A 144,179-nucleotide genomic window follows, 5' to 3' on the forward strand; every position below is an offset into this window, starting at 1 on the left:
CTTCTGATGCCGGGTCTAGGGGTGTGCATTGTCTCATGGCCGCCCTGAGTCTGTCTAAAAGTTCCGAAGGGGTCTCGTCCTTTCCCTGTCTAACGTCATATAAAGCTGCCCAATTGATGGCCTTTGGTATTGCATTTCGCAGGCCTAATGCTATTAGCTTTCTGTATTGCACTAGTCGCTCATATTGGACTGGATTGTTCGGATCCCAATCTGGATTCCTGCTTGGGAATATTACATCTAGCGCTTCAGGTAGTATGGCAGCATGTTCTCTTCCTGTTCTTAATACAAGTTCCCTTTCTGTTTCCGTTAATTCCGATAACATTACATCTATATCCTCCCAATCGATGTCTTGGTTCTTTGCCAATAATTCAAATCTCCTAGCCACCCCCTCTGGATTTTTCCTAAAACTCTTCACTTCCTCTCTCCAGCTGTTCAAATCACTCGATGTAAATGGCACTTTTATTCGTCCCTGTTCTCCTGCAATGGGCATTATCCGTCGGAGGGGAGCTATTGTATAACTTTCTTCGACCCTATCTTTTATTCCCTCTTCCTCCTGGGCTCTAACCTTTTGTGCTACAGACCTGGTATAGTGTGAGTGGCTAATTCCTTCTCCGGGGTCTACTCTACTCTTTCTCTTTTCTTTTCTTTTTCCCTGTTTCTGTTCCTCGTCCTCACTCTCCATCCCTGCCCTGTCGTCCTCCGCTAGTCCCCTGGTATGGTTTACAAGATGCTGCCGGCGCTCGACCTGTCCGGGGTCGCGTTCCTCGTCTTCCTCTGTTCCCCGTGTATCCCTTTTATCATCTATTTGAATTACTATGTTTAATCTTTGTGGATTATTTTCCCTTTCTACCTGAACTACTGTGTCACTATCTTCTTCGCTGTACCTTAGCTTAGGGGAACTGCCCTCTCCTTTATTACCCCCTGATCTCGGCGGACTACTTTCATCTCCATAATTTTCAACTCTTGGTGGGCTGCTCTCTTCCCCGTAACCCTCTGATCTTAATGGACTAGCTCCTTTCCTATCGATCTCTGACCTAGGTGGACTACTTTCTTCTCTATAGCTCCCTGATCCCTGTGGACTACTCAATCCCTGCGGGCTACTTTCCTCCTAACTGCTTCCTGATTTCTGAGGGCTATACCCGGCCTTGAATCTCCCTAGTTCCAGCGAGATATCTCTTAATAGGTTGGTGTCCCTTTCACCCTCTCTCAGCTTTGGCAGTGGCACCCCGTATCCTGGTGCATATGGTTGATACTCCCACAAACTTACTTCACTTTCTTTTCCACTGTCCCTTCTTTTTAGCTTAAGACACTGTTGTCCAATACTACAGGCATCACAACAGCGCTCCTTTGGTTTTAGGTTTTTCTTATCCTTTTCCAAAGCCAGAACCAAAGGATCTTGAGGTGCGACATTTACCCCACATTCTCTCTGCCACTCAGGTTTGTTTCTTAGGGTAAAGAACATATCACAATACATTACTTCATCCCATTTGCCTAATCGACGGAGGAACAACATGAGCTGTAAAATAGTGTTGTAGTTTGTTGTTCCTTCAGGTGGCCATTTCTCGTCATCATCTAGTTTATACAAAGGCCACCACTGCGTGCAGTATTTTAAGAGTGTCTTTTTGCTTATGTTTCCCCCCGGGGTTCCTCCTAGATCTTTCCAATGCTTTAATATACATCCTCAGGGGGTTTTCATGTTTATGTCCTTACTCTGTTGGCTTCCCATTATCAATCAAAGTTGAGTTGTGTTTTGTTTTTGTTTGTTTGTTTGTTTTTGTTTTTTTTTTTTTAATATATATATATAAACCCACTTATGTGGTACTCTATTATGCAATTCTTGTCTCTGGATTCATGCTTCTAAGTCTAATCGGGCTAGACTTCCATCAATATGCTCTAACTGAGTAACTTCCGGTATGCCAGTGAACTGTACTTTAAACCAAAACACTTTTCTTATTCTATTCCATAGCTTTATACATATACGCTTCGTCCTTTTCTGGCCGTTCTCCTCGCGGAGTTATGGAAACGCAGATTGGGACTCCACACTCGCTTCGCAACGATGTTGCATCTCAATCACACCCATACACGCTTGCACACTTTACATAAAAACTTTCCTACCTTACGGTTTCTATCTGAGCAATCTGTGTTACCAAGTAAGGTCGCGAGATGTCATTGCAGACCGGGAAATACAGGTTTGTTGTCAACTGTCGGATGTCGCTGCGAACTATAAAATACACCTTTTACAGAAAATGCAGTCAAGATGTTATGAATACCTGTCTGTGAGTGTGATAGCTGGTAAGGTATTATTCATTCCTTCTATATTGCAATCTCTCCCCATACAAAACTTTAAACATATTACAAGATGACACACAGCAAACAAGGAAGCGAAAGCGAGCTGAATTACACAGAGCAAAGTGCTATCTCACTGTTGAATAACCCAAAGTTTCACATAAAACACAAACAATACGGGCTCGTCTCACAGTTTTAACATACAGAGACTGGATTCTACAATCGTTATCTCTACCGCATCCCAAAGATTCCTCAGTAAAAACCGAGGCTTTCCTGGGTCCTAAAGACCCTTTGCCTTAAACCAAATACAGAAAAAGCAAATACAAATATTGACAACACAGAGCAAAGTGCCTTTTACACTGCAGTGGTGGGACTCTAACCCACGGTTCGCAGGACTCTAACCTGCTGAGGTGGGGGACTCTAACCCCCTTAGGGGACTAATGCAGAGGGCGTCCCCTCCTGCTTCCCCGGGCAACTGCGTCCGGTCCCCACCTTCTCTTTACCTCATGAGTTTAAACATAAAAATATAAATACCTCTGAATGTAGCAGAAGGTCCTTGTCCACCGGCATGTGAAGCCAAGGGGTTGGGGAGACTTTGCCGACAGAAGATCAGTCGGGGGGCCCCACAAGTGTCCCCAGGCCCCCCGGATTACAGCACAGCGGAGTGGGAGCCTCCTGCCTGGCTCGCCAGAAATGGTTCCGAAATTATGCCCCAAAAGGCTCTATGGAACTGCTCAGAGACAAAGTTTAGTCTTTAAGCAGCGAGGCATTTATTTCAGGCAACGTTGGGGAACTCCCGGCTCGTGCCGGACAAAAGAGTTCCAAAGCAGTCAGTGAAAATCAGACTATTTATACAATTTGCATAAGAGATTACATCATCTTTACATGCATATTCATATTATTGCAACATCTAATTATAATATTCATAGCAGGCGGAGTTATAGGCGTGGTCTTCAATTTGGGGAGATTTTGAGGGGTCGTTCCGTTCTTCAGCTTCATGAACCCAGTGTCCTTTCATCATCATCTTCATAAACTCTTGAACTCTCCCTAATTTGGATGGTTTCCCTATGCATTTGGCAAGGATTCCTAGTGTCTTGGCAAGAATACTTGATTTCTTGGCTCATCCCTTTTCTTATGTCCCCTTTTTTGTATATGCTAGCATTTTTCAGCTTTCTCTGTTCCTGCTTCATGTCATAGCGTCCCAGGCCATGTCATAGCGTCCTGTTTCCCAGTGAATTATTACCTCCGCTGTTAATACTAAGTTCTCGAAGTTTTTTTGCTTAAAGCCTGCATTTAAACTTTAACTCTCTGATTCCTGTATTGCTACACTGTATTCGCTTTCCTGGCTTCATTACTCTTTTCTTTGCTCAATTCTAGTGCTCTTGTCAAAGCTATCAATTCTGCCTTTTGAGCTGAGGTTGTGCTAGGTAAAGAATTTGCTTCTATAACAGTGTTTTCAGTTATCACCGCATATCCTGCGTATCAAATCCCATCTTCCACGAAGCTGCTGCCATCTGTGTACGCTTCCCAGTCAGGATCCTCCAAAGGTGTATCCTTTAGATCCTCACGACTGGAGTATACATACTCTATGGTTGTTAGACAGTCATGTTCCAGTTGTTCTTCTTCCTGTACAGAACTCAAAAAGACTGCAGGATTGGTAAGGTTAGTGGTTTTTAGAATTACATCATCTTGTTCGGTTAAAATCACTTGATACTTCATCATTCTGCTAGGGGATAACCAGTGACCCCCTTCTTGTTCCAGAACAGTAATTATCATATGTGGTACGTATACTGTTATCATTCTCCCCAAAGTCAATTTTCGTGCCTCTTGTATTAGCATTATTGTGGCTGCAACTGCTTGAAGGTAACTTGGCCATCCTTTACTTACAGTGTCCAGTTGTCTGGAGAAGTATCCTACCGGTCTCTTCCAGTTTCCCATCCTCTGGGTTAACATTCCAAATGCGAGATGTTGTCTCTCATGCACAAACAGTTGGAAGTCCGTAGTCAAATCTGGAAGTCCTAGTGCTGGTGCAGTCATCAGGGTCCATTTTAAATCCCGAAAAGCCTTTTGCTGTTCTGGGCCCCACACAAACAGTACAATTTTCTGAGCTTCATATAAGGGTTTAGCTAACAGACCGTAATTAATTATCCAGAGTCGACAGCACCCGGTCATTCCTAGAAAAGCTCTCAATTCACGCACATTTCTAGGTTCAGGGATACCACAAATTGCCTCTTTACGGTCCGTTCCCCACAAATTAGCATTATTTAGCTGGGCAGATGCTGAGGTACCAATGGTGGGTGACATAGATAATCAGATGCAGCAATATGCAGAAAATCTCTCTTCCTTCCCCCGGGCCAGCGTCTCAGTTGTGGAAACACCGTCTGACAAATCCACAGAACTACTCGGTAAGGTGTTGGAAAAACTCTCTTAGATGGAGGACAGACTCCTCTCTCTGCCTGTACCGATGAACGTCTTTGCCATCAGGAGACAGCATTCCCCTGCAAGACCTGCTCAGGAGAGATGGTACATATCACGAGGTACCCTGTGGTTTTTCCTGCATGACAATGGAGATGGAAAACCTACATCGGCTTTATGGACATGCGTATGTAAGTTACAAGGTGAACAGATTAGGAACGGGGGTTCTTCCAGGAAACTTGTTGCTCCAGTTTCCAATGGGAAGCTCTCCAGACAGCGTAGATGGGCTTTGGATCCCTATTTACCAGATGGGAATAATGGGGATCAAATCTACATGAGCTACTCGAACCAAGATGTCAATAAAGAACACTATGTTCAGGATTAGAGGGGCCCTGCCTCCAGCCAGGTGGAGGAGAGGGACAACTGTGGTTTTTGGACTGCATGGATTCGATAACCTGGCACATAAGAACCACAGGAGTATAAGGCTATAGTGGACGCTGGTGCACAATGCACCATAATACCATCAAACTATAAAGGGACAGAATCCATTTTTATCTCTGTCATGACAGGGGTCTCCCAAGATCTGGCTGTATTGGAAGCTGAAGTGAGTCTGACTGGGACTGAGTGGTGGACACACACTATTGTGACTGGTCTATCAGAAGACCCTTCTATTGTGGGGCTGCTGAGGGTTGAGGAGCAAAATCTGCCCATTGCTACTACAACAGCCCACAGGTGGCAATATCATGCTAATAGATACTCCCTGATCCCCATCCATGAGCTGATTGGTCAATTGGAGAACCAAGGAGTGATCACCAAAACACGCTCACCCTTCAACAGTCCCATATGGCAAGTGTGAAAGTCCAGTGGGGAATGGAGACGAACTGTGGACTATCGTGGCCTGAATGAAGTCACACCACTGCTGAGCAGAGCTGTACTGGACATGTTAGAACTCCATTATAAACTGGAGTCAAAGGCAGCCAAGTGGTATGTCACAACTGATATCACAAATGCGTTTTTCTCCATTCCTTTGTCAGCAGAGTATAGGCAACAGTTTCCTTTCCCCTGGAGGGGCATCCAGTACACCTGGAATTGATTGCCCCAGGGGTGGAAACATAGCCCCACCATTTGCCATGGACTGGTCCAGACTGCACTGGAGAAGGGTGGAGCTCCAGTACACCTGCAATACATTGATGACATAGTTCTATGAGGTGATACAGCAGGAGAAGTTTTTGAGAAAGGGGAAAAAGTAATTCGAATCCTTCTAGAAGCTGGTTTTGCCATCAAATGCAGAAAGGTCAAGGGACCTGCAAAAGAGATCCAGTTTTCAGGAATCAAGTGGCAAGATGGCTGCCATCAGATCCCAATGGATGTGATCAACAAAATAACAGCCATGTCTCCACCAACTAGCAAAAAGGAGACACAAGCTTTCCTAGGTGTAGTAGGCTTCTGGAGGATGCATGTTGCCCATTACAGTCAGATTGTGAGCCCTCTCTACGAAGTGACTCAGAAGAATGATTTTAAATGGGGCCCTGAGCAACAACAGGCCTTTGAACAAATTAAACAGGAGATAGTTCATGCAGTGGCCCTTGGACCAGTCCAGATGGGACCAGAAGTAAAGAATGTCGTCTATAACGCAGCTGGGGAGAACAGCCCTACCTCGAGTCTCTGGCAAAAGGCACTGGGGGAGACTCGAGGTCGACCCCTCGGGTTTTGGAGCTGGGGATACAGAGGATCAGAGGACTGTTATACTCCAACAGAAAAAGAGATACTGGCAGCCTATGAAGGAGTTTGAGCTGCCTCAGAAGTAATTTATAGTGAGGCACAGCTCCTCCTGGCACCCAGATTGCCAGTGTTGAACTGGATGTTTAATGGGAAGACCCCCTCTACACATCATCCAACAGATGCTATGTGGAGTAAGTGGGTTGCATTGATTACTCAGTGGGCTCAAACAGGGAACCTCAGTCGCCCAGGAATTCTGGAAGTAATCATGGACTTTCCAGAAGGGAAAGATGTTGGAATGTTGCCAGAGGAGGAGGTGATGCGTGCTGAAGAGGCCCCACCATACAATAGACTATCAGACAATGAAAAGCATCATGCCTTGTTCACTGATGGATCTTGTTGTATTGTAGGCAAACAGTGAAGGTGGAAAGCTGCTGTGTGGAGTCCCATGCAATGAGTGGCAGAAGCAGCTGAGGAAGAAGGTGAGTTGAGTCAGTTTGCAGAAGTAAAAGCCATCCAGCTGGCTCTAGACATTGCTGAGAGAGAAAAATGGCCAGTACTCTCCCTGTATACTGCCTCATGGATGGTAGCAAATGCCCTGTGGGGATGGCTGAAGCAATGGAAGAAAAACAACTGTCAGCGCAGAGGCAAACCCATCTAGGCAGCCAGATTGTGGCACGATATTGCTGCCTGATTAGAGAAGCTGGTTGTGAAGGTATGTCATGTAGATGCCCACGTACCCAAGAGCAGAGCCACTGAGGAACAACAAAACAACCAGCAGGTGGATCGGGCTGCTAAAATTCAAGTGTCTCAATTAGATCTGGACTGGCAGCATAAAGGTGAAATATTTTTAGCACGGTGGGCCCAAGGCAGGGCCCATCAGGCCATCAAGGCAGAGATGCCATATATAAATGGGCCTGTGACCGAGGGGTGGATTTGGCCGTGGACACTATCGCACAGGTCATCCATGAATGTGAAACTTGTGCTGCAATTAAACAAGCCAAATGACTAAAACCCCTGTGGTATGGAGGATGGTGGCTAAAATATAAGTATGGAGAGACCTGGCAGACTGATTACATCTTGCTTCCACGAACCTAATAAGGCATGTGCTATGTGCTCACAATGGCAGAAGCAAGTACCGGCTGGTTGGAAACATACCCTGTGCCTCATGCCACTGCCCATAACGCTCTTACGGGCCTTGAAAAGCAGATTTTGTGGCGACATAGCACTCCGGAAAGAATAGAGTCAGACAGGGGGACTCATTTCTGAAATAGCCTCATAGACACCTGGGCTAAAGAGCATGGTATCAAGTGGATATATCACATCCCCTGTCATGCACCAGCCACTGGGAAAGTTGAATGATGCAATGGACTGTTGAAGGCTACGTTGAAAGCAATGGGTGTTGGGACATCCAAATACTGGAATGAACACTTAAAAAGAGCCACCTGGTTAGTTAATACCAGGGGAATCTCTCAACCGGGCTGGCCATGCTCCTTCAGGACTGCTGTGCACTGTAGGGGGGAATAAAGTCCCTGTGGTTCATGCAAGGAATATGTTGGGGAAAACAATTTGGATTACTCCTGCCTTGAGCAAAGGCAAACCCATTTGTGGAATTGCTTTTGCTCGAGGACCTGGGTGCATGTGGTGGATGATGCAGGAGGATGGGTGAGTTAGATGTGTACCACATGGAGATTTGATTCTGGGCAAGAATAGCCAATAACTTGAACTGTATGATGGTAACTGGTATAGGATACTGCTTGTCATCATTTATCTAGTTATTTATTACAGTAAGAATCACCCCAGACTGTGAACACGAGCTGTACCAGATACACAAGCTGTGAGCTCCAGATGCAGCACATCATCTTGCTGTGCCTAATTTCACCAGTCCATCAGACTGTATTGAGGCCTGGTCCCAATATGCTGACTGAGTGAATCCCACATCATTTTTTCCTGCCCTAAGAGACTTATGAGAAATGGAATCCATGGTTTTGGACTAAACAAATTCAATGGACTTCTTAGAGTTATAGTCCATAGATAAAGAGAATATCTGTGTGTATATATGGAGATAGATATATATATATATATATATATGCCGAGAGATGGGGGAAAATAGTAGTGACTTGGGCGTGACGTAAATGATAATAAGGGATGGAATCCTGTTCTGGTTTCGCAGGGATAAAATTTATAGAATCACTTTTCTGTTACATTTTGTTTCAGTTTGTGGCCAGCTGTGGTATGGTGATCAAGGCCATTAGCAGTGAAAACCAGGGCAGTTGACCTAGGCTGGCCCACAGATATATTCTATAACATTAATGTCAGGTTCACTATAAAAGGGAAAGCTTGATGGGGATGGTGGCTCTTTTGCGATGCTCTTTTCTCCCACTCTTTCCTCCTTCTCTCTTTTCAGTGGTGGTGATCCCTGGAGGGACTTGCCACCACTCTGTGGGCTAAGTATAACTTTGTCTTTTGTATTAATATTGACATTGGTTTCCTTATTTTATTAAAACTGTTTAAATTTTAACTCGCAAGTCTCCCTCCTTTTCCCGATTTTCTTCCTCAGCTGGGGAGGGGTCTTGGGTGATAGAACTACTGCTTATTGTGTAGCCCTGGGTCTGGGCTAAATGGAGACACCATCTCAATATGAGGAGGAACTTCTTTACTTTAAGGGTGACAGAGCACTGGAACAGGCTCCCCAGGGAGGTTGTGGAGTCTCCTTCTCTGGAGATATTCAAAACCCATCTGGATGTGAATCTGTGCAATGTGCTATAGGGGAACCTGGTTTGGCAGGGGGTTGGACTAGATGATCTCCAGAGGTCCCTTCCAACCCTAACCATTTTGTGAACTGACTGCAACCCCCATTTCCTGTCCCCCTACACTGCTTGGAGGGAGGAGGTAGAGAAAATCAGGAGTGAAGTTGGGTTCAGAAAGAAGGGGGGGGGGGAGGGAGGTGTCTTAAGATCTGTTTTTATTTCTCATTATCCTACTCTGATTTGATTGTTGCAAGAACAACCCCATGTATGAGTACAAGTTGGGGACAGACCTGTTGGAGAGCAGCGTAGGGGAAAGGGACATGGGGGTCCTAGTGGACAGCAGGATGACCGTGAGCCAGCAATGTGCCCTTGTGGCCAAGAAGGCCAATGGCATCCTGGGGTGTATTAGAAGGGGTGTGGTTAGTAGGTCAAGAGAGGTTCTCCTCCCCCTCTACTCTGCCCTGGTGAGGCCGCATCTGGAATATTGTGTCCAGTTCTGGGCCCCTCAGTTCAAGAAGGACAGGGAACTGCTAGAGAGAGTCCAGCGCAGAGCCACAAAGATGATTAAGGGAGTGGAACATCTCCCTTATGAGGAGAGGCTGAGGGAGCTGGGTCTCTTTAGCTTAGAGAAGAGGAGACTGAGGGGGGACCTCATTAATGTTTATAAATATGTAAAGGGCAAGTGTCATGAGGATGGAGCCAGGCTCTTCTCAGTGACATCCATTGACAGGACAAGGGGCAACGGGTACAAGCTGGAACACAGGAGGTTCCACATAAATATGAGGACAAACTTCTTTACGGTGAGGGTAACTGAACACTGGAACAGGCTGCCCAGAGAGGTTGTGGAGTCTCCTTCTCTGGAGACATTCAAAACCCGCCTGGACGTGTTCCTGTGTGATATGATCTAGGTAATCCTGCTCCAGCAGGGGAATTGGACTAGATGATCTTTCGAGGTCCCTTCCAATCCCTAACATTCTGTGATTCTGTGGTAATGAATTAAACTAGTTTCCCCAAGTTGAGCCTGTTTTGCCCGTGATGGTAATTGCTCAGTGATCTCCTTGTCCTTATCTTGACCCATGAGCCTTTTGTTATATTTTCTCTCCCCTGTCTAGTTGAGGAGGGGAGTGATAGATCGGCTTTGGTGGGCACCTGGCATCCAGCAGGGTCAACCCACTACACAGGGTTGTATTTTTGTTGCAGTGGTGTTGTTTTATGTTATACTGCTGGTTTATTTGGACTATAGAGCCAACAGTCTATCAGCTGATATAGATAAAATTAGAGGTATTATGCCACTTCCACCTATGCTGCTGAGGTCAGAGTGTATCTTGCAGAAGGAGGTACAGTCATCTCTGAAGTCCACTAAGCCCCAGTGGCAGTTTCCATTATCTCATCTATTACTGGTTGGTTTGGACAGCTTGAAAAACCCATGGCCGTAGCTGTGCCAAACATACATTTGCTTCAGCTGAGGACAGAGACCATTACTTTAAGTAAATGCTCAATGAGCTTTTATACTATTTTGTTTATCCATTGAAACCATCTGTGCAGTTCAAATACAATTTCATTTTTATTTATGATAAAACAAAATGTGCAAGTTTAGTCTTCAAATTTTATCTTTTTTGTAGGAAAAGCAAATTTCTTTCAGCCTCTCTAAAGGGTATTGCATAGATAAGATTGTTTTTTTTAATAAAGGTTAGTAGTGTCTCCTTAATTTTTTTGATATGTTCAGTGGATAAAATTAATCTCTGTACAGCTGGCCAGAGCAAATCTAGACACCATTTAAGTGCACAAGAATGAATTTCCCTGGTTGTGAGCATACAACATAGTATCAATATTACATGTAGTGTAGGTCTCTTGACCCTCACTCTTATTAGGTCATCATCACTGGTCAAAAGGATCTTCCAGAAATATCCCCCCTGAAATGCTTTGAGTTATTCGACACCACAAATACGGGCAGGTAGCATAGGTTATTAGCACATAGCTATGGGATGGGACAAGGATAAAATGGGTTGCTGCTGCAGACTTTGCAAAATACCTACTGAACATGGTGAATCAAGTGGGAACTGTGTTTTGTTACAGGAGAGGCTTGATTACGTTGGGAAGTTAGGTAAAGAAGGAATGAGTCACCAGGCAGAAACTGAAAAGAGTCGGGGGCAATGTCAGTTCCAATATCTGCCTTTGTAGCTTCACCAAACACTGCTGGGACAGATTCTGATTTCATCTATGCTTCTGTGAAAAGGAAGTAGCCCACTGGGATGTGGTGGTATAAAATCAAAAGTAAACCTACTCATTTTCAGCAGAGTTATAGTGACAGTACAATTTACCCTTGGTAGAGAAGGCAGCAATGGTGATTCCTCAAATATTACACTATTGGGGAACACATGTTAAAAAAACAACCCTCTCATACAGTTCTGAGGGTTAAACTGTGCCTATAATAAAAGCTAAGCTACAATTCAAACCTTTTTAGCTAACTCGAGGCTTTTATTAAAGCAGTTTTTCCTAGCTCAGAACAACCATTAGGTGAAGAGCTGGAAGCAGTGAGAGAGAAAAAGGGATTTATGTGTGTGCATCAAAAGGAGAATATATCCCTCTGAGAATTATTTCCATGGGTCCCCTACCTACAAATGAAGAGAAATGTGATATAACAGTTCATTGTTCTGACAGTGTCCTGGTTTGGCCTAAAACAAACTAATTTTCCTTTCAGTGATTTTTACTTTCAGCTAAGTCTCTTCTAAGTAACTGCACTTTCTGAAACTAACTGCATGTTTTGCAGACAGTGTCTGCTTCTAGGACTGATAACGCTCGAAGTTTGTAGTTATCACTGAGGCACCGGTAGGGATGTTATGCAGAAAGGCTCTTGCTGTACTTAGAGAAACCAAGGTCACTGCTAAATTCCTCACTGGTTACGAGTGAAGAGCCACAGGAGGGTAGCACCTCCAGGGAGGAGCAGACAGGACAGGTGACCCAAAACTGACCAATGAAGTATTCCATCCCATACAAGTCATTCTCAGTATAAAGCAGGGGGATCATGAGGGTCTCACCCCTTCTGCTATAGCCGGTGTCCGAAGAGGACTGTCTGTTTTCCTGCTGCCCCTGATCCCAATCTGTGCATCCCTGAATCCAATTCCTGTCTGTTGCTGGGCCTTCCCGGAGCCTGCCCTGCAGTGCCAGTGGTGAAGTGACTAACATGGGGGGAGCTCAATCTTGATTTTGTATGTATTTAATTATTTCCATTATTATTATAATACTCTTTTTCATTATTATAGTTCATTAAAACTGTTTTAACTTCCCAACCCGTATGTATCTCTCCCTTTTCTTTTTTCCTTCCCATTCTGGGTGGGGGGATGAGGGTTAATAGAGAGCGTCTGCCACCAGTTTAATAGCTGGCCCAGCTTTAAACCTTGACAGACACGCATTACAGTCATGATGTGTAGTTTTTAATGCATCGTGTTACATTAAGCTTAGCCCATGGTCTAACACTGATACCAGATGGTTCGGTTCAGCAATGGTTTAGCAAGAGTAGGCCTCAGAGTAGGCTCTAAAAGCCTACTCTGTGTTACCTTTACACAGAATTAGCTTTCCTGTCAGTAATTTTCCTTTTAGCTAGAATAATAAAGAATAACAATATATTCTGAAGCAAACTGCATGTTTTGTAGATAGAGTCTGTTTATGGGACTGATAACAATGTTCTAGTAGTCAATGATTCATGCTGCTTACGCTTAGTCTTAGAAAAACAAAGGTCTCTGTTAAGTTCTTTGCTAATTATAAAAGGGCCAAAAGACAAAACAAAACTGTAAAGAACAACTTTGTGATGTCTAAATTAACTTGATTCACAAACTCTGGTGCCAGAGGAGAGAGAAGTCCAGTAAGAACCAGAACGATATCTTCTCCTTGAGGCCACCTGCACTTGTAAACAAGAAGGCCTCGACCACACTTGTGCAGAAGCACAATTAAGGGGGATTGCGACCACCAGAGACCCCCAGAGACCACCCAAGACCCCTTCCCCAATTTAGTACGCATGCGCAAAGACAATTACATAATGTATTAGCATATGCATAAGTTTCTTGGAATAGGTGGGCTTTTCCTGGAATTATATGAATATTCACTTTTTGTAATGTATATAATGAGCAAGCTTTTGTTCCTAGGTGTGCGTGCTAGGAGGAGAGATCCCCCATGCACCCAGCGCTGCAATAAACCAATGTCGGCTTTCTAAACTATCATTTGGTTTGGAGAGTTTTCTTGGTTACTATTTGTGATGGACAGAGTTTGTATGCCTTAAACTACTTGTTTGACAACTCTGGCTGGAGGAGGGTATGTGTACTACAGAGGCCTGCAAGTCTGGCAAGAGATAAGGGCCTTGGGAACAGAACAATACCCCTCCTGTGCCTTAATTGTTGTGATTTACAACTCTGGCTGGAGGAAGAGATAAGTCCTGTGGAGGCAGGATGGTATCTTTTCCTTGGGGCCAGCCTACATATGCAACAGCTTTGCAAGGCATCAACCACGCTTGTGCAGAAGCGGGGTCATACAGCGGACACTACAACTAGGGGGGATCACGACCACCAGACACCCCTTGGGGGACCACCGACTCATTTCGAGAACAATCTAAGACTACAAAGCGCAGGCGTCCCAATTAGCATGAGAAGTGAGCAGAGGGGGGGGAGACAAGAGGGATGTTACCACCCTCTCCTATCTCGCATGCAAATGACCTAAAGTATTTAGACCTTCTCACTTGGGATGCTGGTGCGCGCTCCCGCCTGCCACCTGAGGACCGATCCTGCAAGCGATTTACCGGAGGAGCAACTCTGCAAGCAACTTACCAACTCTACAGACAACTTACATTGCTGGATCCAAGGGTGGTGATCTCTCTTTTCCTCTCTCTCATAGTCTCTATCCTCTTTCTCTTTTCCTTTTTCCTTTTCTCTCTTTTCTCAGTGCCTTTAGAAACCCAAGACACTTACAACCATGCAACTTTCCCTGTATTAATAAATTGTTCTTAATTTCATACTAGTTATTTGGTGTCGTTTCACCTTAATTTACTCCAAGGGATTTATGAACCAGTTGCGACCAGGTCGTAACACTATTTTCCGGTAACAACACCATGTAACAAATTTCTGTGAAGGGAGTAACATAGCATGATACTGTCTTTTAAAAGACACGCACCATTTTTTCAGATCACTTTTTATCCATGAATGCCCAATCTAAAAATCAAGGTGGTAGATGAAAGTGAAGTGAATGAATATCCACAAACCAGAATATTTTTCTTGTGTAGTTTTGCTTATTGCTACCTATATTCCAAAACTCTAGTCAATTTTTATGTTGTAATGCATAAGCAAAGTTGATGGACATATTTTTTTGTCACCCTCAGTTAGATTTTATTCTCGGTCAATCAAGGGAGACCTGACAGCCATTAAGACTAAAACACACTGAGAATCCTTACAAGTGTTTATTTCACAATAGAGAGGGGCTTTGATTATGAACCTGCCACTAATGTTATTTTGGCTGCTTTGTTTTTATCCTACCTATGAGACAGATTTTCTGTTTTAATTGATAGTTTATTTTAAAATAAAAATATCATCTAAGTGATTCTCATTGGAATGAAATAAAATGAATTATTGATTTGGCAATGACTGGATATAAAAAAATCTTCAGTGAAAGATCAAATTTAAATCTGAAGTTTAAAGAACTCACAGAATAAAGCTGCATGTGATCAATCTCTTTGGAAAGAAAGAGGTAGATTTTATACATTTGCGTATACATATACATTTGCTTATTTATCTCCTCCTAAGTCATTAGAAAGCTTCAGGATATTTGAAGACTTCTTATATAAAAGTGTCTTGAAATTGGTCTTCAATGCCTGCTTGATTCCTAAGTAATTATTTTTAATTGAATCTTTTCTGTGGTACAATACAAAGCAAAACCATGAAACTCACAGACATCAACTGACATCTGTGTGGGTTTGATCATATGCTTCAGTGCAAAGATTAAATACCAGCAATGGGGATTCCTCCTTTTTTGGCCACATCTGAAAACTGCAATTCTTACCAGAGACTGAACACTCGGGACAATATTCTCCAACAAAGAAACAGTCTTTGCCAGTGCTTAGCAGACAGGAACATATTGGTAGCACACAAAGGTGGAGAACTGTAAAATAACTGGCACAAATTTGCAAATCATGCTAATATCCCTTATAGTGCCACATGTGATGTTTTGAAAGCTTCTCATGAGTCAGTAAAAAAGGAAAATAGTATCTGTAGACTGCAGCATCAAGATGAAGCAGCATTTAGAAAGTCTAAGGGAGATCAAAAATATATACTTTTAATAGGACAGCAATCTTTGTTGACAGAGATAAATATGCTTGATATAGCTTGACACTGTAAAGCAACTGGCACAAAATCACACTATATTGTGATTAAAATTTTAGCACTGTACAATCAGTTTAGCACATGTTAAATAGTTTGGAAATCGATGTATTGTAATTAGCTAATTATCATAATGTAGGAATTTTTGGTGAGTTCCTGCAGGAATTTGTTCACCAGGCTTAAACTATTATATATATTTATTAATCACCTGAGAGGAAGTATAAAATAATTGCTAGTAAAGCCTGCTGCTGGCACAAATGTTGACATTGTAAGTAATAAGAACAAATTAGTTCTGTAAAGCAATTTGGATTGCTTGGTGAAATAAACTAATTCAAAATATATAATTTCAATGCAGGAAAAGTCAGGGTCGTACATTTAGGAGCAAAGAATATAAGTCAGACTTACAGGGTGAAAAACTGTGACTTGGAAATCAGTAACCCTGGAAAAAGACTGCTGGATTGTGATGGCTAACCAACTGAACATGAGCCCAGCTATACTATAGCTAACAGGAAGCAGATATCATCCATGAATATACTGACATGTCAGTATTATGTAGGAGTCAATATCTAGAAATGCCAAAAGAATGAGTGGCTGGAATCACATGCCCAGTTCTACACCATTAAAACCGAAAAAAAAAAGCTTGCAAGGCTCAGAACAAATCTACAGGACTGATATGGCACCTGGAGAACATACCCCACACAGCAAGGCACAAGAAGCTAAGGGTATTTAGCAAAGAAAATAAGGGATTTGATCAATCTGTAATCTACATAGAGAAGGATTTTCTGATAGCAGCAAGTTCACAACCCAGCAGAAAGAATGAGCAGTAGGATACAACAGCAAGCTCAAACTAGACAAAATCAGGATAGAATTAAGGGACCATATTTTAAGTACTGAGCAATTAACTACTGGAAAAACTATCAATGGATAAGGGAGATGGAGATGTTTAAGATCAGATGTTTTACTGTAAGATATGTTTTAGCTTAACTGCAAATTAAGGCTCAGTGCAGAAATTAGTAGGTGAAATCTGTGCAGGGGATTAGACCAGGCAATCTTAATAGCTCCCTCCATCTCTAAAACTCTGCTTGTCAAAACATACGCACCTAAACTGAGCAACCAGGCTCTTGTACTGCAGACTTGGCTGCAGGATCAGAAATCCACCTGTTGAGAACAAACTGTAAGACTGAAGTCCTGCTCCTAGACTATTAAGGTTTTTTTTATGGGGAAGGTAGGTGAGATAGAGGTCTGTTTACTTCTCTGTTACACACAGGGCATTAAGGTGCAGGAGATGCTAGAAATAATTACAACAAAATGTCATGCTGTAAATATTATAGCAATACTGATTTTCCTAAAATTAGCCTGATCAAACCAGTTTAATGGGATTTTCATATTTCTAGTATTCAGTGAGGAATGAAACCCTTTCTATTTTCAGGTATATAATTTATTATTTTTAATAATGTCCTGGTTTGGCCTAAACCAGGCCAATTTTCCTTTCAGTGATTTTTACTTTCAGCTAAGTTTTAACTTCCCAACCCGTAAGTCTCTCTCCCTTTTCCCTTTCCCTTTCCCTTCGGGTGGGGGGGGAGGGTTAACAGAGAGCGTCTGCCACAGGTTTAATAGCCGGCCCAGCTTTAAACCGTGACAAATATATATAAAGCTTTCAAAGTACATACTGAAGCAATTATTCCTAATCCAGCAGAAAACATGAGCATATCAGGGAACTAAGCCATTGAAATATCAGGTACACCTGAATTACACTTTAGTAGCGTGTCCTGGTTTGGCCTAAACCAGGCCGATTTTCCTTTCAGTGATTTTTACTTTCAGCTAAGTCTCCTCTAAGTAACTGCACTTTCCGAAACTAACTGCATGTTTTGCAGACAGTGTCTGCTTCCAGGACTGATAACGCTCGAAGTTTGTAGTTATCGCTGAGGCACCGGTAGGGATGTTGTGCAGAAAGGCTCTTGCTGTACTTATTCTTAGAGAAACCAAGGTCACTGCTGAATTCCTCACTGCTTACGAGTGAAGAGCCGAAGGGGGGTCGCAGCTGCAGGGGGGAGCAGACAGGGCAGGTGACCCAAAATTGACCAAAGAGGGTATTCCATCCCACACACGTCATTCTCGGTATAAAGCGGGGGGATCACGAGGGTCTCGCTCTTTTTCTGCTATGGCCGGTGTCCAAGGAGGACTCCGTCTGTTTTCCTGCTGCCCCCGATCCCGATCCGTGCATCCCTGAATCCAGCTCTCGACCATCGCTAGGCCCAGCCTGGGCCTTCCCGGAGCCTGCCCTGCAGTGCCGGTGGTGACGTGGCTGACTTCAGGGGAGCTCAATCTTGGTTTTGTATATATATTTGTATATATTTGATTATCTCTATTATTATTATTATACTCCTTTTCATTATTATAGTTTATGAAAACTGTTTTAACTTTCCAACCCGGAAGTCTCTCTCCCTTTTCCCTTTCCCTTTCCCTTTGGGGGGAGGGGGGGGGATAACAGAGGGCATCTGCCACAGGTTTAATAGCTGGCCCAGCTTTAAACCGTGACAGATTTATTGGCGCCCAACGTGAGGCTCGAAAGAAGCTCCGACAGGTTGCTCTGATAAGTCGAATCCCAGCTCCAGTGGGAGGAGACCCGGAGAGCTCAGCTGAGAGAGTATCGGAGTTCTTCCTTTGAGATTTACGAGGGGTTGGAAATTAAAACAGATAGCAAAGATGGTAATGTCATTTTTGATCGCTGTGCTATCTCGTCTCTTTATTAAGCCTTTTACAGAGTTAAGTGTAATAATACCTTACTTGCCGTTGTTTGTTAGTGTTTATGTGCAGTTTATCATTGCTGGGTACTGGTCAACATGCATTGTTTTGTTATGACGTTTCGTACGGATTTATGTCGTGATAAACTGGGTTGTTACTACTCTGACCTCGGTAGCAGAGATTTTATCTGCGCACTCTGGGAGTCCTTTAGCTGATTCTGTTAATGATTATACTTCCAATTTTACTTTGGGAAATAGTACCTTCTCCTTTTCTGCCAAGGTGATTCCACTAGATTTTGCGAAATTAGGATGGTGCTGTCTAGGTGGCATGGTTTTATTTTCGTTTGTCCTGAATGTGTTTCTGGTGTGGTATGGGATTAGATGTCAGTGCAGCAACAGCGGTAGGTATCATGCTGCCCCTGTAACCAGGAGAAAACACCGAAAGAAATCAGCTAGTAAAGTGAAGGATGATGACTCAGAGCCTTCTAAGGCAGAGCCAGCACAGGACCCAGGTGAGGGCCCTTCTCAGGCAGAGTCAGGGCCTGACACAGAGGGGGGTTTCCTTGATCATCTTTTTAAAGAAGACCCATTACACAAGAAGGACAAGAAAAGTCCTTCTAAAGCAGAACAATCACAGGAGGACTCGGACTCGGAAGTAGAGATAACCTACCACTCCTTATCCCTGAAAGAACTGCGAAATATAAGAAAAGATTTTAGTCGTTATGACGGTGAGCCAATTATTACCTGGTTGCTCCGATGCTGGGATAATGGGGCAGATAGCATAGAATTGGATGGTAGAGAAGCCAGACAGTTGGGATCCCTGTCCAGAGATGGTGGTATTGATAAGATGCTTCCAAGAAGGTCGAACACTATCAGTCTCTGGAGGCGACTCTTGTCAGCTGTAAAGAGCAGGTATCCCTATAAAGATGATGTTATGAGCCACCTAAGCAAATGGACCACTATAGGAAAAGGTATTAACTACCTTAGAGAACTAGCTGTGCAAGAGATCATTTATAAACACCCTCAGGACATTGTAGATCCTGTAAATCCTGATGAAGTGGAATGCAACCGATCCATGTTCCGGAAGGTTGTGAAGAGTGCTCCACCAACACATGCCCATACATTGTCAATATTAGTCTGGGGAGAAGATGCTATGGCACGACCTAGTGTGGGCGAAATGGCTAACTATATGAGACAGTATGAAGATAGTATTTCTTCCCCACTGCAGGCCCGTGTCTCAGCTGTGGAAAAACTGACTAAGGAGAACAAGGACTCATTGAAACAACTGTCAGACAAACTGTCCAGGATCGAGAATAAACTTGACTCTCTACCTACACAGGCCCGTGTTGCAGCCTTTAGGAGGAAACGCCCTCCTACTGGACCGGCTCAAAGGAAACGGAACACGTCACGAGGTATCCTGTGGTTTACCCTGCGTGATTATGGGGAGGACATGAACAGATGGCATGGACAACCTACCAGTACCCTACAGGCACGAGTACGTGAGTTGCAAGCTAACAGAAATACCAGAGAGAATTTTCCTAGGAGGATGGCTGCTCCAGTTACCAATGAGCAGGACCCCAGTCAGGGTAGATGGGCCTCAAATCCCTTTTTTCCAAGAGTGAATAGGGAAAATGAAGGTCCAATCCCCGTGAGCTGCACGAATCCAATCTTTAATTAGAGGGGCCCTGCCTCCAGCCAGGAGGAGGAGAGGGACAACCGAGTTTATTGGACTGTGTGGATTCGATGGCCTGGCACATTAGAACCACAAAAGTATCGAGCCCTGGTAGACACTGGTGCACAGTGCACCCTCATGCCATCGAATCATAAAGGGACAGAATCTGTCAGTATCTCGGGAATAACAGGGGGATCTCAAGAGTTATCTGTATTGGAGGCCGAAGTGAGCCTAACTGAAAACGAATGGAAAAAGCACCCCATTGTGACTGGTCCAGATGCTCCATGCATCCTTGGCATAGACTACCTTAAGAAAGGGTATTTTAAGGACCCAAAAGGATATATATGGGCCTTTGGTATAGCAGCTGTAGAGACTGAGGACATTAAACAGCTGTCTACCTTGCCTGGCCTCTCAGAGGATCCTTCTGTTGTGGGGTTGCTGAAAGTTGAAGAACAACAGGTGCCAATTGCTACTGCCACGGTGCACCGACGACAATATCGCACCAATCGAGACTCCCTGATCCCCATTCATAAACTGATTAGACAATTAGAAAATCAAGGAGTGATTAGCAAGACTCGCTCACCCTTTAATAGTCCTATATGGCCAGTGCAAAAGTCTAATGGAGAATGGAGATTAACTGTGGACTATCGTGGCCTAAATGAAGTTACACCACCTCTGAGTGCTGCTGTGCCAGACATGCTAGAACTTCAATACGAACTGGAGTCAAAGGCAGCCAAGTGGTACGCCACTATAGACATTGCTAATGCATTTTTCTCTATTCCCTTGGCACCAAAGTGCAGGCCACAGTTTGCTTTTACCTGGAGAGGTATCCAGTACACCTGGAATCGACTGCCCCAGGGGTGGAAACACAGTCCTACTATTTGCCATGGACTGATCCAGACTGCACTAGAAAAGGGTGGAGCTCCAGAACATTTGCAATATATTGATGATATTATTGTATGGGGTGATACAGCAGCAGAAGTTTTTGACAAAGGAGAGAAAATAATCCAAATTCTTCTGAAAGCTGGTTTTGCCATAAAAAGAGGCAAGGTAAAGGGGCCTGCCCGGGAGATCCAGTTTTTAGGGATTAAATGGCAAGATGGGCGTCGCCAGATCCCGATAGAGGTGATCAACAAAATAACAGCTATGTCCCCACCAACTAACAAAAAGGAAACACAAGCCTTCTTAGGCGTTGTGGGTTTCTGGAGAATGCATATTCCAGATTACAGCCAGATTGTACGCCCTCTTTATCAGGTGACCAGAAAGAAGAATGATTTTCAGTGGGGCCCTGAACAACGACAGGCTTTTGAACAGATTAAACAAGAGATTGTGCATACAGTAGCCCTTGGACCAGTCCGTATGGGACGAGATGTTAAAAATGTGCTCTACACTGCAGCTGGGGACAATGGTCCTACCTGGAGCCTCTGGCAGAAAGTGCCAGGGGAGACTCGAGGTCGACCCCTAGGATTTTGGAGTCGAGGATACAAGGGCTCCGAGGCCAACTACACTCCAACTGAAAAAGAGATACTGGCAGCATATGAAGGAGTTAGAGCTGCTTCAGAGGTAATCGGTACTGAAGCATAGCTTCTCCTGGCACCCCGATTACCAGTACTAGGCTGGATGTTCAAGGGTAAGGTTCCTACTACTCATCACGCAACTGATGCTACATGGAGTAAATGGATTGCATTAATTACACAGAGGGCTCGAATAGGAAACCCTAATCGCCCAGGAATCTTAGAAGTGATCATGGACTGGCCAGAAGGCAAAGACTTCGGAATGCCACCAGAAAAGGAGGTGATACGTGCTGAAGAAGCCCCACTGTATAATGAACTACCAGAGGATGAGAAGCAGTATGCCCTGTTCACCGATGGATCCTGCCATCTTGTAGGAAAGCATCGGAAGTGGAAAGCTGCTGTATGGAGTCCTATACGACGAGTCACAGAAGCCACAGAAGGACAAGGTGAATCAAGTCAATTTGCAGAGGTAAAAGCCATCCAGCTGGCTTTAGACATTGCTGAATGAGAACAGTGGCCAAGGCTGTATCTCTATACTGACTCATGGATGGTGGCAAATGCCTTGTGGGAGTGGTTAAAGCAGTGGAAGCGAAGCAACTGGCAGCGCAAAGGGAAACCTATTTGGGCTGCTGAACTGTGGCAAGATATTGCTGCTCGGCTAGAGAAACTAGTCGTGAAGGTACGTCATGTAGATGCTCACGTACCTAAAAGTCGGGCAACTGAGGAACATCGAAACAACCAACAAGCAGATCAGGCTGCTAAAGTGTTCCAAATAGATTTGGACTGGGAACATAAAGGTGAACTATTTTTAGCTCGGTGGGCTCATGACACTTCAGGTCATCAAGGGAGAAATGCAACATACAGATGGGCTCGTGACCGAGGGGTGGACTTAACTATGGACTCTATTGCACAGGTTATCCATGATTGTGAAACATGCGCCGCAATTAAGCAAGCCAAATGGTTAAAACCTTTGTGGTATGGGGGGCGGTGGTTGAAATATAAATATGGGGAGGCCTGGCAAATTGACTACATCACACTCCCTCAAACCCGCCAGGGTAAACGTTATGTACTTACCATGGTGGAGGAGACCACCGGATGGCTGGAAACATACTCTGTGCCCCATGCCACTGCCCGGAACACTATCCTGGGCCTTGAAAAGCAAATCTTGTGGCGACATGGCACACCAGAGAGAATTGAGTCGGACAATGGTACTCATTTCAAAAACAGTCTCATAGATAACTGGGCCAAAGAGCATGGCATCGAATGGGTATATCACATCCCCTATCATGCACCAGCATCTGGGAAAGTTGAACGGTATAATGGGCTGTTAAAAACTACCCTAAAAGCAATGGGGGGTGGAACCTTTAAAAACTGGGATAAGCATTTGGCACAAGCTACCTGGCTAGTTAACACCAGAGGATCTATCAACCGAGCTGGCCCTGCTCAGTCAGACCTTTTACATACAGTAGAAGGGGATAAAGTCCCTGTGGTGCATGAAAGAAATCTGTTGGGAAAAACTGTCTGGGTTCTTCCTGCTACGGGCAAAGGTAAACCCATTCATGGGATTGCTTTTGCTCAAGGACCTGGATGTACTTGGTGGGTGATGCTGCAGGATGGTGGAGTCCGATGTGTCCCTGAAGGTGATCTGATCTTGGGTGAGAATACTTAATTCTGAACTGCATGATGTTAATTGCTGCATAATACTAACAGTGTTCATAAGTGTCTTTCAGGTTAAGACAGTGGTGACGAGACCAGAGCTAGCTGCAAGTGGCGTCCAGTAACCTCCTCGAGACCGACATCTTTAACCTGCAACCCATGGGCACGAACTGTGACAAAGCTCGTACCATCTCTCCTACCCTGGGAGACTCCTAGCCAGATGGAAACCCACAATCCTGAACTAAATGAACTTGATGAACTTTTTTTTCTGTATAGAGATGAATCATAAACTAATGTTATCTGTATATATTTTAAAATGAAAAGTTAGTGGTGATCTGAGTATGACGTGAATGGTATGGAATAAGGGGTGGAAAGTCCTGGTTTGGCCTAAACCAGGCCGATTTTCCTTTCAGTGATTTTTACTTTCAGCTAAGTCTCCTCTAAGTAACTGCACTTTCTGAAACTAACTGCATGTTTGCAGACAGTGTCTGCTTCCAGGACTGATAACGCTCGAAGTTTGTAGTTATCGCTGAGGCACCGGTAGGGATGTTGTGCAGAAAGGCTCTTGCTGTACTTATTCTTAGAGAAACCAAGGTCACTGCTGAATTCCTCACTGCTTACAAGTGAAGAGCCGAAGGGGGGTCGCAGCTGCAGGGGGGAGCAGACAGGGCAGGTGACCCAAAATTGACCAACGAGGGTATTCCATCCCACACACGTCATTCTCGGTATAAAGCGGGGGGATCACGAGGGTCTCGCTCTCTTTCTGCTATGGCCGGTGTCCAAGGAGGACTCCGTCTGTTTTCCTGCTGCCCCCGATCCCGATCCGTGCATCCCTGAATCCAGCTCTCGACCGTCGCTAGGCCCAGCCTGGGCCTTCCCGGAGCCTGCCCTGCAGTGCCGGGGGTGACGTGGCTGACTTCAGGGGAGCTCAATCTTGGTTTTGTATATATATTTGTATATATTTGATTATCTCTATTATTATTATTATACTCTTTTTCATTATTATAGTTTATTAAAACTGTTTTAACTTTCCAACCCGGAAGTCTCTCTCCCTTTTCCCTTTCCCTTTCCCTTTGGGGGGAGGGGGGGGGATAACAGAGGGCATCTGCCACAGGTTTAATAGCTGGCCCAGCTTTAAACCGTGACATAGCGAGTCTCATCTTGCTTAATTTAAGATGCATCACGACTATGTGTCTAGTCTGTGCCTATTAGGCTTCATTTACACTGAAGAGAAACAGTTCATTTCATGCTGTGTAAATTGAGTATCTAAAACTGTTTGGATGATTCATTGATCCTGCTTGACTAACCTCATCTCCTTCTATGACAAGATGACCCACTTACTGGATGAGGGAAAGACTGTGGATGTTGTCTACCTAGACTTTAGTAAAGCCTATGACACCATCTCCCACAGCATTCTCGTGGACAAACTGTCTGCTCATGGCTTGGATGGGCATATGCTTCGCTGGGTAAAAAACGGGCTGGATGGCCAGGCCCAAAGAGTTGCGGTGAATGGAGTTAAATCCAGTTGGCAGCTGGTCACAAGCGGTGTTCCCCAGGGCTCAGTATTGGGGCCAGTTCTCTTTAATATCTTTATCAATGATCTGGACGAGGGGATCGAGTGCACCCTCAGTAAGTTTGCAGACAACACCAAGTTGGGTGAAGTGTTGATCTGCTTGAGGGTAGGAAGGCTCTGCAGAGGGATCTGGACAGGCTGGATCGATGGGCCGAGGCCAACTGTATGAGGTTCAACAATGCCAAGTGTCGGGTCCTGCACTTGGGTCACAACAACCCCATGCAACACTACAGGCTTGGGGAAGAGTGGCTGGAAAGCTGCCTGGCGGAAAAGGACCTGGGGGTGTTGATCGATGGCCAGCTGAATATGAGCCAGCAGTGTGCCCAGGTGGCCAAGAAGGCCAACAGCATCCTGGCTTGTATCAGGAATAGTGTGGCCAGCAGGACTAGGGAAGTGATCCCCCTGTACTTGGCACTGGTGAGGCCGCACCTTGAATACTGTGTTCACTTTTGGGCCCCTCACTACAAGAACAATGTTGAGGTGCTGGAGAGAGTCCAAAGAAGGGCAACAAAGCTGGTGAAGGGTCTAGAGCACAAATCTTACGAGAAGCAGCTGAGGGAACTGGGGTTGTTTAGCCTGGAGAAAAGGAGGCTGAGGGGAGACCTTATCACTCTCTACAACTACCTGAAAGGAGGTTGTAGCAAGGTAGGTATCAGTCTCTTCTCCCAGGTAACAAGTGATAGGACAAGAGGAAATGGCCTCATGTTGTGCCAGGGGAGGTTTAGATTGGATATTAGGAAAAATTTCTTCACCAAAAGGGTTGTCAAGCATTGGAACAGGCTGCCCAGGGAAGTGGTTGAGTCACCATCCCTGGAGGTATTTAAAAGACTCATAGGTGTGGCATTTAGGGACAGGGTTTAGTGGTGGACTTGGCAGTATTAGGTTTGCAGTTGGACTCGATGATCTTAAAGGTCCTTTCCAACCAAAACAATTCTATGATTCTATCATCTACAAACGTCTGAAGTTAGATGAGATGAATCCCACACTGAATGCTTAAATTGAAAAGGTAACCCCCCAACTGAACTCCCTTTTAATCCTGGAGATGTTTACAGTTTGTAGGCACTACATTTCCAACATTGACCATGGGGAAAATTCCTCTAGGCATGCAGAGAAACATCTCAACGCTGACCATACACAGCATGTCACATCTGTGACTAGTTTAGAAATCCCAGGGAGGCTTTCTGTCCCTACTTCATCTTTGGAGTGGTGTCCTGGTTTGGACCAGGACGGACTTTTCAGTCAAGTTTCTTTTAAGTGACTACTTTTCTGAAGTTGACTACACACGCCTGTTGCCGTGGGAACTAGAGTCCCTGTTGGGTCTCTGTCCCACAGAGGAAAGGACGGTAAAGTGCCACACCTGTGGGGAGGAGCAGACAGGACAGGTGACCCGAACTGACCAACGGGGTATTCAGTCCCACCCACGTGATATACTCAGTTTAAAACTAGGGGACCATGAGGGTCATGCTCTCTTCCCCTATGGCCGACATCTGGGAGGACCCTGCCCGAGCTCCTGAACCCGGTTCCCGCCTGCTGCTGCATGCGCTTTGGGACTGCCCAGCGCCTTTCCTGCAGCGTCAGCAGTGACGTGATCATCAGGGGGAGCTCCGTAGCGGTTTTGTATATAGTTCATTTTTTATTATACTCTTTTTTTTCCTTGTTACTGTTTATTAAAACTGTTATAACTTTCCAACCCATAAGTCTCTCTCCCTCTTTTCTTTTCCTTTTTCCCTCTGGGGAAGGAGAAGTTTAACAGAGAGCATCTACTGTCCGTTTAACCACCCACCCAGCCTTAAACGGTGACAAGTGGTTATTTGCTGTTGTTTTTACTCCACAGCTTAACCAAACCTGCTCTGGATTTAGAAGAATGTACGTCAATGCACACTTTTGCCTTCCAGGAGACTATCCCTGATGGGAGCACAGAAAACATTAGACATGGAAAACACTGTTTTTCCTATTTATGCTGCTTTGTGTTTCCTGTAATAATTCCATATGCTTGAAACAGAGAGAGAAAGGAGAGTGACAATGCAGCCAAGTAGTTAGGTTACCTCCCTGTGGGAAAATATTTGTATGCAAAATGGTAAAACATCAGCAGGTGGATGAGGAAGGGCTCCCATCTCAGAAAGTCCCCGCTTACCTTGTCATATGAACACTTTTTTAGGAGAGCTTCCTCGGCAGAAGAGGAAATTCAAGCGACGTGAAAGCTCGAACCACTGACCTACTGGGTAAAAAAGGGGCACTGACGTGCGGAAAACAGACTCCACAACCGGCAGGGTTGTAAAGTAGGTATGTTTATTCAGCGCTGGGCAGCACGGGGCGGGGGGGTAGTCCCACCAAAGTTGTGCGCACCTTTGCGGTAATTCAGCTTGTATTTATGTAGCAAAGTGTTACATATTCATCATTTCAAGGACGCCTATACATATTCATGACTTTCCCCGAGAAGGCAGTCTTTATTATAATAAGTTCCAGGAGATCATTTCCATAGTCTCCGCCTTTAACTCCTCCTGGTTGCGCATGCGCAGTTCCTCCTGGTGGTCATGGACCGGGGTCTCAGGGATGAAGGCCGTATGTCTTCCTCGCTGTGCACTTCTCACCTTTCCTTCTTGCACAGGCGTGGTAACATCTTGGCTCTCAGTCAAACCACAGGACCAGTTCTCGCTGGGTTTTGCACAACCTTAATGTTCTGCAACTTATACTATTGAGATATGCTTAGGCAGTTAATTTATGCATCAGACTGATAAGATAAAGAATTTAAAGAATTTCTCAACCCCTAGGACAGCTCACAGGCAAAGAATTTCTCAACCCCCAGGACAGCTCACACCCAGATCAAATAGCAAGTAAAAAAAGGAAAAGGAGTTATGTCCCTTATCAATCCCCCCTTTTCTATAAAGTTAGTAAATTCTTTTACTATATCATTGAGACCTGTTCAAAATACTTATTCGATTCTAATTGTTGTCTCAGCTGGTGTTTTCTCCAGGTTGGTATTGATGCGCTCACAGTGGTGTACCTGTGGGGAGAGGATAAAATCTTTCCTAGAGAGATAACATATTCTTTTAGATATTGTTTCCCATGATCTCAGGATCAACTCCTGTTTCTGTCATTTGATAGGGTTTATCATAAATGATTTTAAAAGGATTAACCTTTTCTTTAGTCCTAGGTTGAATGCGTATTTGTAGCAAAGCTAAGGGTAAAGCACCTGGTTATTTAATCTGATTTTATTCATTTGTCTTTTTAGGTTTTGATTCATTCTTTCTATTTTTCCATTTGATTGAGGTCTCCATGGGATATGGAGATTCCATTTTATCTCTAACACTTTAGCCAAATTTTGAACAGCTTCCGATACAAAGTGTGGGTTCCTATTTGAAGATAGTTCCATAGGTACCCCAAATCTCAGTATCATTTTCTTAAGCAATATTTTTGTTACTTCTCTTGTCTTGTTGGTGCGACAGGGGAAAGCTTACTCCAAAGGTAAATTTTGAATCTGTCCATATATTAACAGTTTTGTCTTTCGATAATTCTAATGCTCTCAGAAGGGTTATGAGTTTTGCCTTCTGAGCTGATGTGTTAGATGGTAGAGCCTTAGCTTCAATTATTTCCTCAGTGGTTACCACTGCGTATCCTGCTTTCCGTGTTCCATCCCGCATAAAGCTACTACCATCCATAAATAAGTCACAGTCTGCATTGTCCATTGGCATGTTTTTCAAGTCAGCTTTGTTGGAGTATGTCTGTTCCACTGTCTGTAAGCAATTATGTGTTAATTCTGTCCTACCAGGATCCGTAGTCAGAAAGGTTGCTGGATTCAGGATGCTGGTTACTTTCAGCTCCACATCATCTTGTTCCAGAAGGATGGTTTGATATTTCAGCATCTGGCTCGGTGACAGCTAGTGTCCTCCTTTTTGTCCTGGAACAGTTGTAACTGCATGGGGCACAAACACAGTTAGCTTTTGCCCGAGTGTTAATTTTCGGGCCTCTTGGATCAGCAGTATTGTAGCTGCCACTGCTCGGAGGCATGTTGGCCGTCTCTTATTGACATTGCCTAGTCGTTTTAAAAGGTATCCCACAGGTCTTCTCTATGATCCTAGTTTCTGAGTCAACACTCTTAGGGTAATATGCAGTCTTTCATGTACAAATAGTTCAAATGGTTTTTCTAGGTTCGGGAGGCCCAGAGCTGGAGCGCTCATTAAAGTCTTTTAATTTTGTAAATGCACCTATGAGTGCAAACAAGGAGGTTTCCTTTCCCTTGTACAGCTTCATATAAGGGTTTGGCAATGAGTCCAAAATTCATTATCCACAGGCAACACCATCCGGCCATCCCGAGAAATGCTCTAAGACTCTTGTTTGAATTCCTTTCATCTTACCGGTCCGGCGTCTGGTTTTGACTGGATGGTTACCGGTCCTGCCGCTCGGGATCGTCCCGGTGTTCCTGAAGTCCATACGAGAGGGGTCACAGCATCTTCTGGTATCTCCTGTAACTCGTCTTCCTTCTGTAATATAAAACTTGGGTATCCAGAGCTTTATTTTCAGGAATATGGTTTTGGATTTTTTCCTTTTGTAAAAGTAATTTGTGCATTCAATTTACTTGGCATATCTCATCCTAACAGCGGTATGGGGCAATCTGGTATGTAGAGAAATTGATGGGTTAACACCCTTTTCCCAATTCCAAATTTTAAAGGCTGGAAAAACGGTCCAGTTTCTTCCTGCCCTGTGGCACCAACAACTGACGCACTACGATCATGGAAAATTACTCCTACATGTATTTAACACTGAATAGGTAGCTCCTGTATTTACTAAAATTGTATTTTCTCATTCCCCAACTTTATTATATAATAATCAGGGGTTCTGTCGGGGAGGGTTTCGAATCTTCCCTAGCTTTATGGTGACCAGGGGATCCGCTAGGGTAGATTCCCCAGAACAGCAATACCAGTTGTTGTATTCCTACCTCTGAATCAGGATCCAGCGGTGTATTGTGGTGCATTACGTCCCTTAATCGATCCAGGAATTCGGATGGTGACTCGGAGGGACCTTGTTTGATTGCATATAATGCTGACCAATTTATGGTTTTAGGAATGGCTCTCTCCATTCCCTTCGAGATCCACTCCTGATATGTCTTTAACCTTTCCACGTGTGTGCAGATCTATTGGGTTGCCAGTTCGGATCTCGAAGGGGGAGGTATTCCTTTATATCTCCTCCCGTAGTTTTATAGTGATCCTCAGCTAAATCTCCTGCAGTTTTTAAGATTAACTGCTTCTCCGTTTCAGTCATGTAATCTAATAACAATTGTATGTCATTCCAATCAGGGTTATGCTGTTTCACAATAAATTGGAAATGTTTGGTTACACTTATCGGATCGTTCCTGTAATCTTTGGCAACCCTTTTCCATGCCTCTAAATCAGTAGTAGAAAAAGGTACCTTTATTAGCATTGTCCCACCGTCAGATCCTACTGCCTCTCAAAGGGGTGCTTGTAAAGCTGTTGGAGCAGGTTTCCTCCTGGTGCGGGAGGATACAGGGCTGTCTGGGGGAGTGGGGTATCCGTCCGAGTCCTCATCCTGTTCCTGTGGTTGAGGGGGAGGCTTAAACAAATCAGTTAGATCTTGTTCCGGTGCTTGGCAAGTATTTATTCTAGTGTACCTTTGTCCAATACTACATGCCGAACAACACCGCCTCAGTTTACCTTTAGACTCTATTATTTGCTCGCTCAAGGGCGAGTGCCATAGCGTCCTGTGGTGGGATCATTCCACGGTCCCTCTGCCACTCCGGATGGTTTCGGAGGGTGAAAAAAACCATGATTCACTCAGCCCTTCATCTCCCAAACACACAGTACCACCTTTTTACAGGTCTTACAACTTAAAAGGATCCACACCGAATGTCATCCACCTTGTCTATTAAGTACCACAGTCCCACACACAAAACAAGGTATTGCCCCTGGGTATCTAGATTCGGGCAGGCGTTCTTGCGGATGTTGTTCCCAGCCCAAAGTTATTAACCATCCTGTGGGAGTTAAATAGGCTCCTTCAAGAGATTAGTCAGAACTCTGATATTAAAGAAATTGACTAAGCACCACAGCAACTTAACTCACATATACAAATTTCTGCAAACGTTTCCGGCGCTACGAATCAGGACTCTCGCTCAGTTCACAGCGGCGCTGTGTCTCAGAAACACACACACACACAATCAAATACTCTTAACATAAAATACCCGGGCACTTACAAATAAGACATACAATGATCGCTCCAGTTAGTATCCCTCCAGCAGCTGCAAATATTCATATCACAATTGTGAGAGGCTCGCTTACCCTTCACCTGCTTCTTATACAGTCATTAGCAGGTCCGTCCTGGCTCTCAATTAGAGATGCAGCGATAACCTTGGATTCACTCGATCTACCCTCAAGATCGCTAGCGGCCGCTCTATCGGTCAGCGAATCCCCCCATCGTTTACCCTCCTCCCATACGGGGACTACGCTGTACGCCAGACATCTCTGCGCGGTTTACCAGCAGCCCCGGCCACGCGTGGGCGTCCCCAACGACTTACTGGCTTCCCGACCGGTCCCCTGTTAAACATACCATTTATCCGCGGCTTCAGGAGATTCTTGTCTGCTCCCGCGGTGAGCGGCTGGAATCGGAGGCCCTTCCGAGAAAAGTGCTCGGGGCGCGCCTAGGGGCGTCCGCTTCCTCAGTCGATCCCGCAGCCGAGCAGAGTTTCTCCTGGCTGGCTCGCCAAAATGACGTGCGGAAAACAGACTCCACAACCGGAATAAACATACCTACTTCACAACCCTACTGGTTGTGGAGTCTGTTTTCCGCATGTCGCATCCTCTATAGGCTTCCTTTTTGTGGCTTAGTTTATCCAGGAGCTCCTTGTTCATTGATAAGGAATATAACTCCTTTTTCTTTTTTACTTGCTATTTGATCTGGGTGTGAGCTATCCTAGGGGTCCAGAAATTCTTTAAATTCTTTGTCTTATCAGCCTGATGCGTAAATTAACTGCCTAAGTCTATCTCAATAGAACAAGTTGCAGAACATTAAGGTTGTGCAAAACCCAGCGAGAACTGGTCTTGTGGTTTGACTGAGAGCCAAGATGTTACCATGCCTGTGCAAGAAGGAAAGGTGAAAAGTACACAGCGAGGAAGACATACGGCCTTCATCCCTGAGACCCCGGTCCATGACCACCAGGAAGAACTGCGCGTGCGCAACCAGGAGGAGTTAAAGGCGGAGACTATGGAAATGATCTCCCGGAACTCATTTTAATAAAGACCGCCTTCTCGGGGAAAGTCATGAATATGTATAGGCATCCTTGAAATTATGATGAATATGTAACACTTTGCCACATAAATACAAGATGAATTACCGTGAAAGGCACACACGACTTTGGTGGGACTACCCCCCTGTGCTGCCCAGCACTGAATAAACATACCTACTTTACAACCCTGCCGGTTGTGGAGTCTGTTTTCCGCACGTCATCATCCATGAGGGCCTCCTGGCATTTTTGCCTGCCTTCCTCTTTGTTGGGATGCATCGCTCCTGAGCCTGAAGGAGGTGATCCTTGAATATTAACCAGCTTTCTTGGGCCCCTCTCCCCTCCAGGCCTTTATCCCATGGTACTCTCCCAAGCAGATCCCTGAAGAGGCCAAAGTCTGCTCTCCTGAAGTCCAGGGTAGTGAGCTGGCTGCGCGCCCTCCTTGCTGCCCTAAGGATCTTGAACTCCACCATTTCATGGTCACTGAAGCCAAGGCTGCCTTTGAGCTTCACATTCCCCACCAGCCCCTCCTTGTTGGTGAGAACAAGGTCCAGCATGGCACCTCTCCTTGTCGGCTCCTCTATTACTTGGAGAAGGGAGTTATCATCCACCCATTCCAGGAACCTCCTGGATTGCTTATACCCTGCTGTGTTGTCCCTTGAAAGGGTTGGGGCCCCAAGAGCAAGGAGAATGTTGTAAATACCTTAATTACTCAACTATCCTGGGTGCTCAGCTAAACAAAGGAAAGCCTTTACAATTTGGAGAGCGGTAATGGCTGTAAGATAAGGAGGCTCCAGGATGGTCTCACTTCAGATGGCTGGGCCTTGGGATGGATGGATGCAGGAGAACACAGAGATAAGGGAATTGCAACAGCTACCTCAAAGGATGTGGCCTACGTGATCCCCGGACTGAGTTTGAGCAGAAGCAGGGATCAGTCAGCGAACACAGTGAGGAAGACTACCGGCCTTCATCTGAAGACCCCTGACGACCACCAGGGAAAACGACTGCGCATGCAGAACGGACATTTGCATATCTCATGTCTATGTAAATGAGTTCTCGGAAATCCTGTGACTCTGTATAACTTTATGGTATATATTCTCTGAAAATTTGCCAAACCGGTGGAGCACTCATGGTGGATAATCCCCAGTGCTGCCCAGCGCTGCAATAAAGAATGCCTGCTTAATAACACTCTGGTGTTATTGAGTTTTCTTTCGGACTCCTTACCCAGCCGCGCCTACCTTCCCACTTCGGTGAGGAAAGGTAGAAAGCAAGGGGGTTTGGAGATCTCCGATTTTTATATCACCCTCCAACAGATATTGGGGTGTTTGAAGTCCCCCATGAGACCAGGGCTTGTGAACGTGAGGCTATTCCTATCTATCTGTAGAGGGTCTCATCCGCTCGGTCTTCCTGGTGGGGTAGCCTGTAGCAGATGCCCACTATAATATCACCTGTCCCTGCCCTCCCTTTAATCCTGACCCATAAGCTCTCTGTCAGCTTCTCTTCCATCCCCAGGTGGAGCTCCATGCATTCCAGCTGGTCATTGACATTATCTGGCTCAGAAAAGCTTCCTACCACAGGATAAATGTCTTAAGACTTTTTATGATTAGAAATAATATTATGCCCCTTTGGACATAATTTGAAAGTGGTGAAGCGCCTGCTACAGATCACTAAGATAATTTGTTTTAAAAGTATGTGATTCTTCATCTGTTCCATTTTGGGGTCCCAAAGCAGCTAGGTGTCTTCAGGTGAGGGTTCCTTGCAAAAGGAGAGAAAAAAGAAATCACATTGGTAAAGCTTGAGAGCTGGAGAGATTACAACAGGCAGGCTCCTAGGGACGGATCCTTCTTTGGAGTAAATTGCTGTCGCTCTCCTGGAGTTATGACAATTTAGGCCAGCAAAGAGCTCCCCTTTGAGCTCTGTCCTTGTCCTTTTGGGAATTAGACTAGACCATTCCAACACATATATTGGAGGGGATGTACAATCTTTGCTTCTATTTATAAAGTGTAAAGAGAGGCAATCTCTTCAAATTGTGGGAGTTTATATGATATTTTTTCATAAATTGCTGTTGTAGCAAGACTTTGAAGCCATTTATCAGCAGATATTGGAGATATTACAATGATGCATTATGATACATTTAGCTACCAACATTTAGCTATCAATTTGATACATTTATCATCAATATCTAGCCAATACTACCAATGATTTAGCAGGAGAGGTTAGATGAAAATATTCTGATGTTTCATTAGTGAGACAGGGTGTCTGGAATGGAAGACTCCAGTATCATTTATATTTCTTGTGTTACTCTGTCCTAAAATTGCATCACTGCAGACCAGGGGGAATTTTTAGTGTGGCTTCCCTTTATGAGTAGGTGGTTTTGCCTTCTTACACAAAAGTCTGCACAGCTTTGAGTCCTCAAATTACAAACATGCAAGTGACAGATTTTGGCATGGATGTTTGCAGATGATGAAATTCACAATCTAACTGAAAAGAATGTGATTTGGGCATTGATACAAAAATCGGAGATCTCCAAACCCCCTTGCTTTCTAACTTTCCTCACCGAAGTGGGAAGCTAGGTGCGGCTGGGTAAGGAGTCCAAAAGAAAACTCAATAACACCAGAGTGTGTTATTAAGCAGGCATTCTTTATTGCAGCGCTGGGCAGCACTGGGGATTATCCACCATGAGTGCTCCACCGGTTTGGCAAATTTTCAGAGAATATATACCTTAAAGTTATACATAGTCATAGGATTTCCGAGAACTCATTTACATAGCCATGAGATATGCAAATGTCCATTCGCATGCACAGTCGTTTTCTCTGGTGGTCGTCAGGGGTCTTCAGATGAAGGCCGGTAGTCTTCCTCACTGTGTTCGCTGACTGACCCCTGCTTCTGCTCAAACTCAGTCCGGGGATCACGTAGGCCACATCCTTTGAGGTAGCTGTTGCAATTCCCTTATCTCTATCTTCCTGTGCATCCGCTCATCCCAAGGCCCAGCCATCTGAAGTGAGACCATCCTGGAGCCTCCTTATCTTACAGCCATTACCACTCTTCAAATTGTAAAAGCTTCCCTTTGTTTTGTATATCTATGTTAATCGAGTGTCTAAGGTATTTTCAACATCCCTTGCTTTTGGGGCCCCCAACCATTTCAGCATAAACAGCCTATTTTGTTACTGCTCAACTGCTTGTGTTACTAATCACAGTCATACAAAGGGAGCTAAATGCTGCAGGTTTGCATTTTGGGTTTTTTGTTTGTTTTTACCAAAAAATTTGCAAAAACATCAATGACCATACAAGCAGGTTATTAAAGAAATTAGCACCCCAAATCCTGAGTATAAAGCACAGGATGGAAAGAGGTGCCCAAACAGATGTCTGAATATATTGGATAAACTGGACTTGTGAAAACTGCCTGTCATCTGAGTAGTCATTTCTCTCGCTAGTCAGCAGTGATCCAGTGGAGCTTTAATGTCCCGGATTGCCCTTCCAAATCCTCTTTCACATTTTTCACAGCATTTCAGCTCACAGGTGAGTAGGAAGCTATTAAGGATAGCTAGCTATCCATGAGCCTATCATTTTGTAAATGAGTATTAGATAACAAAAAGTAGGCAGCCACGGGGAGAAGTTGTGAACAGCACTCCTGAGCTCTGGAAATAAACCCTTCAGTTTAGCAAGGACAGTCACAGAAAGAAATAACAAGTGAAGTCTCAACACTGTGTACACACACTGAGATCTCAGCAGGTTACGTGACACTTGGTCCAGATGAGGCTCACTGAAGACAGTAGAAACATTCTTGTTCACATTAATGCTTGTCCCTAATAGTCATTCAGAAAACAGCCACTCAACAAGATCACGCATTGCCATAATTCCCAGAACAGCAACTCTGAAATAGTTTTTCCTGTATCATATTTTCAATTAATTGTGCTGAGAAGAGAAAGTGTTTTCACTAAGTTTATTCAGAGTCCTCCAAAATTCACATTTAGTCCCAAAGTCTCTGAGTGCCTCACTTTGATTACATGCAGTTTTATTAACGAACATCATATCAACAGTAACTTTCAGTAGTGATGAAAGCTATTCAGACATAAGTCTCCAAAAGACTATGAAAATCTCAGAATGACCTTGTTACCGAAAATAGTAACCAAGAAAACTCTCCAAACCAAATGATAGTTTAGAAAGCCGACATTGGTTTATTGCAGTGCTGGGTGCATGGGGGATCTCTCCTCCTAGCATGCACACCTAAGAACAAAAGCTTGCTCCTTATGTACATAATTCCAAGCAAAGCCCACGCATTCCAAAAAAAAAACTTATGCATAATACGTTATGTAATGCATTACGTAATGTCTTTACGCATGCATACTAAATTGGGGAAGGGGTCTTGGGTGGTCTCTGGGGGTCGCTGGTGGTCGCAATTCCCCTTTAATCGTGCTTGTGCGCAAGCGTGGTCGAGGCCTTCTTGTTTACAAGTACATGTGTTCTCAAGAAGAAGATATCGTTTTGAACTTATCTCTCCTCTGACACAAGAGTTTATGAATCAAGTTAATTTAGACATCACAAAGTTGTTCTTCACAGTTTTGTTTTGTCTTTTGGCCTTATATAATTAGCAGAGACCTTTGTTTTTCTGGGACTAAGTGTAAACAGCATGAATCTTTGTTTACTAGAACCTTGTTATGAATCCCATAAACAAACTCTATCTACAAAACATGTAGTTTGCTTCAGAACCTATTGTTATTATTCTAGCTAAAAGGAAAATTATTGACAGGAAAGTTTGTTCTGTGTAAAGGTAACACAGAGCAAGCCTTTAGAGCCTACTCTGAGGCCTACTCTTGCTAAACCGTTGCTGAACCGAACCGTCTGGTATCAATTCCCCCCTTTGGAAGTAGTTAGATTTATTATCTCACTACTTCCATATACTTTTCTCAATGATTCTCTTAACACAACCTACGCAGATCCCTGTGATAACTATAATAACAACTACATAAACTATTTCCTCTAATAATGCAGCTAACCATCCTTTTAGAGATAATCCACCTAATTCTTGCAGGATTTTGTTGAGCCAACTATTTTCTGCTGCATCCCTGATTGCCCTGCTGTCTTTTGCTACTTTCTTCATTTTATCCAATTGCTCTTGCAGGTTATCAGTGATGTTTGGGATGTGGATGCAGCAGTGCTCTTTGTCTAACTTAAGATATCCACACACTCCTTGTTCTTTAACTAATAGCAAGTCTAAGGCCAGTCTATTTTGCAGAGTCATTTTAGTATTGGCTTGGATCTGTTTGTTAACAATTTGGAATCCCTTTTGAGTGGCTCTTGATAAATATTCTACTTGCCACATTTAGATTTTCTATTAGCATCCTATTTTCTAAAGCCATCAGTCCTGGTAAAAGAAAACTTTGAAATCCCCATTCAAGTTGTGACCCCGGGGATAGGCTGACTGGCTGAATGAGGAATTGGGATTCATGCTGTTACACTAGTAAGATTGTTCATTCTACCAAACCCTTGTATCAGAGTTAGAATTAAGTTCTCATTTATGTCTGTATTGGCCTCTCCATCTGTATCAATTTCTGCATTTCCGAACATCACTGCAAGGGAGATAACCCAGAACCTTGTGAACCCCGAGTTAATCTTAAACGTAAAGGTCCCTCTTGTTTTATAGTCCATTCTGGTGATGAAGCTGGTTTGATCCTGCTGTGATGCATCCACGGAGTGATTCCTTCGAGCTTGATAGCTGTGTAGGTGGTGAGCAAAATCTGGAAAGGTCCTTTCCACTTCTCTTTTAGCGGTTCATCTGACCATGTCCTCAGGTACACCCAGTCTCCAGGTTGGTATTGATGCACAGGTACGTCCAGGGATAACGGTGTGCACACAGTGAGGTACCTGTGAAGAGAGGACAAAACCTTTCCTAGAGCGATAACATATTATTTCAGATAATGTTTCCCCATGATCTCAGGATCAACTCCTGTTTCTGTCACCTGATAGGGTTTACCATACACACTCTGGTGTTATTGAGTTTTCTTTTGGACTCCTTACCCAGCCGCACCTAGCTTCCCACTTCGGTGAGGAAAGTTAGAAAGCAAGGGGGTTTGGAGATCTCCGATTTTTGTATCAATGCCCAAATCACATTCTTTTCAGTTAGATTGTGAATTTCATCATCTGCAAACATCCATGCCAAAATCTGTCACTTGCATGTTTGTAATTTGAGGACTCAAAGCTGTGCAGACTTTTGTGTAAGAAGGCAAAACCACCTACTCATAAAGGGAAGCCACACTAAAAATTCCCCCTGGTCTGCAGTGATGCAATTTTAGGACAGAGTAACACAAGAAATATAAATGATACTGGAGTCTTCCATTCCAGACACCCTGTCTCACTAATGAAACATCAGAATATTTTCATCTAACCTCTCCTGCTAAATCATTGGTAGTATTGGCTAGATATTGATGATAAATGTATCAAATTGATAGCTAAATGTTGGTAGCTAAATGTATCATAATGCATCATTGTAATATCTCCAATATCTGCTGATAAATGGCTTCAAAGTCTTGCTACAACAGCAATTTATGAAAAAATATCATATAAACTCCCACAATTTGAAGAGATTGCCTCTCTTTACACTTTATAAATAGAAGCAAAGATTGTACATCCCCTCCAATATATGTGTTGGAATGGTCTAGTCTAATTCCCAAAAGGACAAGGACAGAGCTCAAAGGGGAGCTCTTTGCTGGCCTAAATTGTCATAACTCCAGGAGAGCGACAGCAATTTACTCCAAAGAAGGATCCGTCCCTAGGAGCCTGCCTGTTGTAATCTCTCCAGCTCTCAAGCTTTACCAATGTGATTTCTTTTTTCTCTCCTTTTGCAAGGAACCCTCACCTGAAGACACCTAGCTGCTTTGGGACCCCAAAATGGAACAGATGAAGAATCACATACTTTTAAAACAAATTATCTTAGTGATCTGTAGCAGGCGCTTCACCACTTTCAAATTATGTCCAAAGGGGCATAATATTATTTCTAATCATAAAAAGTCTTAAGACATTTATCCTGTGGTAGGAAGCTTTTCTGAGCCAGATAATGTCAATGACCAGCTGGAATGCATGGAGCTCCACCTGGGGATGGAAGAGAAGCTGACAGAGAGCTTATGGGTCAGGATTAAAGGGAGGGCAGGGACAGGTGATATTATAGTGGGCATCTGCTACAGGCTACCCCACCAGGAAGACCGAGCGGATGAGACCCTCTACAGATAGATAGGAATAGCCTCACGTTCACAAGCCCTGGTCTCATGGGGGACTTCAAACACCCCAATATCTGTTGGAGGGTGATATAAAAATCGGAGATCTCCAAACCCCCTTGCTTTCTACCTTTCCTCACCGAAGTGGGAAGGTAGGCGCGGCTGGGTAAGGAGTCCGAAAGAAAACTCAATAACACCAGAGTGTTATTAAGCAGGCATTCTTTATTGCAGCGCTGGGCAGCACTGGGGATTATCCACCATGAGTGCTCCACCGGTTTGGCAAATTTTCAGAGAATATATACCATAAAGTTATACAGAGTCACAGGATTTCCGAGAACTCATTTACATAGACATGAGATATGCAAATGTCCGTTCTGCATGCGCAGTCGTTTTCCCTGGTGGTCGTCAGGGGTCTTCAGATGAAGGCCGGTAGTCTTCCTCACTGTGTTCGCTGACTGATCCCTGCTTCTGCTCAAACTCAGTCCGGGGATCACGTAGGCCACATCCTTTGAGGTAGCTGTTGCAATTCCCTTATCTCTGTGTTCTCCTGCATCCATCCATCCCAAGGCCCAGCCATCTGAAGTGAGACCATCCTGGAGCCTCCTTATCTTACAGCCATTACCGCTCTCCAAATTGTAAAGGCTTTCCTTTGTTTAGCTGAGCACCCAGGATAGTTGAGTAATTAAGGTATTTACAACATTCTCCTTGCTCTTGGGGCCCCAACCCTTTCAAGGGACAACACAGCAGGGTATAAGCAATCCAGGAGGTTCCTGGAATGGGTGGATGATAACTCCCTTCTCCAAGTAATAGAGGAGCCGACAAGGAGAGGTGCCATGCTGGACCTTGTTCTCACCAACAAGGAGGGGCTGGTGGGGAATGTGAAGCTCAAAGGCAGCCTTGGCTTCAGTGACCATGAAATGGTGGAGTTCAAGATCCTTAGGGCAGCAAGGAGGGCGCGCAGCCAGCTCACTACCCTGGACTTCAGGAGAGCAGACTTTGGCCTCTTCAGGGATCTGCTTGGGAGAGTACCATGGGATAAAGGCCTGGAGGGGAGAGGGGCCCAAGAAAGCTGGTTAATATTCAAGGATCACCTCCTTCAGGCTCAGGAGCGATGCATCCCAACAAAGAGGAAGGCAGGCAAAAATGCCAGGAGGCCCTCATGGATGATGACGTGCGGAAAACAGACTCCACAACCGGCAGGGTTGTAAAGTAGGTATGTTTATTCAGTGCTGGGCAGCACAGGGGGGTAGTCCCACCAAAGTCGTGTGTGCCTTTCACGGTAATTCATCTTGTATTTATGTGGCAAAGTGTTACATATTCATCATAATTTCAAGGATGCCTATACATATTCATGACTTTCCCCGAGAAGGCGGTCTTTATTAAAATGAGTTCCGGGAGATCATTTCCATAGTCTCCGCCTTTAACTCCTCCTGGTTGCGCACGCGCAGTTCTTCCTGGTGGTCATGGACCGGGGTCTCAGGGATGAAGGCCGTATGTCTTCCTCGCTGTGTACTTTTCACCTTTCCTTCTTGCACAGGCATGGTAACATCTTGGCTCTCAGTCAAACCACAAGACCAGTTCTCGCTGGGTTTTGCACAACCTTAATGTTCTGCAACTTGTTCTATTGAGATAGACTTAGGCAGTTAATTTACGCATCAGGCTGATAAGACAAAGAATTTAAAGAATTTCTGGACCCCTAGGATAGCTCACACCCAGATCAAATAGCAAGTAAAAAAGAAAAAGGAGTTATATTCCTTATCAATGAACAAGGAGCTCCTGGATAAACTAAGCCACAAAAAGGAAGCCTATAGAGGATGCGACATGCGGAAAACAGACTCCACAACCAGTAGGGTTGTGAAGTAGGTATGTTTATTCCGGTTGTGGAGTCTGTTTTCCGCACGTCATTTTGGCGAGCCAGCCAGGAGAAACTCTGCTCGGCTGCGGGATCGACTGAGGAAGCGGACGCCCCTAGGCGCGCCCCGAGCACTTTTCTCGGAAGGGCCTCCGATTCCAGCCGCTCACCGCGGGAGCAGACAAGAATCTCCTGAAGCCGTGGATAAATGGTATGTTTAACAGGGGACCGGTCGGGAAGCCAGTAAGTCGTTGGGGACGCCCACGCGTGGCCGGGGCTGCTGGTAAACCGCGCAGAGATGTCTGGCGTACAGCGTAGTCCCCGTATGGGAGGAGGGTACCCGATGGGGGGATTCGCTGACCGATAGAGTGTCCGCTAGAGATCTTGAGGGTAGATCGAGTGAATCCGAGGTTATCGCTGCATCTCTAATTGAGAGCCAGGACGGACCTGCTAATGACTGTATAAGAAGCAGGAGAAGGGTAAGCTGGCCTCTCACAATTGTGATATGAATATTTGCAGCTGCTGGAGGGATACTAACTGGAGCGATCATTGTATGTCTTATTTGTAAGTGCCCGGGTATTTTATGTTAAGAGTATTTGATTGTGTGTGTGTGTGTTTCTGAGACACAGCGCCGCTGTGAACTGAGCGAGAGTCCTGATTCGTAGCGCCGGAAACGTTTGCAGAAATTTGTATATGTGAGTTAAGTTGCTGTGGTGCTTAGTCAATTTCTTTAATATCAGAGTTCTGACTAATCTCTTGAAGGAGCCTATTTAACTCCCACAGGATGGTTAATAACTTTGGGCTGGGAACAACATCCGCAAGAACGCCTGCCCGAATCTAGATACCCAGGGGCAATACCTTGTTTTGTGTGTGGGACTGTGGTACTTAATAGACAAGGTGGATGACATTCGGTGTGGATCCTTTTAAGTTGTAAGACCTGTAAAAAGGTGGTACTGTGTGTTTGGGAGATGAAGGGCTGAGTGAATCATGGTTTTTTTCACCCTCCGAAACCATCCGGAGTGGCAGAGGGACCGTGGAATGATCCCACCACAGGACGCTATGGCACTCGCCCTTGAGCGAGCAAATAATAGAGTCTAAAGGTAAACTGAGGCGGTGTTGTTCGGCATGTAGTATTGGACAAAGGTACACTAGAATAAATACTTGCCAAGCACCGGAACAAGATCTAACTGATTTGTTTAAGCCTCCCCCTCAACCACAGGAACAGGATGAGGACTCGGACGGATACCCCACTCCCCCAGACAGCCCTGTATCCTCCCGCACCAGGAGGAAACCTGCTCCAACAGCTTTACAAGCACCCCTTTGAGAGGCAGTAGGATCTGACGGTGGGACAATGCTAATAAAGGTACCTTTTTCTACTACTGATTTAGAGGCATGGAAAAGGGTTGCCAAAGATTACAGGAACGATCCGATAAGTGTAACCAAACATTTCCAATTTATTGTGAAACAGCATAACCCTGATTGGAATGACATACAATTGTTATTAGATTACATGACTGAAACGGAGAAGCAGTTAATCTTAAAAACTGCAGGAGATTTAGCTGAGGATCACTATAAAACTACGGGAGGAGATATAAAGGAATACCTCCCCCTTCGAGATCCGAACTGGCAACCCAATAGATCTGCACACACGTGGAAAGGTTAAAGACATATCAGGAGTGGATCTCGAAGGGAATGGAGAGAGCCATTCCTAAAACCATAAATTGGTCAGCATTATATGCAATCAAACAAGGTCCCTCCGAGTCACCATCCGAATTCCTGGATCGATTAAGGGACGTAATGCACCACAATACACCGCTGGATCCTGATTCAGAGGTAGGAATACAACAACTGGTATTGCTGTTCTGGGGAATCTACCCTAGCGGATCCCCTGGTCACCATAAAGCTAGGGAAGATTCGAAACCCTCCCCGACAGAACCCCTGATTATTATATAATAAAGTTGGGGAATGAGAAAATACAATTTTAGTAAATACAGGAGCTACCTATTCAGTGTTAAATACATGTAGGAGTAATTTTCCATGATCGTAGTGCGTCAGTTGTTGGTGCCACAGGGCAGGAAGAAACTGGACCGTTTTTCCAGCCTTTAAAATTTGGAATTGGGAAAAGGGTGTTAACCCATCAATTTCTCTACATACCAGATTGCCCCATACCGCTGTTAGGATGAGATATGCCAAGTAAATTGAATGCACAAATTACTTTTACAAAAGGAAAAAATCCAAAACCATATTCCTGAAAATAAAGCTCTGGATACCCAAGTTTTATATTACAGAAGGAAGACGAGTTACAGGAGATACCAGAAGATGCTGTGACCCCTCTCGTATGGACTTCAGGAACACCGGGACGATCCCGAGCGGCAGGACCGGTAACCATCCAGTCAAAACCAGACGCCGGACCGGTAAGATGAAAGGAATTCAAACAAGAGTCTTAGAGCATTTCTCGGGATGGCCGGATGGTGTTGCCTGTGGATAATGAATTTTGGACTCATTGCCAAACCCTTATATGAAGCTGTACAAGGGAAAGGAAACCTCCTTGTTTGCACTCATAGGTGCATTTACAAAATTAAAAGACTTTAATGAGCGCTCCAGCTCTGGGCCTCCCGAACCTAGAAAAACCATTTGAACTATTTGTACATGAAAGACTGCATATTACCCTAAGAGTGTTGACTCAGAAACTAGGATCATAGAGAAGACCTGTGGGATACCTTTTAAAACGACTAGGCAATGTCAATAAGAGACGGCCAACATGCCTCCGAGCAGTGGCAGCTACAATACTGCTGATCCAAGAGGCCCGAAAATTAACACTCGGGCAAAAGCTAACTGTGTTTGTGCCCCATGCAGTTACAACTGTTCCAGGACAAAAAGGAGGACACTAGCTGTCACCGAGCCAGATGCTGAAATATCAAACCATCCTTCTGGAACAAGATGATGTGGAGCTGAAAGTAACCAGCATCCTGAATCCAGCAACCTTTCTGACTACGGATCCTGGTAGGACAGAATTAACACATAATTGCTTACAGACAGTGGAACAGACATACTCCAACAAAGCTGACTTGAAAAACATGCCAATGGACAATGCAGACTGTGACTTATTTATGGATGGTAGTAGCTTTATGCGGGATGGAACACGGAAAGCAGGATACGCAGTGGTAACCACTGAGGAAATAATTGAAGCTAAGGCTCTACCATCTAACACATCAGCTCAGAAGGCAAAACTCATAACCCTTCTGAGAGCATTAGAATTATCGAAAGACAAAACTGTTAATATATGGACAGATTCAAAATTTACCTTTGGAGTAAGCTTTCCCCTGTCGCACCAACAAGACAAGAGAAGTAACAAAAATATTGCTTAAGAAAATGATACTGAGATTTGGGGTACCTATGGAACTATCTTCAAATAGGAACCCACACTTTGTATCGGAAGCTGTTCAAAATTTGGCTAAAGTGTTAGAGATAAAATGGAATCTCCATATCCCATGGAGACCTCAATCAAATGGAAAAATAGAAAGAATGAATCAAAACCTAAAAAGACAAATGAATAAAATCAGATTAAATAACCAGGTGCTTTACCCTTAGCTTTGCTACAAATACGCATTCAACCTAGGACTAAAGAAAAGGTTAATCCTTTTAAAATCATTTATGATAAACCCTATCAAATGACAGAAACAGGAGTTGATCCTGAGATCATGGGAAACAATATCTAAAAGAATATGTTATCTCTCTAGGAAAGATTTTATCCTCTCCCCACAGGTACACCACTGTGAGCGCATCAATACCAACCTGGAGAAAACACCAGCTGAGACAACAATTAGAATCGAATAAGTATTTTGAACAGGTCTCAATGATATAGTAAAAGAATTTACTAACTTTATAGAAAAGGGGGGATTGATAAGGGACATAACTCCTTTTCCTTTTTTTACTTGCTATTTGATCTGGGTGTGAGCTGTCCTGGGGGTTGAGAAATTCTTTGCCTGTGAGCTGTCCTAGGGGTTGAGAAATTCTTTAAATTCTTTATCTTATCAGTCTGATGCATAAATTAACTGCCTAAGCATATCTCAATAGTATAAGTTGCAGAACATTAAGGTTGTGCAAAACCCAGCGAGAACTGGTCCTGTGGTTTGACTGAGAGCCAAGATGTTACCACGCCTGTGCAAGAAGGAAAGGTGAGAAGTGCACAGCGAGGAAGACATACGGCCTTCATCCCTGAGACCCCGGTCCATGACCACCAGGAGGAACTGCGCATGCGCAACCAGGAGGAGTTAAAGGCGGAGACTATGGAAATGATCTCCTGGAACTTATTATAATAAAGACTGCCTTCTCGGGGAAAGTCATGAATATGTATAGGCGTCCTTGAAATGATGAATATGTAACACTTTGCTACATAAATACAAGCTGAATTACCGCAAAGGTGCGCACAACTTTGGTGGGACTACCCCCCCGCCCCGTGCTGCCCAGCGCTGAATAAACATACCTACTTTACAACCCTGCCGGTTGTGGAGTCTGTTTTCCGCACGTCAGTGCCCCTTTTTTACCCAGTAGGTCAGTGGTTCGAGCTTTCACGTCGCTTGAATTTCCTCTTCTGCCGAGGAAGCTCTCCTAAAAAAGTGTTCATATGACAAGGTAAGCGGGGACTTTCTGAGATGGGAGCCCTTCCTCATCCACCTGCTGATGTTTTACCATTTTGCATACAAATATTTTCCCACAGGGAGGTAACCTAACTACTTGGCTGCATTGTCACTCTCCTTTCTCTCTCTGTTTCAAGCATATGGAATTATTACAGGAAACACAAAGCAGCATAAATAGGAAAAACAGTGTTTTCCATGTCTAATGTTTTCTGTGCTCCCATCAGGGATAGTCTCCTGGAAGGCAAAAGTGTGCATTGACGTACATTCTTCTAAATCCAGAGCAGGTTTGGTTAAGCTGTGGAGTAAAAACAACAGCAAATAACCACTTGTCACCGTTTAAGGCTGGGTGGGTGGTTAAACGGACAGTAGATGCTCTCTGTTAAACTTCTCCTTCCCCAGAGGGAAAAAGGAAAAGAAAAGAGGGAGAGAGACTTATGGGTTGGAAAGTTATAACAGTTTTAATAAACAGTAACAAGGAAAAAAAAGAGTATAATAAAAAATGAACTATATACAAAACCGCTACGGAGCTCCCCCTGATGATCACGTCACTGCTGACGCTGCAGGAAAGGCGCTGGGCAGTCCCAAAGCGCATGCAGCAGCAGGCGGGAACCGGGTTCAGGAGCTCGGGCAGGGTCCTCCCAGATGTCGGCCATAGGGGAAGAGAGCATGACCCTCATGGTCCCCTAGTTTTAAACTGAGTATATCACGTGGGTGGGACTGAATACCCCGTTGGTCAGTTCGGGTCACCTGTCCTGTCTGCTCCTCCCCACAGGTGTGGCACTTTACCGTCCTTTCCTCTGTGGGACAGAGACCCAACAGGGACTCTAGTTCCCACGGCAACAGGCGTGTGTAGTCAACTTCAGAAAAGTAGTCACTTAAAAGAAACTTGACTGAAAAGTCCGTCCTGGTCCAAACCAGGACACCACTCCAAAGATGAAGTAGGGACAGAAAGCCTCCCTGGGATTTCTAAACTAGTCACAGATGTGACATGCTGTGTATGGTCAGCGTTGAGATGTTTCTCTGCATGCCTAGAGGAATTTTCCCCATGGTCAATGTTGGAAATGTAGTGCCTACAAACTGTAAACATCTCCAGGATTAAAAGGGAGTTCAGTTGGGGGGTTACCTTTTCAATTTAAGCATTCAGTGTGGGATTCATCTCATCTAACTTCAGACGTTTGTAGATGATAGAATCATAGAATTGTTTTGGTTGGAAAGGACCTTTAAGATCATCGAGTCCAACTGCAAACCTAATACTGCCAAGTCCACCACTAAACCCTGTCCCTAAATGCCACACCTATGAGTCTTTTAAATACCTCCAGGGATGGTGACTCAACCACTTCCCTGGGCAGCCTGTTCCAATGCTTGACAACCCTTTTGGTGAAGAAATTTTTCCTAATATCCAATCTAAACCTCCCCTGGCACAACATGAGGCCATTTCCTCTTGTCCTATCACTTGTTACCTGGGAGAAGAGACTGATACCTACCTTGCTACAACCTCCTTTCAGGTAGTTGTAGAGAGTGATAAGGTCTCCCCTCAGCCTCCTTTTCTCCAGGCTAAACAACCCCAGTTCCCTCAGCTGCTTCTCGTAAGATTTGTGCTCTAGACCCTTCACCAGCTTTGTTGCCCTTCTTTGGACTCTCTCCAGCACCTCAACATTGTTCTTGTAGTGAGGGGCCCAAAAGTGAACACAGTATTCAAGGTGCGGCCTCACCAGTGCCAAGTACAGGGGGATCACTTCCCTAGTCCTGCTGGCCACACTATTCCTGATACAAGCCAGGATGCTGTTGGCCTTCTTGGCCACCTGGGCACACTGCTGGCTCATATTCAGCTGGCCATCGATCAACACCCCCAGGTCCTTTTCCGCCAGGCAGCTTTCCAGCCACTCTTCCCCAAGCCTGTAGTGTTGCATGGGGTTGTTGTGACCCAAGTGCAGGACCCGACACTTGGCATTGTTGAACCTCATACAGTTGGCCTCGGCCCATCGATCCAGCCTGTCCAGATCCCTCTGCAGAGCCTTCCTACCCTCAAGCAGATCAACACTTCACCCAACTTGGTGTTGTCTGCAAACTTACTGAGGGTGCACTCGATCCCCTCGTCCAGATCATTGATAAAGATATTAAAGAGAACTGGCCCCAATACTGAGCCCTGGGGAACACCGCTTGTGACCAGCTGCCAACTGGATTTAACTCCATTCACCGCAACTCTTTGGGCCTGGCCATCCAGCCCGTTTTTTACCCAGCGAAGCATATGCCCATCCAAGCCATGAGCAGACAGTTTGTCCACGAGAATGCTGTGGGAGATGGTGTCATAGGCTTTACTAAAGTCTAGGTAGACAACATCCACAGTCTTTCCCTCATCCAGTAAGTGGGTCATCTTGTCATAGAAGGAGATGAGGTTAGTCAAGCAGGATCAATGAATCATCCAAACAGTTTTAGATACTCAATTTACACAGCATGAAATGAACTGTTTCTCTTCAGTGTAAATGAAGCCTAATAGGCACAGACTAGACACATAGTCGTGATGCATCTTAAATTAAGCAAGATGAGACTCGCTATGTCACGGTTTAAAGCTGGGCCAGCTATTAAACCTGTGGCAGATGCCCTCTGTTATCCCCCCCCCTCCCCCCAAAGGGAAAGGGAAAGGGAAAAGGGAGAGAGACTTCCGGGTTGGAAAGTTAAAACAGTTTTAATAAACTATAATAATGAAAAAGAGTATAATAATAATAATAGAGATAATCAAATATATACAAATATATATACAAAACCAAGATTGAGCTCCCCTGAAGTCAGCCACGTCACCCCCGGCACTGCAGGGCAGGCTCCGGGAAGGCCCAGGCTGGGCCTAGCGACGGTCGAGAGCTGGATTCAGGGATGCACGGATCGGGATCGGGGGCAGCAGGAAAACAGACGGAGTCCTCCTTGGACACCGGCCATAGCAGAAAGAGAGCGAGACCCTCGTGATCCCCCCGCTTTATACCGAGAATGACGTGTGTGGGATGGAATACCCTCGTTGGTCAATTTTGGGTCACCTGCCCTGTCTGCTCCCCCCTGCAGCTGCGACCCCCCTTCGGCTCTTCACTTGTAAGCAGTGAGGAATTCAGCAGTGACCTTGGTTTCTCTAAGAATAAGTACAGCAAGAGCCTTTCTGCACAACATCCCTACCGGTGCCTCAGCGATAACTACAAACTTCGAGCGAAGAAGACCTGTGGGATACCTTTTAAAACGACTAGGCAATGTCAATAAGAGACGGCCAACATGCCTCCGAGCAGTGGCAGCTACAATACTGCTGATCCAAGAGGCCCGAAAATTAACACTCGGGCAAAAGCTAACTGTGTTTGTGCCCCATGCAGTTACAACTGTTCCAGAACAAAAAGGAGGACACTACCGGCCTTCATCTGAAGACCCCTGACGACCACCAGAGAAAACGACTGTGCATGCGAATGGACATTTGCATATCTCATGGCTATGTAAATGAGTTCTCGGAAATCCTATGACTATGTATAACTTTAAGGTATATATTCTCTGAAAATTTGCCAAACCGGTGGAGCACTCATGGTGGATAATCCCCAGTGCTGCCCAGCGCTGCAATAAAGAATGCCTGCTTAATAACACACTCTGGTGTTATTGAGTTTTCTTTCGGACTCCTTACCCAGCCGCACCTAGCTTCCCACTTCGGTGAGGAAAGTTAGAAAGCAAGGGGGTTTGGAGATCTCCGATTTTTGTATCAGACTGCAGGGGCCAGTGTATGTAAAGGTACCGTTTTCTGTGATGGATTTGATGGCATGGAAACAGGCAGCAGGAACGTATAGCGAGGATCCGGAAAGGGTAGGAAGGATCGTAGAAACGATCATCAGGACACAGGATCCTGATTGGAATGATATACAAGTAATCTTGGATAATTTATTGGATAGTACAGAAAAACAGATGGTGTTAACAACTGGAAAAGCACAGGCAGAAGCTGCACACATAAACGATATGCTTACTGGAACAATGGAGCAAAGTTTTCCTACAGGAGACCCTCAACGGGATCCAAATATAACAGAGAACAGGAGAAAGTTAACCCAGTATCAAAAGTGGGTGCTGTACGGGGTGAAACATGCAATGCCAAGAGCTTTAAAATGGTTTAAATTATATGAGGTGAAACAAGACAAAAATGAATCACCCTCAGTGTTTTTAGAGAGATTGAAAGAAACGACCAGGAAATACACTGATTTGAAATTAGAGACAGAAGCAGAACAACAACAATTGGCTTTAATATTTATGGGACAATCAGCCCCAGATATAAAAAGAAAACTGCAAAAATTAGAGGGGGAGGATTCGAGAAGTTTAAAATGCTTGAAACAGCTTGGAAGATATATAACAACTGAGAAAAGGAGGAAGAACAGAGAAAAGATAAGAAAGAGAGGATTAAAGAGAGCAGACTGATAGCTGCCTTGACAGGAAATGTTGCAAGAGGCAGAGGCCGAGCTAGGGGAAGAGGAGGTTTTAGAAACTTTGGAGAACAAGGGTCAAATGCCCTAGGGATTATTCAGTGTGTATATTGCAAAGAGGAGGGGCACTGGAAAAAGGAATGTCCCAAAAGGGAACAAGAGACAGATCAAAGAGAGGCAATTATGACTTTAGATGATTGAAGGGGACCGGAGGGGAACCCAGCTGAACCTCTGGTTATAATTAAGCTGGGAGATGAAGGAGTTAAATTTCTGGTGGACACTGGAGCAACATATTCTGTTTTAAATGTCTGTAAAGGGAGGTTGGGAAATAAATCTGCTAAAATAATTGGTGCCACAGGGAAAGAAGAAAACAGGACATTCCTACAACCCCTAGACTTAAAATTTGGAAGTAAAATAATTACACACGAATTCTTGTATATACCGGATTGTCCGATACCTTTACTAGGATGAGATTTGTTATCTAAATTAAATGCACAAATAGTTTTTGAGGATGGTGAAGTCTTTCTGAAAATTCCAGAATCAAAGACAGGAGAAATATTGATGATACAAGAAAGAGTAAAGGAATCAGAAATACCCCAGGAAATAGATGAAGCTGTTATACCAACAGTCTGGGATACAGACATACCTGGGAAGTCTAAAGTAGCACAGCCTGTAAAGATAGAATTAAAGGATCAAGCAAAACCGATAAGGATTAAACAATATCCAGTTAAACCAGAGGTGAGACAGGGAATTAAAGAAATAATTGACAAATTTTTAAAGTACGGAATTCTAGAAGAATGTGAATCAGAATATAACACTCCAATCTTACCAGTAAAGAAACCTTCAGGTGAATACAGATTAGTTCAGGATTTAAGGGCCATAAATCAATTGGTTAAAGACATACATCCTGTCGTGGCAAACCCTACACACTCTTAACAGCATTAAGAGAAAATTATCGGTGGTTTACAGTGCTTGATTTAAAAGATGCTTTCTTTTGCATACCCTTGGAGAAGGAAAGTCGAAAACTGTTTGCTTTTGAATGGGAAAAATCTGCAGACAGGACGGAAGATGCATCTGACATGGACAAGGTTAGCCAAGGATTTAAAAACAGCCCGACGATCTTTGGTAACCAGTTAGCAAAGGAGCTTGAACAGTGGAAACAAAGTGATTCAGAATCAAAACCTGGACATCTACTTCTACAATACGTAGATGACATCCTGATTGCTACAGAAACAAGATCCACTTGTGTAAAGGTAACAATAGACCTTTTAAACTTTCTTGGACTAAGTGGGTACAAAGTATCTAGAAATAAGGCTCAAATAGCAAGCCAGACTGTAATTTATTTAGGATTTGAGATCACTCAAGGACAGAGGCAATTGGGAACGGACCGTAAAGAGGCAATTTGTGGTATCCCTGAACCTAGAAATGTGCATGAACTGAGAGCTTTTCTAGGAATGACAGGGTGGTGTCGACTCTGGATAATGAATTACGGTCTGTTAGCTAAACCGTTATATGAAGCTCAGAAATTTGTAGCGTTTAAGTGGGGCCCAGAACAACAAAAAGCGTTTCGGGATTTAAAATGGGCCCTGATGACTGCACCAGCATTAGGACTTCCAGCTTTGACTAAGGACTTCCAAATGTTTGTGCATGAATATGTAATATTTTACTATATAAATATGAGGTGAATCATCGAGGGGGGCGCGCATGGCTTTGGAGGGGCTACCCACCGTGCTGCCCAGCGCTGCAATAAAGGTGTGCCTGCTTCTTAATGCTACATTGGTGTTAAGAGGTTTTATTCCTGGTTTTGGTGACAGATAGAAGAAGAATATAGATAGAAGACAGATAGAAGAAGGTAGATAGAAGATGAAGATAGAAGATGAAGACAGATAGAAGACGAAGATAGAAGATAGATAGAAGAACATAGAAGATAGAAGATAGAAGATAGATAGAAGATAGATAGAAGATAGATAGATACAAGATAGAAGATAGAGGAAGATAGAAGATAGATAGAAGATAGATAGAAGATAGAAGATAAGATAGAAGATAGATAGAAAACAGACAGAACAAGAAGGAAGAATAAAGTAGAAGAGAGAAGATAGAAGATAGAAGATAGAAGATAGATAGAAGATAGATAGAAGGAAGAAGAAAGAAGAAGAAAGAAGAGTGTAGATAGAAGAAAGAAGAAGATAGAAGAAGAAGATAGAAGAAGATAGAAGATAGGTAGAAAATAGAAGAAGAAGAAGGAAGAAGGAAGAAAAAGAAGAAAGAAGAAAGAAGAAGATAGAAGAAGACAACAATAGAAGAAGATACAAGATAGAAGATAGAAGAAGACAGAAGACAGGTAGAAGACAGATAGAAGATAGATAGAAGATAGAAGAGAGATAGAAGAAGATAGAAGACAGAGGATAGAAGATAGACAGAAGAAAAAGATTGATAGAAGAGAGAATAAGATAGAAGATAGAAGATAGAAGAAGAAGATAGAAGATAGAAGATAGAAGATACTTAGAAAATAGGTAGAAGATAGAAAAGAAGATAGAAGATAGATAGAAGATAGATGGAAACTAGATAGAAGATAGAAGATAGATAGATAGATAGATAGATAGATAGAAGATAGATAGAAGATAGATAAAAGAAAAAGATAAATATAAGATAGAGAGAAGAAGATAGAGAGAAGTAAAAGATAGAAGAAAAAGCCAGAGAGTAGAGAGAAGACAGAGAAAATGGAGAGAAGATAGAAGAAGATAGAAGATATGAGATAGAAGATAGAAGACAGAAATATAGAAGATAGAAGTAGATAGAAGATAGATAGAAGATAGAAGATAGAGGATATATAGAAGATAGATAGATAGATAGATAGATAGATAGAAAGATAGGAGATAGATAGATAGATGATAGGTAGATAGAAAATGGATAGAAGATAGAAGAAGATAGAAGATAGAGAGCAGAAGATAGAAGAAGATAGAAGACAGAAGATAGGAGATAGAAGATAGAAGATAGATAGAAGATAGAAGTAGAAGATAGAAGACAGAAGATAGAAGAAAAAGATTGATAGAAGATAGACAGAATAAGATAGAAGATAGAAGATACTTAGAAAATAAGTAGAAGATAGAAAAGAAGATAAAGACAGATAGAAGATAGAAGATAGACAGAAGACAGAAGATAGAAGATAGATAGAAACTAGATAGAAGATAGATAGAAGATAGAGAGAAGATAGAGAGAAGATAGAAGATATGAGATAGAAGATAGATAGAAGATAGAAGATAATAATATAGAAGATAGAAGTACATAGAAGATAGATAGATAGAAAGATAGGAGATAGAAGATAAATAGATAAATAGATAGATAGATAGATAGATAGAAGATAGGAGATAGATAGAAGATAGAAGAAAGATAGGAAGAAGATAGAAGATAGAAGAAAGATAGAAGATAGAAGATAGAAGATAGAAGATAGAAGATAGAAGAAGATAGAAGATAGATGGAAGATAGATAGAAGATAGATAGAATATAGATAGAAGATAGAAGATGGATTGAAGAAAGATAGATAGATAGATAGATAGATAGAAGATAGGAGAAAGAAGAAGATAGAAGATAGATGGAAGATAGAAGATACTTAGATGACAGAAGATAGAGGATAGAAGATAGAAGAAAAATAAGAGAGAAGAAGAGAGATGGAAGATAGAAAAAAATTATAGTAGATAGAAGATAGAGAGAAGATAGACAGAAGATAGATAGAAGATAGAAATAGAGAGAAGATAGAAGATACATAGAAGATAGAAGAAAGATAGAAGAGAGAAGAGAGAAGAGAGAAGGTACAAGATAGATGGATAGAAGATAGATAGAAGATAGAAGATAGATAGATAGATAGAAGATAGATTGAAACAGATAGAAGATGGATAGAAGATAGAAGACAGAGTGAAGAAGAGAGAAGATAGAAGATAGAAGATAGAAGATAGATGGAAGACACGTAGAACATAGATAGGAGATAGAAGATAGATAGAACATAGATAGATAGAAGATAGAAGATAGAAGATAGAAGATAGATAGAAGAGAGAAGAGAGAAGATAGATTGAAGAATATAGAATATAGAAGATAGAAGACAGATAGAAGATAGAAGATAGATAGAAGATAGAAGATAGATAGAAGACAGATAAAAGATAGATAGAAGATAGATTAAAGATAGATAGAAGTTAGAAGATAAAGATAGAAGATAGACAGAAGATAGACAGAAGATAGATAGAAGATAGAAGATAGATTAAAGATAGATAGAAGTTAGAAGATAAAGATAGAAGATAGACAGAAGATAGATAGAAGATAGAAGATAGATAGAAGATAGATTGAAGATAGATAGAAGATAGAAGATAGAAGATAGAAGATAGATAGAAGGCAGAAGATAGAAAATAGAAGATAGAAGATAGATAGAAGATAGAAGATAGAAGATAGAAGAAAAAGAAGAGAGAAGAAGAGAGATGGAAGATAGAACAAAAAGATAGAAGATAGAAGATAGAAGATACAAGATAGAACAAGATAGAAGATAGTTAGAAGATAGAATATAGATAGAAGATAGGAGATAGAAGAAAAAGATAAAAGATAGAAGATAGAAGAGAGAAGAAAAAGATTGAACATAGAAGATAGACAGAAGATAGATAGAAGATAGATAGAAGAAGAGAGAAGAAGATCGAATATAGAAGTCGATAGAAGATAGAGAGAAGAAGGTAGAAGTAGAAGATCGAAGAAGTAGATAGAAGAATATAGATAGAAGATAGAAGACAGATACAAGATGACAATAGAAGATGAAGATAGAAGATGAAGATAGATAGAAGATAGATAGAAGAACATAGAAGATAGAAGATAGAAGAAGATAGTAGATAGAAGAAAGAAGATAGAAGATAGAATACAGAAGATAGAAGATAGAAGATAGAAGATAGACAGGAAGAAGATAGAAGATAGTAGATAGAAGATAGATAGGAAGGAGATAGAAGATAGAAGATAGGAAGAAGATAGAAGATAGAAGAAAGATAGGAAGAAGATAGAAGATAGATAGGAAGAAGATAGAAGATAGATGATAAAAGAAAGATAGGAGAAAGAAAGAAGATAGAAGAAAGATAGAAGACAGGTAGAAGAAAGATAGGAAGAAGAGAGAAGACAGAAGATAGATAGGAAGATGATAGAGGATAGAAGATAGAAGAAAGATAGGAAGAAGATAGAAGGTAGAAGATAGAAGAAAGATAGGAAGAAGATAGAAGATAGAAGAAAGATAGAAGAAAGATAGAAGACAGGTAGAAGAAAGATAGGAAGAAGATAGAAGACAGAAGATAGAAGATAGAAGATAGAACATAGAGAGAAGATGGAACATAAATAAACATATATAGATAGAAGATAGAAGATAGAAGAGAGACAGAAGATAGAAGATAAATAAATAGAAGATAGAAGATAGATAGAATATATATAGAAGAAGATAGGAGATAGAAGAAGATAGAAGACAGATGGAAGATAGATAGAAGATAGATAGAATATAGATAGAAGATAGAAGATGGATAGAAGATAGATAGATAGATAGATAGATAGAAGATAGAAGATAGGAGAAAGAAGAAGACAGAAGATAGATGGAAGATAGAAGACAGAAGATAGAGAGAAGATAGAGAGAAGATAGATAGAAGATAGGCAGAAGATAGATAGAAGATAGAAGATAGAAGAAGATAGAAGATAGAAGATAGAAGACAGATAGAAGATAGACAGAAGATAGAAGATACTTAGATTATAGAAGATACATAGAGGATAGAAGATAGATAGAGGATAGAAGATAGAAGAAAAATAAGAGAGAAGAAGAGAGATGGAAGATAGAAGAAAATGATGGATAGTAGATAGAAGATAGATAGAAGATAGAAGAAGATAGAAGATAGAAGATAGAAGATAGAGGATAGAAGATAGAAGATAGAAGAAAGAGAGGAAGAAGATAGAAGATAGAAGATAGAAGATAGAAGATAGAAGAAGATAGAAGATAGAAGATAGAAGATAGAAGAGAGAAGAGAGAAGATAGAAGATAGATAGGAAGAAGATAGAAGATAGAAGATAGAACATAGAACATAGAAGATAGAAGATAGAACATAGAAGATAGAAGATAGAGAGAAGAGACAAGATAGATAGAAGATAGATGGAGAGAAGATAGAAGATAGATAGAAGATAGAAGATAGATTGAAGACAGATAGAAGATGGATAGAAGATAGAAGACAGAATGAAGAAGAAAGAAGATAGAAGATAGAAGATAGATGGAAGACAGGTAGAACATAGATAGAAGATAGATAGAAGATAGAACATAGATAGAAGATAGAAGAAGATAGAAGATAGAAGATAGAAGATAGAAGATAGATAGAAGATAGACACAAGAAGATAGAAGATAGATAGAAGATAGATAGAAGATAGAAGAGAGAAGATAGACTGAAGAATATAGAAGATAGAAGATAGAAGATAGAAGACAGAAGATAGAAGATAGAATACTGATAGAAGAAAAAGAAGAGAGGAGAGATGGAAGATAGAAGAAAAAGACAGATTGAAGATAGAATGAAGATAGAAGATAGATAGAAGGAGATAGAAGATAGAAGATAGATAGAAGAAGAAAATAGATAGAAGTAGATAGAAGATAGAAGTAGATAGAAGATAGATACAAGATAGAAGATAGATAGGAGAAGATAGAAGAGAGAAGTAGAAGATAGAAGATGGAAGACAGAAGATAGAAGATAGAAGATAGAAGACAGAAGAAGATAGAAGATAGAAGATAGAAGAAAAAGATAGATAGAAGATAAAGATAGAAGATAGAAGATAAAAGGAGAACGTAGAAGATAGAAGAAGATAGAAGAAGATAGAAGATAGAAGAAAATATATAGAAGATAGGTAGAAGATAGGTAGAAGATAGAAAAAGAAGATAGAAGATAGATAGAAGATAGACAGAAGGTGGATAGAAGATAGATAGAAGATAGATTGAAGATAGAAGTTAGAAGATAAAGTAAAGATAGAAGACAGATAGAAGATAGAATATTGATAGAAGAATATAGAAGATAGAAGACAGAATATAGACAGAAGACAGATAGAAGATAGAAGATGGACAGAAGATAGAAGATGGATAGAAGACAGAAGATAGATAGAAGATAGAAGATAGAAGATAGAAGATAGAAGAAAAAGAAGAGAGAAGAAGAGAGATGGAAGATAGATAGAAGAAAAAGATAGAAGAAAAAGATAGAAGATAGAAGATAGAACAAGATAGAAGATAGAAGATAGAATACAGACAGAAGAAAAAGGAGAGAAGATATGGATGATGGAGAGAAGAAAATGATAGATAGAAGTTAGATAGAAGATAGAATATAGATAGAAGATAGAAGAAAAAGATAGAAGATAGAAGATAGAAGAAAAAGATAGAAGATAGAAGAGAGAAGAAAGAGATTGAACATAGAAGATAGACAGAAGATAGATAGAACATAGAGAGAAGATAGAAGAAGATAGAAGAAGATACAGAAGTCGATAGAAGACAGAGAGAAGAAGGTAGAAGATCGAAGAAGTAGACAGAAGAATATAGATAGAAGATAGAAGACAGATACAAGATGAAGATAGAAGATGAAGACAGAAGATGAAGATAGACAGAAAATAGATAGAAGATAGATAGAAGAACATAGAAGATAAAAGATAGAAGATGATAGATAGCAGATGATAGAAGACAGAAGATAGAAGATAGAAGATAGGAAGAAGATAGAAGATAGACAGGAAGAAGATAGAAGACAGAAGACAGAAGATAGAAGATAGATAGGAGGAAGATAGAAGATAGACAGGAAGAAGATAGAAGAAAGAAGATAGGAAGAAGATAGAAGAAGAAAGATAGGAAGAAGAGAGAAGACAGAAGAAAGATAGGAAGATGATAGAGGATAGAAGATAGAAGAAAGATAGGAAGAAGATAGAAGAGAGAAGAAAGAAGAAGACAGGTAGAAGACAGAAGATAGAAGATAAAAAGAAAATAGAAGATAGAAGATAGAAGATAGAAGATAGAAGATAGAAGATAGAAGATAGAAGAAGATAGGTAGAAGAAATATAGGAAGAAGATAGAAGAACGATAGGAAGAAGATAGAAGAACGATAGGAAGAAGATAGAAGATAGAAGAATGATAGGAAGAAGATAGAAGATAGAAGAAAGAATAAGACAGGTAGAAGATAAATAGGAAGATGATAGAAGATAGATAGGAAGAAGATAGAAGTTAGAAGATAGAAGAAAGATAGAAGAAGACAGGTAGAAGAAAGATAGGAAGAAGAGAAGATAGAAGAAAGATAGGAAAAAGAAGATAGAAGATAGAAGAAGAAAGAAGAAGAAAGAAGATAGAAAATAGAAGATAGAAAAAGATAGAAGATAGAAAGGAAGAAGATATAAAGGAGAAATATAGACGGAAGAATGTAGAAGGTAGAAGACAGGAGACAGGAGATAGAAGACAGAAGATGGAAGATAGAAGACAAGATAGAAGATAGAAAACCCAAGATAGAAGAAGACAGGTAGAAGAAAGATATGAAGATGATAGAAGATAGAAGAAAGAAGATAGAAGATAGATAGAAGATAGAAGACAGAAGATAGAAGAAGATAGAAGAAAGATCAGAAGATAGAAGATAGGAGAAAGATAGGAAGAAGACAGAAGATAGAAGAAAGAAGATAGAAGAAAGAAGAAAGAAGAAAGATAGAAAGAAGAAAGACGATAGAAGAAAGGAGATAGAAGAAAGATAGGAAGAAGATGCAAGATAGAAGAAAGGAGATAGAAGAAAGATAGGAAGAAGATGCAAGATAGAAGAAAGGAGATAGAAGAAAGATAGGAAGAAGATGCAAGATAGAAGAAAGATGATAGAAGAAAATTAGGAAGAAGAAAGAAGATAGAAGAAAGATAGGAAGAAGATGCAAGATAGAAGAAAGAAGATAGAAGAAAGGAAGAACAAAGAAGAGAGAAGAAAGAAGATAGAAGAAAGATAGGAAGAGGATAGAAGATAGACGATAGAAGAAAGATAGGAAGAAGAGAGAAGATAGATAGGAAGAAGATAGATAGGAAGAAGATAGAAGGTACTTAGATATGTAGAAGACAGAAGACAAGACAGAAGACAGAAGACAGAAGAAAGAAGACAGAAGACAGGAAGAAGATAGAAGATAGAAGATAGATAGAAAATATATAGGAAGAAGATAGAAAGGAAGAAGATAGAAGATAGAATATAGATAGGAAGAAGATAGGAAGAAAATAGATAGGAAGAAGATAGATAGAACATAGAAGATAGAAGATAGGAAGAAGATAGAAGATAGAAGATAGAAGATAGATAGGAAGAAGATAGAAGATAGAAGATAGAAAGGAAGAAGATAGAAGATAGACAGGAAGAAGACAGAAGAAAGAAGACAGAAGACAGAAGACAGAATATAGAAGATAGAAGACAGAAGATAGATAGGAAGAAGATAGAAGACAGAAGAAAGATAGGAAGAAGATAGAAGTTAGAAGAAAGAGAGAAGAAGACAGGAAGAAGAAAGATAGGATGAAGATAGAAGATAGGAAAAAATAGAGAGAGAAGACAAGATAGAAGATCGAAGATAGATGAGAGAAAGATAGATGGGAACAAGATAGAAGATAGATGGGAACAAGATATAAGATAGATGGGAACAAGATAGAAGATAGAAGTTAACAAGATAAAAGGGAAGAAGATAGAAGGGAAGAAGATAGAAGCAAAGAAGATAGAAGGGAAGAAGATAGAAGGAAAGATAGAAGATAGAAGGGAAGAAGAATATAGAAGATAGAAGATAAAAGGGAAGAAGATAGAAGGGAAGAAGATAGAAGGGAAGAAGAAGATAGAAGAAGATAAAAGATAGAAGGGAAGAAGATAGAAAGGAAGAAGATAGAAGATAGATGGGAACAAGATAGAAGATAGATGGGAACAAGATAGAAGATAGAAGTTAACAAGATAGAATGGGAAGAAGATAGAAGGGAAGAAGATAGAAGAGAAGAAGATAGAAGGGAAGAAGATAGAAGGGAAGATAGAAGATAGAAGGGAAGAAGAATATAGAAGATAGAATATAAAAGGGAAGAAGATAGAAGGGAAGAAGATAGAAGGGAAGAAGAAGATAGAAGAAGACAGAAGGAAAGAAGATAGATGGGAAGAGATAGATGGGAAGAAGATTGAAGATAGAAGATAGGAAGAGATAGAAGATAGATTGGAAGAAGATAGATAGGAAGAAGATAGAAGGTACATAGGTAGATACGTAGAAGACAGAAGACAAGACAGAAGACAGAAGACAGAGGAAAGAAGAGAGAAGACAGGAAGAAGAAAGAAGATAGAAGATAGAAGATATATAGGAAGAAGATAGAAAGGAAGAAGAAAGGAAGAAGATAGAAAGGAAGAAGTTAGATAGGAAGCAGATAGAAGATAGATAGGAAGATAGAAGATAGAAGATAGATAGGAAGAAGAGAGAAGAAAGAAGACAGAAGACGGAAGACAGAAGATAGAAGATAGATAGGAAGAAGATAGAAGAAAGAAGAAGACAGGTAGAAGAAAGACAGAAGAAGTTATGTAGAAGATAGATAGAAGAAGACAGGTAGAAGATAGGAAGCAGATAGAAGATAGAAGATAGATGGGAAGAAGATAGATGGGAAGAAGATAAATGGAAGAAGATAACAGGTAGAAGATAACAGGTAGAAGAAAGATAGGAAGAAGATTGAAGATAGACGAAATATAGGAAGAAGATAGAAGAGAGAAGAAAGATAGGAAGAAGATAGATGATAGAAGAAAGATAGAAGAAAGAAGACAGGTAGAGGAAAGATAGGAAGAAGATAGAAGATGGAAGAAGACAGGTAGAAGAAAGACAGAAGTAGACAGGTAGAAGAAAGATAGATAGAAGAAGACAGGTAGAAGATAGATAGGAAGAAGACAACATAGATAGGAAGAAGACAGAAGACAGAAGATAGATGGGAAGAAGAGAGATAGGAAGAAGACAGAAGATAGATAGGAAGAAGACAGGAGATAGAAGATAAAAGATAGATAGGAAGAAGATAGGAGATAGAAGATAAAAGATAGATAGGAAGAAGATAGAAGATAGATAGGAAGAAGAGAGATAGGAAGAAGAGAGATAGGAAGAAGAGAGATAGGAAGATGATAGATAGGAAGGAGATAGGAAGATGATAGAAGATACATAGGAAGAAGATAGAAAGAAGATAGAAGACAGAAGACAGATAGGAAGAAGATAGAAGATAGAAGATAGAAGATAGATAGGAAGAAGATAGAAGATAGATTGGAAGAAGATAGAAGACAGAAGACAAGAGATAGAAGAGAGAAGACAGAAGACAGAAGATAGAAGATAGGAAGAAGACAGAGAGGAAGAAGACAGAAGACAGATAGGAAGATAGAAGATATATAGGAAGAAGATAGAAGATAAAAGATAGGAAGAAGATAGAAGATAGAAGATAGAAGATAGAAGATAGGAAGAAGATAGAAGTTAGAATAATATAGAAGATAGCAGGGAAGAAGATAGATGGGAAGAAGAGAGAAGACAGATGTGAAGAAGAGAGAAGATAGAAGGGAAGAAGATAGAAGGGAAGAAGATAGAAGACAAGATATATAGGAAGAAGATAGAAGGGAAGAAGATAGAAGGGAAGAAGATAGATAGATAGATAGGTAGGTAGAAGACAGAAGACAGCACTAGGACTTCCAGATTTGACTAAGGACTTCCAATTGTTCGTGCATGAGAGATAACATCTTGCACTCGGAGTGTTAACCCAGAGGATGGGAAGCTGGAAGAGACCGGTAGGATACTTCTCCAAACAACAGGACACTGTAAGTAAAGGATGGCCAAGTTGCCTCCGAGCAGTTGCAGCCACAGTAATGCTAATACAAGAAGCACGTAAATTGACTTTGGGGAGAATGATAACGGTATATGTACCACATATGGTAATCACTGTTCTAGAACAAAAGGGGGGTCACTGGTTATCCCCTAGCAGAATGATGAAGTATCAAGTGATTTTAACCGAACAGGATGATGTGATTCTGAAAACTACTAACCTTGCCAATCCTGCAGTCTTTTTGAGTTCTGTACAGGAAGAAGAACAACTGGAACATGACTGTCTAACCACCATAGAACATGTATACTCCAGTTGGGAGGATTTAAAGGATACACCGTTGGAGGATCCTGACTGGGAGCTGTATACAGATGGCAGCAGCTTCGTGGAGAATGGAATTCAATACGCAGGATATGCGGTGACAACTGAAAACACTGTTATAGAAGCAGATTCTTTACCTAGTACAACCTCAGCTCAAAAGGCAGAATTAATAGCTTTGACAAGAGCACTAGAATTGAGCAAAGAAAAGAAAGTAAATATCTGGACTGATTCAAAATATGCTTTTGGTATAGTACATATCCATGGAATCCTGTGGAAAGAGGATTATTATCCTCCCAAGGGACAAGCATAAAATACAAAGAAGAAATTTTAAAATTAATACAAGCAGTCGAAAAACCAGCTAATGTAGCAATCATGCACTGTAAAGCCCACCAGACAGGAAACTCAAAAGAAATCATAGGAAACAAATTGGCTGACAGAGTGGCTAAAAGAGTAGCAAAGAAAGATGCCTTTCTAATGGCATTAGTTCCTACTAGAACTATTACCTTACCTAGAGAAAAACCTAAATACTCTCAGGAAGATGAAAAGTTATCAAGTTTATTACATGCAAAGAAAAATGTAGCTGGATGGTGGGTGACAGCAATAGGTCAAGTAGTAATTCCACCACTCCTGATGAGGGAAATAATACAAACAAAACATAGGGAATGTCATTGGGGAGCGAAAGCCCTACTAACTTTCTTAAAAAGTCATATTGTATCAGTAAAAATGTTAGAAATGACAAAGAAAGTGACTGCTAAATGTGAGATTTGTTTAAAGAACAATCCATTAGTGAAAAGAAAACTTCTAATGGGAGTATTAAAATCAGGAATGGAACCAGGAGACTATTGGCAAATAGATTTTTCGGAATTACCTCGACAAAATGGGTATCGGTACATTCTGGTAGGGGTTGATACTTTTTCAGGATGGCCAGAAGCCTTTCCCTGTCGGACAAATCAAGCCAAAGAGGTAACTAAATGGTTGTTACAAGAAATCATTCCGAGATTTGGAGTACCGATTGGAATTTCCTCAGATAGAGGTCCACATTTTATTGCAGAAGTAGTGCAGAATATCAGTAAGGTGTTGGGAATTACTTGGGATTTGCATACACCCTGGAGGCCACAATCTAGTGGAAAAGTAGAAAGAATGAATCAGACAATAAAGAGACAAATCAGTAAAATATGTCAGGAAGCCAATTTGAAGTGGCCTCAGGCTCTTCCATTAGCCCTGTTACGGATACGGATCCAACCAAAAGGTGAAACATCAATCAGTCCTTATGAACTGTTATATGGAAAACCTTATGAATCCCCTGAACCAAATGTAGACATGCATTTAAAGGGAAACAGGATGTATATAACTATCTGCTTTCTTTAGGAAAAACTCTAACTGCGCTTCGGAGTGTGATTGTGTGGAACGGACCTCTGTCTTTAGAAAATCCTGTTCATGATTTTCAACCGGGAGATTACATTTATATAAAGACCTGGACCTCTGAACCTCTTCAAGAACGTTGGAAAGGACCCTTCCAGGTGTTGCTGACCACATTCACTGCCATAAAGATCGCTGAATCGAATGCGTGGATACATTACACCAGAGTGAAGAAAGCTCCGCCAGTTTGGAGAGTTGCTAACAGGGATGCTGAAACGTCAAAATTGACTCTGAGACATGTCTAACTTTAGATATCAGTCTGTAATACTTGAGGAACTAATATTGATTCAGGAATTTTTGTTAGTGGGAGCCGGGTTAGAGAGAAAAATTAAACAACATGGTATAACAAAAGGATATGGGAACACAGACCCTCAAATAAGAACAGATCAGTTGATATATCTCCCAAGGAGAACTCCGGAGGAAAATTTGATGCTAGGGCTAATCAAGGAGTTTGCCAACTTGCAAAATGTGTCACAAATTACAGCTTGTTTACCAATACCAAGGGCAGTGGGTGAACCAATTCCATGGGGAATTTTAACTATGAATTTAACTAACTTAGAATACAAAAATGAGACAATGACGTGTAAACAGGAACCTAGAGAGACATGGGAATTGCAGAAGGTTAAAACTGGGGAAGGAGCACCAGTATATTCAACCAGTTGGGAATGTAAAGGACGATTTGTAGCACAACCCGGATTATATGGAGGTCTAGGAAATAAGGGATGGTGTTATTACCCTAAAATGGAAACAAGAAACACCAGCATATGGATAACAGAAACAAAATGTGAAAAGATTAACCAAACGCAAACACAACTAAGAAAGGGAATAATTTGGGAATCAGTCTGGTCTATGACCATACTATCCCAATTCCAATATATGGCAAACGCTTCCTGGTGTTTTGTTTGCGACGGATCAATTTTTACAATATGGCCATCAGTGGATAATAGGGGAAGTTCAATTCGAGAAAAGGAAAGTTTTGTACCCTGGTGGAATTGCAAAAAGGTTTACAACTGTAGCACAATAGACTGGGCGATCCAGGAAGTTCCCCCTTTAGCAGCAGCTTTAAAATATGGGTGTCTGTGCCGAGGCCTTAAGAATGACCTCCTATTGACTGATACATATACACCATTAAAAGGCAAAAGGTTTGATTGTGGGAAAGATACAATTCAGAGTCCAGGACATTTAGTTTGGGCAATGAGCGATGGGACTTGGACCACCCACTTACCTATAGATGGGAAAGTAAAACAAATAACATTAGGCATGCCAACATTATGCCCAATTTGGAAAAAGTCTCCTTTTAGGGGAGCACTTGAAAATTTGAAATTAAAACGTGTAAAAAGGGCAGAAGAAGAAGATAGCTGGAATGAACCTTCAACTGGGGTAAGAGTGAGTTGGTTTTTGGAATCTCTGTTAACTCCTTTATCAACATACAGGAATAGAGAATGGATATATCAATTAACAGGACAGGTCGAGAGATCGGCAAATGCGACCAGGAAAGGGTTTAAAGATTTAAATCTACAATTACAAGCAACATCCAGAATGACTTTACAAAATAGAATGGCGTTGGATATGCTTCTACTTAAAGAACATGGGGTTTGCGGATTTCTAAAAGACAGAGTAGATCACTGCTGCATACATATCCCGAACGTGACTCAAGATGTGGAATATGATTTAGATTTATTGAAGAAAATAAAAACAGATACCCAAAAACTTCAACAGGACATGCAAGAGAATTGGATGGACAAAATTTTCAGTGGATTAGGATGGGAATTAAGCTCATGGGCCAAATCATTGATTAGCACTGCATTAGTCTTGCTGCTAGTCTTTATGACTATTTTTTTGATTTATTATTGCCTAAAGAAACAAATAAACACCAAAACTGCCTTCAATCGAATGATTATTCAGGCAGTAACCAGACCACAAGATGAAAGATAAATGATTTTAAGGCTCCCACCAACAACATTGAATACACTGTATTAATAGATAAACTTTAGAAATAGATGTGAAAGTCTTGAAGTGATTTTCAAAACTTTCAAAGGGGGAAAATGTTACAAATATTCGAAATTAAATGGAATTCAGTTTAATCACAAAATGATAGGTTTAGTAGGTTAGGTATAATGGGGAAGGGATGCTGTATTCTACCTTTTTTTCCTTCTCTTTTACTTGCTATTTGATTTGCCTGTAAACTGTCGTGGGGATTGAGAAATTCTTTAAATTCTTTATCTTATCAACCTAATGCTACATTAACTACCTAAGCATATCCTTAGAATGGTACAGAACATTACGGTTGTGCAAAACCCATCGAGAACTGGTATGGAGGTTTGACCAAGAGCCAAGGGACTACTACACCTGCCAAGGAGGAGAGGTGAAAAGTGCACAGCGAGGAAGACATACAGCCTTCATCGCGGAGACCCCGGCCCACGACCACCAGAAGAAACTGCGCGTGTGCAACCAGGAGGAGTTAAAGGCGGAGGCTATGGAAATGATTTCTCGGAACTCATTATAATAAAGACCACCTTTTCGGGGAAAAGTTATGCATATGTATAGGAATTCTTAGAATTATAATGAATATGTAACATTTTACTACATAAATACAGAATGATTTCTCAAGGGAGGCGCGCACGACTTTGGAGGGGCTACCCCCCCGTGCTGCCCAGCGCTGCAATAAAGGTGTGCCTGCTTCTTAATGCTACATTGGTGTTAAGAAGTTTTATTCCCGATTTTGGTGACAACCACACTGAAGGTAGGAATGGGCTGCAGACGAATCTCACCACATGCCCTTACCAAAGTCCAATCTTATATCCAAACAATGGAAAGGTGAAGTAGATTAGACTTGAGCTTAAGGTTGGACATGGGATCAACATACAGTATTGGAATGGCCCCAGCAGAGCTGGAGAATGAAAATCATTAGAAGGGAATGGAGATACTTAGAGGCATGGGAAAACTCACATGCAGAGAAAGTTTGGATTTATTTTCTATGAAAAAGGATGCCAATAATAGAGGATGTGATAAAAATATTTAAAATAACAAATAGCCTGTGGAAGACACTTTTCTTCCTGTCTTACAACACAGGTGCCACAGGACAGTGAAAATAGAAGACAGCAGATTTGAAATGGTGAAAGAAGATTTGTTTTCACCTGGTAATTAGCTAAACAGTCAAAATCAGTGGATATCAGTGAAAGCAAGAACAGCAGTATTCAGAGGAAGAGTTAGCCTCTGCCATGAAAAACTGAATGCTATGTGTTAATGCCAAAGAGTTTTGGAAGAGACTTAAAGATTGACCTTTGAGGATGAAGCCAGTCTCCAGATACCAAGAGTTAATCCATGAGTGGCTTTCACGTGAGACACGAGCCCACATCTTCCTCCTGTTCACACCACCTTCTAAAGCAGATGCCACTATGGAGAGGGGACCCTGGCCTAGACTGATGTTAATGATGATAATAATTGCAGTGCTTGTCTCCCAGTTTAAGTTACATGTATTTAAAACATTGGAAAGGAGTGCTAATTTAGGAAATGGAGGACAAATTGTGGTAGCTGAACATCATCAGTCCTGAAGAAAAGTGACTAGAAGGAAGTTTAATCGTGATTTATTATGTGTACTTGCTAAGTACCAGCATTTAGTGCAACACCAGTTCACTATATAGACTAGAGGTCCAACCCTTTAAACCTTTATTCAAGCAAGGAAGCTCTTTGTGCCACCGGGGACTGATCCCATAGAAGAAGATTATAAAATCAGGCCAAAAAGCCTAACATTTTATGCTGATCTGACACTTGGTAGATGAATGTTTAGATGAAATGGCAAAGATGATTCTTCTCATGCTGGGTTAAAAATTCCAGGAATCAGAAACTAAGCAAGAGAGATGCAATAGATGCCAGAAAGTATGCTCTGGGAGCACGCTGTAGCCTCCCTGCACTTGCACCCTGAACTCTCTTTAAAAGAAAGCACAGGGGATACATTCAGGGTGCAAACCCACAAAATCTCCTCAGGTCTCACAATTTAGACAGCACCATCATCTTTCCACTAATTATCAAACTTCTGATACGAAATAGATGCTTTCATCCACAGAGGAGGCTGTGAGACAAGATGAAGGTCATCATCCACATGGCATTAACAAAGCAAAATGCATTGTTTGATGTTCTCTCATGATAGCCTTGTTTTTAAGTGAGTAAATAAAAGAATTGACATTATTTTAAGAGAACATCTGATCTGATTAAGTAGTTTTTAGTATAATTGGTAAAGTGCTAATGAAAAGGAAGAGGCAAAAAAGAACAACAGATGCTCAGAGCGCTGCATGCTAGCATTCAGCTAGAAAAATTTAAATCAGTAATGAACAATTCAGGTTTGCTGCACACATCTCTAAAAGATATATTAAAACACCACACTCTACAGTCTGAATTCTTTTCTGTAACAAGGCAAATGAAAATAATGTCTGCATTCTGTTTTTTAAAGTAGAATTAACCCAAATACTTACAGAGACATACGTGTTATTTGGAATTTTTCTAACAGATAATTTTCTACCATATTTCTGTATTCTTAAAATACAAAAAAAATACTTGGTTAAATTATATCATGGAGAGTAGGTGTACCATCTTAGAGCACAGCTATACTCATTATGTTCTCCTTTTCTCACAGAGCAGGATAACCATTTGGGTGAACTGTGGCATCTGAACCAACTAAATACCATTGATACAGATGGAGTTCAGGCAGCTTTAAATGTGTTGTGTAAAATTCACAACTTCCTACTTTTAAGATTTTTTTTTTTCGCCTTTCCTTTAGTCCAGAAGAGGATACACATCCAATATTAGTAAAATAATCTTTTGGTATATCTACAGGGACCATTTCTGATATAGAATTAAATTGTGATGCAGATAGAATCTTTATTACTTTTACATGACCCCATAAATATAACTTTAATAGTTCCCCATATAGCAAAATCCTCCTTAATTCTGTTAATTATTTTCCCCTGGTTATACTTAGCTATGTCTTCTAATTCAGTATTGATCTTGATACTGAGGTCTGTCAAATACTTAGCAATCCACTTAAATACCCATTGGGGAAAAAGGTTTGAGGGACAGATCCTAGACAGAGCTGATGCTTTAGAGTTGCACCAATAATTCTAACCAGAAATCCTTATTTTCTGCCTGCCTTTTTTTTAACAGAAGGATCTAAAATTTAGGAAAGCTGATGTAAGTGGATGTCAGGCCCATCTCTCCCTGCTTACCATGCATTCAAGCAAGCCAAGAGATGCTAATACCGTTGTCCTGCTGAGAGATTTCTGTACGCAAAGGGGCTGGGGAGTGACTTTGACAGAATTCCCTCTTTCTGCTTACAGCTGGTATTGAATCAGCAACAGTCACACTAGCTACATCCTCTCCCTACACAAATTGGTGACTGAAGCTTCAGGGACACTGCTGCAGCCGATTTTTGTTTCAGGGTAATCTGCTGGTGGTTCATCCATTACTACAGATCTCAACTATAGTTTATACTGGTAAACGAATGTGTATTATGTTACAGAAACAAAGAAGAATGGGGCATGATTTCTGTCTAGAGCTTCTAAAATTACTTCTTATTAATTGAATCCTGAGTCCATAACTGGTGATAGAGGTGATGATAGACTCCACAGCCCCCCAAAACAGAGACTCACAAGGTAGGAGCCCATCCCAGTTCATCTGACTTAGTTGGCCCTCAGTGAACACAGATCCCTAGCAAAACAGAAATTAAATGTTTTGTATAACTGACCAGCTGATAATCTCATCTCCTGCCTGGAATTCTTGGGTGTAATCTAATGCTATCTAAGGCAGCTTTTAAATTGCATCAGTAGTGCGCTTTCAAAGTGAATTTTCCAACCATCACCACTTGCCTTGCTTCATGTTGCAGGGTGGTGGTGCAGTGCACAGACTGGATTTCCTTGGGATTAAACAATACCAGAAGGTGCACTCCAATTGCTAATGCACATTCAGTCCACATGAATCCAGTATGTTGCCATCCCTAAAACCTGTTTAGTGTGGATGTAGGTTCTTCAACACTGACTGTTTCATCCCGCCTATCTGTTCCTGCTTCACTGCTTGTTCATGTAAATGTACCTTTAGGGATTAATTCTGTCATGACATTTTCTTGGTGTTTGTTTGATAGAGTAAATAGCTCTAATTATTCTCTATATTTATGTTCAAATCCAGGGGCATTCTGCCATCCACTATCCTATCTCACCAACAATCCTATCCATAGTATCTGCATGGGTACAGCAGCAGGTATCCCAAACAGAGATACTCAACCAATTCTTTTAGATAGAGCTTTTGATATTCTGATCTGGAAATGAAATAATGATGTGAGAACATGGTGCTATGACCAAAAAAAAAGTTGTTTGGCCATACGTTATCAGTTAAATCAGAGGTATAAACAGAAGATCATAAAATCATAGAATGGTTTGGGTTGGAAGGGACCTTAAAGATCATCTAGTTCCAACCCCCTTGCCATGGTCAAGGACACCCTCCACTAGACCAGGTTGCTCAAAGCCCCATCCAACCTAGCCTTTAAACACTGCCAGGGAGGGGGCACCCAAAGCTTCTCTGGGCAACCTGTTCCAGTGTCTCATCACCCTCACAGTAAAGAATTTCTTCCTAATATCTAATCTAAATCTACCCTCTTTCAGTTTAAAAACATTACGCCTCATCCTATCACTACTTGCCCTTGTAAAAAGTCCCTCTCCAGCTTTCCTGTAGGCCCCCTTCAGGTACTGGAAGGCTGCTATAAGGTCTCCCTGGAACCTTTCCTTCTCCAGGCTGAACAACTCCAACTCTCTCAGCCTCTCTTCATAGGAGAGGTGCTCCAGCCCTCTGATCATCTTCATGGCCCTCCTCTGGACTCACTCCAACAAGTCCATGTCCTTCTTATGTTGGGGGCCCCAGAGCTGGACGCAGTACTACAGGTGGGGTCTCACGAGGGCGAAGTAAAGGGGGAGAATCACCTCCCTCAACCTGCTGGCCACACTGCTTTTGATGCAGCCCAGGATACAGTTGGCTTTCTGGGCTGCAAGTGTACATTGCCGGCTCATTTTGAGCTTCTCGTCAACCATCACCCAAAGTCCTTCTCAGGGCTGCTCTCAATCCATTCTCCGCACAGCCTGTATTTGTGCTTGGGATTGCCCCGATCCACATGCAGGACCTTGCACTTGGCCTTGTTGAACTTCATGTTGTTCACACAGGCCCAGCTCTCAAGCCTGTCAAGGTCCCTTTGGATGGCATCCCTTCCCTCCAGCATGTCAACTGCACCACACAGCTTGGTGTTGTCAGCAAACTTGATGAGGGCGCACTCAATCCCACTGCCCATGTCGCTGACAAAGATGTTAAACTGCGCCAGTCCCAATACCGTCCCCTGAGGAATGCCACTCATCACTGGTCTCCACCTGGACATTGAGCTGTTGACTGTAACTCTTTCAGTGCGACCATCCAGCCAATTCCTTATCCACCGAGTGGTCCATCCGTCAAGTCCATGTCTCTCCAATTTAGAGACAAGGATGTCATGTGGGACAGCGTCAAATGCTTTGCACAAGTCCAGGTAGATTTTTTGCTAAGTCGTGGGCAACGGGAGAGGTGCCTGAGGACTGGAGGAAAGCGAATGTCACTCCAGTCTTCAAAAAGGGCAAGAAGGAGGACCCGGGTAACTATAGACCAGTCAGCCTCACCTCCATCCCCAGAAAGGTGATGGAACAACTTGTCCTTGGTGCTGTCTCTAGGCACATCAAGGACAGGGGGATCATTAGGGGCACTCAGCATGGCTTCACCAAGGGGAAGTCATGCTCAACCAACTTGATAGCCTTTTATGAGGACATAACCCGGTGGATAGATGATGGTAAAGCTGTGGATGTGGTCTATCTCGATTTCAGTAAAGCGTTTGACACGGTCTCCCACAGCATCCTCGCAGCTAAACTGAGGAAGTGTGGTCTGGATGATCGGGTAGTGAGGTGGATTGTGAATTGGCTGAAGGAAAGAAGCCAGAGAGTGGTGGTCAATGGGACAGAGTCCAGTTGGAGGCCTGTGTCTAGCAGAGTCCCTCAAGGGTCAGTACTGGGACCAGTTCTGTTCAATATATTCATTAATGACTTGGATGAGGGAATAGAGTGCACTGTCAGCAAGTTCGCTGATGACACAAAACTGGGAGGAGTGGCTGACGCGCCAGAAGGCTGCGCAGCCATTCAGAGAGACCTGGACAGGCTGGAGAGTTGGGCGGGGAGAAATTTAATGAAATATAACAAGGGCAAGTGTAGAGTCCTGCATCTGGGCAAGAACAACCCCATGTACCAGTACAAGTTGGGGGCAGACCTGTTGGAGACCAGCGTAGGGGAAAGGGACCTGGGGGGTCCTAGTGGACAACAGGATGACCATGAGCCAGCAGTGTGCCCTTGTGGCCAAGAAGGCCAATGGCATCCTGGGGTGTATTAGAAGGGGTGTGGTCAGCAGGTCGAGAGAGGTTCTCCTCCCCCTCTACTCTGCCCTGGTGAGGCCGCATCTGGAATATTGTGTCCAGTTCTGGGCCCCTCAGTTCAAGAAGGACAGGGAACTGCTAGAGAGAGTCCAGCGCAGAGCCACGAAGATGATTAAGGGGGTGGAACATCTCCCTTATGAGGAGAGGCTGAGGGAGCTGGGTCTCTTTAGCTTAGAGAGGAGGAGACTGAGGGGTGACCTCATTAATGTTTATAAATATGTAAAGGGCAAGTGTCATGAGGATGGAGCCAGGCTCTTCTCAGTGACATCCCTTGACAGGACAAGGGGCAATGGGTGCAAGCTGGAACACAGGAGGTTCCACATAAATATGAGGAAAAACTTCTTTACGGTGAGGGTGACCGAACACTGGAACAGGCTGCCCAGAGAGGTTGTGGAGTCTCCTCCTCTGGAGACATTCAAAACCCGCCTGGACGTGTTCCTGTGTGATATGGTCTAGGCAATCCTGCCCCGGCAGGGGGATTGGACTAGATGATCTTTCGAGGTCCCTTCCAATCCCTAACATTCTGTGATTCTGTGATTCTGTGATAGATGACATCAGTCGCTCTTCCCCTACCCACCAGTGCTGTAACCCCGTTGTAGAAGGCCACCAAATTTGTCAGGCATGATTTGCCCTTAGGGAAGCCATGTTGTCTGTCACCTCCTTGATTTCCATGTACCTTGACATAATTTCCAGGAGGATCTGCTCCATTATCTTGCCAGGCACAGAGGTGAGACTCACTGGCCTGTAGTTCCCCGGGTCTTCCTTTTTTCCCTTCTTGAAGATGGGGGTTATGTTTCCCCTTTTCCAGTCAGTGGGAACTTCACCAGACTGCCACGACTTCTCAAAAATGATGGATAGCGGCTTAGCAACTTCATCCGCCAGTTCCCTCAGGACCCATGGATGCACCTCATCAGATCCTATGGACTTGTGCACCTTCAGGTTCCTTAGATGGTCTCGAACCTGATCTTCTCCTACAGTGGGTGGTTCTTCATCCTCCCAGTCCCTGCCTTTGCCTTCTGTGACTTGGGTGGTGTGGCTAGAGCACTTGCCAGTGAAGATTGAGGCAAAAAAGTCATTGAGTACCTCAGCCTTCTCCATATCCCAGTAACCAGGTCTCCCGTTTCCTTCTGGAGAGGGCCCACATTTTCCCTAGACTTCCTTTTATCACCAATATACTTATAGAAGCTTTTCTTGTTGTCCTTGACATCCCTGGCCAGATTTAGTTCTATCAGGGCTTTAGCTTTCCTAACCTGGTCCCTGGCTACTTGGACAATTTCTCTCTATTCCTCTCAGGCTACCTGTCCTTGCTTCCACCCTCTGTAGGCTTCTTTTTTGTGGCTGAGTTTATCCAGGAGCTCCTTGTTCATCCACGTGGGCCTCCTGGCATTTTTGCCTGATTTTCTCTTTGTTGGGATGCATCGCTCCTGATCCTGGAGGAGGTGATCGTTGAATACTAACCAGCTTTCTTGGGCCCCTCTCCCCTCCAGGCCTTTATGTCATGGTACCAAGCAGTTCCCTGGAGGTCAAAGTCTGCTCTCCTGAAGTCCAGGGTAGTGAGCTTGCTGTGCGCCCTCCTTGCTGCCCTAAGGATCTTGAATTCCACCATTTCATGGTTGCTGCAGCCAAGGCTGCCCTTGAGCTTCACATTCCCCACCAGCCCCTTCTTGTTGGCAAGAACAAGGTCCAGCATGGCACCTCTCCTTGTCGGCTCCTCTATCACTTGGAGAAGGAAGTTATCATCCACGCATTCCAGGAACCTCCTGGATTCTTTGTGCCCTGCTGTGTTGTCCCTCCAACAGATATTGGGGTGTTTGAAGCCCCCCATGAGGACCAGGGCTTGTGAACGTGAGGCTGCTCCTAGCTGTCTGTAGAGGGCCTCATCCGCTCGGTCTTCCTGGTCAGGTGGCCTGTAGCAGATGCCCACTATAATGTCACCTGTCCCTGCCTTCCCTTTAATCCTGACCCATGCACTCTAGCTGGTCATTGACTTAGAGGGCAACACCCTCCTGGTCTCCCCTGCCTGTCCTTCCTAAAGAGCCTGTATCCTTCCATTCCAACACTAGTCATCGGAACCATCTCACCATGTCTCCGTGATGCCAATAATATCATAAGCCTGCAGGCATGTGCACGTCTCTAGCTCCTCTTGTTTATTCCCCATGCTCCATGCATTTGTATAGAGGCATTTAAGTTGGGCCCCCAATGAAGCTGACTTACTGGCTGGAATTCCTTTGTGCTGCTCTTCAGGTGCTCTCCTGATGACCTGCCATCCTTCTCCAGGCTCTGGGCATCTATTGCTGGCCCTGGCATCAAACTGGCAGGATTGGGATGGATTGAGGTTCCCCTCCCTCGGCAACTTTAGTTTAAAGCCCTCTTTACCAGCTTGACCAGCCTATGACCAAAGATGCTGTTCCCCTTCTCTGACAGATGGACCCCATCGGCCTCCAGTAGACCAGGTTTCTCGAAGCGAGTCCCATGGTGTAAGTAGCCAAACCCCTGGCTGTGGCACCAGTCCTGTAACCATTTGTTGATTTGCCCGATTCGACTGGCCCTTTCAAACCCCTTCCCTTTGACCAGGAGGATTGATGAAAAAACTACCTGCGCTCCAGAGTCCCTTATTGCTCCTCCCAGGGCTCTGTAATCCTTCTTGATAAGTCTCAGACTTCTCCTGGCTGTATCACTGGTGCCCACATGAAACAACAGCAGTGGATAATAATCAGTGGGCTGTACAAGGCTCAGTAGTCTCTCAGTGACATCCCTGATATGAGCCCCCGATAAGCAGCACACCTCTCTAGAGAATGCATCGGGTCTGCCTCTCAGAAGAGAGTTGCCTACTACTATCACCCATCGCTTTTTCTTAGTTGCACTGGTTGTTATACAGGGAGTACATTGGGCTGCCTTACTCAGCTCCAGTTTCTCTTCTGATGTGACAGGTCTTTCCTCTTCAGTCTGCAGAGCAGTGAAGCGATTCTGCAAGGGCACCTCAGGATTTGGGGGAAGTCTCTTCCTCCTGCTGGTCCTTGCTGTTGCAACTGTCCATTCTTCTGCATTATTGGCCCCCTCTCCCTTCCAAGTGTGCTGCTGGGGGAGTTTTTGGTTGTTTGGCTGTGGGGCCACTGCAGACTGCGCTTGCACCCAGCTATCTAACTCCTTCTTAGCCTCCCTGATGTCACACAGCCTTCTCACTGCCTCCTGCAGCTCAGCCACCTGCTGCAGGAGGTCCTCCACCTGGGCGTGCCTTTTGCAGGCAGATCTGCCACCTGTCCCTGCCCCAGGAGAAAGGCCTAGGCACTTCCTGCAGCCTGAGGTCTGCACTGCAGCCTCTCCCTTCAGCAGCTTGGCCTGGGTGGAGGCATCAGTCACTGCTGGGGTAGATGGTGCAGATCCCCCAGCTGGAGCTGCAGCCTTTGCTCTCAGACAAGTGCCCACCATTCTGCCTTGAGGGTCAGGTAGGATGTACGCCCTTGACCTGTGCAGATGGTCACAGAATGGCACCTGGTTGCTGGCTTATGCGTACTCCAAGTCCCCCACCCGGCCAGTGGAATGCCCCTCCTTTGAAGAGGCACCCTTCATGCACACCCTTCCGCACAAACTCCCGTGTAAACTGCGGCACCACACCCTGGCTGACACACCATGCTCTGTTTGTGGCATTCCTGGTTGCTAGCATTCCCTAGACTGCTTTTTGTACGTGTGGCCGCAGTTGCTCTGTCAACGCCCAGGCCTGGTCAGCTTCTCCCGCGAGAGCTGCTGGCTCCTGGCAGGTCTCTCCGCTGCCCTGCCTCAGGAAAACCCCGTGTGTGCCAAGATCTGCCACTCTGCTGCGGGTCAGGCTGGCTCCGGAGCAGCTCCCCTCGGCGACTGACCATGATGTAGATTCCTGTCATGCCATACCAATCTAGGATGCTTTTTGCAGGTCTTTAATCCTAGAGTTCAAAGAGCAGTTCACACTCATGCATCTATACATTTTTTTAAACCTGTGTCAAGGTCTAAAGCTGGGCTGGATATTAAACGGATGGCAGATGCTCTCTATTAACCCTTTCCTTCCCCCAGAAGGGGAAGGAAAAAAGAGAAAAGGGAGAGAGACTTACAGGTTGGAAAGTTAAAACAGTTTTAATAAACAATAACAATTAAAAAGAGTATAATAATAATAATGGAAATAATTAAATATATGCAAATATATACAAAACCAAGATCAAGCTCCCCTGATGATGATCATGTCACCACTGGTGCTGCAGGGCAGGCTCCAGAAGGCCCAGACTGGGCTCAGCGACGGACAGGAACTGGATTCAGGAACGCATGGATTGGGATCAAAGGCAGAAGGAAAATGGACAGAGTCCTCTTCGGACACCGGCCATAGAAGAAGAGAGGGCGACCCTCATGATCCGTCAGCTTTAAACTATGACATGTATGGGATGGAATACCTCATTGGTCAATTTTGGGTCATCTGTCCTGTCCGCTCCTCCCCGCAAGTGTGACTCTTTTACGGCCTTTCACTTGTGGACCATAAGAAACTTAGCAGTGACCTTGGTTTCTATAGGAGTAAGTATAAGCAAGAGCCTTTCTGCATACCATTTCTATCATTACCTTAGTAATAACTATAAACTTCAAGCGTTATCAGTCCTAGAAGTGGACACTGTCTGAAAAACATGTATTCAGCTTCAGAAAGTGCAGTTACTTAGAAGAAACTTAGCTGAAAGGAAAAATCACTGAAAGGAAAATTGATTCTGTCCTAGTCCAAACCAGGACAACCTATAACATCAGTAATATGGAGACTGTATTCATATGACCCTTACCTACTTTAGACCAGTCCTTTCTCACATATGAGACAACACACCAGCTTGGCAGTATTTATAATAAATCATCTATACTGTGTTATTCTATTTCCCTTTTTGTATAAGCTGTCCAGACAGAAATCTCCTCACATGATTAAATCTGGAGTGTTTGTGATTTTCAAAGTATGGATATGTTGTACTGGAAGTAAAAATTCATCTACCAGCTGGCAACAGAGCAGAATTAAATATGGGTTTGGTATTTCCTACGCAGATTTGATTTTGTTATTTATTTTTCATCTTCCCTTGAAAGAGTACATCTAATATCAAAAGAAAAAAAAAGGAGCAGTGTTCTCAAAGCAGTAGTTTAGGCTAGTATATCTGTTTCTTAACTCACATGAGCAAGTATTTGGAAGAAATAGATATTATAGACTGCAAATTACTGAGGAGGATGAGGAATTACAGGATCTCAAGAGGAGGAGGCAGGTGATTCATTTATATTTTACATTAAACAATGATACGACCTTGGCATCAGCAAATATGAAAAGTTATGGCTGCTACTAATTCCTTTCTGTATTATGATTACTGTTGTTTTTGAATGAAGAGGATGAAAAAGCTATTAGAAACTCTAAGTGACAAAGATCACTACGTCTGGTAAAGAAATTACCATGGGCATGGTTTTACGTTGGAGGGTGGGTGTCCAAACACTAGTGTGACACAACTAAAGCTGGTGGGACACCCTTCATGTGAGGACTGTTGCAGAGCAGAGCTTGGGAAGGTAAGTTTTCATAAAGCAGTTGTAATGAAGCACAAAACTGAAGCAAAATTGCCTTAACCAGAACACCATCCATAGACATTTATAAGATTCCACACCCTGTGTTTATACCTTATGCAAAAATTCCCGTTAATATCAAATATATACTTGACTCTACTGAGACCTCAGTAACTATCACTTCCCACCAGAAACTCCTCCTTTTTTCTCTCTGTTCAGAAAAATTGAAATTTTACATGAGGACTATAGAGCAGATCACTTTGTCTATACAGTAAAATAATGCATTTTTTGCAGTTTCTGTAAGTAGGGTGAAGCTGCATGCATAACAATGCAGAAAATATTCCCAAGACAAATCTAAGCATCTCTTTTTACAGAAAGTAAAGGATTTTCACCATTTCTGTTTGCTATAAAGCAGTACTCCTGCCTGCACACACATCTTGCCCTTACATTCTGAACAATTCAGGAAGAACATTTTGTCTATAATTGCACACCAATGCAGAATTTCCCCCCTTATTTAAATTATGTAAATGAACAGCTTCTAATAGAGTTTTTCTCCTCTTCATTCAAGACAATGGCTATTGAAATCAAGGATAAAAAACAGCAGCTGAAAGTTTCAATTTAGCAAACAAACCATTACTTAAATGAAAAATTATCTTCCTCACTTGAACTCTACCACTGGATCAACCATAGTCCCTGTCTTGCTGACACTTGAGCGTATCTAGCTACAGAAATGAGAGAGAAGACCCATCTGAATGGACTTATGCATGTACCTAAGCAGAGTTGAAACACCCCTGAAGTATGTTTCTCTAGAGTTGCAAGCCAAACTATGAGTATCACAAAACCCCTGTTTCTCATTTATATTTTTAGGAAAAAGTAATTAAATTCACTACTAACTATCTGGGAATGTAAACAGAGCATTACTGAAGGTCTTGTTTAAACAAAGGCAGGCCTAGATGAGAATCCTCTAATTAATTCCTTCCCTGGCTCCATTGCAACAGACTGGCCATACAGCAGATCTTGTATTCCCAAATTGTTGCCCTTGTGATGTTTTTTTGTGGAAAGCCATCAGAAAGCACTGGCTGATTACTCCACAAAGTGCTATCCTTGATGCAATTTTACCTAGCACTTAGCAACAAATTCCTGTTTTCTAATGCATCTCTGCAGCCGATTTGGTTTAGTTGTATTGAACGTTTTGTTGATTTGTTTGTAAAAAGAGGGCAACATTTACTTAGAACATTCACTTACCTTTTCAGCCTTCCCTGCAGCTTAAATTACAGTCAGAGGAATGATCCAGAATGTAGCTACTTCTGTTTTCAAAAAACTGGGATGATGAAGGGATGATATTATCATCTTCGAGTTTGTAAAAGCAGCAGTGCCAAACAACATCACTTAACAGCATCTACAAAGTTCCATAGAGATTGGGGTTTGGTTTTTTTTTGTCCTGTGGAAATCCACAGTGATTTTATTGTATATCAGTACTTGGCAGTATTTTTTTCACATACCACTTGAAATTTAAAAAAATGGCCATGGGAATGATAGTACATATGTTTTAATCGCAAACTCTTCCTCAGGAAAGTATACTTGTGCACTCCTTGATATGAAGAAAGCTTGGAAATGCAGGGTGCAGACAGACAGACTTCTCCCAAAGGACAGCATGTCTGTGCAGACAGGAGGGGAGGTTTCAGACTTGTGCTACTTATGCATTTCATGGTTTCTAGCACAGGAAGATTTACAGAGCTGCTTATATCATCACCTCCAAGAACTGGTTATTAGGGTTATTAGTATTCTAGGCAACAGGATGAAATAATGGTCAAGGAAATCATGCAAAAACCACTCAAGTATTTCTCAAGTATCTTGCATTTTCAGTCTACAGACATTTTTAAGATCATCCCACTTGGTTGTAATCAAGGCAATTTACAGTAGCTCTTTCCAGGTTATGGACTTCCTCAGTAACTTTCCCATTTCTATATAAATATCAGTTTTCATTGGTATTGTATACACAAACCTGACACAGAAATCTCTGAAAAAATCTATCCATGTATATAGATGCTAAGTGTGGAATAATTTGCTTACTTTTATTTGCCAGAGTCTGAACAAGTGAGATTTTTTTTCAATTAAACATTTTAAAATTCCACAAATACAAGGAAAATAAGTAAAAGGTTAGCTGCTTTTTAAAAGCAACTCCCTAAAATCATTTTCCCAATTTAGAATTGATCGTTCTTAAAAGTTATATCAAATTGTTGCAAAATTATAAATAATGTTTTTTGGCTTTATTTAGGACTGGTATATATCCTCACTTCTCCTTTCTTTCATTGTGGAACGTTCTGTAGCTGGAGTTCAAGAATTTTGCACTATTATCTGAATTCCTCAGAAATGCTGAACAAAAAGGGGAAACATCAGCTTTCCATGTTGTCAGACCAGATTATACTGCCAACTCTCTAAAAAGGACTCGGTGTAATGGAAATCCAGACATACTAGTAAATTCAATCATGCTACTGTGCCCATAATGAAATAAGAAGTGATGACCTTTTTGGTTTTGCTGTCACCAAGATGCTGTCAGCCTTTTAGACTTCTTTAAGCTCAAAGGCATAACTCACCTGTTCAGCAATATTCAGGAATTTAGCACAATATTTACATTTCTCTGTTAATAAATCTTTTGGTAATTTCTTCCTACAATCTCTTTAAAGGCATCTAGAAGCTGAGTAACTGAAATATATGTTTTGGGAAAAAGCAATACCAAAGTAATTAGCCTGGATATTAGCAGATATGACATTTTGGGAGGAGTGTTTCAGCAGCTATTGAAGTCAATGGCTCACCTCCAGCTTGTTCTCCCCTAGAAATTAATGCCAAAGTGTAAATGTGGAAAATGCTGCCTCTTTATTTTTTGTAAGTCCTTGGGTATTTGATGCAGTTAGAAACCAAAATTGAAACACGGCCATCCAAACGGGAAATGGAATTCACAGTTTGGCAGTCTCAAGATTAAATATGTGAAAAGTGAAAGTTTTAAAAGCTGTCCATCTTTTTTCCCCTGTTCTGGACAGCCTGTTCCACTGAGTAAAAACAGACATGTTCTTAAGTGCACAACATTTGAAAACAGTAAAAGAACAGAGGCAATAATGTCTTTCCCAAGCATCAGGAAGTAATGCTCTGACTCATTTTCCTACTGGGATAAATGACAAATTCCACCGACTTCAGCAGGTGCAGGTAAAGGCTTTGGCTTGTTTGCTGGTTTACATTGGCCTTAGTGGCCCGATTCTGATTTTACTCGAGACATAAAATGCTGATCTTCACTGAAACTCACAGCAAAACTTCCCTGTCTTCTATGAGTTCAGACTTCTGGTCAAGAGTAGTCTCACTGATTTTAATAGAGTTACATCAAAGTAAGGGAAAATCAGAATCAGGATGTTCATATCTGAAGTTATGCCTGATGAGTAAATGACACTTAAGATGCATAAGAAGTGTTGCACTCAAAAGTATTCCTGAAAGTTGAAAAATACTTTTGGACACTTTATATGCAGGCAAAGGCTAAACAGTTGCATGGATTCGGTGATGTGCCACATTAGCTAGGGAATAGTAGTGTTCCCCAGCTTTCAGAAACCAGTAATGCTTCACTTCTTAGATATAAATAATATGGTGCCAGAGTACATTCTTGGAGGATATATTTTCCCTTTAATGTCTGTCACGTTTTATGCAGTGTGAAATCTGTGTAAACACTTGATATTCTCTACTGCTCACTGTATCTCTTCATGTTAGTACACTACACATTCTGGATATAAAAGAGACTTTCTCCGGGAATTATGTATAGATTCCAGTATTAGTTAAGCCAGACGTATATTAAATGGCCTTTATTTTATAGCCTTGTTTACAGACAGTTTTATTGCACCTACTTATATTTTAATTTATCTTTTAAATAAAATTGCAGTTACTTTAAAGTAAAAAATGAAATCTGTAAATATTAAAGTTTCATAAAAGCTCCAGACCCCACTTTATCACAGAAATTCACCAAATCCCAAATTACTGTTACAGATACTGCTACTAATTCCTACATCTGTACAGACCTAATCAAATAATCTGGACACTGAACATCAGGAAGATTATGAATAAAAAATATGGAAAAGAAGCTTGAGCAAATAAAAGACCCAAGGACAAGAATAATCCTAATAAATAATAGATGTGAGCTTTTGTTAGAATGTCAGATTCTTATAAAATATGCTGGTGAATTTTACTGGAAAATGTCAAGAAAACAGCAACTTCCTACTAACGAAATGTTAGAGAGTGTTAAGCAACAATTTGAAACATAGTTGTTGGTATCTTATGAAGATGGATACAGTTATTGTCTACATTTAGCCTGCACCCAGGGCTAAACAATAAACAGGTTTTCTATCACCTAATATCCCTTCTCCAAATGAGGAAGGGAATTGGGAAAAGGAGGGAGACTTGTGGGTTGAAGTTAAAAAGATTGAATGAAATAAAGAAACAAATATAAATAACACAAAAGAGACAAAACTATATTTATCTACAGAGCACCAGCAAATTGCTCCAGGAATCACAATTGTTGGAAATAAGAGATGGGAGGAAATGAGAGGAGAACAAAAAGGAAAATGCTATGCCATGCCACGCCCTTTTATAGTAAACTTGATGTCAATGATATAGAATACACCTGTGGGCCAGCCAGGGTCAGCTGCCCTGGATTTAATTGATAAGGGCCTTGATCACCATGGCTGGCCACAAACTGAAACCAAATCCCAATGAAACCAGGACAGTTATGTTAAAGAATGACTGGTGCTTATTAGTGATCACTGGAGTTGTATTTAATTAACTAGTTTGTTGTTCTTTTGTGGAGAGTTTTTTCTGTTTGCTGGTTGGGTTTTTAATTTTCACTGTTCCCAAATAGCTTGATTCTCTTTGTATGGTAGTGACTGAGGTTATTGTAATAGGTTTCTACTTAATTGTAAGTAGGAGCTAAGCTGGAACTGAAAGTGTGCTCATTGACTGATTACCTGTCTGCACGCAGTGGATAGAACCTGTTTCTTTTCAAGTTCAGAAAGATTCACAAAACAAATAAAAAAGGTCTAATTTTTCCAATTAACACTGTAGAAGAAGGGTCTGATTTTACTGAATTAATTAAAATACTCTAATGATACAGTTTTAAACTAGGTAACTTAAAATTAATGTAAAATTCTGATCTTGACTGGTGCAAATCTAAAAGCATTTTATTTATGTCAACAGAGTTGCTTCATTCTGAAAAGTTGAGTTCACAAGCAGAACCATAGGAACTAAGGCAAAACAAATAGGAACTAAGGCAAAACAAATACAACATTGGAAGGTACAGTATAAATCGTATCTCTAATTCTAAATACTCTATTCCACATCAGAATAACTGAAAACTCTATTTGTTTCTTGTTTCCTTTAATTACTTCTGTTGTGTCTAACTGTAGCATGTATTGCTCTAAATAGCAATTTTGCACATGCCATGGACCTAATTCTAATATCACAGATACCTAAAATGGGCATGCAAAATCAGGCTCTAGGTGTGTGGAATTCAGCATATCCAAAACAAAGATAAAACAAAAATAAATATAAAAAGCTCCAGCCTAACCTCTAGTCTTATTTCAACACAGACAATGCTATAGAACAGAACTTGAGATTAACTCCTCTTTTTTTTTTTTTTTTTATTAAATACAGTGGTTTTAATTCAGCTTGATGAAGAAATGCAGCTAGGCATCTCTCTAGAGGAAAATTAATTTAGTGCATGACAGCAATTCCTAGAATTCTATGAAATAGATCAAGAAAAAATAGATATAGGACAAAATACTGCTAAAGGAAGGACGGGGAAAATCTGTATTAAAAACCTGCATAATGACTAATTGTACATGAAAACAAAAATATTTACTCAGTTTCAAATCTGGCTTTGTTTTAAAATGGGGATCAATTGCTTAAAATAATTTCCCTTTTACACATTTCACTTAGGAAAAATTTTACATTTAAAATTAAAGAAGGAAAAAACCCAAGCATATAATCAGTTAGGTTATATTCAAGAATTCTTCGTTTTTTTCAAGAATATAACCTAATTGCTAAGTTTAGTGAAAAATCCCAGCTTCAGTGGAACTGCTGATAGACCAGGTTTCATGTTGGACCAATGATTTCTGTATTCAAGTCAAAATTCTCTGAAATGTTTTTGAGCCTTTCACTTAACACTGCTGAGCAAGGCCAGTAGGATTTCTGGCTGCTTCTACTTGAAAGAAAAGAGTAAAACAACTGAAACATTAAAGTAATGGTTTGATGCTTCTCTGTATGATGCCAGTCTTGAATGTACAGAATTTATTCTGATATTGTACTAAACCAGTTCTGAACAACTAAAGAAAGTTGTAATTTATGTTGCTCCATAATAAAAAACTGTTTTGTTAAACAATCTGCTTAAGTAGCTTTTATGCTGGCTATTGTATTGGGATAGTAAGCCTCTAAAGGAGGTGAAGTCTGCTTTTAAATGCAAGTGCATAGCTCCTATTGAAGCCAAGTCAGCCCAGAGATAAATATATGTGGGGTTCCCACGGGACAATGGTGGGAACGAGGTACTGAAGGAGCTATGTCCAGGCATGTCCAGGGGGTGGTAATGGGGTGGTAATGAACTAGCCAATCATAATAAAGAACAAGGACTTTGGCTATGAGAAAAATAAGATATGGGGAAGTTGAAAAATAGGAAAGAATGCTGCACCTGCAAGATATAGCTTTTTAGCATAAGCCAATCAGAACTAATATAGAGGTGTGTGAACAAAGCATACTAACCAATCATAATAGAAATGACATGTACACAGAGTGTGTACAAAAACAGAATAGTATAAATGTACCCTCAGATACGTAAATAAACGAGATCTGCTTAACGATCATATTGGTCTGCGTGCAGTGTCTCCGTGCCCTCTCGCGAACACTGATAAGTGGCGCCCGGGACAGGGACTCTTCGGCCCAGAGACTGCGGAGAAGCAGCGGACAACGGACCGAAAGGGGGATGAGAGGAAGCCAGCTGTAGAGTGCTGCCCCGGCACTGGATTTTCGCACCGGCAGGAACGGATGCGGTAAGCCCGAGTGTTGCTAGCAAAGGAAAACCTGGGTAGGGCTTCCCAGGCAGCTGGGGGAGGAATGGGGTCTACCCTGACCAAGACAGAAGTGGCAGTGGTGAAACTCCTCCAACATATACTCTCTGAGAGAGGAATTAAATATGAGGAAGCTTCGTTAAAGCAGTTACTGCTTTGGGCAAAAGACAAAGGACATTTTACAACCTTTAATGATGTCTTTGAAGTGCCTTTATGGGAGAAGATTGGTGACTCTCTCTGGAATGCGGTGTCACGTGGTGATAAGGAAGCCTTTAAATTGTCTGCTACATGGAAGCTGGTTAGTGAAGCGTTAAAAGGAATAAAAGCAGAGAGAGAAGTCACACATTCAGCTTTTATGGCTTTAGGACCGCAGACACCTACTACCCCCTCACTGTTTGCAGGACCAACACCTCCCACGGCCCCGGTGGCTGTACCGGTGGCAGCTCCTTTATCGCCGTCGGTACGGACGGCTCCGAAAAAAGCTGAGGAGCGGGAAGCGAGTAAAATAGATACAGATCCATCAGGACTGATAGTGCGCCCTAAAACACGAGCTCGATTTGGACTAATTGATTCAGATGCTGAACAGGAGACTTGGCAGAAACCCCCTCCGAAACCCCCTCCCTCTCATTGATCTCTCTACGGATGAGGCTGAGCAGGAGGACAAGAAGGAGGGTAAACCTGCTTTGTATCCACCTTTACCGGATTCGCCGTTTCCTGAGTCTGTTGAACAAAGCTTACATTCCGGTGCTAAACGACCACCGTTAAAGTCTCCAGTTACAGAGTCCGCAGTACCAGAGTCACAAGGACTTAAAGGACTGTTACCATCACGAAATGGACACTAACTTGACATGACAGAGCTTGGTAGACGACTGGAAGAATTAAAGACGGAATTGCAGCAGCATCGTTCAGCCAACGCCTCGGGACACGTGACTATGTCTCCCCCAAAACCCCCCTCTGTGTTCGGGACAAGTATTAGGGCCACCTCAACCTCCTTTACAACTCCCTACTCCACCTTTAGATCAGGGCGGGGGGGGAGGTTTGCGTCCATCTGGTAATGTGGGAGGTGAGGGAGAGGGTCAGCGTCCGCCCGCGTATACAGGGGAAGTGGGGGGAGGTGAGGGAGGAGTGAAATGGAAAGGGATCATTCGAGATGCGTTATTAGAAGGAGTTATAATTCCACAAGCATATCCAGTGACTGTGGGTGCGGGTCCTGAGGGGAGAAATATTTGGCAACTGTTAGATTGGAAAATTGTAAAAGAAGCATTACCACTATAGTTAGCGAAAGACAACACAGGTGAGGACTGCAGAAAAGTTGTTGCAGGGATGGCAAATAGTAATGCCACCTTAACTGAGCTAATGGATGCTTGTGAGAAAGTAGAAACCACCACATTTCAGATGGAGCATTTAACAAAAACTTTTGCGGCGGCAATTAAGGTAGTTCATCGTTGTTATACATGCGAACAGGAAGGTCACTTTAAGAAAAACTGCCTTAAGAAGTTGAAGCTGAGTGGGAGAGATAACTCTGTTTTGATGTGCCATTGCTGTGGGAAGCTAGGGCATTTTGTGAAGCTGTGCAGGTCTCAGTATAATGCTCAAGGTCAGCTGATAACAACCAGCTGCAGAATACAGGGAAACTGGAGAAAGAACGCGGGGGGGGAACTGTATGCTGACACAAATGAATCTTCCCAACCAGTTCCAGGCCTATGCAGTTAACTCGCAGCCCAAACCTCAGGGAGCGCAGGACTGGTGTTTCCACACGGGGTTAACCTGTGCGGCTGCCAAGCCTTGGACCTGTGGCAAACAGGGATAATGCTAATGCTGATTGTCAAAAGATCATTGAAGCTTTACCTGAAAAAACAGATTTGAATGCTATGATAAAGGCATGTGCAAAAGTGGGTACTGTGGAACATAAGGCTCAAGTTATGGCTGCGGCCGTACTTGGGGCTTACGTGGTCACAATTGCAGCCTCTATTCCAATTGTTAGCAGGGGACACAACTTTAACAGCACCACGACACACTACTGCAGAGGTACAGCAACTGATTACAGAAATAGAAAGCAGGCTACATTCCAAATTTGTACATCGTATTGATTTGAATCAGGAAATACCAATTATCACTTTGTTTGATAGGCAAATTCTGTATGCAATAATTGGTCAATGGAATTCAGAATGATCAGATTCGTTACAGAGCTATTGGCACAGATTATTCATCAAAGGACGGATGCGATGTCGGGAGCTTGTGGCCAGGGATCCCTGCATCACTAACCGTTCCTATTGCAGCTCAATATTTTGAGTGGTGTACGGCTAATAGCTTTGCTTTGCAAACAGCTATGGAGAATTTCTCGGGACAGGTTGTTTACCACTTGCCCTCCCATCCTGTTATAAAATTGAGTGCGGAACTTCCAATTGCCACAGGAGTGTTGTGCGCAGACACTCCTGTGGATGGAATTACCATTTTTACGGATGGATCTGGGGACACAGGCAAGGCGGGCCTTGTCTGGTATTCTGATGGCAAGTGGGAATCTATGGTAGTACAACAAAAGGGTTCACCTCAGGTGGTAGAATTACGAGCTGTATTAGAAGTATTTCAAAATTTCCTCACTCCCTTTAATTTGGTTACTGATTCAGCATATATAGCTGGCATTGTAAAACAATTGGACAGATCTGTCATAGAGAATATATGTAATCAGTGTGTTTTTGAATTGCTGCGAGCTCTGTGGCAAGAAATTCAAATCTGAACTGCATTGTTTTATGTTTTACATGTAAGAAATCATACTAATTTGCCTGGGTTTATTGCAGAAGGCAATGCTCGAGTGGACTCTTTGGTTTTTTATCCTAAAACAACACTTTGTACCAGAGTGGAAGCAATAGCACAATTGCTTGTCAAAGTACATAAAAGGATTACAGACATTACCAGACTAGACTCAGATGCTATCTATTTACCTATCAGAAAGGAATATCTACAGTGGTTAACAAATCAGTCAACTCTTTTTCAAATGGCCTTACAGGACTTTACTGGACAATTGTTAACACATTTGCCAAGAGATAAAAAGCTACAGTTTATTTGAAAACAGGATTGGGAAGAAAAACCTATCAGATCAGAGATACCTGTGACTGGACTAACTGTTTTTACTGATGCAGGAAAGCGATCACATTCAGCAGTTATTACCTGGCAAGAGGATGGACAATGGAAACATTGTAAATTCTCAGGACAAACTGAGGACTCATTGCAGACACTTGAATTTTTTGCGATATATCAGGTTTTTGTGAAATGGAAGGATTTACCTGTCAATATTGTAACAGACTCTCTTTATGCAGCAGGCATTGTAAATCGAATTGAAAAAGCTTTTATACGACCAATAAGAAATATGCGACTTTACACCATTTTGCTACAGTTGCATCAAGCAATAAACCTCAGAGAGATACCTTATTTTGTCACCCACATTCGTAGTCATCAGTTTGATCAAGGTTTGAGCATTGGAAATAATAAAGCAGACACACTTGTGTCCTATACGCAAATATCACCAAATTTATTTGAACAAGTACACCTATCCCATCAATTCTTTCATCAATCAGCGAAAATGTTAGCGAAACAATTTCACCTCACCATGGCACAAGCACGTGAATTAGTTAGTGTTTGTCCTAGTTGTCAGAAAATTGGCATGGGAATTGGAATAGGGGTAAATCCTCGAGGACTGAGTGCGTTGCAACTGTGGCAAATGGATGTTACTCACATTGCAGAATTTGGAAGGCTCAAATATGTTCACGTATCTGTTGATATGTTTTCACATGTAATATGGGCAACAGCACAAACTGGGGAAACAGGTCGTCATGTCAAATGACATTTACTTGCTTGCTTTACAAGTCTTGGGGTTCCACAACAACTTAAGACTGATAATGGACCAGCATACTGTTCATAAATTTTTCGTCAATTTTGTCAACTATGGGGTATTACACATGTCACCGGGATTCCTCATTCGCCTACGGGTCAGGCGATTGTGGAACGTGCTCATAGTACATTGAAACAGCTTCTGCAAAAACAAAAAGGGGGAGAGGAAACTGAACCTTCTGAGAGACTTGCAAAAGCTGTTTATGTACTTAACCATTTAACTTTAGCAGGAGATGAGGAGCGACCCCCAATTGTAATACATTGGGAGGCAGTTCAACAGGGAGCAAGCTACATGCAAAACAAAGGCAAAGTGTGGTATAGGGAACCAGGTACTAACGAGTGGTTGGGACCAGGGGAACTATTACTAATGGGTCGAGGTTATGTTTCTGTCTCTACAGGCGCAGGAGTACGGTGGATTGTTTCTAAAAGGATGATTAGCCACATTGTTAGAGGGAATAGTTTATATAGTTGTGATTATAATTATCATAGGGATCTGCGTGGGTTGTGTTGAGGCAATCATTGAGAAGAGTATATGGAAGTAGTGAGATAATAAATCTAACTACTTCCAAAGGGGGAAATTGATACCGGATGGTTTAGCAACGGTTTAGCAAGAGTAGGCCTCAGAGTAGGCTCTAAAAGGCCTGATCTGTGTTACCTTTACACAGAATCAGCTTTCCTGTCAGTAGTTTTCCTTTCAGCTAGAATAACAGAGAATAACAGTATGTTCTGAAGTAAACTGCATGTTTTGTAGATAGAGTCTGCTTATGGGAATGTTTATAATAGGCATTATCCTACTTGTGTTACCCTGTTTGTTTGCATGTTTGCAGAAAACTGTGCAACGAATGGTCAATACAACCTTTGTGGCTCAACAACAGAGAGCAGGATTTATGGGTAACCAAGGCTGGGATTCTCTGACTGGGCTCTGCGAGACACAGGGAACCAGGTTTAAGTAAGAAACAAAAACACAGAATTAAGATTCTTGGGGAGGGGGAAGGATTCCCAGACGTAATTCCTGTCAACTACCAATCTCACATTTTACATCGCCCTCTTTATTCTTTAAATCATTTTGCCCGGGGAGACCAAGAGCGTGCCCCAATTGAGCGACATTGGGGTCCAGGGGTGCCAGAAGTGGGCCCCCCAGTCAAGGTTCGGTTCCCTGGGGCAGCGGAGTGGGAAACAGGTTGGGAGCTGCTACATCACGGGAGGGGGTATGCCGCCATCAAACGGGATGATGTTATACAGTGGGTCCCTACACGCTGTTTGCGCCCTGATTTAAAACAAAATCCTAACCCGAAGTAATATGTACACTGTCCGAGCTTTATGTTTTGCAGGAGTACCTGTGGGGGAAGCCGAAACAGCACCAGCCTCGACCTTCAGACGTGAGGAGTCATGACAGTACAGAGAGTCTGGTAAAGCGGCGGGGTGCCAAGAAAGATGAGGAACGGCGGCCGTTGCTGAGTGAAACAAAAGCTTTAAACAATGCGCTCATGATTAGCTTGCTTTTGCTTTGCATCTCAGGAGTTGCAGGGGAATCTTACTGGAGAACCTGGGCTCGGGATGTTGTATCCGCCAGCTACGCTTACGCTTTGACGCAAGGCTCCAGAATCAGCGATACGCTTTACTTTGCATGACTTGAAGCATGGGGAGGGGGAAATGTAGGTAGATTAGGGTACGGCGACCGGAAAATCTCGGGCTGTAACAGAAGGTGGGCGTGGCGAAAGGAGCAGGATGTGTCATTATCGTGCGAGTTCGTACGGGACAAGACGACTATATAAGGCTGTTGCGCAGTTAAATAAACGCCATTTGTTGCATCCTCACATTGGTGTCAGTGCTCAATGGCCCTGGGGTGCGGATAGCCTCAGGCCAGCCAGCAACCGAACAGAGCTTGCTGCAGACAAGCGGCAACACCTGGTTCCCTATACCACACTTTGCCTTTGTTTTGCACATAGCTTGCTCCCTGTCGAACTGCCTCCCAATGTATTACAATTGGGGGTCGCTCCTTATCTCCTGCTAAAGTTAAATGGTTAAGTACATAAACAGCCTTTGCAAGTCTCTCAGAAGGTTCAGTTTCCTCTCCCCCTTTTTGTTTTTTGCAGAAGCTGTTTCAATGTACTATGAACACGTTCCACAATCGCCTGACCCATAGGCGAATGAGGAATCCCAGTGACATGTGTAATACCCCATAGTTGACAAAATTGACGAAAAATTTATGAACAGTATGCTGGTCCATTATCAGTCTTAAGTTGTTGTGGAACCCCAAGACTTGTAAAGCAAGCAAGTAAATGTCATTTGACATGACGACCTGTTTCCCCAGTTTGTGCTGTTGCCCATATTACATGTGAAAACGTATCAACAGATACATGAACATATTTGAGCCTTCCAAATTCTGCAATGTGAGTAACATCCATTTGCCACAGTTGCAACGCACTCAACTCTCGAGGATTTACCCCTATCCCAATTCCCATGCCAATTTTCTGACAACTAGGACAAGCACTAACTAATTCACGTGCTTGTGCCATGGTGAGCTGAAATTGTTTCGCTAACATTTTCGCTGATTGATGAAAGAATTGATGGGATAGGCGAGCTTGTTCAAATAAATTTGGTGATATTTGCGTATAGGATACAAGTGTGTCTGCTTTATTATTTCCAATGCTCAAACCTTGATCAAACTGATGACTACGAATGTGAGTAACAAAATAAGGTACCTCTCTGAGGTTTATTGCCTGATGCAGCTGTAGCAAAATGGTGTAAAGTCGTATATTCTTCACTGGTCGTATAAAAGCTTTTTCAATTCGATTTACAATGCCTGCTGCATAAAGAGAGTCTGTTATAATATTTACAGGTAAGTCCTTCCATTTTACAAAGACCTGGTATATTGCAAAAAGTTCAAGTGTCTGCAATGAGTCCTCAGTTTGTCCTGAGAATTTGCAATGTTTCCATTGTCCATCCTCTTGCCAGGTAATAACTGCTGAATGTGATCGCTTTCCCGCATCAGTAAAAACAGTTAGTCCAGTCACAGGTATCTCTGATCTGATAGGTTTTTCTTCCCAATCCTGTTTGCAAATAAACTGTAGCTTTTTATCTTTTGGCAAATGTGTTAACAATTGTCCAGTAAAGTCCTGTAAGGCTATTTGAAAAATAGTTGACTGATTTGTTAACCACTGTAGATATTCCTTCTTGATAGGTAAATAGATAACATCTGAGTCTAATCCAGTAATGTCTGTAATTCTTTTACGCACTTTGACAAGCAATTGTGCTATTGCTTCCACTCCGGTACAAATTGTTGTTTTAGGATGAAAAGGTGGAAAAACCCATTCAATAATTCTGAGAGTTGGTTTTAACTGAACTATTAATGCTTTCAAATGCTTATTTTCCATTGATGTATTTGCAATAATTGCTGAAAGTGGCTCATTCGCAGTAATGCGAGCCACGTCCTGTGTAGCCACCTTGTGTGCAATTTTGTTTATAGCTGCTTGTTGGTCTGCAGTGAGTGTACGGCTCACAGTGACATCAGGGTTTTGTCCAAGCAATGGCATTAACGGTGCAATATCATCATTTGTAATGCCACAAGTATTACAAACCCACTGTAATTCTCCTAACAATTTCTGAGCATCAGCCAATGTGGATATATCAACTTTCAGGGTGATTTTTTGAGGTCGAATGGTTTGCTTAGTTACCTCCCAGCCTAAGTATCTCCAAGGCTCTGATCTTTGTATTTTTTCAGGGGCAATTTTCAGTCCTCGCTGTTTTAGCATTTTTTCTAACAATGGTAACACAAATTCCACCTTTAAATCCTGTCCAGCAATCAGAATATCATCCATATAATGATAAATCAAAAGATTAGGAAACTTTTGACGAAAAGGTTGTAAGGCCCATGCAACATATAATTGACATAATGTAGGAGAATTTTTCATACCCTGAGGTAAGACTATCCACTCATACCTTTTAGCAGGTTCCTGCTTGTTAATACTCGGAACTGTGAACGCAAATTTGGCACAATCTCTGTCATGTAAAAATATCATGAAAAAACAATCTTTTAGATCAATTACTAAAATTTGCCACCCTTCTGGAATCATGGTAGGAGTGGGTAGTCCAGGTTGTAATGCTCCCATATCTTCCATAACATCATTTATGGCCCGCAAATCATGAAGCAATCGCCATTTGCCTGATTTTTTTCGGAATCGTGAAAATTGGAGTATTGTAAGGGCTTGTGGACGGTCTGATATGACCTGCTTCTAGCTGTTCTTGGACTAACAATTCAATCTGTTCCAGCCTGTCTGATCTAAGCGGCCACTGATCCACCCATACCGGTGTTTCTGATTTCCATTTTAAAGGTAGGACAGGCCCTTTTTCAGTGACCGCTCCTAAAAAGGCGTTATCAATCGTGCACCTAATTGTGTTAAGACATCTCGTCCCACAAGCGATACTGGCACTTTCATGACATAGGGTCTAACATTTACACAGGCTCCGTCTGCAAATTGCAGCTGTACCGGTTGTTGACTCATCATTGGCAAAGTACAGCCTCCAACTCCTGCTATCGTTACTGGAGCCGCTTGCACAGGCCAAGCAGACGGCCAGTGTTGCTGTGCAATGATCATAACATTGGCTCCTGTATCGATTAGCATAGAGATCTGTCTTTCTTCCCCATTCTGATTCCGCAATGTTACTCTTTCACGCGGTTGGTTTCTAGTGATGTCAATAGCAAGATTAACCAATGCTTGTCCCGTCGATCCGAAACAACCCTCCCCCCTGTCTTTGTTTTCTGCGTTCGGAACACAGCCCTTAAAGGGAACTAACTGAGCAATCTTTTGGCCCTTCGGAATAAATACAGGTGGGGATAGGGTGTATACCATAGCACATATTTGACCTGTATAATCTGCATCAATAACCCCTGGCAGTACAATTATTCCCTGCTTGGAAATAGATGATCGCCCAAGAAGTAACGCACTCAAACCATGTCCTAAAGGTCCTTTCATGTTAGTTTCAACTACAGTTACTTGTTTGTCTGTTAAGTATATGTCTAATTTTGTTTCCACATCCACTCCGGCACTTCCTCTTGTGGCTGCGGAGTGGCGGTCCAAGCACCCTGACTTGTTGTCTGCACGCGCGGGTGCAGCGCGCTCAGACGGGAGTTTCCCTGTAATCGTGTACACTCTGCCGTATAATGATTTGATCTTCGGCAGTTAACACACCACTTCCTTGGTCCTTTTCTGCAATCTTTTTTAAAATGCCCTGTCTGTCCGCAGTTGAAACATTTCCTATCTTTGTCCTTTGTTCGCAGCAGAGGTTTCACTGCTGCTCCGACTGCAGCTGCCATAATTTGAGCCTGTTCCATTCCTAACATTCTTTCTACTGCTTCCAGCATAGCCGCCACCCCCGCACCTCTCGGTAAATGTGCCAATGCTTTTCTAGTTGTCTCATTAGCATTATCAAAAGCAAGAACATCCAGTAACTTGTCTCTAGTACTTTCATCTAAATCAGGCGTGCTTCGCAAAGCTGCATACAGACGATCTATAAATTTACCATATGGTTCTCCTATCTGTTGAAAAACTCTGGTATATGCTTGTTGAACACCTTCACTAGGAACTGATATTAATGCTTGAAATGCACTGTCTTGAGCTGCTGCTAATGCCTCAACATGAAACTGCGCTTGCCACTGTACAGTTGAAAAAGGACCCTCTCCTAACAGCATTTGTGCCGTGATGTTAAAGAGAGGATCATCCCGACCCCTAGGTGTATTAGCTATTCTATGACAAGCGCTATTCCAGGCATTAAGAAAATGTAGAACTTGAGAAGGAGACAGCAGCACGGACGTTAGTTGTCGAATGTCATTTGCCGTGAAAAGGTTAGTTGCAAAAATATGTTTAAGCAAAGCCTGTGTATACTGAGAGCCCAAGCCATTTGTCTGTATAGACTGGCGTGTTTCTTTTATAATTTTCCAATCTAACAGTTGCCAAAGATTTTTTCCCTCAGGACCCGCACCCACAATCACAGGATATGCTTGCGGAATTATAACTCCTTCTAATAACGCATCTCGAATGATCCCTTTCCATTTCACTCCTCCCCCCCTTCCCCCGTATACACGGGCAGACGCTGACCCTCTCCGCCACCTCCCACATTACCAGATGGACGCAAACCTCCCCCCCCGCCCTGATCTAAAGGTGGAGTAGGGATTTGCAAAGGAGGTTGAGGTGGCCCTAATACTTGTCCCGAACACAGAGGGGGGTTTTGGGGAGACATAGTCACGTGTCCCGAGGCGTTGGCTGTACGATGCTGCTGCAATTCCGTCTTTAATTCTTCCAGTCGTCTACCAAGCTCTGTCATGTCAAGTTCATGTCCATTTCGTGATGGTAACGGTCCTTTAAGTGCTTGTGACTCTGGTACTGCTGACTCCGTAACTGGAGACTTTAACGGTGGTTGTTTAGCGCCGGAATGTAAACTTTGTTCAACAGACTCAGGAAACGGCGAATCCGGTAAAGGTGGATACGAAGCAGGTTTACCCTCCTTCTTGTCCTCCTTCTCAGCCTCATCCATAGAGAGATCAATGAGAGGAGGAGGGGGTTTTGGCCAATTCTCCTGTTCAGCGTCTGAATCAATTAGTCCAAATCGAGTTCGTGTTTTAGGGCGCACTACTGGTTCTGATGGATCTGTAGGGCGCACTACCGTTTTTGATGGATCTGTATCTATTTTACTCGCTCCCCGCTCCTCAGCTTTTTTCAGAGCCGTCCGTACCGACGGCGATAAAGGAGCTGCCACCGGTACAGCCACCGGGGCCGTGGGAGGTGTTGGTCCCGCAAACAGTGAGGGGGTAGTAGGCGCCTGTGGTCCTAAAGCCATAAAAGCTGAATTTGTGACTTCTCTCTCTGCTTTTATTCCTTTTAACGCTTCACTAACCAGCTTCCATGTAGCAGACAATTTAAAGGCTTCCTTATCACCACGTGACACCGCATTCCAGAGAGAGTCACCAATCTTCTCCCATAAAGGCACTTCAAAGACATCATTAAAGGTTGTAAAATGTCCTTTGTCTTTTGCCCAAAGCAGTAACTGCTTTAACGAAGCTTCCTCATATTTAATTCCTCTCTCAGAGAGTATATGTTGGAGGAGTTTCACCACTGCCACTTCTGTCTTGGTCAGGGTAGACCCCATTCCTCCCCCAGCTGCCTGGGAAGCCCTACCCAGGTTTTCCTTTGCTAGCAACACTCGGGCTTACCGCATCCGTTCCTGCCGGTGCGAAAATCCAGTGCCGGGGCAGCACTCTACAGCTGGCTTCCTCTCACCCTTTCCTTTCGGTCCGTTGTCCGCTGCTTCTCCGCAGTCTCCGGCCGAAGGCCCCTGGTCCGGGGGAATGTCCCTGTTCGGGCGCCACTTGTTGAGAGGGCACGGAGTAAATGCACGCAGACCAATATGATCGTTAAGCAGATCTCATTTATTTACGTATCTGAGGGTACATTTATACTATTCTATTGAGGGTACATTTATACTATTCTATTTTTGTACACACTCTGTGTACATGTCATTTCTATTATGATTGGTTAGTATGCTTTGTTCACACACCTCTATATTAGTTCTGATTGGCTTATGCTAAAAAGTTATATCTTGCAGGTGCTGCATTCTTTCTTATTTTTCAGCTTCCCCATATCTTATTTTTCTCATAGCCAAGGTCCTCAACTTCCCCCATATCTTGTTGGTCTCATAGCTAAGGCCCTTGTTCTGTATTATGATTGGCTAGTTCATCACCACCCCATTACCACCCCCTGGACATGCGTGGACATAGCTCGTTCAGTACCTCGTTCCCACCATTGTCCCGTGGGAACCCCACACTGATGTACTTGAAGAAGCCCTTCTTGTTGTCTTTGATGTCCCTTGCCATATTTAATTCCAAGCGGGCCTTGGCCTTCCTTGTTGCCTCCCTGCATACTCTGACAACCTTCCTGTATTCCTCCCAAGTGGCCTGTCCCTTTTTCCACATTCTGTAGACTTCCTTCTTCCATTTCAGTTTTCTCAGAAGCTCTTTGCTCATCCATGCAGGTCTCCTGCCCCCTTTGCTCTATTTCTTACTCATAGGGATGCACCGATCTTGAGCTTGGAGGAAGTGATGTTTGAATATTGACCAGCTCTCATGGACCCCCCTGCCCTTTATAGCCCTAACCCATGGGATACCCCCAAGGAGGTCCTTGAAGAGGCCAAAGTCAGCTCTCCTGAAGTCCAGGGTTGTGGTCCTACTTATTGCCCTGCTTCCTCCACGAAGGATCCTGAACTCCACCATCTCGTGGTCGCTACAACCCAGGAAGAGGCACCTCTTCCTGGAAGGAAGAGGCAGTCAGGGCATGGCTGAAAGAGCAGAAGTGAGGGGAAAGTTACAGCAACCTTCTAAGTGACCTAAGGAATAAGAAGTGTCCAGGCAGCTTGAGAAGATTAAGTCACATTTTAAAAGTGGTTCCCCCACCCCCTTCCCCTTTTGGTCAGTTTTACTCATGACCAATGAATAATGCTGAAGGAGGTGACACAGGAATGAATTAAGCTAAAAGGTTTATTCATCTCCTCCCCTGCAAGGTACTCAGGGGTTGGCATAACATCCCCTTTCCAGCTCTTAGAGAAGGGAAGCAGTACCAAAACCCATCAACTTTTTTCTCTGGAAGTCTCTTTGTGCAGTTACTACAAGGCATGCCTTTGTACATTAGCTGCCTGTCACATTATTAAGACAAGAAGAAATCTTCTGGGCGGTATCAGCTCAAAGCAAATATGCACTGATATTTTAGAAAAGAATGAGAAAGACTAATGCGTATGTGTATATGTGTGGAGAGTGGGTCTGGGCATGCACTGGTGTGAGACCCAGACCTTAGAGCCATGGTCTGTACTTATGCTAAAGGTCTGCTGAAGACAGGGAATGCCATAATTGTGCAGGTGGAAAGTGGGACCAGGCATAGGCTGGGTAGCCTCTCCCTGACTAGCACAACCGCCCTTACTGTTCAGACCATGATAAGGATGCCCCTGCCACTCCTCCGTCGCTTATCTGTAACCAGAAGTTGCGGCCTAAACTCACGTCAAGAGCCTGTCGCATTTAAAATGGATACCGGAAAAGAAGTGCTCTGATGAGGTCGAGCCGCTGCTGCCTACTTGTAACTACATTACACAAATACAACAGTATAGTTGCGAGTGGGTGGTAGTGTTTCTTGTCTCTTCTCCTTGGACTTTGCCATGAATATAACAGTGTGTGTGTTTTTTGCTGAGACACAAGGACCTTTTTTTTTTCTTTTTTTCCCTTTCACTACCCATTTATCAGTGAGGACCAGACCTGTTACCACATAGACCTTGGTGGGCATTTGAAGAAGTCTATTATCACCACATTACATATGTGAAGTTATGTAACTCGAGGGTATAAAAAAATCTGACTAAGGGGACCACTCTTGGGATCCCCTCTCAGCTGGTCTGAGACCCCGTTATGCCCAACCTCGCTTCTGCCATGTCGACAGCTGCGTCGGACTACTGGACAGGTCGTATGGTCCCTTTCCCTGCTAGAGCTTTGTATTTTACCCCACTGTTATTTGTGTTATTGTGTGTTGAGCTTACAAAACTGTTTAAGGCTGTTTTGCTCATTGTTGTGTGTTGAGCTTGCGAGACTGTTTAAAGTTGTTTGCTTAAGGACAATGACAAGTGTGATAATAAAGCTGTTTAAATGAATTAACTGCCTGGCATTGAGTCAGTGAAGTGGAGTATCTAGAAACTAACTGGACTAATCGCCTGACTCCGAGTCAGTGGAGCGAGGTGTCCGTATTATTCTGCTGCATCCCTGACCCAGTCTCGACAACTGGTGGCAGGCAACATTGGCTCAACTCCAATGCCTGTAGATTGGTTCTCATATTACCTGCTCTACCTGTATATGAACAGTTCAAGGGAGCTGGAACATCAACATAAAGAGAAGATGGACTGTCCTTCTTGTAACCAGCATCTCCACTACCATAGCAGTAAGTCAGAGGTCTGCAGAGGACCTCTTGCATACTTCTTGTATCTCCTCCTAGGGGCTTTTTATAGGAGGGAGAGTCACGTGGCTTTAGAGAAAACAAACCCTGTAATGATGATGAAGAATATCTGATCAACAATTTATTGTTTAGGACACATTTGCAGATAAAAAGTACCATGTGACTGAAAGGCCTACTTTAGCCTTGTATTTACTTCTAGTTTCCTCACTTACTACATATTAAGTACCTGCTTGGAAACTCTTCTCAGCTTTTTCTGAGTTGTCTGTCATTCCCTAGAACAGTACTGTGCCTTTACTCTCCATTCATGTTTCCCAACTGTCTTTTATTGCTACAGCAGAAGGAAAAGGATGCATCACATGAGAGCACACCACTGAGTTGGAGAAACAAAGGCTAGAGATCATCCAAATAACCTATGGAAAGTCTCAGGTACAGGCCTGGTCCATCTATTTAACCATAAGCCTATATGTTTTCTACTCAGGGCCTCTTATACTACTAGCACTCCAGTGTCTTGTGCAACCTCCACTCATCAGGACAGACCTTGTGCCTGGTGTGAATTACCCTGCCAGTAGAAGAGGCTGGATCCTGGCTGAGACATAGCATTGTCTAGCTCTGTTGCACAGGCATGGTGGGAAACAAAAGGCGGAATTCACGCTGCATGCTGTGTTTTTCAGAGAGCATGGAGACACAGCACACAGATGACACGTGGATTGGGTTAAAAATGTTAGTGTCTGAAATAGTTTAGTATCTTGGTATCTTTAGTATCCAGTGTCCTGGTTTCATTGGGATTTGGTTTCAGTTTGTGGCCAGCCATGGTGATCAAGGCCCTCGGCAGTTAAATCGAGGACAGCTGACCCTGGCTGGCCCACAGGTGTATTCTATATCATTGACATCAAGCTCACTATAAAAGAGAGGGTTTGGTAGGAAGAGGTGGGACTTTTTCTTTTCTCCTTGTCTCTTCTGCCCATTGTAACTCCAAGAGCAACTTGCCAGTGCTCTATAGATAAGTATACTTTTCTTCTGGTTTGTGTTGTCATTTATATTGATTTCTTCATTTCATTAAATCTGGTTAGCTTCAACCTAAAAGTCTCCCTCTTTTTCTCAATTCCCTTCTTCATGTGGGGAAGGGACATTGGGTGAGAGAAAAACTGCTATTGTTTAGCCCTGGGTGCGGGCTAAATGAAGACATCCAGCCAAACACTTTTGTTTGCCAAGAGAAGATGACTAAAGTAAACTGGATAATTTAAGTAGAGCTGGTGGTTTGCCTGGCTCAGCATTCAACAAAACATGCAGTTGGGCTGTACAGAGAATAACTTCTTATTTCTTTCTTTGAGGCCCAGCATGAGACCAGATGCTAATTAAGGATAGGTAACTATTGAAACAGGACCTGGGAGTGGAAGGGTGATTAATTCCTATCATGTATAGTGTGTTGGTGATATAGTAACATTTGTGTTTGAACATTTACTTAGTGTACTTGCTAACTGCTTAAAGATGCATGCAGGATACATTTTTTCAGGATACGTCTGGTCCAGCTGGAGGGAAAGAAGACTTTATCCTTATCTACATCTTGGGATGCTAGCCAGAAGAAGAAAGGAGTATCCTGGAACATAAGGACTTTAATCAGTGGTCTGTTTAAAGCAAACTACTAACTATTGTTTAATGTAAATCAACCTTGGCTGAAATATGAGTTTTAAGATGTCCTGAAGTAAACTATGCTCATTATAGTACTAAAACTCACACAGGTAAAAAAAGACCCTTGCCCAGGTGAAGACCCTTCCCCTGAGCATGTGTAGATAGTATAAGAATGACTAAGCATTTATGTTAATTGTAATCAGATATATTAACCAATGAAAAGTGTTATGTAAATGAAGGGGTGATTTCATGTAATTCTTTGTGTATAAAAAAGGTACTGGGATTCACAGTAGGTGTGCTTGATTTGTGGATGATTCTACTGAGCACCCTGTGTAGAATAAATACAATATCTCTCTTGAGTGTGTGAGATTGGCTTATTGCATGCCAGGCATGAATCTGCTTTTTGGACAACATTAGGAAGCAGATCTCTGACAGGTTCATGGCAACCTTCTTACTTTTCAGACCTGGATGCAGAAAAAAAGACCCTACTTATTTTCCTTTATATACATCTATATGTCTACCATGGAGAAAAAGGGATGGGAACATGAGGCTTATCTCATATGGCCCTTTGGGAGCTCTGTTTGGGGAGGAAGGATTTATCCACTGGTTCAACACCCCACCTAGCCCTGCAACCTGCCAGCCCCACACTGAAGGTGCGGATGCTCCAGGACAGGCTCCCTCCTCCCCTTTGTTGTTCTTCCCTTCCTTCTCAGGTTTCTTAATTCTTCCTGTGCCTCCAGTAACCTTTCGAAGAGAGACAATACCAGCACGTGTCCACACTGATGGGTAAATTCAATTTGATGAAATAAATAAATAAAATCAACTCTCATTAGCTTCCATTTTATTTAGGGGAAGTGGTCAAATAAAAAAATCCTCAGTACTAATTGGACATGGATACTGGAATGACCTAATGATGTTGGATTGCAGAGGGTTTTTCGATGAGTTAATACAATTCATTATTTCCAAAACCAACTTCAATGAGCCTGAGATATTACCTTATCTCATCTCACTGTTCTGAGCAACCTTGCCTCACTGGTGGTGGGGTGGCTCCCGCAGTGGTGGCCAGGCTGGCCCTGGGGTCCCCTGTGCCCTCTGCTAGGTTGCCTCCTCTTTCCTCTTGGAAATTATTAGCATTTTCCTAGTTTTCCAATCTAATAAGTGCTACTATCATGCAGTTGGAAGCTCTTTAAGGCTACAGGCTTTGCCACTTGGCCTTAATTGATATTGAACGATCTGCTGGTAGATGGGAACAGGGCCACTGCTGGATAATTTGCAATTTAATCAGCGTTTGTAATGAGAGCTGCTGATTAGGGCTGTTGGAAATAAAAGAGAGTTACCAGGAACGTCTGTCAGAGTCTGGTGATAATTCAGAACTAATTCTGGTGATTAGTGCAAACTGGATTACTTTGGGCTTTGCTAATGCAAAGAGAAACGTGCTGACTCCAGCCAGGGACTCGTCGGAGAGTGCAGGGAAACTCGCCTTCAGCCATTTGCCTGCAAAAGAGCGACGGGGCTGAGCCGGGCGCTCCGCAGCCTCTCGCCCCTCTGCAAACTGCTGGGCAGCGACTCCCACTGTGGGGCCTCTTCACCTTTAAGGAAGGGGGAAGGGCAGCAAGGAGAGAAAAGGCTTATAAAGTGCCGAAGTCCTCATTACTGAAGACTTTCATAACTCTTTAATTCCTGTTTAATGGCAGCCATAAACACATAGTCATGTTGGAGCAATGGCTAAAAATCACATGGTGCAGTTACTGTCCATTAAAACAGTGTTTACAGTTCAGTGGCGGTGATACGGGAAAACAGGCCAAGAGTTAAAAACATCTTGGGATGAGAAGGCAGGCAGGGAGACATAACAACAGGCCCGAAATTCTGTTAACAAGCAAAAATGTATAGATAAGAGGAAGTGCTGGTACACAAACAGGTTAGAAGTGGTCTTGTAGTTTAGAGCTCAGCATTCTAGGACAAAGGTGGAAAGTACACAGTGAAGAAGACTATGAGCCTTCATCCTGAAGACCCCCATAGATGACCACCAGATAACAGTGCGCAAGAGCCAGGAGGAGGAGACTTATGATAATGAGTTCCTGGAAATAATTACCATAGTCACACCTATTCCCAGAACTAATTGCAATAACCCAGCCCATATTAATGAATATGCATATTTTGTGTAATAAATGGATGCTTACTTTGTGGTCCGGTGTGCAAGTTTGGAGGAGAGATCCCCCTTGCACCCAGTGCTGTAATAAACATACCTGCTTTATAACCCTTTAATGAGTTATAGAGTTTGATTCCGCGTTTCAGCGGTTCAGAGGACTTACAGTAATTCCTGATAGCAAAAGGGGAAGATTTATACCTAAAGAGTTGTTCACTTCTATTCTTCGTAGTAAGGCTTGTTGTGCAAATTGGAGGAAAAAAAAAGTTCATTTCATATTTAATCGTGTGAATAGGGATTAAATAAGTACCTGTTGGATGCCCTGATTTCTATTTGATCAATAAATCATCAAGTACCTTAAGTGCTTTATACGCTATCAAATTAAATGAAAAAAAAATATTTAACCTGCGTCCCTTGTGTCAGCAGATAAAGCTAATAATATTTTTGGTTATGTTTCAATTTAGGTATTTAACTGCATCAAACATCCTGGGACTTAAAAAAAATAATAAAATAAAGAGGCAGCAGTCTCCAAGTGTACACTTTGGCATTCTTTTCTAGGGGAGACCAAGCTGGAGCGAGCCCTTAGCCCTGGATGGTGTCTCTCATCTGTTTAAAAGAGGTAAAAGCAGTAGGTTTCCACTGCTTTACAGAAATGCTAGAGGCAGGAGCGTGGGTCTTCGACAGCCAAGCAGCACACCCCACCCGGAGCCTGCGTTATTCAAAGCCACGATTCAAGTAACCTTTTGTGCAAAGGTTTTCCCTTCCTATTTGTTTTCGCCAATACTTCATTTCAACTGTTTCATTTTTTTCCAGCTCTCTCATTTCCCCCCGCCTTTCACATTCTGTAACGTTTGGGTAAATTCGTCGTTTAAAGTGTGAGAAACGAGCCTCAGTCTGAAACGCCAATCATAATTTTGGTTTATTGCAAAGCAAAGGCAAAACAGCGCTGGGCAGCACGGGGGGTAATCCCACCAAAATCGTGTGCGCCTTTCACAGTAATTAATTTTGTATTTATGTGGTAAAGTGTTACATATTCATCATAATTTTAAGGACGCCTATACATATTCATGACTGTCCCGAAAAGGTGGTCTTTATTATAATGAGCCCCGGGAAATCATTTCCATAGTCTCCACCTTTAATTCCTCCTGGCTGCGCACGCGCAGTTTCTCCTGGTGGTCGTGGGCCGGGGTCTCAGGGATGAAGGCCATATGTCTTCCTCGCTGTGCACTTTTGTCACAGTTTAAAGCTGGGCCGGCTATTAAACCTGAGGCAGATGCTCTCTGTTAACCCTCCCCCCCCACCCGAAGGGAAAGGGAAAGGGAAAAGGGAGAGAGACTTCTGGGTTGGAAAGTTAAAACAGTTTTAATAAACTATAATAATGAAAAAAAAGTATAATAATAATATTGGAATAATCAAATATATACAAATATATACAAAACCAAGATCGAGCTCCCCCGATGTCGGCCACGTCACCACCGGCACTGCAGGGCAGGCTCCGCAAAGGCCCAGGCTGGGCCCAGCGACGGTCGAGAGCTGGATTCAGGGATGCACGGCTCAGGATCGGGGGCAGCAGGAAAAAGGACAGAGTCCTCTTCGGACACTGGCCAAAAGCTCAAGCCACAGAAGCAGCCCGAAGCAGCAGCAGCACCCAAAACCAGCAGGCGGAAGAGGCAGAAGAAGGCAAGGGGCGAAGGGGTGAGACCCTCGTGATCCCCCCGCTTTATACTGAGAATGACATGTATGGGATGGAATACCTTCGTTGGTCAATTTTGGGTCACCTGCCCTGTCCGCTCCTCCCTGCAGGTGCGACCCCCCTTCGGCTCTTCACTCGTAAGCAGTGAGGAATTTAGCAGTGACCTTGGTTTCTCTAAGAACAAGTACAGCAAGAGCCTTTCTGCATAACATCCCTACCGGTGCCTCAGTGATAACTACAAACTTTGAGTGTTATCAGTCCTAGAAGCAGACACTGTCTGCAAAACATGCAGTTACTTTCAGAAAGTGCAGTTACTTAGAAGAGACTTAGCTGAAAGTAAAAATCACTGAAAGGAAAATTGGCCTGGTTTGGGCCAAACCAGGAAAACTTTTTACCCCAACTGAAAAACCTGCTGAGATCAGCTTTCTTTTGACAGCAGTTATGTGATTTCCTTGACGAGTCCCTTCCTCCTATACATTCTACTCTATCTTATCTTATGTTTTTCCTGTGGTTAGTAGTTAGTTCCTATCTAGGGTCTGAGACTATAGATATATAGCTTAAGCTAAACAATGGTCCTGATGGTCCTGTTATTAACCCTTAAGTGTTAGTTTCTCCTCATCACAGTGGCTTAGTATTTTGTGGTCACTTACTTATACATTGCCAAGAAGTCTCTACTTTTTCCTCTTTATTCTGACACGAGTCATTTTTCACTTCTCACAATCCCTCCCCTTTTTATTATCTCATTGACTCGTGTCTTTCTTTCAAATTTGTTTAAAATTAAACTTATAGTTTCATCTTGGTTTGGTTCCGGTAACATCTTTCATAGTACCATGATTTTATTAGCGTTTCCTTTGCTGACTTGTTTTGGATTTATAGGTATGCTCACAACCTGTATCCCTTGAACTACAGAAACAATCAATCGAATAAAACATGGAATCATACACGGTAAAAAGATCAACCCTGCAACAGCACATAGTAGAAAGAATCCCACCTTTTTCCACCACGCCTTTCCCAATAGATTATCCCACCAGTTGCTGTCCAGCATTGATTCCCATTTTTGGACAGGTACATGAGCTAGTTTCCGGATATCTTTAGCTAATTCGATTACAGCCTGTCCGTTATCATCAATTTGTACACAGCAATCTGAAGAATTAAATTTTCCACAGATTCCCCCTTCTTCAGCCAATAGATAGTCTATAGCAAGTCTGTTTTGATAAACTGCTGCTCTAGTTTGAGACTGTTGTTTCGTTATTAATTCCAAAGCCCGGGCAGCTTTATTGGTAATAATTTCTACTACAGCCTGTAACCGGATTATTCTATTTAACATGTAAATAGGGGTGCGATAACCCCAGCTTCCATCCTGAGCCCGAGGAGCCGGCCCATAGGTTTGAATAATTCTTTCAGGTGGCCATTCATCTCCTCCCCAAGTCTGGGCTCCCCCAATAGCATCCCTCTTTCCCCTTTTAAGGGTGCCGAGGTCTTCATAGATGGGGACACCTAATTTGGTTCCTTGTTGTAATGGTAATAAGAAGAATCCTGGTTGAATTATTCCGATTGTACAACTCCCTTTCCAGTCTTTAGGTAGTTCGGTATATGCTCGTTTCCCGCATATCCAGAACATACCATCTGGGGCTCTCCAATTTATACTTGTATCACTTACATTGTTCCAGTATGTTCTCAAACATTCTACTCCTTCAAAGGGGTTAGGTCTCTGGGTTTTATTACACCAGAAGAGGCTGGAATCATTATCAATCGTACAGTCATCCTGATTCCTTAGTGACCAGTATCCCGAAGGTGGTTCTGGTCACCATGATTCACTGGAACCATTTGTAGTCTTTATTCTTTTACACGGGGTTTCTCCCACCCTTATTTTGAATTTGTTTCCCACCCTCCTTATACATTCCTCCCCGATTACCTCTGAACTCAAGATCCAACCCTCCGGTCTATGTTCTCTGGAGATTTCAGTGTTATTCCTTTTTAATATATCTGACACACATAGACTACTTCCTTTCCATGGCCATTCTTCGGTCATTAGGGCTCCCCCACAAATCCAACATTTACTTATGTTTAGTGCCTGGCTTATCCTTTCCATTAAGTCGATAAACAAGTTTTTCCCCAAACCAGGGAGTTGGAGTTCCCTTTCTAATTTCTCCTTTATTCCAGTGTACAAATCACTATATTTGGGAAGGGAATTAGAGTGAATAAGTTCTTTCACTCGTGTTTTAATAATTTCCTCCTTTTTTTGGTCCTGGACACCACCACCGTCAGAAATGTCCCAATGTCCTGTTTTTGTAAAACAAATCCATTCTTCTCCCCTCGGACAACCCAACCCCAATTTAGTTCCCCCTTTTCCTAGATTCTGTCCTACCCAAATTTCCAATTTTACAAGTTTCTAGTCTCCTCTGGTCGTAGCATTGTTTGTTTATGTGAGTATGATAAGACATGGTTGGGGTCGTTTTTCCTCCAAGTCGGACTGGCGTCACGCATTTATGACAATTATTGCTCCAGACAACTGGGATGTGTATTAGGATCAGCAAAAGGGGTCCGGTTTAACATATGCTCCCACGCCTCATGCCCTACGGGGGTGCTGCCCGCGGCCGGCTTTCCCGTGGCGAGAATAGAGGTTAACCCGGTCTTGCCCCCTTATGCCTGATATTTCCTTTGAGCTTGTTTCCACACAAACTCCTTGGCGCAATATAGTAACGTCCTGTACCAGTCTTTATCGAACACTTCCCAAGTTTCTGGAATTAACAGTTCCCACCCACAAAATAGTTGTTTAATTTGTACTTGTTTCAATGGGTCCCTAATCCAGTAATTAGGTCCGGGTTGGTGTCTGCGACATTTCCTGCAGTAGGGGTGTCAATTGTAAGATACACAGGACCACCTGATGCTACACCCTATGCATTCACATGTAACCCAACATATGTGTCCTGTCTCCGGATGTTCTATACAAGGAATTTGATATGGTTGTGGGGGTATTAAAGGATCACCCTTCTCAAGGTCACAAGCTAGGGCAAAATTCTAGTAAAAGGGATGGTCCTATAAAGTCCCGAGCCCCCGGTTTGAAGAGGAATTTCTTCCCCTTCCAAGGAGCAAATTCTGTTCTCCTCAGAGTTTTGTTCAGGGGGAATTTGGAACCTGGAGTATAGGCTGGGCTTAACTCGGTCTCGATCAGACTCTGTATATCAGTCTCTTGGATCCCTTTGTTCAGGATCCTGTATCTCCCACCTTTTGAAGTTTCTCTCGACAGCAGGGAGTTAGTTCATACAGGTTGCTTATTCAGTTTAAGCTTTAAATCTCCCGGGGTTGATGTTACCGTCCACTCTTGCGGCAGGTCCACAGGTCCTTTCAGTCTAGTTGCATGAGTCCATCCTTGCTCAGCCGTACGCACTACAGTTTCCATAGTTAGCAGTACCTGAAAAGGACCTTCCCATTGTGGGGTTAAAGTAGTTTCTTTCCAGGTCTTTATCAATACCCAATCTCCTGGATTTAATTGGTGTATCTTAAAGTCCAGGGGTGTTGACTGAGCTATCCTGCCTTGTTCTCTCATACATTGTAATCTTTTTGCTATGGTCTGGATATATGTCCTAATGTTTTTATCGATTCCATCATAATTATCTTGTCCTCGGTTGGTAGCCAAATAAGGCATTCCAAACAACATTTCATATGGGGATAGCCCTGTGTCCGTTCGAGGTTTTGTCCTTATCCTTAATAGTGCTAGTGGTAGACATTTTACCCATGACAACTGCGTTTCCAACATCAATTTTGTCAAAGTCTGTTTTATGGTTTGGTTCATTCTTTCTACTCGCCCCAAGCTCTGGGGATGCCACGGGGTATGTAATTCCCATTTGATCCCCAAGTTTGCTGTTACCGTCTGTATTATTCGGGAGGAGAAATGAGTCCCTCTATCCGAGTCAATGGAGTTCACAAGGCCGTATCGGGGAATTATTTCCTCCAACAATACTTTAGCTACTACATTTGCAGTCGCTCGTGTTACTGGGGTTGCCTCTACCCAATGTGTTAGGTGGTCTACTATCACCAATAGGTACTTCCACCTATTTACTCTGGGCAGTCCTGTAAAATCTATCTGGATTTTTTCAAACGGCCTAAAGGCAATGGATCTGCCTCCAGGAGGTGTGCGCCGCATCACCTTTTTATTTACCTTTTGGCACGTAAGACATCTGTTTGTTACTTGTTTAGCTATCTCAAATATTCCTATACATCCATAGTCCCGTAAAAATTGGTCACATAAAGCCTGTGTTCCCCAATGTGTATGATAGTGGAGTTTAGTTAAAACTTCTCTCGCTAGTGGTTTTGACAGCATCTGTCTCCCATCTGCCAGGGTCCATTTCCCTTGTTCATCCTTTGTTCCTCCCAATTTTAGAATTTCTTGTTCTTCCTTATCTGTAAATTTTGGCATCACCTCAGGTTCTACATTCTCCATGATTATCATGATCTTTTCCTCTCCGTGGTTTGCTGCCTCTTTTGCGATCTGATCGGCTAAATTGTTTCCTCTTATTAAGTAGGAGGTTCCTTTCTGGTGTCCCTTTACATGTACTACCGCTATTTCCTCAGGTAACTTTAAGGCTTCTAGTATTTCTTTCACTAAACCCTCGTGTATCAGCGCCTTCCCTTTTGAGTTCAACAGTCCTCGTTCTTTCCAAATCTTCCCGAATGTGTGTACAACCCCATAAGCATATTTCGAATCAGTATATATAGTCCCTTTCTCTCTGGCCAGTAAAAGAAGAGCTCGATATAGAGCGTACAATTCACAAGACTGAGCCGACCAGCTGGCAGGTAACCTTCCCTTTTCAATCGCTATCATCCTGTTTCCATCTATTATTGCATACCCCGCTATTCTTTTTCCTTCTATACACCTACTGGATCCATCAATAAAATATTTCTTCCCTTCATCCAATTCAGTATCCATTAGGTCCTCCCTTATTTTTGTCTGATAATCTATTAATTCTAAACAGTCATGGATAATTTGTTCTTCAGCTTTCCCAAATAGGAACTGAGCCGGATTCTGACTACTTGTTACAGCCATTTCCAAACCAGGGCTATGAATCAGAATGGCTTCATATTTCAGTATTCTGGCATCTGTCAGCCATTTTTCTACTTTCTGATTTAGTATGTTTCGAACCGCATGAGGGGTATAAACTATCAATTTCCCTCCAAAGGTAATTTTTCGACTTTCCTCCACTAACATGGCAATGGCGGCTATTGCCTGGAGGCACACTGGCCAACTTCGACTTACTGGGTCCAGTAGTTTTGATAGATATGCTACAGGTTTTCGCATTCCAGCACATTCCTGGGTGAGCACCCCATGAGCAGCCCCATCCTCTACGTTTACGAACAATTGGAACGGATGGTCTAACGAGGGGAGGCTTAGAACCGGAGCAGTAATTAAAGTCTCCCGGATCTTCATCAAGCGTTTATCATCTTCCTCATCCCATCCCACAGGTTCTTCCTCTGTAAGTTTTTTATATAAGAATTTAACCAATCCACTATATCCTTCTATCCAGATTCGACAGTATCCTAATAGACCCAATAGTTTTCTAATTTCCCATTTTGACGTCGGGGTGGGAAGAGATAATATTCCATTGTTTCTTTCAGGGTCCAACCTTTTTGTTCCTCTATCCAGCCAGTGCCCCAAATATTTTACTTCCTGCTCCACAAATTGAAGTTTCGTCTTTGACGCTTTTAAACCCTTTTGACCTAGAAAATTTAATAAGCCCATGGTAGCAATTCTGACCCTTTCTTCTTCGGTTCCTGTGATTAATAAGTCATCTACATATTGGATAACCTCAATCCCTTCTGGCTTGTCAAATCCTAATAATATTTTCTCTAGGGCTTGTCCGAACAAGTTCGGAGACTCTGTAAACCCCTGGGGAAGGACAGTCCATCTTAATTGCTGTTTCCTTCTAGTGTCAGGGTCCTCCCATTCAAAAGCAAAAATGTCCCCACTCTCCTCTGCTAATGGACAAGCCCAAAAGGCATCTTTTAAGTCTATCACACTATACCATATGTGGGAGGGGGGTATATGATTCGGTAACGTATAGGGGTTGGATACTACAGGGAATCTTGTAATAGTCCACTTATTCACTTCCCTTAGGTCCTGTACCAATCGAAAGGTACCATCTGACTTCCTAACCGGTAAGATAGGGGTGTTGTGGGGAGACATACAAGGTTCCAGGGTGCCATCTCTGATTAGCTTATCTATGATTGGTTTCAATCCTTGTCTTCCTTCTCTCGAGATAGGATACTGTCTAACTCGTATGGGGTCATTTGGACGATCTATTTTTACCTTAATTGGTTCTATGTCTAACTTCCCTTTCTCTCCCTCAGTTGCCCATACCTCTGAATTTATTAACTCTTCATCCTCCATTCTTAAGGTCATCAACCTGACCTGCATCTTTCCTTCCTCCGGGAATATCCCTATTCCTAGTTGAACCTGGAGATCTCTTCCCAAAAGATTATATCCTGCCTCGGGAACCAATAATATGTCTCCTATTGTAATTTTAGTCTCACTCTCTATTTGTAACTGCTTTATTATTGGTACCTGAAACCCCTCCCCTTTTGTCCCTATTACTTGGATTGTATCTTTGCTAATTTCACATCCTTTTGGAGCTCTCATAACACATGTTCGTTCTGCCCCTGTATCTACTAAAAACTCGTAGATTTCCTCCTGGGGTCCGATTTTTAGTTTTATCAAGGGCTCCATTTTATGTTCTTTCCCCAGGAGGAAGAGCCCCTGACACCCCTAATCCTGTTCAGCCTCTTCGAAGAAGAGGGTGTACAGATCATGGAAGGAGGGGCTGGCCACTTGGGAGGAATATAAGTCTGTTGTCAGAGGATGTAGGGAGGCAACTAGGAAAGCTAAGGCCTCCTTGGAATTAAACCTTGCAAGAGAGGTCAAGGACAACAGAAAGGGCTTCTTCAAATACATTGCAGGTAAAACCAACACTAGAGGCAATGTAGGCCCACTGATGAATGAGGTGGGGGCCCTGGAGACAGAGGATAAAAAGAAGGCGGAGTTACTGAATGCCTTCTTTGCCTCTGTCTATACTGCTGGAGGCTGTCCTGAGGAGCCCCGGACCCCTGAGGCCCCAGAAGAAGTCAGGACAGAGGAAGAATCTGTCTTGGTAGATGAGGGCTGGGTCAGGGACCAATTAAACAATCTGGACGTCCATAAATCCATGGGCCCTGATGGGATGCACCCGCGGGTGCTGAGGGAGCTGGCGGAAGTCATTGCTAGGCCACTCTCCATCATCTTTGCTAAGTCGTGGGCAACGGGAGAGGTGCCTGAGGACTGGAGGAAAGCGAATGTCACTCCAGTCTTCAAAAAGGGCAAGAAGGAGGACCCGGGTAACTATAGACCGGTCAGCCTCACCTCCATCCCCGGAAAGGTGATGGAGCAACTTGTTCTTGGTGCTGTCTCTAGGCACATCAAGGATAGGGGGATCATTAGGGGCAGTCAACATGGCTTCACCAACGGGAAGTCTTGCTCAACCAACTTGATAGCCTTTTATGAGGATGTTACCCGGTGGATAGATGATGGTAAAGCTGTGGATGTGGTCTATCTCGATTTCAGTAAAGCGTTTGACACGGTCTCCCACAGCATCCTCGCAGCTAAACTGAGGAAGTGTGGTCTGGATGATCGGGTAGTGAGGTGGATTGTGAACTGGCTGAAGGAAAGAAGCCAGAGAGTAGTGGTCAGCGGGACAGAGTCCAGTTGGAGGTCTGTGTCTAGCGGAGTTCCGCAAGGGTCGGTTCTGGGACCAGTTCTATTCAATATATTCATTAATGACTTGGATGAGGGATTAGAGTGCGCTGTCAGCAAGTTCGCTGATGACACAAAACTGGGAGGAGTGGCTGAGATGCCGGAAGGCTGCGCAGCCATTCAGAGAGACCTGGACAGGCTGGAGAGTTGGGCGGGGAGAAATTTAATGAAATATAACAAGGGCAAGTGTAGAGTCCTGCATCTGGGCAAGAACAACCCCATGTACCAGTACAAGTTGGGGACAGACCTGTTGGAGAGCAGCGTAGGGGAAAGGGACCTGGGGGTCCTAGTGGACAACAGGATGACCATGAGCCAGCAGTGTGCCCTTGTGGCCAAGAAGGCCAATGGCATCCTGGGGTGTATTAGAAGGGGTGTGGTTAGCAGGTCGAGAGAGGTTCTCCTCCCCCTCTACTCTGCCCTGGTGAGGCCGCATCTGGAGTATTGTGTCCAGTTCTGGGCCCCTCAGTTCAAGAAGGACAGGGAACTGCTAGAGAGAGTCCAGCGCAGAGCCACGAAGATGATTAAGGGGGTGGAACATCTCCCTTATGAGGAGAGGCTGAGGGAGCTGGGTCTCTTTAGCTTAGAGAAGAGGAGACTGAGGGGGGACCTCATTAATGTTTATAAATATGTAAAGGGCAAGTGTCATGAGGATGGAGCCAGGCTCTTCTCAGTGACATCCCTTGACAGGACAAGGGGCAATGGGTGCAAGCTGGAGCACAGGAGGTTCCACTTAAATTTGAGGAAAAACTTCTTTACTGTAAGGGTGACTGAACACTGGAACAGGCTGCCCAGAGAGGTTGTGGAGTCTCCTTCTCTGGAGACATTCAAAACCCGCCTGGACGCGTTCCTGTGTGATATGGTCTAGGCAATCCTGCCCCGGCAGGGGGATTGGACTAGATGATCTTTCGAGGTCCCTTCCAATCCCTAACATTCTGTGATTCTGTGATTCTGTGATTCTGTGAAAATGTGAGATTGGTAGTTGACAGGAATTACGTCTGGGAATCCTTCCCCCTCCCCAAGAATCTTAATTCTGTGTTTTAGCGTCTGATTAGCGCGCTCTACAATGGCCTGCCCGGTAGAATTATACGGAATGCCATGTTTGAGAGTGATACCCCACCGCTGACACCACTGACGTGTGGTATGAGCAATAAAACAGGGGCCATTATCAGTTTTGATCTCGACAGGTAGGCCTAGCCAAGCGATTGCAAGATTCCAATGTAGCTGAATGGAGCGTGCTGTTTGTTTCCGATGCGGGGTGGCCACAATCATCATACTGTAAGTGTCCACTGTGACTGCCAGCCATGGTTGAGGTCTGAGCTGAGGACATAGGGTGAAGTCTGACTGCCATATGCCGTTAGGCTTCAGTCCACGGGGGTTGACCCCAGCACTCTATAACGGTGAACGCTGACAGTACAGGCAAGTCACAACAACCTCTCGAGCCTGCGTGAGAGGGATGCCACAGCGTTTTGCAAGCGCTCGTGCTCCGATATGCAGAAGGCCATGGAGATCTTTCTTTGGCTTCAGATAGTGTCCATATCTTATTCGCTGCTTTGTCCGCCATCGCATTGCCTTCTGTAATAAACTCAGGCAAATTAGTATGATTTCTTACATATAAAACATAAAACAATGCAGTTCAGATTTGAATTTCTTGTCACAAAGCTCGCAGCAATGCAAAAACACACTGATTACCTGTATGCTCTATAACAGATCTATCCAATTGCTTTACAATGCCAGCTATATATGCTGAATCAGTAACCAAATTAAAGGGAATGGGAAAATTCTGAAATACTTCTAATACAGCTCGTAATTCTACCATCTGAGGTGAACCTTTTTTTTTTTTTTTTTTTTTTTTTTTTTTTGTACTACCATAGATTCCCACTTGCTGTCAGAATACCAGACAAGGCCCACCTTGCCCGTGTTCCCAGATCCATCCGTAAAAATGGTAATTCCATCCACAGGAGTGTCTGCGCACAACACTCCTGTGGCAATTGGAAGTTCCGCACTCAATTTTATAACAGGATGGGAGGGCAAGTGGTAAACAACCTGTCCCGAGAAATTCTCCATAGCTGTTTGCAAAGCAAAGCTATTAGCCATACACCACTCAAAATATTGAGCTGCAATAGGAACGGTTAGTGATGCAGGGATCTCTGGCCACAAGCTCCCGACATCGCATCCGTCCTTTGATGAATAATCTGTGCCAATAGCTCTGTAACGAATCTGATCATTCTGAATTCCATTGACCAATTATTACATATGGAATTTGCCTATCAAACAAAGTGATAATTTGTATTTCCTGATTCAAATCAATACGATGTACAAATTTGGAATGTAGCCTGCTTTCTACTTCTGTAATCAGTTGCTGTACCTCTGCAGTAGTGTGTCGTGGTGCTGTTAAAGTTGTGTCCCCTGCTAACAATTGGAATAGAGGCTGCAATTGTGACCACGTAAGCCCCAAGTACGGCCGCAGCCATAACTTGAGCCTTATGTTCCACAGTACCCACATTTGCACATGCCTTTATCATAGCATTCAAATCTGTTTTTCCAGGTAAAGCTTCAATGATCTTTTGACAATCAGCATTAGCATTATCCCTGTTTGCCACAGGTCCAAGGCTTGGCAGCCGCACAGGTTAACCCCGTGTGGAAACACCAGTCCTGCGCTCCCTGCGGTTTGGGCTGCGAGTTAACTGCATAGGCCTGGAACTGGTTGGGAAGATTCATTTGTGTCAGCATACAGTTCCCCCCCCGCGTTCTTTCTCCAGTTTCCCTGTATTCTGCAGCTGGTTGTTATCAGCTGACCTTGAGCATTATACTGAGACCTGCACAGCTTCACAAAATGCCCTAGCTTCCCACAGCAATGACACATCAAAACAGAGTTATCTCTCCCACTCAGCTTCGACTTCTTAAGGCAGTTTTTCTTAAAGTGACCTTCTTGCCCGCATGTATAACAACAATGAACTACCTTAACTGCCGCCGCAAAAGTTTTTGCTAAATGCTCCATCTGAAATGTGGTGGTTCCTACCTTCCCGCAAGCATCCATTAGCTCAGTTAAGGTGGGGCCACGATTCACCATCCCTGCAACAACTTTCCTGCAGTCCTCATCTGTGTTGTCCCTCGCTAACTGTAGTAACAATGCTTCTTTTACAATTTTCCAATCTAACAGTTGCCAAATATTTCTTCCCTCAGGACCCGCACCCACAATCACAGGATATGCTTGTGGAATTATAACCCCTTCTAATAACGCATCTCGAATGATCCCTTTCCATTTCACTCCTCCCTCACCTCCCCCCACTTCCCCTGTATACGCGGGCGGACGCTGACCCTCTCCCTCACCTCCCACATTACCAGATGGACGCAAACCTCCCCCCCCGCCCTGATCTAAAGGTGGAGTAGGGAGTTGTAAAGGAGGTTGAGGTGGCCCTAATACTTGTCCCGAACACAGAGGGGGTTTTGGGGGAGACATAGTCACGTGTCCCGAGGCGTTGGCTGAACGATGCTGCTGCAATTCCGTCTTTAATTCTTCCAGTCGTCTACCAAGCTCTGTCATGTCAAGTTAGTGTCCATTTCGTGATGGTAACAGTCCTTTAAATCCTTGTGACTCTGGTACTGCTGACTCCGTAAATGACGAATCCGGTAAAGGTGGATACAAAGCAGGTTTACCCTCCTTCTTGTCCTCCTGCTCAGCCTCATCCGTAGAGAGATCAATGAGAGGGAGGGGGTTTCGGAGGGGGTTTTGGCCAAGTCTCCTGTTCAGCATCTGAATCAATTAGTCCAAATCGAGTTCGTGTTTTAGGGCGCACTACCGGTTCTAATGGATCTGTATCTATTTTACTCGCTCCCCGCTCCTCAGCTTTTTTCAGAGCTGTCCGTATCGACGGCGATAAAGGAGCTGCCACCGGTACAGCCACCGGGGCCGTGGGAGGTTTTGATCCCGCAAACAGTGAGGGGGTAGTAGACGTCTGCGGTCCTAAAGCCATAAAAGCTGTATGTATGACTTCTCTCTGCTTTTATTCCTTTTAACGCTTCACTAACCAGTTTCCATGTAGCAGACAATTTAAAGGCTTCCTTATCACCACGTGACACCGCATTCCAGAGAGAGTCACCAATCTTCTCCCATAAAGGTACTTCAAAGACATCATTAAAGGTTGTAAAATGTCCTTTATCTTTTGCCCAAAGCAGTAACTGCTTTAATGCAGCTTCGTCGTATTTAATTCCTCTCTCAGAGAGTATATGTTGGAGGAGTTTCACCACTGCCACTTCTGTCTTGGTCAGGGTAGACCCCATGTAAACACGTCCGAGCCGCATCCCATGTCGCCCGGTCCTCCCGCGCAGCCCGTAGCAGCCGCAAGATAACTCCCCATGTTTTTAATTCTTTGGCAGAACCCGCTGCCATAGCTCGCTCAGCAAGCTGCATCGAGCACCGCTCCCAGGCACTCGGCTGTAAACAATCAGTCGGTCCTGACACCGCCCCCTCCTTAACGAGGCGGTCCACACACTGGGCTACGTCTTTCGATTTCACAGAAATCTTAAATTACCTGCCCAGTAATGAAATCACCTTTATCAAGGCTTCCATGGTTCGCGAACCCACTCCGACCGCCTGCGGTCCGCCAGCCCAGCAATCACGTCAGGGTCACCGTTTGTTGCGCTTGTCTGCAGCAAGCTCCGTTCGGTTGCTGGCTGGCCTGAGGCTATCCGCACCCCAGGGCCATTGAGCACTGACACCAATGTGAGGATGCAACAAATGGCGTTTATTTAACTGCGCAACAGCCTTATATAGTCATCTTGTCTCGTACGAACTCGCGCGATACTTGCACTTCCTGCTCCTTTCGCCACGCCTACCTTTCCGTTACAGCCCGAGATTTTCCGGTCACCGTACCCTAATCTACCTACAGTTAGTAGTTAGTTCCTATCTAGGGTCTGAGACTATAGATATATAGCTTAAGCTAAACAATGGTCCTGATGGTCCTGTTATTAACCCTTAAGTGTTAGTTTCTCCTCATCACAGTGGCTTAGTATTTTGTGGTCACTTACTCATACATTGCCAAGAAGTCTCTACTTTTTCCTCTTTATTCTGACACAAGTCATTTTTCACTTCTCACAAAAGCATTTCAAAATATTATCCGGTGGATTATCTTAGTAATATAAATATGCCTATGCCCCCTTAGAGATATCAGTGAGATGTGTTTCTGAACGTCCTTCTGCCTGTGCGTGGAAATAACGTAGGCTAATAGATACACCCGCTTAGAAATATATTACCAGACAAATTATTAAGAACCCCACGATTAAAAATTGAAGCCATCTTACTTCATTTGTTTAAAAAGATTAGATGTTTCCCCGTTCCCGTTTCTGGAGGTTTCCCCCCCCCTCTTCAGTAATAACCTTTCGCTGACCTAAAATTGCAATCGAATGATATTTGTGAAGTTTAATTGCTAATTTAGCATCTCCATCACACCTCCCAGTCCATTAGATGATGAAATCTCACGTGGTTAAACGGGAGAGCTTACTGGCCTCTGTGTCGCATGCCTGATTATACGGTGAAGCTGCTAATTTACCAAACCACCTTTACAGGGAGGACTTGATGGACACCACAAATTGTATTCATGCGGTAGCTAAGAGAAGGTGCCATATTCCCCGAGCTGCCTCCCAGCTACCCGCAGAATGAGAAATGGAAAATTAGCGGAGATGTGTGCATGAAGGGAGCCGAGCAATTAGGAAGGAGCTGCCGCCGGATGGGGAGAGAGGGGGTTGGGGCTAGGCGAACAGGGACACCGGCCGCCCGCGCTCCCCGCCGCAAGCCGAGGGGGCGCCTCTTGCCCCGCGCCTGTAGTGCTAAGCCCCCGCCGCAGAAGCGGGGCGGGCTCACGGGTGTTTCACCTCTCTCCCTTCTGGGTTTTTTTTGGGGGGGTTGGAGGCGCCCAGACCCCCTTTTTGGGGCAGGCTGTGTGTGGCCGCCCCCTCTCCCGGGCTTCTTTGCTTCATTTATTTAGGGATGTGCTGGCGATTGCTGTTGCTTCTGTTATTAATTGCACCCGGGCCTTTCTTTGCGGGAGCGCGGTCTAAATTGACTCTAATAAATATTAGCCGCTAGATTAGGCGGGGTGAAGCTGTCATGGCGCTCTATTCTCGACCTGTAGCCTCTGCAAAGCCGGCAGTTCCGCGCCAGATTAGCCCCATCCATCCGGTGTCAATGGTTGTCTTGTTGAGAAAAAATCAGTGAGTAAACACGTCTGACAGAGAGAAGTATCAGCTGATTACTCATACAAATAGACTGCAAACTCCACCAGGAGAAGCTGTTTCCAGAGATGGTTTTCTCACATTGACGGGCTGCTTCTCCCAGGATCCCGTGTCCTGCTGTTCCCACTTTGTCCTCCATCAATCACACAATTGTGTCTGGGATGTTTTATAGAATCACTTAATATCCTTGCCTTCATCTCTATTCACTTAGAGAATGATCTGCCATAAGGGCTAAAGGCTTTTGCAGGTTGGGACCGGAGACGAACCCGAGCCGCAATGGCTCTGGTGGAAAACAGTGATTCGTGACAGTGCCTGACTTTCTTATGCTAATGGCACTGCCACGGGGTATTACAATAGCGGCTAGCGGCCAGGCAGTGATGTAAACGTACTGCTGCCATTATCCCGTAGTCCGGTGCATTAAATCATTCCTCGCGGATCAGATGCCAGTGGGCATGGGGGGTTGGGAAAGAGGGGGAAACCGCTCCGCAAGCAATTGCGTATCAGCCTGCGAGAGGCGAAAGGCGACTCGGGGGGAGGAAATACAGAGCCGAGATCCCCTTTGGAAACGGCCCGGGGCCCTACCGCGTTTGTGAAGCGGTACCCTCCCTCCAGGGTGCATTTCGCGGAGCAGCGCCGCAGCATCACCCAGGGAGATCAGTCTTTGAATGGGGTCGTCCAAATCGCCTTCCCGCCTCGCAGGGCAGCTCCCTTCAAACCTGCAGGCTGACCGGTTGCAAAACTGTATTTTAATTACGAATTTTAAAGACAGGCGAAAGATTTACAAGGTATCACTGTTTAAGTGCCTCATCTACAAGTTAGATTGCTACACAATTAATCAGAAAGTTAATTAATGAGCAAGTTACTAGTTAGGACATTTAAAACCAGTGTTTATAGTGTCTTAGTTAAAAAAATTCCTATGTAGCTAATTGGCCTATACACTGATTTCATAACTCATAGACAAGGTTACAGATGTATTATTATGTACAAACTGTAATTATGTCACTATTTTATTAGAGTGCATCTTACCTGAATCAATTCTATTATAATTTTTAACACTGAAAAGTCCTTATTGCAAACAGACTAGAGGCAGGACACTATAAATACAGCCACGGCTTGCCTTCCGAGGGACGGCCAGCTGTACGAGGGACGTGGGTGAGGAGTTTTAGGAGAGCTGAAGAAATATTTAAAAGTGGGCACTTACGCACCACGACTTCGCGGAATGAGGATTTGTGGGGATGGGGTTTCGTTAAGGGAGTGGACTTAGGAGGCAGGGGGTGGGCAGGGAGGCCTGCCGGCACTGCTCCCAGGTGTGTGGGGGGGCGCGGAGCCCGCACCGCCTGCACCCGTGGCCGCGCCCACACCTTGAGTGGGGGCAGCTCTTCTTCCAGCATCCTGTCTCACGGCTCTTCACCCCCCCAACCATTGGGGAAGGCTGCTCGCAGCCTGCCCTGAAGCTGGAAAACACGAAGAAATGCGGGGTCTGGGAGGAGTTCCTGTCCTCGCCTCACCCCACGGTAGCCTGGCCTGGCCGGAGGGAGGTGACAACCCTTTCTCACAGTGAACCCCACCCCCGGCAGCCGCCGACCTGCCGCACGGCCAGGCACGAGTGCCCTGACTCCGGCATCACCCGGCGGCGAGGCCGGGCTCGGGGTCAGGGCCTCGGGCACTCCCCACAGCTCTACGGCGGCTGCGTGGGGCTGCGGTAATGCACTAAACTACTCTTTGTAATCTCCTTTCAACAGTGAAGAGTACATATAGGTAATCTTAATGAAGAGGTTCCTGTACCACATTATTAGCAATAAATCTACACCATTCTCTGTTGGTTAAAATCATTATCATCATCATCGGTATCATTACTGAACTCATTATTCTTGTGTTACTATCAGAGTAGATTTATGATAACACCCATCACACCTCAGTTAAAGAAGGTGTAAAGGTTTGATTAATAGCTGCTTTCACATTTTAATACTCGACATTTTCTCACTTTTTAAAAATAAATAAAGAGCATGATAATTACAGGAGGTAATTACTGCTTTTGTTATAAAGTGTCTGATTAAGTGCACAGGCGCTTTTCCTCAAGTAAAATATAAATAAATAAATAAGCTGGTGGATGTAATAAACGGGTTAACTTTGTTCATAAAATCGTATGTGAGTGTAGAGGGCTTCACTGTAACATAGCTAAGAGAAACCACAAACATACTGATAAGTAAACATCTGCTCCGCAAACATCCTGATAAGTAAACATCTGCTCACTTGCTTGCTGACTAATGCCATATACAGAAACAACTGCTGCCTTATCTATACGCTTGCTAAGCAGTCCTAAAAACTGTTTAATCAAGGAAACTGTCATATGCTTGTTGGAATCCCTATGACTAAGCAACTCAAGGGAGGGGGTTGGTTTGCGCAAACTAACTAAATTACTAGGTCCACTCCAGGACACCTAAGGAAGACTTCGACCTTCATTCCAACGACCACCAGGAGACCGATAACGACCACCTAACAACAACGCAGAGGATTCTAGAGGCCACGTATGCAGGAACAAAGGACTGGGGGGGCATAAATGGGATGATTCGTGTAATAAGAAAAAATGTGGTCCTAGATGACCATCCTGTTAGGTAGAGATAGTAGGTTTAAATAACATATGCTGAGCTTGTAACTAGATAAGGAGTTGTCGACACAACCGACTAACGGCAGACACCGACAAGAGGAACTATCAGAACACAAACAGAAGGAAATTTACAAATAATGAGGGTTCCTGGAAATAATTAACATAACTACACCCATTCCCAGAAACTAATTATAACAACCCTTACTCATCTTAATGAATATGTATGTTTTATCCAATAAATTGGTGTCTTCCGTGTGATTCGGCGCGCGCCGTTGGTGGAGCGGTGACTCCCCGGCCGCCCAGCGCTGTTTTTGCTCATTTATCGCTTGCTAAATTCATGTTAATAAACTTTCTTATGATTAATATAAATTGGCTTTCCCGATTTATCACGAGCTTCTATAACAATTTGGTGCCGTGACTCGGATCCAGGCTTCTTTAGTGCAGACCTCTGCAGACAGGGGGGCGCCCTATCTACGGATAGCCCTGTTTTGGAGGGTGCTGCCACTAAACACTGGATCTACGAACCCCTCTAAATTACAATAAATGAGCAAAGGAGACCCCTTAAATTTTGTGCACGAAGACCAAACGAAGACCGCGAGGGAGCGGTAAGTAAGGTTCGTCTGGTTGGGGTGATTCCTGGGGTGAGACTGTATGTGGGCGGAATCCAGATCCGTGGTTCTGTTATCCAGTGAGGGAAACAGCCGGAGAAGGACAGAGTAATTGTATATGATTGTGTGTGTAACGGGAAGCCTCTCGACTAGGCCACCGAACGTGTGAGTGAGACGTACAAATACGTACGAAGCGAGTGCGGACTCGTAACCCGCGAGGGAGCGAGTCACGACCGAGAGGAAGTGAGTGTGTATGTGTGAATGAGGGCACCCTGGAAGATGGGACAGAGGAAAAGCAAGCCCTCTGATTCCATGGAGGGGGGAGAGACCCCCAGGCATACCTCTGATTCCATGGGAACCCAGGCAAGCTCTCTGATTCCATGGGAATGGGGAAGATACCCCCAGATATTCCGGTGGGACAGAGGAAGAGCAAGCCTTCTGGTTCCATGGAAACAGGGAAGAAGGGAAATATATCAGAACAATTCCCTTAGAAGGAAGAATGAGTCTAAAGAAAAGATAGATAAACCTCGGCCAGGAACGGGCTATGTAGCTGTCCCTTTGAATACAGGAGATGTAAGAGAATTCAAGAAGAAAATGGGAAGTTTGTTGGACACAGATGAATTGTTGTGGGAGGTTCAGAAAGTGTGTATTAAGCGAGAAGGTGTTAAGCGAGAAGAAGAGAGTGGAAACCGGCAAACCAGGTTGTTAATTGTGGCAGGGAGACCTAGTAGATCAAATCGGTCGGAGGGAGAGAAGGTTGAAAAGAAAGAGAACAAGACTATAAAGTGTTATTATTGCAGGAAGAAGGGACACATGAAGAAAGATTGTAGAAAAAGGATTCGGGCTGAGAAAGCATTTCAAAAGACTAGGGGGGGTCAAGGACTCTACTTACTGAGGACCCCATGTGAAAAAGAACCCTTGATAACCCTAAAAGTGGTCCCCAGCGCTAAAGAATCATCTCTCGTGTAGATACAGGAGCTGAAAGGTCCACTGTACAGGTTCTACCTTAGGGATGTGAAATATCAGGAGAAAATTAATTAATGTGATTGGGACAAAAGGGGAACCCTTTAAGGCCCCTGGTATTAAAATTGTGATAATAGAATCAAATTATAAATATGGGATTGAAACCCTCTTATTAAAACCAGAAGCAGAATACAATTTGTTAGATAGGGACTTAATCCTATAATTGGGACCTAAGATAGAGGTGGATGGGAGAAGTTTTTACTTTAAGAGAAGCTGGACCTTTGAGCCCTGGCTAGTCAACACAGGCTTGTGAGCTGTATGCAATACTTAGGGCATTCTGCTTAGTGAAACTGCTTTTAACTTTCAGCTTGCAGGTTTCTCTCTGTGTTCTCCATTCCTCCCTCTCAGGGGAGGGAAAGGAGAAAAAGGGGGGGTGAGCGGTATTTTACCGTTTGCTGTTTGCTATCAGTTTGACAGCCGGTCCAACTTTGAACTGTGATGGATTTATTTGTGATTGTGGTAATTATGATACTTGTGTGGCTTTATTTGGATATTCGTGTTAATTTTGAGACTTTTTGAAATAGGAAACAAACAGTCTACTGAAGGGGTGGATTAGAGTCCCACTGAAAGTGGTATAAGGGATTCGAGTCACCTGAAAATGATACAAGGGGTTTGAGTCCCCAGCATCTTATTATTTTGTGTTAAGTTGTTGATTTTATGTTTGTGTCTGTGGTGTTGTTACTTTTGTGTCTCTGTGTGTTTTAACACTGTTTTGTGTTCTGATATTATTTTGCAATGGGTAACAAACCCTTGGTGGAAGGGGGATTCTGAAAAATCTCCTCTAGGATGTATATTAAAACATTTAAAAAAAAAAAAAAAAGCAAAATAGGAGATTAAAAGGATGTTGCTTGGCTTGTAGTATTGTACAAAAGTGTTTAAGGGTTGGTGCACAGAATGAAAGATTAGATAGAGAAGGAGATGCTGCTGGGAATTATCAGGATGATCCTGAAAAGGTTGCGAAAGGATCTGAACTAATTGTGAAAACCCAGGAGCCTGACTGGGAGGATGTGGATGCAATGTTGGATACTGCGGGGAATGCGGTGTTTGTGAAAGTGGCCAGAGCCCAGGTGCAGGCTCTGATTCTGGCTGGAATTCTGCCGGGAACAGTGGATCTCTGTTTTTGGGACAATCGGCAGATGATATTAGGAGAAAGCTACAGAAAGTGCAAGGAATGGATGTGAGAGATTTAGAGAGGTTGCTGGAGACTGCATGACAGGCGTATTGGAATAGGGAGACTCGGAGGAGGAGAGTGAGGGCGGAGCGGCTGCCGGTGCTGCAGCGGCTGCTCTGCGCACCGCAGGGGGGGGCCAGAGACCCTCTCGGGACTCACCGGGAAATAACACTAACGTTGTGAGACGAAGTGCAAGTGCCCCACCGAGGGGAAATCAACCCCTTCTGAAAGATCAATGTGTGTGTATTGTAAGCAGATAGGGCATTGGAAAAAGTATTGTCCGAAACTGAAATCGGTAATGGTTTCTGGTATAGGAGCTGACTGATTGGGACCAGGGGAATCTTCCCTAGCAGAACCCTGGGTAAAAATACATCTAGGGAAAGGAGAGAAAACTGTAGAATTTCTAGTAGATACAGGTACCACCTTTTTCAGTATTGAATCAGACCTTATTGTCAATAAGTAAACAAAATGTTAACATTGTGGGAGCAACTGGGCAGGTTGAGAAAGCTTTCTTTTTGAAACCATTAGAATTCAAAATTAGAAAAAGTGTAGGAATTCATAAATTTCTCTACCTGCCTGATGCTCCTAGACCACTTTTGGGAAGAGACTTGTTAGAACAATTGAATGCTGAAATAAAAATTTAAAAATGGAGAAATTGAGTTTAAAGTACCAGAAAAGAATCACATTGAAATTTTGTTTGGCTCTCACTGAACCCCAAATTAAGGAAGAAATTATACACTAAATAAAGAACCAAGTATATCCAGGAGTGTGGGCCTCAGGAATGCCTGGAAAAGCTAAAAATGCAGAATGGTTTGTTGTTAAACTTAGAGAGAACACGGCCTGTTAGGATAAAACAATATCCCCTGAAACTGGAAGATAGGCGAGGAGTGAAAAGTATTATAGATGACTTGCGTACCTGACAGGATCCCTTAAAGCGACAGTGTCGCCCTCCAGCCCGCTTTAAACTTCAGCTTGCGCCCTTCACCTGCTTTAACTTTGGCTTGCGCTTCTAGTTTGCTTTAACTTTACCCCATTTCTCCTGTGTACCCCGGATAGGTCTGATCTGTATCACGTGTCTGTATTATGTGTTCACCTCTCAGGGATATACGGGGTGGGAGGTCTTGTGTGTGGAGTTCCGGTTTTCTGTGTGTGCCTCTCAGGGACGATTGGGGTGGGGGTTGTGTGATGAAAATCCCTGTTTAGCCAGAGTCTTGTGAAGATTTACATGCCGCCTCCCTGAGACGATTACCCCCCCACCCCCGGCTTGTTGTGTTTGTAGACCAAAACTTCATCAGAACTTTGTGGCTTGTGTGCCTGGATTGTGTAACTGGTGCATCCGAATTCTGTGTGGAAAGTTGCTTGGTAACTAGGATCTTGTGTGAAACCTGTTTGTGCATCCTGATTGTCAGGGTCCTATACTTACTTGCAAGTATCCTTGGTGATCAAAATAACATTGCTAGACATAAAATACATATCTAAAGAATATATCTGTTAGATCTCATTACGCACGTTTTTCCCCAAACCACGCATACGCCTTCCAGCCCTTCCGGGAGAAGGTGCTGGAACATTCCTTATTGGGTTGGGGGTGTGGAAATCCATTTTCCTACTGCGTATGCAGACCCCAACTCCAGCAGACCAGGGCAGCGCGACCACCAGTCTCTCGGTCGCAACGCAGGCAGCGAACTCATCTGCGAATAGCCAAACGAATCGTAAGAATTAAAAAGGACAAAATGTGGCTGTCACCAGGAGCTGCAATTACGCTTCTGGTTGCACTCTTCCTTTCAACTTTTATTTTAATCATTCTTGGAATACTTAACCTTCTGGCTTTTTATGGTTATGATTTATCCTGTAATTGTCATTGGCCTTGTATCTGCAATTGTGAACAATCACCTCCTTCTTCTGATCCCCCAGAGCCATAAACCTCCAACATGGCCTGAGATACTTTCTATTCTCTTTCAATTGTTGAGATATTGTTAAGTTTCTGTTCTCTTTAAACTGTTGCTCTTTAGATTGTTAAGATATTGTTAAAAATTTGCTAAGATAGTTAAGATATTGTTAAGATAATTACTATGTACATATCAAGACAGTGGATGAAGCTGCTCACCCGGTATATAAGTGTGTCCTGTTTTATTTATTATGTGGAACAATATTTTAAGTTTGCTTTATTGTTAAAATACAAATTTCCATATGAGGGCTGCCACATTTTTCAATATAACTTTCATGAGAGAGATAAATAATGTTTGCCTACAACTTTCCGTTTGAAAAAGCAATAAGCAGTATTTTAAACTAAGGTCTGAAGACTAATTTTGTTTGAATTTATTTCTGTCTGACAAATTGTCGATTGATATATTTAAGTTGTTAAACGATGAAACAAAGAGGCATTGCCTTCATGTAGTATTCTTTTCATGACTTCCAAGTGCCCAGTGAATTAAGCACATTCTGTTTTAACATGTTATGTGGTTGTGTAATGTTGTTATCCTTATTGTGTATTATCACCGTTAATACTATACAACTCGTACCTACCTCATCACCGGGTGGCATTGAATACACCAACCAAAGCCATCCGTTGTACAAATTGTTTGAATCTGTTGATTGTTTACATTTTAGGATTATAGCCAACTGATTGTAAAAAAGTTCAAATGCTCTTTTCCTACTTTACTATCCTTTTCTTCTCCCACCACCACGGGATCCCGAAGACAGCGATCTGGTGTATATAAAATAGAGGGAACTTCTGTGTATTTGCCTTTTTGTGGTGAGATGCTGAAACAGGAATTCCCTCTGAAAGGGAAGTTTGGGGTATACCTTATATAAAACATCCCAATTCAGGACATAAAGGGTGGGTGATTTTTAAATACATACAGTATAATCGAAAATGATATTGTGAGCTACAGGGGACATTGGCACCCAATCAGAGAACAAAAAAACAAAAATAGAAATTTGTCAATTACTCTGTGGCTGGGAACTGTTGGTACCTGAAATTTGGGAGATATATGAGAAAGACTGGTACAGAACAATGAGAGAGTGTACTGCTAGATTTGCTTAGAAGAGGACCAAATGTGTTATCACATCCGTATACCTTTCCTAAATATATTATATACAAGGAATGTTGGTGGACACACTGTAGATACAACTGTCTTCTTTCCTGAGGTGGTTGTACACAGTGTTGCTAAAGGGAAAGGGGAAACAAACTTTAGACCCCAAGGGGGGGATTCAATTGGGAAACTACTTAATCCCAAAGGGGTTGTGATCCATATAACGAACCTCAAAATTCCATCCTTTCAACTTTATAAATACATTGTCGCCCCAGGCATCATATCCGCCTTACACAGGTCTGAAAGTGAGAGAGAGAGACCCAAAAGCTGGAAGTACACCCCTAAGGAATATGACTGCTGCCGAGAAGATGAAAAACCTCGCTGCTCCAGGCACCGGAGTAGGCGAAGGAGGCAGAGACATACCAAAAAGGGAGCGTGAATACCCGGCTGGTCTCTCCACAGGCAACGACGGGGGCCAAACACCTCAACTAAAAGGATGGGCCTGGATTATTCCCCGGATCGCACCCCGCCCCATAAAAAACCAAAACAAAACAAAACAACACAACAAAAAAAAACCAAAACAAAAACAAAAAAAAAAAAACCAAACACTAACCTGGAATTGGCATGAAAACAGATTTACATTTCTCGAAGGCCTCCACCAACAATCTATAAATGGTTACGAACAAATTAGGGAGGAAGGAACAACCCCCATCCTCCAACAAACCAAAGAAGCATTAAACCGATTTTATGAACAAAATTAGGATAAAATAGAAAAGGGGGGGATTGTAATAAACGGGTTAACTTTGTTCATAAAATCGTATGTGAGTGTAGAGGGCTTCACTGTAACTTAGCTAAGAGAAACCACAAACATACTGATAAGTAAACATCTGCTCCGCAAACATCCTGATAAGTAAACATCTGCTCACTTGCTTGCTGACTAATGCCATATACAGAAACAACTGCTGCCTTATCTATACGCTTGCTAAGCAGTCCTAAAAACTGTTTAATCAAGGAAACTGTCATATGCTTGTTGGAATCCCTATGACTAAGCAACTCAAGGGAGGGGGTTGGTTTGCACAAACTAACTAAATTACTAGGTCCACTCCAGGACACCTAAGGAAGACTTCGACCTTCATTCCAACGACCACCAGGAGACCGATAACGACCACCTAACAACAACGCAGAGGATTCTAGAGGCCACGTATGCAGGAACAAAGGACTGGGGGGGCATAAATGGGATGATTCGTGTAATAAGAAAAAATGTGGTCCTAGATGACCATCCTGTTAGGTAGAGATAGTAGGTTTAAATAACATATGCTGAGCTTGTAACTAGATAAGGAGTTGTCGACACAACTGACTAACGGCAGACACCGACAAGAGGAACTATCAGAACACAAACAGAAGGAAATTTACAAATAATGAGGGTTCCTGGAAATAATTAACATAACTACACCCATTCCCAGAAACTAATTATAACAACCCTTGCTCATCTTAATGAATATGTATGTTTTATCCAATAAATTGGTGTCTTCCGTGTGATTCGGCGCGCGCCGTTGGTGGAGCGGTGACTCCCCGGCCGCCCAGCGCTGTTTTTGCTCATTTATCGCTTGCTAAATTCATGTTAATAAACTTTCTTATGATTAATATAAATTGGCTTTCCCGATTTATCACGAGCTTCTATAACAGTGGACATAATAAATTCTCGTAACGACGCACTAAGGCAGACTTTGAAAAAAATTAAGGTTTTGCTCAATCACAGCGACATTTTAGATTAATAAGCATTAACAGAAAGAAAGAACCTCCTCCCCCCAAAAAGCCCGTTTTTACAGGTTTGCGGGGGAAGGCATAAAACCGACGGTAGGAGCTGAAGCAAAGGACACGAAGAGGATGCCACTTTTCAACCTGCGCTCACCCTAAAATGAAAAAGAAAAAAAAAAAGAAGAAAAATAACCAAAAGGAAAGAAAAAAACCTGGAAAGCAACCGCTCCGCGCCTCGGGCTTGGTGTGTGATTTTGCACAGGACGAATAGCGTGGATGCTTGCATGCTATAAGGGTGTTATTGCACTGCCTCCCGAGCGCCGGTTCGCCTTCTCCTGGGCAGGCGGCGATGGCGAGGCCCTGTCCCCGGCGGGCAGGAGCGCCGCACTTGCTCTCCCTGAAAGGTTACATGGCGCTATGCCTCGCTTTGTCTTCCCCATGCCCTTTCCTGGAAAAAATGGAGACATCACATCCTAGCCCACCCCAGCTCAGTATTTGTGAATGTTTTTCTGACAAATAGGCAGGCTGGACACGCATGAGTGACTGCCTTCATTCCGCACTTGACTTGTTTACATAGGACCAGCACCATTTCTACGGATTAAACAAATCACAGCGAGAAGGAGATGTTTATAATCCGCCAACAAGGCCACAGGCAGTTAAAAAATGTGTGCGTGTGTATGCTATGAGAAAGAAAAATGAATAAATGTTCATGTCCAGGGAGCTGACCTTCTTCTTAGAGGGTAACTCAAGGGATATATTTATTACAGGTTGTATATAACGTGTTATGCACAAGTCCAAAGTATACATTTAGTAATTATCTGTTATACCCAGTTATTGTGTATAAATGCATTGCATTAGTTTGCATCTTATGCGGTCCTTTCACCCGAAGCCCCACCGAGCTCCCAGAAGCAGCTATATAATTTAACGGCTACACACAAAGGGATGTGTACACACCGCCACACACAGGGGCTTCGCTTTAAAGCCAGCTCGGACGGCGGAGAAGGCACCCCGGCGCCCACGCGTGCTCGTGTACACACACGCGGGAGGGAAGCAGGGAGGACGAGCACCCCTCGAAACGCACAGCCCGCTCCCCACGGCAGGGTGGGGGCACACAGACCGGTGTCTGGCGGGGAGGGCCCCGAGCTCGCCTCGTCGTTCGGCTCCCGCGGTCCGTGCCCGCAGCGAGGCGACGCCGCCGCGAGGGCACCCTGTGGACACGGCCGGACCCACCCCTCTGCTCATTTTTTACCCGTAAGCGTTATCTTTAAAAAGAAAAAAAAAAAGAAAGAAAAAGGGGAGAAAAAAAGGAGAAATGAAATGGTGTGGTAGCTGAAGGTATTTTTCAAAGTAAGAGCGTGCATTTTACGATCCCTCTTCCTCCATCTGCAGGAAGAGTGAAGGTGCGGGGGAAGAACTGGAAATGTTGCCCTTTATCTTCTGTCAGCCCTCAGGACACTTGGATGCTGCTGCTGCTTCTCCAGCTGCTGCTGGGGTTTTTATGCCACGTCACCTACCTCGGGCAGCCGGAGCAGGAGAAGGAAATTCCCTACAAAATAGCAGTGTTTTCGAAAAAAAATCGCAACAAAATATTGAATAAATTCCCTTTTAATTTATTTGATCATTCCACATTACGGGGCTATGAATTGCTCAAAACTGATAACAAGTACTCAATTCAACTTATTATGTAAGTTAAATTAGACTTCGATAAAATTTCAGTGGCGCACAGTAGTTCCCAGAATGAAATGTAATTTGTGCAAGAATTTGTTGCAACTGTCACAAATATTTCCAATTAGCGACCGTAATTATTTGATAGTTTCTGCAATTATGGCTTAAACGGGTGAATTTGGGACTGTGGAGGACCCTAATTGGCCTAAATTTGATATTTTGCATATTTGCATAAAGAGGAAATTGGTAGAAAATTGTGTTCATTCATTTGTGAAAAATCCTATGAATTTTATGAATTTGAAAGCTCTGTGCAGACTGTGACTTTGCTTGCTGATCTCTGAGGAGCTGACGCTGAATGCCTGAATGGACAGCGCGCCAACTTCTCCACCCGGAAGAGAGGCGGGGGAAGGAAAGGGAAAGCGGGGGGGGGGGGGCGGCTGGCAAGAATCGGGGGTCGGGAGCCGCCCGCGGAGCCCCAAGCCCCCCAGCGCCGCGCCCGGGGCGGCCCTGTCACCCCTCCCCGGCCCCAACTCGTCCGGGGGAAGGGGTAATCGCGGGAGAGGGGACGGGGGGGACGACGGACGGGACGGGATTGGGATGCTGATAAGTGTGCACTTGGTTAAATTAAATTGCCGAAGCTCCTCATTTCAGTAAAAGTGTTTGATTTATTGCTCTGTCAATTTAAAGTTTTTCAGGAGAAACAAAAGCATAGATTTTAAGATGCTGGCCCAGCACCCATCATGCATCAGGGACTGCAAGCCTCACGTTTTGCTGTAGTTAACATCTCAACTCTCTGACACGGAAATCCATACCGGGAAGCAGCCGAAACCGGCGGGGCGAGACGAGGACGGGACGGGACCGCCCCGCCGCCGGCTCACGTCGCCCCGCAGCGCCTCTGCCCCTCTGACAAATCTGAATCGATGCCCGGCTGTGTAGGCGCCGCAAATGGGTGCTTGTGGCGGAAGGGAGGAGGGAAACAGCCTGCTAACTGGACGGGAGGGCGATAGGACATTCTCGCTTTATTTCTCTTCCTGGACCACCGACGGGGAGAGGCAGTGCGCTGGATGATAGCGGTGGGAGATGCCCTTCTTCCCGATACCTTTTTTTCCTTTCGGCAATGATTTAGGAAGGACCGGAAGGTTACCCTATGGACGGTTGCCCTCCCTCTCCCCGGGTAGGGATCTCCTTTTTCCCTGGTTTCCAGACCCTGATCTGCACGGGCTGAGAAAAGCCACTGCCAGAAGCTGCAGAGGCTGAACTGAAGATGTAATATAATGCCTTGAAGAATTTTACACACCCCCGCTGTCGAGTGTAACTTCAGTTGTTAAGCACTTTCCCCATCAACATGGATGTGTATAATGTGAAGATGTAACAGACTCTCAATGCTTAAGTGCTTTGTTTCACAGCACATTTTCAGTAAAAGAAAAAATAAATTAATCTCCTGTCTTCATTTAGCCCGCACCCAGGGCTAAACAATAACAGTTTTTATCTCACCCAATATCCCTTTCGCACCTGAGGAAGGAAATTGGGAAAAAGAGAGGGAGACTCATGGGTTAAAATCAAAGAGATTTAATAAAATAAAGAAATTAATATAAATGTAACTCAAAACAAACAAAAGTATACTTAGCTACAGGTTGCAAGCAGGTTGTCCAGGAATAGCAATTGGCAGCAATGAGGGGGAAAAAGGAGGGCAAGAAAAAATTAGAGAAAAAACAGCCTCCTCTCTCCTCAGCAAGCCCTCCCTTTTATAGTGAACTTGATTGTTACTAAGATAGAATACACCTGTGGGCCAGCCAGGGTCAGCTAGCCTGGATTTAACCTGCTAATGGCCCTGATCACCACAGCTGGCCACAAACAAACAAAATCCCAATGAAACCAGGACAGGATTCCACCCCTTATTCTATATCATTTGATGTAAATCACTACTATTTTCCCCATCCCTCAACATACATACACATCCACACACAGATATTCTCTCCAGTCCATGGGCCATATCTCCAAGAAGTCTATTAAATCAATTCAGTCCAAATCCATGGGTTCCTGTCACAGTTTAAAGCTGGGCTGGCTATTAACCAGGTGGCAGATGCTCTCTGTTAACCCTCTCCCCCCCCCCCCCCCCAAGGGAAAGGGAAAAGGGAGAGAGACTTATGGGTTGAAAAGTTAAAACAGTTTTAATAAACTATAATAATGAAAAAGAGTATAATAACAATAATAATAGAAATAATCAAATATATACAAATATATACAAATATATACAAAGCCAAGACTGAGAGCTTGGAAATCCTCCTCAGGCAGAGTTGCTCCCCCCAGCACAGGCAGAGGGGAAAATGCAGTACCTCCCCCCAGCACAGGCAGAGGGGAAAATGCAGTACCTCCCCCCAGCACAGGCAGAAGGGAAAAGGCAGTAGCTCCACCCAGCACACCTGCAGGCTTTTAACTGGAGAATTGGCAAAGCTGGTACCAATCAGTGGGAGACAGGAGGGCCCCTCCCTCCTGGGCCCCACCTCCAGGAGGCAGGGGGTTAGTGATAAATAGGAAAGTGAGAATGACATGTATGGGATGGAATCCCTCGTTGGTCAATCTTGGGTCACCTGCCCTGTCTGCTCCTCCCTGCAGGTGCAAGCCCCCTTTGGCTCTTCACTCATAAGCAGTGAGGAATTTAGCAGTGACCTTGGTTTCTCTAAGACTAATTGGCCTGGTTTGGGCCAAACCAGGACATTCCACCCCTTATTCCATACCATTCACGTCATACTCAGATCACCACTACCTTTTCATTTTCAAATATATATACACATATCACTAGTTTATGATTCATCTCTATACAAAAAGTCCATTAAGTTCATTTGGTTCAGGATTGTGGGTTTCCATCTGGCTAGCAGTCTCTCAGCAGTCTCTCTGGCTAGCAGTCTCTCTTTCGTCATGGTTCGTGCCCACGGGTTGCAGGTTAAAGATGTCAGACTCGAGGAGGTTACTGGACGCCACTTGATGAAGCTAGCTCCGGTCTCATCACCACTGTCTTAACCTGAAAGACACTTATGCAGTAACAACATACAGTTCAGAATTAAGTAGTCTCACCCAGAATCAGATCACCTTCAGGGACACATCGGACTTCACCATCTTGCAACATCACCCACCAAGTACATCCAGGTCCCTGAGCAAAAGCAATCCCACGAATGGGTTTACCTTTGCCCGTTACAGGAAGAATCCAGACAGTTTTTCCCAATAGATTCCTTTCATGCACCACAGGGACTTTATCTCCTTCTACTGTATGTAGAAGGTCTGACTGAGCAGGGCCAGCTCGATTGATAGATCCCCTGGTGTTAACTAACCAGGTAGCTTGTGCCAGATGTTTATCCCAGTTTTTAAAGGTTCCACCCCCCATTGCTTTCAGGGTAGTTTTTAACAGCCCATTATACCGTTCAATTTTCCCAGAGGCTGGTGCATGATAGGGGATGTGATATACCCATTCGATGCCATGCTCTTTGGCCCAGTTGTCTATGAGACTGTTTTTGAAATGAGTCCCATTGTCCGACTCAATTCTCTCTGGTGTGCCATGTCGCCACAAGATTTGCTTTTCGAGGCCCAGAACAGTGTTCCGGGCAGTGGCATGGGGCACAGCGTATGTTTCCAGCCATCCGGTGGTCGCCTCCACCATGGTAAGCACATAGCGTTTACCCTGGCGGGTTTGAGGGAGTGTGATATAGTCAATTTGCCAGGCCTCCCCATATTTATATTTCAACCACCGCCCCCCATACCACAAAGGTTTTAACCGTTTGGCTTGCTTAATTGCGGCACATGTTTCACAATCATGGATAACCTGTGCAATAGAGTCCATGGTTAAGTCCACCCCTCGGTCACAAGCCCATCTGTATGTTGCATCTCTCCCTTGATGACCTGAAGTGTCATGAGCCCACCGAGCTAAAAATAGTTCACCTTTATGTTCCCAGTCCAAATCTATTTGGAACACTTTAGCAGCTTGATCCGCTTGTTGGTTGTTTCGATGTTCCTCAGTTGCCTGACTTTTAGGTACGTGAGCATCTACATAACGTACCTTCACGACTAGTTTCTCTAGCCGAGCAGCAATATCTTGCCACAATTCAGCAGCCCAAATAGGTTTCCCTTTGCGCTGCCAGTTGCTTCGCTTCCACTGCTTTAACCACCCCCACAAGGCATTTGCTACCATCCATGAGTCAGTATAGAGATACAGCCTTGGCCACTTTTCTCGTTTAGCAATGTCTAAAGCCAGCTGGATGGCTTTTACTTCTGCAAATTGACTTGATTCACCTTGTCCTTCTGTGGCTTCTGTGACTCGTCGTATAGGACTCCATACAGCAGCTTTCCACTTCCGATGCTTTCCTACAAGACGGCAGGATCCATCGGTGAACAGGACATACTGCTTCTCATCCTCTGGTAGTTCATTATATGGTGGGGCTTCTTCAGCACGTGTCACCTCCTTTTCTGGTGGCATTCCGAAGTCTTTGCCTTCTGGCCAGTCCATGATCACTTCTAAGATTCCTGGGCGATTAGGGTTTCCTATTCGAGCCCTCTGCGTAATTAATGCAATCCATTTACTCCACGTCGCATCAGTTGCATGATGGGTAGTGGGAACCTTACCCTTGAACATCCAGCCTAGTACTGGTAATCGAGGTGCTAGGAGAAGTTGTGCTTCAGTACCAATTACCTCTGAAGCAGCTCTAACTCCTTCATATGCTGCCAGTATCTCTTTTTCAGTTGGGGTGTAATTGGCCTCGGAACCCTTGTATCCTCGACTCCAAAATCCTAGGGGTCGACCTCGAGTCTCCCCTGGTACTTTCTGCCAGAGGCTCCAGGTAGGACCATTGTCCCCAGCTGCAGTGTAGAGCACATTTTTAACATCTTGTCCCGTACGGACTGGTCCAAGGGCTACTGCATGCACAATTTCTTGTTTAATCTGTTCAAAAGCCTGTCGTTGTTCAGGGCCCCACTGAAAATCATTCTTCTTTCTGGTCACTTGATAAAGAGGGCGTACAATCTGGCTGTAATCTGGAATATGCATTCTCTAGAAACCCACAACGCCTAAGAAGGCTTGTGTTTCCTTTTTGTTAGTAGGTGGGGACATAGCTGTTATTTTGTTGATCACCTCTATCGGGATCTGGCGACGCCCATCTTGCCATTTAATCCCTAAAAACTGGATCTCCCGGGCAGGCCCCTTGACCTTGCCTCTTTTTATGGCAAAACCAGCTTTCAGAAGAATTTGGATTATTTTCTCCCCTTTGTCAAAAACTTCTGCTGCCATATCACCCCACACAATGATGTCATCAATATATTGCAAATGTTCTGGAGCTCCACCCTTTTCTAGTGCAGTCTGGATCAGTCCATGGCAAATAGTAGGACTGTGTTTCCACCCCTGGGGCAGTCGATTCCAGGTATACTGGATACCTCTCCAGGTAAAAGCAAACTGCGGCCTGCACTTTGGTGCCAAGGGAATAGAGAAAAATGCATTAGCAATGTCTATGGTGGCATACCACTTGGCTGCCTTTGACTCCAGTTCGTATTGAAGTTCTAGCATGTCTGGCACAGCAGCACTCAGCGGTGGCGTAACTTCATTTAGGCCACGATAGTCCACAGTTAATCTCCATTCTCCATCAGACTTTCGCACTGGCCATATAGGACTATTAAAGGGTGAGCGAGTCTTGCCAATCACTCCTTGATTTTCTAATTGTCTAATCAGTTTATGAATGGGGATCAGGGAGTCTCGATTGGTACGATATTGTCGTCGGTGCACTGTGGCAGTAGCAATTGGCACCTGTTGTTCTTCAACCTTCAGCAACCCCACAACAGAAGGATCTTCTGAGAGGCCAGGCAAGGTAGACAGCTGTTTAATGTCCTCAGTCTCTACAGCTACTATACCAAAGGCCCATCTATACCCTTTTGGGTCCTTGAAATACCCTCTCTTGAGGTAGTCTATGCCAAGGATGCACGGAGCATCTGGGCCAGTCACAATGGGGTGCTTTTTCCATTCATTTTTAGTTAGGCTCACTTCGGCCTCCAATACAGATAACACTTGAGATCCTCCTGTTACTCCTGAAATACTGATAGGTTCTGCCCCTTTATGATCCGATGGCATTAGGGTGCACTGTGCACCAGTGTCTACCAGGGCTCGATACCTTTGTGGTTTTAATGTGCCAGGCCATTGAATCCACACAGTCCAATAAATCCGGTTGTCCCTCTCCTCCACCTGGCTGGAGGCAGGGCCCCCCTAATCAAGAAATGGATTCGTGCTGCTCACAGGGACTGGACCTTCATTTCTCCTATTCACACTTGGGAAAAAGTGATTTGAGGCCCATCTCCCCTGACTGGGGTCCTGCTCACTGGTAACTGGAGCAGCCATCCTCCTAGAAAAATTCTCTCTGGTATTTCTTTTAGCTTGCAACTCACGTACTCGTGCCTGTAGGGTACTGGTAGGTTGTCCATGCCATCTGCTCATGTCCTCCCCATAACCACGCAGGGCAAACCACAGGATACCTCGTGATGTGTTCCTTTTCCTTTGAGCTGGTCCTGTAGGAGAACGTTTTCTCTTAACAGCTGCAACGCGCGCCTGTGTAGGTAGAGAGTCAAGTTTATTCTCGATCATGGACAGTTTGTCTGACAGTTGTTTAAATGAGTCCTTGTTCTCCTTAGTCAGTTTTTCCACAGCCGAGATGCGGGCCTGCAGTGGGGAAGAAATACTATCTTCATACTGTCGCATACAGTTAGCCATTTCGCCCACAGTAGAATGTGCCATAGCATCTTCTCCCCATACTAATATTGACAATGTATGGGTATATGTCGGTGGAGCATTCTTCACAACCTTCCGGAACATGGATCGGTTGCATTCCACTTCATCAGGATCTACAGGATCTACAATGTCCCGTGGGTGTCTATAAATGATCTCTTGCACAGCCAGTTCTCTAAGGTAGTTAATACCTTTTTCTATAGTGGTCCATTTGCTTAGGTGACTCATAACATCATCTTTATAGGGATACCTGCTCTTTACAGCTGACAAGAGTCACCTCCAGAGACTGATAGTGTTTGACTTTCTTGCGAGCGCCTTATCAATACCACCATCTCTGGACAGGGATCCCAACTGTCTGGCTTCTCTGCCATCCAATTGCATGCTCTCTGCCCCATTATCCCAGCATTGGAGCAACCAGGTAATAATTGGCTCACCGTCGTAACGGCTGAAGTCTTTCCTTATATTTCTCAGGTCCTTCAGGGATAAGGAGTGGTAGGTTATCTCTACGTCCGAGTCCTCTTGTGATAGTTCTGCTTTAGAAGGACCTTTCTTCTGTGATGGGTCTGCTTTAAAAGGACCATCGAGGAAACCCCCATCTGTGTCAGGCCCTAACTCTGCCTGAGAAGGGCCCTCACCTGGGTCATATGATGGCTCTGCCTTAGAAGGCTCTGAGTCATCATCCTTCTCTTCACGAGCTGATTTCTTTTGGTATTTCTTCCTGGTTACAGGAGCAATTGGTACAGATTCGATAGATGCTGGGGTCTGAGTAGATGCAGTGGCTGTCGTGGGAGTGCTGAGAGTCTGAGTAGCTGCAGTGGCCATCTTGGGGGGTGTAGCAGCTGTGGTACAGGCTGCCGAGGTTTCAATGGGTTTAGTGGCTGTATCGGCAGTACACACTGTAGGATCTGAGGCTGTAGCGGCAGTACACACTGTAGGATCTGAGGTGGCTGCATAACACCTACAACTGTCCCTGCACCGATATTTAATCTTATCCCACATCAGAAACACATTCAGGACAACCAAAAATAAAAACATGCCACCTAGACAGCACCATCCTAATTTCGCAAAATCTAGTGGAATCAGCTTGGCAGAAAAGGAGAAGGTACTATTTCCCAAAGTAAAACTGGAAGTGTAATCATTAACAGAATCAGCTAAAGGACGCCTGGAGTGTGCAGATGAAGTTGCTGCTACTGATTCGCGATTAAAGCTCCCCATCATTGTGTCATAGAGATAAGAGATCGGAATATTAACTGCCCAGTTTATCACAGCATAAATCAGTATCAAACCCCATACCAAAACAATACATTTCGACCAGCGCCCACTGCTAAACTGCATGTAAACATTCATAAGAAGCAAGCAATAACACAGTGCCCACGGCAGGTAAGGCATCATTGCAATACTCAATTGTGAAAGAAACTCCATAAAAAGATGAGATAACACAGCATTCAAAAATGACATCACCATCTTCACTATCTGTTTTAACTTTCCAACCCCTTGTAAATCTCAAAGGAAGAAATCTGATATTCTCTCAGCTGAGCTCTCCGGGTCTCCTCCCACCAGAGCCAGGATTCAACTTATCAGAGCAACCTGTTGGAGCTTCTCTCGAGCCCCACGTTGGGCACCAATTAAATCTGTCACGGTTTAAAGCTGGGCTGGCTATTAACCAGGTGGCAGATGCTCTCTGTTAACCCTCTCCCCCCCCCCCCAAGGGAAAGGGAAAAGGGAGAGAGACTTATGGGTTGAAAAGTTAAAACAGTTTTAATAAACTATAATAATGAAAAAGAGTATAATAACAATATTAATAGAAATAATCAAATATATACAAATATATACAAAGCCAAGACTGAGAGCTTGGAAATCCTCCTCAGGCAGAGTTGCTCCCCCCAGCACAGGCAGAGGGGAAAATGCAGTACCTCCCCCCAGCACAGGCAGAGGGGAAAATGCAGTACCTCCCCCCAGCACAGGCAGAAGGGAAAAGGCAGTAGCTCCACCCAGCACACCTGCAGGCTTTTAACTGGAAAATTGGCAAAGCTGGTACCAATCAGTGGGAGACAGGAGGGCCCCTCCCTCCTGGGCCCCACCTCCAGGAGGCAGGGGGTTAGTGATAAATAGGAAAGTGAGAATGACATGTATGGGATGGAATACCTTGCTGGTCAATCTTGGGTCACCTGCCCTGTCTGCTCCTCCCTGCAGGTGCAAGCCCCCTTTGGCTCTTCACTCATAAGCAGTGAGGAATTTAGCAGTGACCTTGGTTTCTCTAAGACTAATTGGCCTGGTTTGGGCCAAACCAGGACAGTTCCGTTCTTCATCATAGTCTCTCAGGGCAGGAAAAACATTGTTGTGGGATCCACTCAGTCAGGAGCTCAGGACCAGGCCTCAGTACAGTGTTATGGTCTGTTGAAGTTGGGCACAGCAGGATGGTGTATTGCATCTTGATCTTGCAGTGCATGTACCTGCTGCAGCCCATGTTCAAGGTCTGGGGTGATTCTGACTATAAGAAGTGACACTTAGCATCATACAGTTATTGGCTATTTTCACACAGAATCAAACCTCCTTGGGGTACACATCTAACTTCCCCATCCTCCTGGATCATCCACCAGGTGCACCCAGGTCCTTGAGCAAAAGCAATTCCACACATAGCTTTGCCTTTGCTCGAGGCAGGAGTAATCCAAACTGTCTTCCCAAACATATTTCTCACATGAACTACAGGGACTTTATCCCCCTCTACAGTGCACAACAGTTTGGATTGAGCAAGACCAGCCCGGTTGATAGATCCCCTGGTATTAACTAACCACGTGGCCTTTGCTAAGTGTTCATCCCAATTTTTGAAAGTCTCATTACCCGTTGCTTTCAGTGTCATCTTCCACTTTCCCGGCAGCAGGTGCCTTGTAGGGGATGTGATATATCCATTCAATACCATGCTCTTTAGCCCAGGTGTCTATGAGGCTATTTTGGAAATGAGTCCCATTATCTGACTTGATTCTTTCTGGAGTGCCATGTTACCACAAAATCTGCTTCTCAAGGTCCATAATAGTGTTACATGCAGTGGCATGAGGTATGTTTCCAACCAGCCGATACTTGCTTCCACCATCATGAGCACATAGCACTTGCCTTGGCAGGTTCATGGAAGCAAGATGTAATCAATCTGCCAGGTGTCTCCATACTTATATTTCAGCCATCGTCCTCCATACCACAGGGTTTTCAGCAGTTTGGCTTGTTTAATTGCAGAGCATGTTTCACATTCATGGATGGCCTGTGCAATGGTGTCCATGGTCAAATCCACCCCTCGGTCACAGGCCCATCTGTATGTTCCATCTTTGCCTTGATGGCCCGATGTATTATGGGCCCATCGAGCTAAGAATAATTCACTTTTATGCTGTCAGTCCAGGTCTACTTGGGACACTTGAATCTTAGCAGCTTGATCCACCTGCTGGTAGTTTTGATGTTCCTCAGTGGCTCTGCTCTTGGGTACGGGGGCATCTACGTGATGTACCTTCACAACCAGCTTCTCTAATCAGGTAGTAATATCCTGCTATAATTCAGCTGCCCAGATGGGTTTGCCTCTGCACTGCCAGTTGTTTTACTTCCAGTGCTTCAGCCATCCCCACAGGGCATTTGCTACCATCCACGAGTCAGTATACAGGTAGATTACTGGCCATTTTTCTCGCTCAGCAATGTCTAGAGCCAGCTGGATGGCTTTTACTTCTGCAAACTGACTCAACTCACCTTCTCCCTCAGCCACTTCTGCCACTCATCACGTGGGACTCCACACAGCAGCTTTCCACTTTCGCTGCTCACCTATAATACAACAAGATCGATTGGTGAACAAGGCATGATGCTTCTCATCCTCTGATAGTCTATGGTATGGTGGGGTCTCTTCAGCGTGCGTGACCTCCTCTCTCTGGCGTCATTCTGAAATCCTTGCTTTCCAGTCAGTCCATGATTACTTCCAAAATCCCTGGGTGATTAAGGTTCCTTATTCGGGCCCACTGAGTAATTAATGCAACCCACTTACACCATGTAGCATCAGTTGCATGATGGGTAGAGGGGGCTGTCCTTTAAACATCCAGTTCAACACTGGCAATTGGGGTGCCAGGAGGAGCTGTGCCTCAGTGCCAATTACTTCTGAGGCAGCTCAAACTCCTTCATAGGCTGCCAGTATCTCTTTTTCAGTTGGAATATAGCAGTCCTCTGATCCTCTGTATACCCAGCTCCAAAACCCCAGGGGTCAACCTCGAGTCTCCCCCGGTGCCTTTTGCCAGAGGCTCCAGGTAGGACCATTCTCCCCAGCTGTGGGATAGAGTACATTCTTTACTTCTGGTCCCATCTGGACTAGTCCAAGGGCCACTACATGGACTATGTCTTGTTTCATTTACTCAAAAGCCTGTTGTTGCTCAGGGCCCCATTTAAAGTCATTCTTCTTTCAAGTTACTTCGTAGAGAGGGCTCACAATCTGACTGCAATGGGGAACATGCATCCTCCAGAAGCCTACTATGCCTAGGAAAGGCTGTGTCTCCTTTTTGTTAGTTGGTGGAGACATGGCTGTGATTTTGTTGATCACATCCATTGGGATCTTATGGCGGCCATCTTGCTAGTGATTACTAAAAACTGGGTCTCTTTTGCAGGTCCCTTGACCTTTCCACATTTGATGGCAAAACCAGTTTCTAGGAGGATTCTAATTACTTTTTCCCCTTTCTCAAAAACTTCTCCTGCTGTATCACCCCATACAATGATGTCATCAATATATTTCAGGTGTTCTGGAGCTCCACCCTTCTCCAGTGCAGTCTGGACCAGTCCATGGCAAATGGTGGGGCTATGTTTCCACCCCTGGGGCAATCGATTCCAGGTGTACTGGATGCCCCTCCAGGTAAAAGGAAACTGTTGCCTACACTCCACTGCCAAAGGAATGGAGAAAAATGCATTTGTGATGTCAATCATGGCATACCACTTGGCTGCCTTTGACTCCAGTTCATAATGGAGTTCTAACATGTCCAGTACAGCAGCACTCAGTGGTGGTGTTACTTCATTCAGGCCACTATAGTCCACAGTTAGTCTCCACTCCCCATTAGACTTTCACACTGGCCATATGGGACTGTTGAAGGGGGAGCGCGTTTTGCTGATCACTCCTTGGTTCTCCAATTGACAGATCAGCTCATGGATGGGGATCAGGGAGTCTCTATTAGTCCAATATTGCCGTCAGTGGACCATTCTAGTATCAATAGGCACCTTTTGCTCCTCGACCCTCAGCAGCCCCACAATAGAAGGGTCCTCTGAACGAGCAGGCAGGTTAGACAGCTGTTTAGTTTCTTCCGTCTCCACAGCCGCTACACCAAATGCCCACCAGTACCAGTACCCCCTTGGGTCCTTGAAATATCCTCCTCTCAGATAATCTATACCAAGAATGCATGGGGCATCTGGGCTGGTCACAATAGGGTGCGTCTGCCACTCAGTCCCGGTCAGACTCACTTCAGCTTCCAGTACAGTCAGCTCTTTGGAGCCCCTTGTCACGCCAGAGATAGAAATTGATTCTGTCCCTTTACAGTTTGACAGTATTATGGTGCATTGTGCACCAGTGTCCACTAAAGCCCTATACTGCTGTATCTCTGATGTGCCAGGCCATCGAACACACACAGTCCAAAAAACACAGTTGTCCCTATCCTCTACCTGGCTGGAGGCAGGGCCCCTCTAATCCTGAACACGGTGTTCGTTATCGACATCTTGGTTCAAGCATCTCACCTAGATTTGATCCCCACTATTCACATTTAGTAGATAGAGATCCAAAGCCCATCTACACCATCTGGAGAGCTTCCCATTGGAAGCTGGAGCAACAAATCTCCTGGAAGAAGCCCCATTCCTAATCAGTTCACCTTGCAACTCATGCACGCATGTCCATAAAGCCGAGGTAGGTTTCCCATCCCATTTTTTCATGTCTTCTCCATGGTCACACAGGAAAAACCACAGGGTGCCTCGTGATGCATACAGTCTTTCCTGAGCGGGTCTTGCAGGGGGACCCTGTCACCTGATGGCTGAGACATTCTTTGGTGCAGGTGGAGAGCAGGATCTGTCCTCCATCTGGGACAATTTTTCTAACGCCTCACCGAGCACTTCTGTGGATTTGTCAGATTTTTTTCCACAGCTGAGACATTGGCCCGTGGAGAGGAAAAGAGATTGTCCGCATACTGCCACATCCAATTATCGAAGTCGCCCTCTGTTGTTGCGTCAGCATCTGTCCAGCTGAATAATGCTAGGGTATTGCCATACGATGGTAGCGCGCTCAGTACCCACTTGCGCCACATGGGTCCAGTAACTTTGAGTGCATCTGGATCTACTGGTGTCTGTGGGTCATCCAGGTCCTCAAAAATCAGCTCCCACACAGCTATTTCCCTCAGATTCTTAACCCCTCTCTCAATGGTTGTCCACTTGCCTGGGTGGTATATGACATCATCCCTAAAGGGATACCTGTTCCTTATGCTTCGCAGGAGTCACCTCCAGAGAGTGAGGGGCTGTGCACCACTTGCAAGACCTCTATCAACGCCCACTTCTCTAGCCATTGGTCCCAGCTGCTTGGCTTCTCTACCATCTAACTTGAAACCATCAGCTCCATTCTCCCAAGAGCAGAGCAGCCAAATAACAAGTTGCTCATGTTAATGACTGTAGAGGGGTTTCTGGAGGAGAATGATCATGTAATGAGCCAAAAGTATGAGAGCATGGAGTGAGGGCCTAGCTGCGTGACAAGAGTCATGTAGTTAGTGTCAGCAAGCCGACCTTGGAGAGAAGAGATGAGGAAAAACAGCAGCTGAGCAAACACGAATTGAGGGAGTAGCCGGTGGGAGCCGAACACGGAGGAGAAGAAACAAGAACTGATGGAGCCAATTAAGAAAGGACCAGTGGCAGAGCAGTGACCAATCAACACATCAAAGAAGAGTGTGTTTAGTAATATTAACCAATAGCAATGCACATGCTTACAGCCAGGGAAAGTACAAAATGTATAAAAGGGACAGCTTATGTTTAATAAACGTCTTCACTTTGATTCACATTGGATTGTGTGGAGGCGTGTTCCTTCTCCTCACATGACAGCTGTAATCTCTACATATGTCTCGCAGCTCACTCAGGGATAGGGATCAAGTTGTTATTTCTGGCTCATCCTCCTGTGATGTCCCTGGTTGGCCATCACAACTTGCCCTTTTTGTGGTTTTTGTCTTCTGTACAGGGGCAACCGATACCGGCACTGGTTGAGTCCCTAGGTTAGCCGCATCACCCATCACTGGGGGCTGATTAGCTGCAGCCCTTGTTGCCAAAGTCTGGGTCATCGCAGCAAGTGCTTCCTAGAGTTAGGTAATTGCAGCACCCAGGGCAGAGACCTGAATAGCCTCTGGGGTAGCCAGGGTGCCTGCTATAGGGAATGGCAGGGTCTGAGTATCTGTGGGTGCTGGGGCAGCTGCAGTGTCTGTCATAGAGCTGGAGCTGCTGTGGTGCTTGT

The sequence above is a fragment of the Nyctibius grandis genome (genome assembly GCF_013368605.1).
Source record: "Nyctibius grandis isolate bNycGra1 chromosome W unlocalized genomic scaffold, bNycGra1.pri SUPER_W_unloc_1, whole genome shotgun sequence".
Taxonomy (NCBI): Eukaryota; Metazoa; Chordata; class Aves; order Nyctibiiformes; family Nyctibiidae; genus Nyctibius; species Nyctibius grandis.